Raw genomic sequence first — 144179 nt, forward strand, 5'->3', positions numbered from 1 at the left:
GTAATAAAACAAAAGAGAGAGAGAGAAAGAGAGATAAAGAGAGAGAGGAGTTTGACATCAATAGTTCATGCAAGGTTTCAATCAAGCTTTTAAATTCTAATTTAGTTCATGCAAGGTTTCAATCATCAATGGTTCTGTCCATCAATTTATTTATTTGAAAAATAGATTAGGCTCTCTATTTGTTTTGCGAATAATAAGTGTCCTATTCCAGTTTCAGAAATTACTGTATTTACTTACTACATTTATATTCTTTCCTTATATTTCTTAAGTTTTGTTCCTAGTCTTCTTTCTTGTTTTATTATTATTTATGATATACCAATTAGTGATTTAGGGTAATTTGCAGTTCTGTGATTTGGTAATCAATCTTGATGAAGTTCATGAAAGAGAACTGCATGAAATTTTGCTTCATTGGTAGCAAGTTAAACTTAAGCATTGCAATAAAAAAACTTAAGAAATATAAAGAAAGATTAAGATAAAAACTTAAGCATTGCAATCACCTCTTGCTTAAAAAATTCAATATACTCTTTCAGACTCATTTGGGATCGAAGAAATAGTGCAACTTCTGAAAACAAATTTTTGCATCCATGCAAGTTTTTAGAGAATGCCAATTCTCAGTTAACTTTGCTCAAAAAATTTCCTTTGGTCATTGATTTGACAGAAAGCAGAACTCAGAATCACTCTTCTCAAAATAATTCTTTCATTCATGCTATGGATCACTCTTGTACTATGTTGATGGATTGTTCTTTTGATCCTCAAATAGGGATATCTGCAGTTGCCTTTGTCCTCTTAAATTCTTGATCTAGAAGTATACATGTAGATGCTAAAATTCACAGGTTTTGAGGGATTAAGGGCAGCATCCTTTTAGCCTTGTTCTTGGGCACAGTGGGAATAGGAGATTCCAATAGGGTTGAACTGCTAGCTGTGTTACAAGGGATTCAGATAATCAACTGGGTGTGGAGAACCTAATAATTGAAGGAGACTCCAAAGTAATTGTGGGGTGGCTGATGAATCTGGACTTGGTTATTTGGTGTTAGAGGGATCTATTGAAAAAAAAAATTAAATGGCTAACAAGGGACATGACTGTCAACATACTTTGGGTGAGTATGTCAGCAAATGGTTTGGCTGACTGTCTTGTAAAACAAGTGGTAAACAGGGAAAGCCTCTATTCGGCTGTTTTGTAATCTTAATTCTTCTCTGTTTTGTTTTATTTTTTGATGCTGTATTCACTCCAAGGGTGGGGTTGAACCAGCCTCTTCCTAGGTGGCTTGTATCAGTCTCTTTCTAATGTTAATAAATTCCTTTTCAATTATAAAAAAAAACAGGAATTCAACAAGCACTAATGTTTAATGGAAAGCTTTTCTAGAAGGCATGTTTGAGGCTAAGAGAAGAAATCTTAGGAATTTTTTGCTCTGTTCTGATGCTATGATGGTGGTGCAAGTGATACAAAATCTTTTTTTTTTTTTTTTGTTCAGGGTCATATAAATCTTGGTATCTGAAACAACGTTGCCCTTGTATTATTACAATGGTTGTTATTTAGTTATATATCTGTATATACTCAATGAAGTCAATTGAAGTCAAACTAAATGTTTTTGCAAAACTAAAATCCCCTTCTTTCTTTCCTTTCACCTTTTCTTGTTATTACTCCTGCAGCAGCGTTACCATTAAAAGATAAAGTATCAAACTTCATTTTTTCTAGCACCTCCATCTCCTTTCTTAAAGACAAAAGGTAAATTTGGAAAAATATTGTTCTATTTCATTTTTATTTTACCATTTCCCCTTCTGTATAACAGGGCCTCTCCGGCTAGTAAACAGTATTAAGAAGGAACAAAAAAGCTTATAGACAAAAAAGAATGATGAAACTCTGCTGCATGTATTGCTAACAGAGAGCCAGTCCTAAATCAAGCCAAAAGCAGAATTAATTACAGACTCCACTGGACTCTTTTTTGTTAATGTTGATAGATGATTATGAAGCTGCCTTTATTTGACTCTTGAATATATATATATATATATATATACTTCCATTTTGTTTTGTTTTTGATCAAGTTGGAATGGAAAGCATTGCCACATAGAATGACTTTTTTCAACAGGGAAGGGAGGACATTTCTTTTCATCTCTTGCCTCTTGGGCCGAGCCTTAGCCAAAGAGCAGCTAATTTTCAAGTCTCTCCAAGGCTTAGCCTGATGCAATTAAAGCGTAGGTGTTTAAGACTGTTAGGCCCTGTTTGGTTCATGGGAATAGGGGTTTGGAATCAGAATTGGAATGAGCTATTTCAATTCCAACTGTTTGGTTGGATGGAATCAGAACCCCATTCCCTTTCCTGCTGGAATGGCGTTCCCCCATTTGAGGGAATGGCCATTCCCTGCCCCTCCCTTGGGAATAAAATCCCATTCCTGCCAATTTCAATTTTCATTCCCATTCCAAATTTCCATTCCTGTCTGAATTAAACGGACTATGGAAATGAACCATTCCAATTCTGATTCTGGAGGATTTCAATTCCGGTTCTGATTCTGATTTTAAACTAAATGGACCCTTAAATGAGAATTTAGGATCCACTTAGTTCATAGTTGGAATTGGAATTGAAATAAAAAACCTTTAGAATTGGAATGGTCTATTTTCAGTCTTGTTTGGTTCAAACAGAAATTAGAATCAACTGGAATGAGATTTCATTCCTAAAGAAAGGGGAGGGAATGGCCATTCCCTCAAAATGGGGGAATGTCATTCCTACTGGAATGACAATTCTTCATTCTGGTTCCACCCAATCAAACAATAGGAAACATAATGGTTCATTCCGATTCCAAACCTCTATTCCCGTGAACAAAGCGGACCCTTAGATCTGCAACTAACGTTTTGTATATTAATACAACCATTGGGTGCCTGACATTGCTTTCTTATGAGAACCCATCAATTACTTCAAAGCATGAGACGCTTTTGATTGTATTGGTAGACGAGATTATGTTAACGGCAGATGTTAGTCCCCATTGTTGAGGACTCAATGGGTGGGATTGGAAATGAATAGGATGCACAGAAGGTATCGTATCTCCTCCTAACAAAAAAACGTTCCAACATTTTTTTGGGAGATCTGGACTTAAAGCCTACTGGCCATACTACACTGCATGTAAGGCTTAGTATGGAAAGAGTACAAATGCAAATATGTATAGTGTAAATACATACAGAATAATATAAAATATAGGATTTTGTACTGTACATATTTGCATTTGTACTCCTTCCAAGCTAAGCCTAAAGGGCTTGAAAGGATGTTAAGCAATCATCTCAGCTAATGGGTCATTGGCTTAGTAATGACTTGTTCGATGAGAGCTCAAATGGGGAAACTCTATGTATGTGCTGATGGCCCAATAGCCAAGTTAATCACTCAGCATCACTCCAATTATGGAGGCATGGATCAAATCCACTTAGTTGCGAGCTCTCCCCGGTAAGGTCGACGGACTTCATGTGTACCCTACTCCGTCCCCATCCCTTGATCCTCTGTAATGTAATACATGGTATGATGATACGAAAAATAGACCTCTATATTTTAAAGTATATTGTAACAAATTTAGTTTCACATTATAAAGGAATGGTAGATCTTTCATATGTAATAGGATTAGGAGTAGGACTGCAAATTGCATTTGTTTATTTGAATTTGAATTAAATCGGTTAAGGGTGATTCAAATTCAATATGTTTATATCTGCATTGAATATGGATCTACCCCATCCAAACTTACGTTGTATGTAAAATTAGTTCGAATTTTCTGTTATTAAAGTATCAAATGACAAGTCATTTCAATTCATTTTATTCATAGTATACAATATCAAAGTCATTTTCAGTTTATTCTATATGATATTTTGATAATTTTTAGTTTAATTTATTAAGAAATTGTCTAAAACCCACCATCACTTTTTTATGAATTCTCTTAAACTCACCATAATTTTTCAAAACGTTTAAAACTCACTATGTCAGTCAGCCAGTGAGATTTTATTTTCTAAAACTCACTATCTGTTAAATGACCATTAAATTTCATTGACCCAGGTTGTCCACATCAACTTAAATGCAAGTTTCATGACCAAAATGCCCCTGAATGGTGAGTCAGCTTGTTAAATATTTTTTTGACCAAAGTGCCCAATCCTATTTCATATATAAGATTCCCACTCAGTGAAAGTCTTTCTTGCTCTCAATGTCCTAGAGTGTTCCTGCTCTCAACATCAAAGGAAGGGTCTTCTTCTTCTCAACGTCCAAGGAAGGGTCTTCTTGCTCTCAACGTCCAAGGAACCTCTTGCCAGGTATTTCACCTTCATTTTTTTTTTTCATTTTTGCTTAATTAGGGCACTCAAAGAAATCTGATTTTTGCTTAATTAGAGGCATCAAGAAGAAGAGGCACCACTATACTTCCATGCTTCTTCATATGGGACATTACTTCTCTGTGTGCTTATCCTTCCCTCACTCGTTTCATCATTACAGAGCCCATCATTACATGAAAATCTGTTCTCACCTCTACAAAATCAGTGTCATTAGCTACAACAATAACACCTTTTGGGCAGCAACGTTTTACCAGCAATAGCTTTAGCTAGCAACGTTTTACTAGACCACAACAGAAATGATGGGAGAAGCACACTCCTTCCCCCTATCTTGTGGGCTGCCCATCCTCCAGGAACCTGTGAACAAGCGTACCCATAATAGAATGTAGAAAGTATAGTTCCCTTGCTTGATTGGTTAATCCCAATAGCATGAGCAGCTACTGTGTAAGCAGTTGAAAGACCCACACGTTCTATATAGAAAACAGAAGTGCAGATGAAGGTTAAAAAGACAATGATATACCGCTTTGGAAAATTCATCTTCTTCATACTTCACTTATAATTCCAGATATGGACATCACAAATAGCTGTTAAACTTTATCATTCTTCACTCTGTTTATCCTGTAATCCTTCCTTCCAAGGCTGAGCTTGCTTAGACAATCTGAAAACCAAAAGAAGCAGCTTCATGTCTTCGTAGATAATTAGATCTTCAAGAATAGTGAGACATTTAAAGGGGTAAATTAAAGATTTTTTAGGGAAAAAACCTGATAATCCAAACTCCATCTAGAACTTGGTCATAGTGTCATACTTGTATATCCAAATAATACATATATTTCTAAATTATGATTGAAAAATATACTTGCAACTTATGAAATTGCTTGTCAATTTATAAAGGCCTTATAATGGATTAGGAATCCCTAGATCTATAATGGAAGAAGTACTCTCTTTGGATGATGGTAGATTGTTGCAGCTCCCTGAGGAGCCACGTTCTTTATTGAATGATGACACCATGGAAGATAAATAACATTAGGCAACCCACTCCTCCTGTTCTTGCTCATGTGCAATAGGATTTTCTTTCAATCTCTCCTTCAAAGGTTACTAATCCAAGACCTGGGCCGGCAAAACCTTTATAGGATGAGATACCCAACTCTAATTCAATGATAGAAGCAATTTTTGTATCAGGTACACACGCATCATACACCAACATCTGGATTTTGTAATTTTGTTTGAGGAAAGTGAGTTGACACAATATTCCAAATGTGTGATCTATGATGCATTTATAACCATAAAAGGGCAAGGAGGGGCTAGTTTTTTTATTGGAAATGGTAACTTCATTAATACAACTTAAGCATAACTTTTCAAAGTTAATCACAATTGTCAACCCCTAAATAGGTGTCGGGTCCTCAATAATATTTCGTATAATACTGCCCAAAAGATTATCTCCCTCTCCGTCCCTTGTTTAGTCAATGTGTCAACTAAGCCATTAACTGGTCTCCTTGTCAATTTGGAGTCCGCACTGATCTCCCTTGTTGTGTTGAGGATTTCCCTTATGGGCTGTCTATAAATCCAATCTCCCAACTTACCAGGTTGCAGCCACTCAATCAACAATTTAGAGTCTCCCTCTATCTTAATTTGGTGTAACTATAACTATTTGGCATATCTTACACCTTGAAGTAAGGCCATCACCTACGCTCTCAACGAGTCCCCCACTCCTATACTTGAAGGGCCCAGGTTACCTTTAGAACTCCCGTCAAAGTTTAGTTTCACTCTTTATTATATTGGTGGGGACCACAATTCTTGCACAGTAGGTTTTATGGAATTTGTAGATGCCACCACTTCCTAATTCCTATAAATGTCTTTAGCTAAGAAGTCTTTAAACAAAGCTATAGTTTTCAACCATTGATTAGTCATAATGATTATTCTTTCTACAATTTCCTCCTTGGATTTTTCCACTCCTTTAAAGATCCTATTGGTCCTTTCTTCCCAAGCTGACTACAAGATGGCTACTCTTGTGGATCTCCACATTAATCTTCCACGTCTCTTTGCTTGCTTGAAAAGCTTGGGTAAAAAAGGCTTACCACATATGGGAGAGGTGACCGCCTGCAACCAAAGATAGAAGCGAACCAAGCTCAAATAAAGCACACAAATGGACAAGAAATTAATAGGTATGTGGTTATCTCACGAGGGTCCAAGAAAAGGCTACAAAAATGAAGTGATAGGCATAAATTTGGCATTTTTCTTTGCAACCTATCTAGAGTATTGATTTTTTGGAGAACCAACTCCCAACAAAAAGCTCAATTTTTTAGTGGTACCGATGCCAAACCATGCCATTGCAGCCTGCCCAAAAATCAGATGTATTAAATTTATAAGAACCATTCCATCAGACAAAAATAACACATAAAAAAAAAGAACCATGTCATTGCAATCTGCCCTTTTATGCCCAAAAATCAAACAAAAAAAAAAAGCACTTTGTGTTCTAAAGTACTAAGGTTGAACAAAACAGAGAGACAGACAAAATTTCTATTGTACTTAGTGAATCAAATCAATTATGCTGTAATCAAATTGTTAAATCCAATTATAACTACGAAAAAAACTAAAATATGATAATGTTTCTCTAAATAGGTTTGTTAAAACCACTTATAACCATCAATTTTATAGGTGTAAAGATAATGCGTTTTTTTATTGTTCCGTAACAGAGTACTTGGTTTGGAAAATATGAATACAATGGCACAACTCTGTTCATGGTGGGGACCATGAATAGATGCATTTGGTCTCATAAGAAGCAGACAATTGATGCAAAAAAAAGTAGTTAAAAATCATGGATTCCTGCAAACAAGCAAGCAAGCCTATGTTGTCCTTTTATGCCATTGATAGGTTTAAAAGCTCTTGTTCCAACAAAAAAAATAAAGTGTTCATTTACCTTGAACACTGTAAGCTTCTATTTAAGTCGAATGCGTTCTTCACGGGATGGTGAAATCGTTTTTTTGATCTTCATGCTTGGTTCTTCATAGGTTGCTTGGTTCTTAGATGGTGACTGGTTTTCTCTTTCGTTCAGACAATTAGGGTTTTGGGTTGAAGAATGACGGGGTGTGCTCTTGGTGAGAAGTTGTCCCAGACAATTAGGGTTTTTAGTTTTCTCAAACGATGGGAGAAGCAACGACAATGGTGAGAAATTGCGTCAATATCCCAAAGAATGACGAGGGTGCACTCTTTGTTCCCTTCCGATTGTTCTTTTTCTCAGACGATGGGAGAAGCAGCGGCCAATGGTGGAAGAAGCAGCGGCAAATTCTCTGGTGCTATCTGCATTAGTCAATAATCAAATCTCAAATCTTCATGTTCTCAGATGATGGGAGAAGCAGGAGCCAATGCTTTCTTACTATTAGGGTTTTGGGTTGAAGAGTGACAGGGTAATTTTGGGATATTGCAAAATGGGTCGAACATAATAAAGGGTAAAATAGTAAATTAGTGATGAATTTTAGACGATTTTTATAATTTATTTAGACTGAATTTGGAAGGGGTACAAATGTACATATATATTTTGTACGTATTTTACGCTGTACATATTTACTCTTAATATAAAACGAATCAAATTTGGATCCACTGTCCACGTCCTCGATCCACCTAATATCCGATTCGATTCGAAGCCCTTTCACAGCATCAGAACAATCAGGTTTGGCGCTATTCAACTTCTTTTAACGGCTCCATCCATGCAATGCAAGACCCACCAACGAAGAGTCGAAGACTGTCCTACATTTTCAGGTGACTTGATTTCATGGCTTAGTTGCATTCACAGACATGAACATTTGATTTCATGGCTTTTCCTCCATCTTCCACCACACAAACCCTAACCCTAAATTCTTCCGAACTCTTCGTCGACTCTTACAAAGCTCTCTCTCAGAAATCTCCTCAAAACTCTCCACCTCGGTCTTTCACTCTTCTCTCTCAACGATCTCCCCTCCCTCCCATTCCATCTGATTTCGCTCAATCCAAACTTATCCCCAAAACCCGTTTTATCGTTGACGGGTTCCGGTACTCCGGCGATTATTCCGTTTCCTATTTCCTCTCTCATTTCCACTCCGATCACTACGCAGGCTTAAAAACTGGTTGGTCTAAAGGTCTCATCTTTTGTTCAGAAACTACAGGTCGGCTTCTTATTGAAGTTCTAAAACTATCTTCTCTATTTGTTATTTCCTTGTCACTTGGTGAACCGGTTGTTATCGACGGGTGCGAAGTCACTCTTGTTGATGCGAATCACTGCCCTGGTGCGGTTCAATTTTTGTTTAAGATGCCTAGAACTGAGGGAAAGTATGAGAGGTATGTCCACACTGGGGATTTCCGGTTCTGTAATTCGATGACACTAGAGCCTGTTCTAAGTGAATATGTCGGAGCGGATGCGGTTTTCTTGGATACGACATACTGTAATCCGAAGTTCGTTTTTCCGTCACAAGATGATTCAGTTAATTATATAGTTGAAACAATAGAGAGAATTAGAGCTGAAAATCAACGGTTGAGGGAGTCTGTGTTGTTTCTAATTGCTACGTATGTTGTTGGGAAAGAGAGAATCCTGGTTGAAATTTCGCGTAGATGTAACTGCATGATACATGTAGATAGCAGAAGAATGTCAATTTTATGTATTTTAGGGTTTGACGGAGGTGGGATATTTACAGAGGATGTTTCGGTTACTGATGTTCATGTGGTTAGCTGGAATGTGTTAGGCGAGACTTGGCCTTATTTTAGACCTAATTTTGCCAAAATGGAGGAGATTATGATCGAGAGAGGGTACACAAAGGTGGTAGGTTTTGTTCCAACTGGGTGGATGTATGAAGTAAGGAAAGATGGGTTTGCAGTAAGGACAAAGGATTCATTTGAGATCCATCTTGTACCATACAGTGAACATTCAAGCTACAATGAGCTGAGAGAGTATGTTAGGTTCTTGAGACCAAAACGTGTTATTCCAACCGTTGGGTTGGATGTTGAGAAGCTTGATAGCAAACATGCTGTGGCAATGCAGAAGCATTTTGCTGGGTTGGTTGATGAGATGGCCAATAAGCAAGAATTCTTAATGGGGTTTCACAGGAAGTCTAGGAACAAGGATGAAAAAGAAAAAGGTAACATTAGCAGCGACTCGAACAAGGAACTCCATAAAGAGAATGAGGTGAAGCCATCTAAGGAGATTTTGGAAAGATCACCTGCCCTGCGAGAACCTGATTTACAAGATTCAAGCATGACAAGTGATAGAGATATGGAGGAGTCAATTAAAGAGATTTGTGATAGCTTGCCACCCTGGGTTACTCGGGAACAGATGTTAGATTTGCTTAGACACACAAAGGGAAATATTGTTGAAGCAATGTCTGAGTTCTATGAACGTGAAACAGAACTGCGTGAGCAATTAACTGCTTCAAACAGGTCTACGACTTCTCAATTGAACTTGTCTACTATTTCTTGTGCAAGTTTGGCATGCATTTCTTCATTACTTCCTGAAATGGGATCTGTTAAGGAACACTTTATTGGAATTATGAAAAATAGTTTAGTTCAAGACAAGAAGCCATCCAACATGAGGCGTTCAATTAAGAGCACTGTCTCTCCTAGGAAAAAGGCAGCAGGTGTGGAGAATAAGTCAAACAAGAAAGCAAAGCTAGGTTCAGCTTCAGAATCTTGCAGGTCCGATTCCAAACAATACACGATAACAAAGTTCTTTAGTAAGATTGTCCCTAACGCATCACTAGTTGGTGAGATTGGTAATGATATGGCTGAGCAGTTCCCTGATACTAGGAATGTATTGTCCAGTAACATGAGTGAGTTATACAAAGAAGAGATAAATCAGTTTCTTGAAGTCATAGATGGTGGTCTATCAAGAAGTGATGCTGCCTCTATCCTAGAGAAAGCCAAAGGGGATATTCATGTAGCCCTAGATGTATATTATAATAATCCTGGGGTGGATTGTGATGACAATGATGGGAAGTTATCAGTTCAAAGCCAACCTTACACTGATAATTGTTCTTTTGGAAAAGAGACAAAATCATCTGAGGAATCAGAAAATATTCCTAGCCTATTTATGCAAGGGTTTTCAACAACAGATGTGACTGCAACTTTTGTATCACTACCACTAGAGAAGTATTCCCCTGTTGAGCATGGTTCTCTCTCTCTCTCTCTCACTCTTTCTCTCTCTGGTTAAACAGTTAATTGAAACTGCTTATATTTTCTACTGATCCATGAATATGAAATTTTAATTTGGAGTCCTTGCACGGCACAAACGTGCATTTGCAGCATGCTGGAGGCAAGGACAGCCTGCTCCATATTTACATCTTGCACGAACTTTTGATCTGGTGGAAGGAGAAAGAAGCAAGATAAAAGCTACTGGTATCCTATGCAACATGTTCAGAAGGTCTATTGAAAGTTGAAACAGTTTATATTTCTTTTATTTGAATTCCTTATTACAGAATCTTCTTTTCTCCTGGGTGGGGGTGTCAATTAATTGGATCATGATCTAGATCTATGCCAATTTAGATGATCATTGACCCTATACACATTTGTTTATGTATGTATTTAGGTGCATAAATATGTTACTTCATGTAGTATATAGATATTACGTAAAAAATGTGTTTATTTAATCACTCGTATATGTAATTATTTATTGCATACGCACTATGTGATGGATGCTTTTTCATTGTTAATCCTTCAATTTTTAGTGTAAATTCTTTATTTGACACCATGCCCATGCCGTGTATGTTAAACAGCATTATAGATAATAGCAGACATTTATCTGTTTAGTTGGTTTTTGTGTTACCTTTACATGTAAAAGTTGTAGTTTACAAGTTTCCAACCTATTCAAGGCATCCATTTAAGGATTGAAAATATTATATCAAGTCTTTTTGGGTCTCATCCCTGGGTCTATGATACCAAAGTCTAATAGTTCTTCTATCTATTATGGAACTAATAAGTATCTAATTAGAAACCTAGATCTCATCCAATTCATGGGGCCTACCATAATGTTATTGATGGATTTATTCATGAATTATTTTCTTACGTTTCTTGTTATGGAACAGCTTGCTTGCCTTATCGCCCAAGGAAGTGCTACCTGCTGTTTATTTGTGTACAAATAAGATTGCTGCTGATCATGAAAATATGGTTAGTATATACCTATCTTAGCTTGCACAACCATGAATGTTTTGATTTCTTATTGTTTTATGAAACCAATCCCGCTTTAAGTTTTATTCATTTTCAATGTTACATTGATAAAGTATTAGTCTAATCCTTAGTTCAATGATAAAGAAACATATGCAGGATGTTTACTACTTATTGAGCCTCAACTACTCTAACTTCTTTTTTTTTTAATTACTCACCTTATAATTTCACTTTTTTCTTTTCAATAACATTTACAGTTTTTGTTTGAAAAAGAAATGGACAGGCCCAAGTCTCACTCCATATCTTCATGTGAGTTTATTTATGTTGTTTTGACAGCTGCATTTAGGTAGTTCGAACCAGTAGAGAGTAAGGGAGAAAGAAGAAGAACTGTCAAATCTGATAGCATAAACCCTATCAGTCGACCCTTATTTGATTTAGCCTCTAATTAGTTGTACAAAGACTAAATTTCCCCCCACTTAAGTACAGGAAGTCTCTATTAAAACTGCCACATAAGCACATAACTTAACAGAAATAAAATGACTAATCTACCCTTATTCGGTTAGCTCTAATACTCCCCCTCAAGCTGGAGAATATATGTGATATAATGCCAACTTGTTACATATATAGTTCACTCTCCCTGAGATTAAGCCTTTTGTAAACAAATCTACCCATTGATCACTTGAGCCCACATGTTCTGTGCTTATCTCTCTAGTAAGGACCTTCTCCCTCACAAAGTGGCAATCAATCTCCATGTGCTTTGTTCTCTCATGAAAAACAGGATGAGATGAGATGTGGAGTGCAGCTTGATTGTCATAGTACAATTTCATAGGTCTGTCCATAGAGAACCCGATTTCTTGTAGGAGATTCCTCAACCATACTAATTCACATGTTGTGTGTGCCATGGCTCTGTATTTGGCTTCAGCACTGCTCCTTGCCACAACCGTTTGCTTCTTACTCTTCCATGTCACAAGATTTCCTCCAAGAAATGTGCAGTAACCTGTAGTAGATCTTTTATCAGACACAGAGCCTGCTCAATCTGCATCTGTATACCTAATTACCTCAAGTCTTCCTCTTGGTTTGTACAATAACCCATGGCTTGGAGCTCCCTTCAGGTACCTTACAATTCTAAGAACTGCATCCCAGTGAGGTATCTGAGGGTTCTGCATAAATTGGCTCACCACACTGACTGCAAAGGAGATGTCTGGTCTCGTGATAGTCAAATAGTTTAGCTTCCACTAACCGTCTATACCTTCCAAGTCATCAAATATTTCCCCTGTATCACTGCTCAACTTAGCATTTGGTTCCATGGGAGTTTCAGCTGGTTTTGCACCTAACAGTCCCGTTTCATCTAGCAAATCAAGAATATATTTTCTTTGGCACATGTTTACACCTTGTTTTGATCTAGCAACTTCTATACCCAAGAAATACTTCAACGTCCCAAGGTCTTTTGTTTGAAAATGGTTTTGCAGAAAGATCTTTAGTTTATCGATCCCCAATTTGTCACTACCAGTTATGACAATATCATCCACATAGACCACTAGTAAAATCTTTTCGGTTTCTGAATCATAGCTGAACACCGAGTGGTCAATCTGGCATTGTTTCATTCCAAAATTCTTCACCATTTCACTAAACTTTCCAAACCAAGCACGAGGCGATTGTTTCAACCCATAAATTGCCTTTTTCAATCTGCACACCTTACCATCCTCCCCTTGAGCAACAAACCCAGGTGGTTGCTCCATATATACCTCCTCTATAAGGTCACCATGAATGAAGGCATTTTTAATGTCAAGTTGAAACAAGGGCCAATCATACATAAACTGCCAGGGAAATTAAGACACGGATATAACCAATCTTAGCCATTGGAGAGAAGGTCTCCAAAAAGTCCACCCCATACAATTGTGAATAACCTTTAGCAACAAGTCTAGCATTCAAACGCTCCACACTACCATCCGGCAAGTATTTAACAATATACACCCATTTACAACCCACAACATGCTTACCGGGAGGAAGAGTAGTGAGCTCCCACATTTGAGTATGCTGAAGGGCAGAAAGTTCCTCCTCCATTGCCTGCCGCCACCTAGGTGAGCTAAGAGCCTCTTGGACATTCTTAAGTATAGAAATAGATGACAATAGTGAAACAAAATTGGAAATGGGATGGAGGGTACAACTACGTTTACCTTTCCGTAAAGCAATGGGAAGATCAAGTCCTAAAGGTTCTGGGATAGGAGCAACAACAGGATTCACAGACAAGGTAGAAGTTGGAGGAGGAGCCGGTGTCTGTCGATGAGTATACACGTGCCGGATTGGTGGTCGTTCAGTAGGGATTTGCACTGGAGGAGGTGAAGGGTCAACCCCAACTGGAACAACCGGAACGGGATCACTGACTGGACGAGGAAGAGGAAGCAAAGGTGGAGACACTGATGCTTCAGGTCTCGAGAAGAAGGGGACAGACTCAAAAAAGGTGACATCAGGACAGACATAGCACTTCTGAGTAATGGGATTGTAACACTTGTACCCTTTTTGAGTCCGAGAGTAGCCAAGAAAGACACACTTAATAGAGCGTGCATCCAGCTCGTCTATCCCCAGACTCAGATTGTGAACAAAACACACACAACCAAAGATGTGGGGTGTTAATGGAAAGGGAGACAAGGTGGGGAACAAAATAGAAAAGGGAGACCGACCATGAAGAATGAAGGAGAGCACCCGATTAATAAAGAAATACACAGTAAGTACAACATCACTCCAAAATCATTTAGGAACACTCATATGATGAAGAATAAACCGAGCAGTTTCAAGGAACAATCATATGATGAAGAATAGACCGAGCAATTTCAAGGAGATGACGGTTATTTCGTTTAGTCACCCCATTTTGTTGAGGAATGGACGCACATGAAGTTTGATGAATGATGCCATGCTGTTCTAAATACTGTTGAAAGGAAGTAAGAAAGTATTCACGACCGTTATCCGAACGAAGAACTTTGATTGGATCACCAAATTGTGTATGTATTTTAGCATGGATTTTTTGAAAAATGGAAAATAATTCACTCATTTCTTTCATTAAATAAATCCATGTCATCCTTGAATAATCATAAAAAAAAGTGACAAAATACTTGTAACTATTATAAGACTATTTTAATCGGACCTCAAACATCTGAATGAACCAAAGCAAAAGGACTCAACATACGACTTTCAACTCTAGGACTAAAGGGAACCCGACGATGTTTCCCATACTGACACGTCTCATATTGTAAGGACAACAAATGACTCAAAGACGGAACTGGTATCTTGAGTGCCTTGAGAGATGGATGTCTCAGTCGACAATGCCACTGTAGAGGAGTGAGTGAAGTCTGAAGTGCAACTGACGATCCACCACCGTCAAGGTAATACAATCCACTAGCCTCATGCCCCCCACCAATCTTCTTCCTCGTCTTGAGATATTGAAAAACACAAAAGGAAGGGAAAAATGTAATAGAGCAATTAAGAGTCTTGGTTAATTTACTAATAGACATAAGATTGAATGAAAACTTAGGGACATATGGAACAGATGATAAAGAAAGAGAAGCCGTGTCAACATTACCAACACTACAGATGGGAGAAGAGGAACCGTTGGCAAGGGTAACCGTTTGAGATGTGGAAGTTTCAGAGAGGGAGGAGAACACACCTGGAGTCCCGGTCATGTGATCAGAGGCTCAAGAGTCAATAATCCAGGGAGAGGGTTTGGATGCTAGACAAGCTATACCTGAGTGGGCAAGGGTGGCTGTAGTATGCTGTGAAGTAACCTGGAGAAACCTCTCATACTCATCACGCGGTACACTCACCATCTCCTTCTCGGAAACATTTGCAGATGTGGAAGGTGTTAGATCTGCCTGTTGGTTATCACTGATATCAACCCCACCAACTACTACATGATTAGCCCATGTAGAAAGAGGGCCATGGAGATCATAACAGAAATTCACCGAATGCCCGTCCTTGTCACAATGGGTACACTTCATTGTAGAGTTACTTTTTCCTTTACCATGACCTCTCCCTGAGTCACGACCACCACCAAGACCTCCTCGGGAGGCATGTCCTCCCCCTCTAGTACCACATCCACCTCCTTTGGCTATCACAAATGCTGATCTGTCAAATTGTGTGAGATTCTCTGTAGATCCCAAAGAAATCCTACCAAGCCGTGCAAAAACTTCCTCAAGTGTAGGAAGAGTAGAGCCTCCCAATATTTGGGCCCTAACTGGTTCATATTCTGATTTCAACCCCACTAAGAACCTAGTGACATCTAGTTATTCCCTCTGTTGTTGCTGAACCTTAACATCTGGAGTGAGGGGATGATAGACATTGACTTCATTTCTAAGGTCTTCATACTGGCATAGTACTCTTCTAGGGTTTTATTCCCTTGTTGCAGATTGAAATACTCCTGATAGAGCTGATATACCCTTGTAGTATTATCCTGCCCAGAATAAAGCTTCTTGGCATGTTCCCATATGTGCTTAGCTGTATCTAAGAACATAATGTTGGCACTTATTTCGGGTTTCATACTATTCCATAACCATGTCATGATTTGGGTATCTTCTTGTTCCCAGTCATCAAACCTGGAGAGTCAGCTGATGGTTTATCTTCCTTCACGTGTTTCACTTTCCTCTTTGCCTTGAGGAAAACTTCCACTGACTTGGCCCATGGCACATAATTCTCACCATTAAGTTTAATGGAGGGTCATCTGCACACCCAAATAGTCGGAGGGAATCATCACACTCGGTTTCTGATCACTAGAACCATCTCCCGTTGCTGCCATTATGTCCCCCACTACTATCTCTAATGCTGAACTCTCAGTCACCGACCAAATACTGCTGTCAAGGCAACACTACAGCACACTCATAACAATTTCACAACTAGTCACAATCAACAACTTGATGTAGACTAACATTAAGGTTAAGAACTGGATGTTTTGACCAGATTCGGCTACCATCAAGATTAGAACATTGATGAAAGCTACTAGGCTGAGGTATTCGGCCACTTCTTTCAGCACAATTTTTTTCTGTTCACACCACTACTGACATCCCAGAAATATTAGGCACCATTACAACAACACAACACTCAAGCAACCACACACACAAAAAAGGTCTGTTCACACCACTACTAACAACCCAGAAATAGTAGTCACCATGACAGCAATGCAACAACTCGAGCAACCACACACAAACCCTCTTGAAATTGTTCAGTAGAGGGTAAACACTACAAGCACCCCCACACGATTAGGGCTGTCACACATGGTGACAGCAGTATTAGGCTGATATCCTAGGGTTGCCGCACCTTCCTAATACTTGTAATAGGGATTGCAGCAGTCCTAAAACAAAAAATAAATAACAGGCCACAGCTATCAGATTGTGTATCTCAGATTTGCAGCCTAGAGAAGAAGAAAAAAAAAAGAGAGAGAGAACTTGAAGTCGCAGGATGGAAATCTTGAAGTCGCCGCCTTCTTCTCCTTCGTTTATGGCTCTGATACCATGTTTTGACAGCTGTGTTTAGGTAGTTCGAACCAGTAGAGAGTAAAGGAGAAAGAAGAAGAAGAAGGAAGAAGAACAGTCGAATCTGATAGCATAAACCCTATCAGTCGACCCTAATATGAATTAGCCTCTAATTAGTTGTGCAAAGACTAAACTGCCCCCCACTTAAGTATGGGACAGGAAGTCTCTATTAAAACTGCCACATAAGCACACACCTTAACAGAAATAAAATGACTAATCTACCCTTATTTGGCTAGCTCTAACATATGTAGTAATATCAAGTTCAGGTGTGTACTTGCAATTTCTAACAGTTTAATCAAATTTATCTTTTCTATGAGTGGCCAAAAGCCTCTATCCAATTGATGCCTTTAAACCATCTTCTCTCTTCATTCTCCACTATCTACTTCTCCTTTGATCTTCTTTATGTATAAAATAAAAAAAAAATGTTTCTTCTCAATTCACCTATTTGTTGTTAGAGGCATTCTTGCGGCTCCTTTTGTCTTGGGGCTCTTTTTTGGGAAAATTAACATTTTCATGCATGGGGCCACGAGCCTTTTATGGGTTCCCATGACCTAAGAGACCTTTAGAGGAGGTCATGATTAAGAGGTCAATGGTCTTGGTGTAGTGAAAGGATCCTAGTATTTTTTTAAGCAATGTTTTTAAAATGGGAAAATCTATGATGTGGGAAAGACATGGTATCAGAAGAGTTTTGACCAAAGCCCATGAGTTTTGATAAATAACACCTGATTGGCTACCACATTTATGCTACCATTTGATTGGTCAAAGTTTTTCTGATATCATATCTTTTTGGTATCATAGTTGAACCTTTTCAAAACTGACTTGTAGGCCAAACCGTTTTTGCCTCCTTGTCATGGGCCACCAGTTCGACCATTTGGGTCGAATTGGCCAAGCTGTGCCACATCATCACTCTCTCTACATATGTGCGTGTGTATATAATTCACATTTTATCAATAAATAATGTTTTTATATTCTACATGTAATATATGTATTATTTTATATTTTTAATTTTTATTTGTAAAAAATATAAAAAATTGCAATTTAAGGCCAAAACAGTTTTTTTTCCACGAAAATAGCGGGGCAAGGCGCCTACAACGCCTTGAGGCACATAATGTTTACCTATAAAAAACACCTTGAGATGCATAGATCTCGAAAAGTTGCCCAAAATAAAAAATACCCCAGTCGAACATCCGAGCGCAAAGTTATGGCCTTTGGAAGTTTGCATACACTTTTAGTGTGCAACCCTCAACCCAATCACTGGGTCGAACGAGTCAATAGTCCAATAGTCCAGGTTGGACAGTTTTTGACTAATCACTGGGTTTTAAGATAACTAGCCTGGAATCATGGTTGGGTGATGGTTCAGACAGTTTGACTGGCTGGGTCAATGGCGGGTTGAAAACATTAATTTAATGAGTCTTATTAAAGGATCACAAAGTTGGAATTATGTTTCTTTTGTTTCAACCTATTTTTTGATAGCTAAAGCTTACCTGTTTTGCTTGGTTTTGATGCCAGTAGATGGAATTTTAAGTTATACATTCAATGGCACCAAGATCTTGTAAATCTGATGTGTTCTAAGAGTTATGGCTATTTTACCAATAGGGTGTTAGTCAGTAAGACAATAACAAGATTTGCATTTTTGTGTTTTCTTGGTTATCTTAGAGCCTTTTTTTTTTAGCAAAAGGTAAAGTATAATTATATTAATGAAAAGGTCCTTTGTACAATGAGAAGCTGTACAAAAACCAGAAGGACCTCAAAAGAGGTCATTCTAAAAAAAATATAGTCAGAAGTAACCTCTTTAAAGCCAGCAAGAATAGACAACCATTTTCTAACAAAGCCTAAAGCCAAATTGATGACTTCTTCTGAAGAGTATTTGAGTTCAACCTTCATCCTTGCTATTCCTTTCTGTCGATACCAGACACAAAATTGCTAGGGGAATAACAGACCAGCACCTCTTTCCTTTTTTGGTCATCCCTTGGATCTGCCACCCCCCTCCAGGCATGCTTTAACTAAGGCTGGTATACACCAACTTAACCTCAAACTTCTTAAGAAGTGGTTCCAGATTTTTGTAGTAGACTTGCAGTGTAAAAACAGATGGTTTGTTGATTCTGTAAACACACTGCAGAAAATTCACCTCAGACCATTACAATTAAAACCTTTCTTCACCAACACCTCGTTAGAGAGATACCTCTCTAAATCTGCCACCCAAACAAAGAACTTGACTTTGGAGGGTGCCACAGTCCCCCAAATAGCCCTGCTAGGAAAGAGAGCTTCAGGCCCTCCCACTATGGAGTTGTAGAAGGATTTAACTGAAAACTCTCCGCTTCTGTTCCATCTCCATATTAGGGAATCCTCTGATTGCAGATTCAACTCCTGAGACTGAAGCGAAGCTAGGAGATTTCCAGCCTGCTGAATCTCCCAGTCATTGGAAACCCTTCTAAAGGTTGGAACCCAGCATATAGCATTGTCCCTCAACACAAAGGTATTAGTTACCAATGCCTCTTTATCTACAGCGAGACTGAACAGGGTGGGAAAGAGTTCCTTCTCCCATCCCCAACTTTGAAGCCAATTACCCTTCTGAACAGGCTAGAATCTCTCATATTCCTTTCCACAGACTGCAACCGTAAGTCGACAAGGGTGGACCACTACCCCAACCACTGTCATCCAGCTCATATTTTTCTGCAATTACTTTCCTATAGAGGTTGTCAGGCTCAACATCAAACCTTCATAGCTAGCTTCCTAGCAGAGCTAGGTTGAAAGATTTTTTTAGACTTCGTATCCCCAACCCCCCTTGAGATAGGGTTTTACAAATCTGACTCCATTTTACAAGATGGTATTTGTGTGAATCCTTCCAACCTGCCCACAAAAAATCTCTCATCTTCCTCTCTAAAACCTCCACCACCTCCGAGGGGATAGGAAAAAGAGACAAAGTAAGTTGGCAAACTTGCTAGGGCACTTTTAATAAGAGTTATCTTTTCCCCTTTGATGAGATACCTTGCTTTCCAAGTAGTCAATTTCTGATCCATTCTCTCTATTATTGGGTTCCAAATGGTTTTAGAAGTACATTTGACACCCAAAGGCAACCCCAAATAAACTGAAGGTAGCTGTGCCACCTTGCACCCCAACAGATATGCCAAGCCTTGAATATTAGGGACCTCTCCGACTGCTATCATCTCACTCTTTTCTTGGTTTACTTTCAAACCTGACACAATCTCAAACCAAAAAAGAAGGTGTTTCAGATTCTGAACTTGCTCCTCTGAAGCCTTACAAAAGAAGAGTGTATCATCAGCATATTGTAGAATTGGAATAGCAGTCCCATTGGGCTTCACTTGGAAGCCCTCCAACAGCTCCCCCTCCACAGTCCTATCTACCAACTTGCTTAGACCTTCCATGCATCTGAAGGAGCAGGCACAAGATCCCAAGTGTCATTCTCATGTAAAGCATCAATCTCTGCATCCATGGCTTCCTTCCAATGAGGGCTACTATTAGCTTCTTGGTAGGAGTGAGGAACATTTGTGGAGGATAGGACAACAGACAAAGAGCTATGGTTTAAAGGAAAACCGTAGCGGTTAGGAGGTCTAGATATACGAGTAGAACGACGAAGAAGGACTAGCAATTCCAACAAAAAATGAAATGTGCTCAAGGAAAACAACATTACGTGATATACGAGTGTGACGAATAGAGGGATCATAACAAAGAAATCCTTTGTGGTCAGGACTGTAACCCACAAAGGCACACATGATAGACTGTGCAGACACTTTAGAATGCTCACAAGAGGGAAGATGAACAAAGCACACACATCCAAAAACATGAAGCATAGATAAATCTGGAGAATAACCAAATAACTTCTAAAAGGAAAACATATTACTAAGAATTGAGGAAGGAATATAATTGATCAAAAACACAGCTGTACTAGTTGCCTCTACCCAAAAGGAAGGTGGAGTATGGGACTCCTTGCTATACTGTCCTCACAACACCAAGGATATGTCCATTCTTGCGCTCGACCACACCATTATGCTGAAGAGTATCTAGACAACTTCGTTGCACTTGTATTCCATGGTCCTTCAAATAGGATAACAAATCTCCATCAGTGTATTCTCCCCTTGAATCCGAACGGAGAATACACACTTGTGATTGAAACCGAACCCGCACCATAGCATGAAACAACTTAAATGTTGGGAACACCTCAGACTTGTGGCGAAGAAAGTATATCCATGTGTACTTGGTACAATCATCAATGAACGACACAAAATATTTGTATCTAAGCCGAGAAGAGATAAAAGCAGTCCAAACATCACTATGTATAAGCTCGAAGGGAGAGGTAGCATGCTCAGATATGTGAGGAAGTGGTAAGGTACGACTCTTACTTAAGCAACAAGAAACACAAGATGTATCAAAGGTGTGCAAGGAAGGAACTTTATTCTTAATAAGGCCTTAATCAAACAAAAATTTTAAATTTTTAGAATGTAAATGATCCAAACGTTATGCCATAAGTCCCAAACATTATTTCTATGACTCAGAAAGGAACTAGAAGTGGAGGAACTGAAATAAACTGATGATGCTGCTGTTTGAGGATTCTCGAACTCCAATGCAAATAGACGGCCCAACCTACGCCCCTTCCCTTTCACCTTCCCAGTGTTCCGGTCCTGAATCAAACATCCATCCTGAGAGAAGATGAGAATGTTACCTTCATCAATTAATTGGCCAACAGAAATCAAGTTTGTAGTGAGATTAGGAACAAGAAGAGTCTTGCTTAGAGGGAAAGATGCAGTGGGTGAAAGCTTAAGAGACAGATCACTACTACCAATGATGTTTAACTTTTCACCATTGGCAATAATAATATGTTTGTGATGGGTTTTATTATGGTTACTTGGTTGGTTAGGGTAGGCTCCTGTCATGTGGTTGGTAGCTCCTGAGTCAAAGATCCAACTTCCAAGTATGAGAAGAAGAAGCACAATAACCGGAAAACTCATCAGGTAAGCCAATAGCAAAAAGAGCAAAAGAAATAGCAGAAGTTACCAGTTGTCGAATGTTTTCCTCAACCATAGATGCCAGAGAATCACCTTTAACAAAAGAATCACCACCAGTAGTAGATTTCTTACTCCCATGTGCTACAACAGCAGTGTCAATTCCATAGGTTGATCCGTCCAGCTTTATAGGAATAACATCTTCTCTATTGGAGGCTGTGTTCTTCCCTAAGAGAGAGATATGAGAGAGATAGAGAGGGAGAAGAGAAGAGGGAGGAGAAGAGAAGAAAGAAAGAGGTTTGATTGAGAACCAAAGACGTGGGCTGGCTCCTACCAGCTTGCTATTTATATTCTCTTAAAATAATATCAGATATTACAAGAATGCCCCTGGTGGCAATTCCTAATAATAAACAAATAACAAAAAAAAGAAAGGAAAAACTACCTGACAACACTTAAGATGACTAGGCTAACAACATACTAACAACAAACCAATAAACAAGTTTCACAACACTCCACCTCAAGTTGGGCTATATATGTTTGTCATGCCCAACTTGTCACACAACTCATTGTGCCGCGAGTATGGAAGTCCTTTTGTGAGGACATCAACAAGTTGTTCCTTGGAGTTGACATAAGGGATGCAAATTTCCCTTTTTTCCAAATCTTCCCTTATGAAGTGTTTGTCCACTTCATCTCTACTACGCATCAGGAAGTCCTGTACGATCTTTGGAACTTCATCTCTGCTACGCAATGGGAATACCCATGTATAGCGGGAGAAATCATCGATCAAAGTGATAAAGTACTTATACCCGCCCTCAGAGATTATAGTAGTATGCCCCATACATCAGAATACACAATATGAAAAGGAAAACTGGATCTTTTATTACTTGAATGAAAAGTTGTTCTACATTGTTTGCTCAATTGACATGTTTGACATTGAAAATTAGACACTGAACATGACTTAAATAAAAACGGAAACAAAGACTTCATTATTTCAAAAGAAACATGACCTAACTGACTATGCCACAAAAAAAATTGACTCTTATTTGATTGACTATATGACTCCGAGGACGACATCGAGAGACCAGCTTTGTTGTCGAGAATATAGAGACCATCCATTAGGCTTCCTCTACCAATCGTCCTCCTAGAAGTTAGATCCTAAAAAACACATGAACCAGGAAAAAATGTTACAATACAGTTTAAAGAGTTTGTGATGCTACTGATTGAAAGCATATAGTAAGTTGGGGAACATGCGACACACTATTTAGATTAAGGCCATGGGGAAGGGATATTGATCCTTGGCCTGCAATGGAGGAGAATGATCAATCTGCAAGCATCACTTTATCTCTTCCTGACAAAAGGCTATAAGTCTGAAACAAATTTGGCTTACCGGTCATGTGGTTAGAGGCCCCTGAGTCAATGATCCAAGGGGAATCAGTGGTAGTGGTGACATGGAATGCAGAAGCCGCATTACCTGACGTAGATGCAAATGAAGTAGGAGTACCAGTAACTGAACTATCCATCTGTCGCAAAGCCCTACCATATAACTCCATGTGATCTATGAAGGAATTCATGATATCTTCTTTGGGGTCAGAACTAGTAAAGTGATCTCGGGTAGTACCAGCAGCCTGAGTATCATGGGTTGCCACATGTGCTGCATTATGTGCTGTATTCGACTTCTTCTGACCTTGCACTTTACCTTGTTCTTGGTTCTTCATTGCCCACTTGGGCTTCCCATGAATTTCCCAACATGTGTCACGTGTATGTCGCGAGCGCCGACAGTGGGTACAAAATAACTTGTCAACCTTTATGGAGTCGCTTTTCTTCCCCATATTGTTATTACCCATTGCAGTCAAAGCTACCTGTTGCTCCCCCTTAGTTGTAACCATCACACTCCGCCTACTTTCTTCAAATTGAGCAAGGGCATATACCTCTTGAACCGAAGGCAACTCTTTGCTTCCTAAGATCTGAACTCTCAAGGGTTCATAAGCAGGGTTTAGTCCCAACAAGAAAGAAAACACCCGCTGTTGAGAAACTAACTTCTTATAGGCCTTTGCTTCCTAAGATCTGAACTCTCAAGGGTTCATAAGCAAGGTTTAGTCCCAACAAGAAAGAAAACACCCGCTGTTGAGAAACTAACTTCTTATAGGCCTTAGCATCATCATCATCATCATCATCATCATATTTCCACTTTATAGCTTGATAGTGATCCAATTCTTTCCATACGAAAGTAAGGGCCAAATAACAGGCAAACAAACTACGATTTCCCTGTTTACAGGTTGAGGATTCAGCTTGCAACTTGTAAATTTTGGCATAATGCCTTTGCTCAGAATAGGTGGTTTTGGCCTGTTCCGAAATCTCACTAGCGATGTCTGCCCACATAAAGTTTTTCTTCACCTCAGGTTCCATGGCTGCAAGGAGCCAAGACATCACCATATTGTTTTCTTGGTCCCACTTATCATGTTCAGCTGTCTCACACTTGGGTTCTTTCACTCTGCCATTTATGTAACCAACATTTTCCCTTGCTGTTACATAAAGTTTCACACTTTTATCCCACTCTAGGTAGTTTAGGCCATTTAAAGGGGTAATTGGCATGGGAAACATCATGTTTTCACCCCCCATACCAGCTGTACTACAAGTTGGTGCAACTCCAGATGATGTTGAATCATAGCTTGCCATTAAGAAAAAAAGGTCACAAATATACCAGACCAGATCCCACACAAACAGAATGCTAAACTCCCAAGAATTTTCACTTCTAGAAAGAAAAAAAATACTGAAAATATTCCAGCAATAGTTCGGCCCGTAGAATAGCCTAGTAATCAGTCCAGCAACTAGTCTACTAACAGGCTACTAAAAACAGTCTATTAACAGCGATAGGCCACAGGGAGTCATTAAAAAGGCCTACTAACAGTTCGACAACAGCACATGATTAAAAACAAACACATATGAATCAGAGACAACAAAGACAACCGAATTCAACAATCAAGAACTTAGGATGACAGTCCAAAAAAGGCAAGTTTTAAGATTGTCAAGTCAAGAACCCTTCAAATATGAATCTGAAGTCTGAATCAAATAAATGGGAAGCAAGAAAACCATAAGACGACACCAGATCTAGGGTTATAGGTTGATCGAGTCAGCCGATTGAGAGAAAACTGTGATTTACCAACACATCATGCGCCTTTTTCAAGAATAGGGAGATATCTTGTGCTGATCGAAACAGTCCCCATAAATCTCCAAACCAGAAACTGAGTGTAGGATTAAGAAGAGCTTGAGAGACCCTTCAATCTGGAGAGAAAAACTCAAATCACAGGCTGATGTAGAAGGCCAGAAGTCCAAAAAATGAAACTGTACAGTGTTGCTGCCCCAAGAAGAAGATCATAACTCCTTTGAAAACTTCACCAAATCAGATGTTGTTTGTAGGAAGATTAGATCAGGTCTAGGCAACACCAGAACTGAAGTTTGGCCTCAAACCAATGTCTCACAAGAGAGATCTTATGAAATCTCTCCTGCTGATTGCACAAAGAAGACTGAACAGAAAAGGGTTGATCAAAACAGCCCTAATATGACAGGATTACTGCTTCTAGTGAGTTTCACGAGAGAGAGAGAAAATAGATAAGAGAGCAACCTGCTCTGGTACAATGTCAACACTCTTGTGTGAATAGAGAGAAGAAGAACAAGAATAATCTTAGAGGTGCCAAGAATGAATGGCCCCCACTTCAAAGAGTCTCTTATATATTAAAAGATATGTACAATTACAAGAATGCCCATATAGGGCTGGAAGATAAAAGAAGAATAAGAAGTACAAGTAATGTACAACGAGGACTATACTAATAAGATACATCAAGTTATAGAGTCTCCACAGAAAGAAGATAGAGAGAAGAGAAGAGATAACTTTCCAGGGGCTTCTAAGGGTGGTATTTGTGGTCGGCCTAGAATCCTACCCAGTAGGAGAAAGGATTAGCTGAATGACATAGCTGTTCAGTGGTCTGTGGAACCAATGGTAACACTCCACACCAGTAATAAAATACATGGGTCCAATAACTATTAAATTCTCACTGTGGGTCCCATGTATTTTATCACTGGTGTGGGGCGTTATCATTGGTTCCACAGTCCACTAAACAGCCATTGTGTTAAGCTAATCTGAATTCCCCAGTAGAGTCTAATACATATTTGCTCTCGATTATCAAATGCCACAGCATGCTGTTTTCTTTTAGAAATCTCCAAAACCATTTTCCTAGAAAAGCACTATTCTTATTAGCCTCTCTATCCATAGCTCTCCCTCCTTGTTTTTGCTTTCCACATTCCAATTATCAAAACAATCCTTTTTGTCTTGTCTTGGGCCTCACAAAAAGTTCCTGATCTGAAACTCTTGTATTTCCCTTTTTTCACTGTATATCAGATCTGATTTCTTTTCTAACCCACCATGTGTACCCTAGTAGATCCTTCCCTTCCTACTAATTCTTCTGTTTCCCTAGAGTGCTTGGTGGTTTGTAAGGTTGAGGCCAACAGCCGTATCTATGTAAATTGGACAAAAAACACTAAAATTTGATAGAAAATGTTTCCTATTAATTTTAGTAGATTTCTCATTTTTATCTGGTTTATTCTTTTTTCTGAAATTAATCCGAGAAACATCTTGCTTAAAGTGTAAGACGCTCTGATTTGGGACTTTATGGATGTAGATATTGGCAAAGTTTTTTTGATCCCAAATTTGTGAACCTGTTGAACTTTAGTCTCACATATTGACTTTTATCTATATTTAGAACCTCTCTATGTTTTGGGGAGTCATCTCCTCTGGCATATCTATAATTAGGGATATTGGAGACAGCCCTTATGTGCAAACTGCCCATCTAGACTACCTATGTAGGGTGGTCTTAAGTTGTAAATATGTCTGATGGTGGTAGAGGCAAACTGGATATTTTAATAGTAGAGTCGGGGTGTTTGATTTTGAAGATCCTTAGAAATGGGAGTATGAAGATTTGGTGATTCTGTTGGATGTTTTAATACAATATAAAATCATTGGAATTTGGAAATAGAAAATGAGGTATTGGAACTTGTGATGATAAGGATATCACTGGATTGTATGAACTTCATCAAGAAACCTCCCAATCTTGCTTGTAGGACATGAATTAGGCCAAATGTTACTCTACTCTGAGCTAAATGGGAAAAATTGAACAACTATCATATAATGTTGTGAGACACAAGAGAATGAGGAACATTAGGAGAAGAATAACTAGAGTTCTTTGGCAGTAAACAATGAAGAAAGGAGGTAGAAAGAGAGGCTTGCTTGCTGGAAAAGGGTACTTATCACTAGGGGGTTGGATTACACTGATTAGATCAACCTTAGCAAACCTTCCAGTGTATTTTTTGTTAGCCTTTTAAGATCCTAGAAGGTGTTGGTCAAAGGTTAGAAAAAATGATAAGAAATTTTTTTGTGGGAACTGTGGGAAGATAAAATGGATCATAGGGTTAGTTGGGAAGTGATTAAAAGAAGTAAAAGTCTAGGGGGTTTAGGATAGGGAATATCCAGAGAAGGAATTTAGCTCGGTTGGGGAAGTGGCTATGGAGGATGCCTCTAGAGAGGGATAAACTATGGTCCAAGGTGATTATCAACATTCATGGGCTCTTGGACAATGGGTGGGATGCTGGAGTATCGGCTAGGGCAACTCAAGCTTCCCCATGGAAGGCTATCAATGCAGTGCTACCTTCATTTCTCCCCTATGTTAGGTATGATCCTTGTTTTGGTTACCGTACCAAATTTTGGGAACATGTTTGGATGGGGACTTCCCCTCTAAAAAGACCAATTTCCCTCTCTCAACCGAGGGTTAAAATATCAACACGATACGCCTGATACGGGGTGTATCCTATGGTATTGGACGGTTATGATATTGGATATGCTACGACTGGAGGTGTGTCCTGCCATTCGTGCGTATCGGTCCCATACAGACCCGTTTTGGTGTGTATTGCATAGTATTAGTTGATACGCACCGATAAGAAGGCGTATCAGACGAAAATTCAACAACACAGGTGTGACTCTATATAGGGAAAAAGGAGCTCGCGTGATTCGAACCTGCATCATCACTCAAATGTTAAATGGGCCTTTAATCACTTAGCCACCATTCATCTTATGCTTATAATTGAAATAAATTAATTCATATTAACTTCAACATCTACAGTTCACATAGAATTTAAACAAATAAATCATATTTATATCCAACAACTCCAACTACAAATTAAAAAATAATAATATTCAAAATTGTTATTTTATAAACTAATGGATTAAATAATTTATCAAATCCACATTTATATAAAAAAATGATTTTTTTATGTCAAGAAATTCATATTTGTAAAAACACTAATAATAGAATAATTATTTTAGTACTCAAATTTTACAAGTTTGCACATGATATGTATATTAAACTTTTTATAAATTATTAATTGATATTTTAATTTTAATTAAATAAAAACACATTTACTATTTACAAAAATAAAAATTATGTGTACAAAACATTTGACAAATTAATATAAGTTGAATCCATCAAATCCACTAATCTATATTTGTTCCAAAAATTGATTTTTTCTTTTAGAAAATTTATAGAAATAAAATTTTAATAGTGAAAATTATTTTAGTAATTAAAAATTATGAATTTGCATATAACATGTATCTTAATAGATTTGATATATTTTAAGTTAAGGTTATATATTTATATAAATTATTAATTGATATTTTATAATAACATATTTATTTTTTACAAAAATAAAAATATTGTTTATCAAACATTTAAGAATTAATCTTTTAGTTGACTTTTTTGTTAATGTTAAAATTAAAAATAGTAAAATAAAAAATAATTGATATAATAATTGCATATGGTTTGTGCCTTGGACTTTAATAGGAAATTAAATACTAATGGTTTTGTGCATGTTTTAATTTTAAAAAATCTATATAATATGTGTCTTGGACTCTTCATTGACGCATTGCCAATAAAATTGTATGATATTTATGCATCCCGCTATATTAATTGTAATGTATTTCTTCATCTATATTATTAGAATATATATTTTCTATGTATTTATACATTATTTGTGGACATTTTGACATTAAACTTAGTATTGTTAATATATTTGTGGAATTTGTAGCATTTCCCTAGTGTATCCAAGTGTCTACATTTTTTCGTCCGTATCAATGCGTTTCCAAAGTATATCCATATCCGTATCCCTATCCGAGTTGTCCGATATGATACCCGATACCAATACTTAATCCTTGCTCTCAACCATCTTCTCACACTTTAAGCTCTTTTCCTGCCAAAGGTATATGGTCTTAGCCTGTCCCACCTAGGATTGCAGCGTATTGTTGGAAGTTATAAGAAGATCAATACCTGTGACTTGCTCCAAAGAAGGAGGCCAAATTGGTGTTTATCCCCAAATTTGTGTGTTCATTGTAAGGCTAATGGTGAGACTTGATATCAGTTACTAATATCATGTGCTTTTGTTGTCTATATTTGGGAATGGTTTCTTTCTTTGTTTGGGTGCAGGTGGAATCCCTTGGATGATGTTCCTAGCTTCTTTGCTACAACATCCTTCGCATGGCCAAAGAAGAGGGGAAGAATTATGTGGAGATGTGCAAGGGTAGCTACACTATGGACAATATGGGAGGAAAGAAACTCAAGAATTTTCTAGATAAGGAGAGAGGTAGGGAGTCTCTAATTGAGTCCATTACAATTAGAGAAGCCCATTGGTTGAAGTCCTTTGAAACTTTCTCATCTGTCACAGTGGATGACCTACTTTGAAATTGGAAGGAAGTGGCTGAATTGTCCTACATAAAGAGAACCACCAATCCCTTGTGGTCTCCACTGGAGACAGGGTTCATTAAACTTTAATTTGGATGGAAGTAGCATAGGGAATCCTAGTTTGTCAGGAATTGGAGGGTTTAGTGATGAGGAGGGGAATTTAGTTGCTCTATTCTTAGGTCCAGCTGGTGTGGGTGATTCTCTCAGGGTGGAAGTCGTGGCTATAATAGGAGTGCAAAGGGCAAGACTGTTGAACATTAGCAAGTTAACTAATGAAGGAGACTCAAAACTGGTAGTGGGGTGGTTACAAAGTGAAGAAATGAAGCTATGGAACTACAACAGTGAGAAGAAAAAGTTTAAATGGTTGACCAAGGATATGGAAGTAAGAGTAAAGTGGGATAAGACACATCCAAACTCCTTTGTAGATATGTTGGCAAAGCAAGGGGTGGGAAGAGAAAATTTGTTCTGGGCACAATTGTAAAAGGATGAAGCTTGGGGAGAGATCAGAGAGCTTATCTCTCAGTGTTTATATTTTACTCTGTACACATACCTTCTTATTTAATGAATCTGCAGTTATTGATCAAAAAAGATAAAAATGATAGCTATCAAATGGGGGTCTATGCCCTTCTCAAATTATTTATATAATAGATTAGAAAATTAATAGATGCCCTTGAGCACTATAATAATGCAAAAAAAGCCATGCCCACTTCCATATATACTCGATTTGCACTAGCACTTTAATATGTAATATGGTATATATTAATGAATCATAATACAAAGAATCTGTATAAAGAAAATTTAATTAAATTTGGCAAGGCATACGTCTTAATAAATGAGACTTAGCTTCAAAAACTAGATATAGAAGCATGAGACAGGCATATTATATGGGATAAAAATACCTATATCCCGTGTCTGGGATTTTAGGAAATGGAGAGTTGTGTCCCCATTTCCTATAGTGTCCATGTGAATAACCATGTCTGGGTATCATAGCTGGGAAGCACTTTGAAGGGTTGTTCTTCACATACCATATTTAAATTTCTGTCCGGTATGTGGCCTGGGTGGAGTTTATTTTTTTTTAGCAGCTTTTTGGCTGATTATATTAGTTTCTAGATTGTTTATTTGGTGTGATGATATTGTCAGTAGTGCAGGAATTGAACATTGGTGGCAGCATGGTGACAGCTGCACTTGAAGAGGCATGTGGGACAAACAGATCCAGAATAAAGGACATGTACAATACTTTAGGTGATCTTGGTAGGAGAGAATGATTCTCTTTGATTTGCTGTCTAACATTCTTACACATACTCATGTATAACATATTGATGGCCTTCATGTATAAAAGGTGATGTGGCACAAATATGCCGACAGACGCAATCATTACTTGTCCCTCCTCCTCCACTTACAATCCAAGATGTATTTTCTGTTCTTCGCAAAATAAGGTATTGCATTTTTGTTTCTAGTTATATTCCATGACCACACAATACTTGGTGACGTTTTGGTGCTATGTCAATTTCTTCATCACCAACTGCAATTTGTTTATGTCTTCGCTAGACTAAATTTACCATTTACTTACTATCTACTTCTAAGCAAATTACATTTTCCATTTTACTTCTAAGAAAATCACATAGGGCATGTGATTTCATGTGCTACGCTTTCCACTTACTCTATTTTTGAATAATTATTGAGTAAACAGTAAATATTTGAATGTAATAGGTAAGATTCAAAGTATCGGTACACCCCGATATGGTGGAAGGGATGTAGTGGTACTTTGAACCTTCTGCCCTATATTCTTTTTTTTTTTCTGTTCAAAATTTAAAGCAAACCTTGAAATAATATATTATAATGTTTAAAACAATCATTTAAAAAACTTAAAAAAATGTATTGGTACCCTTTGATACAATGTATATTAGATGATATGGGTCAGTATATTGTGAAAATTTTGATCCTTGGGTGAGCCATATCTAGCATGGATTCTGTTTTCTTGGTAAACATGCAGAAGGATCTCAGAATAGTGAGAGAAGAGGAGGGAGAAGAGAGGAGAGAAGAGAAAAAAGGTTTTTTTAGAGAAAAAACATTAGCTGGTGGTGCCAACCTTTTTGATATTTATATTAGGGCAACCACTCAAATAATAAGACAATGTAAAATTACATATGTTTCCTTGCTCGAATCCCTCAGAAGCTGAGGACTAATAACTAGAGTTCTACAAGACAGAGGACATCAGAGGCCTCGGGTTAGGACTCGAGGCAGATTCTCTGACGGTTAAGTCAGTACGGGGGTGCGAAGAGGGGAATCAAGTACAGACGAAGTCTCTGAGGAGGCTATGCGTAGGTACTGAACTCCCAAAGTGAGGACACTTGAGCCGCCTGGAGGTTGGTGGAGATGAACGCTTGAGATGGGAGCCGTACAAGGGCAGTCAGAGAGCTTTGCGGGGATGTGTGGGCGCTCTACGATTGGCTCCGTGCGAGGGGTACAGGGTAGCTTCTACTGTGGCTAGTCGTGTTCCTGGTTCTGGCGTTTGTGGGCTGGGCCACCCTACATCACTTTCCCCCTCACTCTTGAGGCAAAGGTGAAGAATTCGGCTTTGGCTGATGGGAGTAGTAGTGGTGAACGCCAGTGGGTCCGGCAACTGAGGTCTTGCAATGACATTCCCTTTTGTGTCTCCACCTGGTTTGCCTTCATAAGTTGGGCCAAAGTTACGAGCGATTTGCGATGCCACTGCCTTGGACGAGTGATTGGGGGCCGTAACTCGCACAGGTCTACGCGTTGGGAGAACTGAAAGAATGGTAGGATCCATCTAATGGACGCCATAAAGGTTGCGGAATGGGTGGGCGAATTTCAAAAATTTCCTACCTTCTCCCAACTGGGAATCATATTCCCTAAATTTAGAATACAATATTCAAGGATCCTACTTGAACCATAATCAAACCAGATCTGTACCAAAAGATAAATGGGAGGAATATACCTGATCCGGAGAAGCAGTATCTTCCAAAGTTGGTGTTCACGCCCAAAGAATGCTCCAAGATCCATTCCTGCTGAAGATGACACAGCTGTGGATGGAACAGAACCAGCAGGGTGCGTCCTACACACTGGATCCTTCACAAGAATCCTCTGGAAACACTAAACACTGAATCCTTTTAGTCTTTGTTGCAAGACTAATGTCAAGAACAGATTTCTTGACTTTCTTTTTCTGCAAAGATCTAATCTTGCAAAAACAGATGGCGGCGGCAGGAGGAGAACTCTAAAAGCGAAAAGGCTGAACTGCCTTTTCCTTTTCTGGAGTATGAATGAGATCCTATCTCAATTCGCAGGAGATATCCTATATCTCTTCAAGGTGGTTCGAAATTTGATATTTCTCTCTCTTGGTTAGGGTTTCTCCTCCTTTCTTCTTGATTAAGAATCCTCCTAATTAAGAGTTATCCCAATCCAAATCAGTATTTGGATAGGGGATAATCTTAATCCTATCTGCAGATAAAGTTAGCTTACTCCTGATCTTATCAGGAGGTTACCAGATTCAAATTTAATTTGAATTTGGTCTCCAAGAGTGGATAAGGCTAAAGGCCCAATCCTTTTACTAACATTAATCTCAGATTCGCCCTAAGGATGGGTGATCATATCAGCCCACCTCGAAATGGGCTTTTGGCCCATTAAGTGTTCAGTGTCTAATTACTTTCCAATCTGCTGCCCAGTTGGGCTTCTTTGTATGGCGTGGGACCCAAGCATTGATCTACACACCAGCCACATGGGTTCGGCCTAGCCTTTAATACAATGCCCAGCCGAATTCACTGAAAAACTCAATGAACCCCTTGAGTCCATCATATGGACCCTATGGGCCCAACACTTACATTAAGTGGTCCCTGGGCCAAGCCATCTTATAAAAACCTAGGGACTGTGGGCAGGTGCAAGATTAACCCATAAGGTATTATCCTCTATGGTCTTACACTTAACCTCTCAGCCCTTAATGATCAAGCACTGCCCGACAAGAGAGGACCTCTCCCTCGGCTGCAAGGAACAGTGCCGCACTCTCCTCTCACATGGATCCCGGGAATTAAAACCATTTGCAAACAATTTGAAACCGTACATATATATATAAATATATTAGTTTTGCAAAACAAAATTCCAACGATTGAAATCAACTGCCGACAGTTTGGTTTCCATCAGAGAGAGTGCAGTCCCGATCATTACCCTTTGTCCGACAAAGTGGCTGATTCTGTCACTATGATCATCCACTCAGATGAATTCTCAAACTGCCCCAACATACCCAGGTTTTGATCCCCGCTAAGGATCTCACTGATTGGCATATCAAAGGCAGCCTGATCCAACACCTAGTGAAGTGTCATAATCGAGTCTAGGGGTCAGGTGTAACTTTCTAGTTTTGCCCATCTATCTCCAAGGTCCAGGGCAAGACTGGAAATCTGGTCCGGTTCAAAGATTCAAGTAATCCCATACTGCATGTGCCTCGGGTCTTACCCTGGTGGCTGAGACAAGCCATCCCAACACTTGGTGTCACACCAGTATCAGCCTTGGCAGGATAAATCTCCCCAGACTTATCCAACGGCTGTGAACATTTAAAACTAACACGAGTCTCTATAAATGTCCAGTTTTAGGGTTTTACACAGAATTAAACCAAACAACATGAATCAAACATGCACTTTATTTATTTCCACTAAATAACAAAAGCACATCAAATCAGATTGAAGCTAAGGGCATACAAAAACTGTCTAACAAGAACATCCCGTGCGCGGAGTGGCTTTTCGGTCAAATCAGCGCGTGTATTCGCGCAGCTAGGTCGCATAAGCCGGTGGTTCATAGTGGGCGGACACGTTGGTTCACCCTGAGCGTCGTTTCGCCTTCCGAGGCTGGATGTTTAGGGGTATGGCGCGGCTGGATCGTAGGTGCACCCTGAGTGTCGTTTTGCCTTCCGAGGACGGACGTTTAGGGGTGTGGCGCGGCTGGATCGCAGGTGCGGAGGCATTTTGCGTCCGTTGGATCAAGGATGATCTGAGTCGTATTTGGCGTGTCGTTTCGCCTTCCGAGGATGAGCATTACGCGACGTGCTGTGGTTGAGTTGTTGAGGTGGTGACGACTCAACCATTGGATCTTGGGATATCTGGGTCATTCGTTCTCCTTTAAATAGGGCCCTTAGCGGCAACACTCTTGTCGTTTGCCTCTAAGCGCCTTTGCCTTCGAGTGAACTCAGCTTCCATACTCTCTAACCTTCAACACTTCATTCTCACTCTTTCTTCCTCCACATTTCTTAGGTAATTTTAAACAATCTCTTTCTCAGATTTTGGACCTGAGTGCTATGTCTTCCGAATGAGTCGGAGGGGAGCTCTTCCCGTATCCCTTTTCCCCTTTCTCCTTTGAGTCCTTTTACTCTTGCCCCCCTTCTGTCGGAGGTTGAGGTGCTTCGGGGGAGGGTAGCCTCCGAGGGTGCCGAAGGCAGTTGTCGAGGCGAGGACCCTCCCTGCGAGAGTGCCAGCTTTGTGACACCGAGGGAGGCCGAGGGGGAGGAAACCCTAGACCATGTTCCTGGGACGAGGGTTGCCCAGGTAGTAGCTGAGACCGATGTCTTCCGCCTGGGTTTCGAGAATTCTCTAGATGGGGACTAGGTCAAAGCTCTAGCAAGGCAGTACTTCATTCCCTCATATTATGGTATGAGGGTGCTCGAAGTAGGCGAACAGCCGTGGACTCCTAAGGAGGGGGAGATCCGCATCTACCAACATTTTCTCCAATTCGGTCTTCAGTTTCCCTTTCATCTGTTGATTTCTGAACTGTTGAGGGCGTATGGGATTATTCTTAGCCAGCTGGTGCCCAACACTGTTAGGACTATAGTGGCCATTCTGGTGGTGGCTCGGTTCCAGGGGATGGAACTGATGCCAAGACTCTTCCGAGCATTGTTTGTGCCGAGGAAGCATTCTTCCAAGGACGACATGTACTACCTCCAACCCCGTAGGACCAAGCTGATAGACAACCCTTCTTTCGTCCATAACTGGAAGGGAAAATTCTTCTTTTTGTCATGTCCCGAGGGTTGGTCCTTCAGATCAGGGTGGGGAGAGGTTAGCCGGGCTACGGAGAAGAGTGTCCCCTTGCTCACGAGTGAGGAGAACGATGATCTCACACGGTTGCTCGACCTGGGGAGAGTCTAAGCCCAACCTTTGGTAGAGGAGGGGGTCCCACTAGTTTTTGCGGGGCTCAGCTCTGCTCCCCTTGGTAGGAGAGGCCCTGCAATCCCTTAACACGTCCTTTTCCTTTTTTTGTTTTTCTTTGCTGCATTACTAGTGGATTTGCTTTATTTGCAGAGGTGCCGATGGATGCCTGCAAGGTTGTGTTGGAACGTGCTCGTGCCATGCAGAAGGAGCGGGCTAAAACGCCTCAGAGGCCTTCTGATGGGCAGAAGGAGGTCTCTACCCCTGCGAAGGGAGGGTCCTCTTGTCAGGTCCCTACTAAAGGGACCACTCCAGCAGCTCCCACGAAGGTAGCAACTTCACAAGTCCCTACCAAGGGGAAGAAGCTCGCCGATGAGGTGCTGCCGAAGCCGACCACCGGGTCGTAGAAGCCTGCCCAGGAGACCGAGGCGGGACAGAAGAGGCCGACCGAGGAAGCCGTGGGGGATCAGCCCTTACAGAAGGTGGCATGCTCCAGGGGCTTGACGGGGGATGCCTTGAGGGGGTCCCACAAAGAACGAATGGGGCCGTTTTCTACCCCCACACCCTTGGAGGAGCACAAGCGGTCTAACCAGGTCTTTCGTCCCCAATGGAACATTCGCGAGGACTCTATCCGAATGGAGGGGTTGGTCAAGCCCTGGTGAGCGGGGCCCTCCTCTCGAGGGATCGCTTTTAGATGCTGGGGAGCACGCTCGAGAGAGTCTACACCCATGGCCTAGGAAGCCTGACGGAGGTAATGCTTGTCTCTTTTCCTTCATGCCTTTTTGTTTCATTGTGGAATACTAATTGTTTCTTTGCTACAGGTCTGCCTTCACTATGTTGGTCTTGGGGACCGGCTGAAGCTGACCTTGGCCCAAATGGACAAGCTAGAGGAGAAGGGAAAGCTCCAGTAGGCTGCCGCTGCTGCCGAGGAAAAGTACCATCAGTTCCGACAGAGCTGCATCGACGAACAGAAGTTCCGGATGGAGGCTCAAGCGCAGCTGAAGGAGGTGCAGGAAAGCCTCTCCAAGGAGCAGTTGGAGAGGGCCCGCATCGGAAGCCTTCTTTCTGAGGCTGAGCGACGCCTCACCCAGGCCGAGGGAGATGTTGCCGAGGCGAAGAAGAGGGTGTCCAAGGCAGAGAAGAGGGCCGAGGGAGGAGCAAAGTGTGCCGTGGAGGTTGAACAGAAGGCCGCTGAGGCTGAGAAGAGGGCCTAGGAGGCAGAGAAACGAGTTGAGGAACTGTCCGATCTTGCCTCTGGGGCTTACTTGGACGGGATCGAGGATACCAAGAAGGCGCTCGCGGTGGCTTTGCCTGACTTCGATGCTGAATCATTGAAGGTGATCCCTGATTCTCTCGAGGAGGCTGCCAACTCTGTTCTTCCCCTTCCGATAGGAGGCAAGGCCCAAGCTTGGCTTTGAAACAATTTTGTAAAGCCAAAAATTTTTGTGCATAATGAAAATCAATGGCATTTTTTATGTTTGCCTCAAATGTTGCATTTGCTGTGTTGTTTTTCCTTGTGTTGTTTGCACTTATGCTTTTGCTGCTGAAGGGTCCATGCCCCTCCAAAAGAAAAATCACAGCATGAGACAAGTGTAGTTCTCTTCAATTTACTTGTGTGTTGAAAGCATGGTGGAGGGGTGGATGTGGCAAAGCCTCCGCGGATAGGCCAGGGCTTGCCTGGCCCGACTCCCTTCTAAGTCTTCACTTAGGCAAGGCCGAAGAGGCCTGTGATGGGGGGAGGCCGAAGTGGAGCATGAGGCTCGCCTGGCTCTCTTCCCCTTACTTGTACTTGGGTAAATAGCAAGATGACCTGTCGACGTGAGAGTGGGGGCCGAGTCTGAGCTGAGGCTCGCCTGTCTCCCATTCTTTTAAGTGTTGGCTTCAACGAGGCCGAAGTGGCCAGCCGTATTGGGGGGTGGCCAAGACAGAGCTGAGCCTCGTCTGGCTCCGTGGGGCCTAGGCAGAGTCGAAGCTCACCTGGCTCCCATATCCCTGAACGTATGTTTCGACGAGGTTGAGCGCAACGCTCCGAGGAGGTTGGCTTCCTTTGTTGGTAGCGCTAAGTGTGAAAGCTTAGGAGGCTAGCCACCACTGAGGTGGGGGGCTGAGGCGCATAGGGCCCTCGACCGTCCTGGTGTATTTTGATGCATTAAGTCATAGCTAGGGTGTTCGCTACTTATTCATTAAGTCTTGGCGTCGGTCTAGCGAGGGGGTATAGTCCTCGGAGGAGGCCGTGCGCCCTTGCCAGTCGCAAGGCCGAAGAGTTGTAAGGACTTAGTAGGTACACACGCTAAGCATTGAGTCGAAGAGGAACTTTGCTTCATTCATTCCATAATTTCAAAGAGATGTTACAATCACTTGTAGTACATCTGGAGGTTCTCCGAATTCCATGTCCGAGGTTTAGATCTTCCATCTAGGTGTTCCAAGTGAAAAGTGTCAGGGCCGATGACTCGCTTGATTCTGTAGGGGCCTAGCTTCCCTACTCTGGGTTCGGGGACCATGACTTTTCTGAGGACAAGGTCTCCTTCTTGATAGTGTCTTTCTTTTACCCTGGAGTTGTAGTAGTGGGCCACTCGCTGCTGGTAAGCGACTACCCTTATCTGTGCTTGTTCTCGGGCTTCTTCTAGCAGGTCTAAGTTTGCTCTGAGGGCTTCATCATTTTCAGCTTCATTGTACGCCTCAACTCGGAGTGTTGGCTGGCCGATCCTTGCTGGGATTACTACTTCTGTGTCGTAGGTTAAGCAGAAGGGAGTTTCTCCCGTGGCTGTTCGAGGTGTAGTTCGGTAAGCCCAGAGTACCCCGTTCAGTTCATCAGCCCATAAGCCTTTGGTGACCTCGGCTAGGCCGTTGGTTTGAGGATAGCCTACCGAGGTGTACTGTTGCCTGATGCCGAGGGAGGCGCACCACTCCCGGAACTTGGCGTCATCAAATTGCTTCCTGTTGTCGATGACCAGCATGTAGGGTAGGCCAAAGCGGTAGATGGTGTTTTTCCAAAAGAAATTTTGGATGGCTCGCGCCGTGATGGCGGCCAAGGGCTTGGCTTCTACCCACTTGGTGAAGTAGTCTACTACAACAACGAGGTACTTTCTGCCCTTCGTGGCCTGAGGAAAAAGGCCAAAGAGGTCCATGCCCCATTTGGCGAAGGGCCATGGGCTACTGAGGGTTGAGATAGTGGTGGCCGATTGATGGCATAAGTTGGCGTACCTTTGGCATGGGTCACACTTACGCACTAATCTAGCTGCGTCCTTGTGGAGGGTGGGCCAGAAGTAGCCCTACCTTAGGGCTTTTTGGGCTAGGGCTCTCCCACCGAGATGATTATTGCAGATGCCTTCATGAATTTCTCGTAGCACATAGCTGCCCTCCTCCGGATGAACGCATCGGAGGTAAGGCAAGGTGAAGGATCTTCGATACAGTTTCCCCTCCAGTAGGGTGTAGTGGGTTGCTTGTTGTCTGAGTCGTTTTGCCTCATTTCTATCTTCAGGCAGCCGTCCAGTGGATAGGAAGTTGACGATGGAATCTGTCCATGAAGGTTCGACTTCTATTGGGAGTATTTGGGCTTCTTCAATGGAAGGCCGAAGCAGCTTCTCGACGTGCACGGTCCAACCGGTGGATCCTCTTAGGTACTTGCCAACTTGGAGAGGGTGTCGGCTCGTGCGTTCTTGGCTCGCGAGACCCGTTGCAGGGAGAAGCGTTGGAAGTGGTGAGCTAGATCTTGGACTTTGGCGAGGTACTTGGACATACTTTGTTCCTTGGCCTCGTACTCGCCGTTCACCTAATTCACCACCAATTGAGAGTCATTGAAGGCCTTAACGTTTGAGGAGCCGAGGTCCCTAGCAAGCTGCAGATCAGCGAGCAGGGCCTCGTACTCGGCTTCATTGTTCGATGCTGGAAAGTCGAACCTTAGCGCATACTCCAGGGTTGTCATCTGGGGTGAGGAGGATGAGGCCCGCTCCGCTTCCTTTAGCATTGGAGGAGTTGTTAACAAAAAGCTTCCATTGGGGTTGAGCCTTGTTGTCAACATGATCCCCCTTAGCATTTTCTAGGAGTTGGCAAAGGGCTCGACTGAAGGTGCATTCTACTATGAAATCTAACAGAGCTTGTGCTTTGATCGTGGGCTTCGGCTGGTACTAGATGTCAAACTCAGACTGCTCGATGGCCCACTTTGTCAAGCACCCCGAGGTCTCGGGTTTGGCGAGGACAAACTTGAGGGGCTGGTTCGTTAGGACCACTACAGTGTGGGCCTGGAAGTACGGTCGAAGTTTCCTTGTCAAAACCACGAGGGCAAAAGCCAACTTCTCTATCTCTGGGTACCTAGTCTCGGCGTCGCAGAGGACCTTGCTAGCATAGTACACTGGCTTCTACACACCATCTTCCTTGATGAGGACTGAGCTGACTACTTCATCTTTGGTCGAGAGGTACAGGTACAAGGTTTCCCCTTCGGTCGGATGGGTGAGAAGGGGAGGCGAAGTAAGGTACGCCTTGAGCTGGTCAAAGGCGCGCTGGCACTCCTCCGTCCATTGGAACTTTTTTAGCTTCTTGATGGCACAGAAGAAGGGTAGGCAGCGGTCAACTGACTTTGACATGAAGCGATTGAGGGCTGCTATTCGGCTGGTGAGTTTTTGGGTCTCCTTTACCGTCCGCGGGGGTACCATGGATAGTATGGCCTGTATCTTCTCAGGATTAGCCTCAATGCCTCTTTGAGTGACGACAAAACCTAGGAATTTGCTTGATGTAATGTCGAAGGCACATTTGCTGGGGTTGAGCTTCATGTTGTACTTCCTCAAGGTATCGAAGGTCTCGGCCTTCAGGCTCTTCACTACCATATCATCCACGTAGGCTTTGACGTTCCTCCCATCTGTTCTTTAAACACCTTGTTGACAAGGCGCTGGTAGGTCATTCTTGAGGCCGAAGGGCATCACACGGTAGCAGTATGTGCCATGTTCAGTGATGAACGAGGTCTTTTCTTCATCGTCTGGGTGCATCTTTATCTAATTGCATCCTGAGAAGGCATTCATGAAGCTAAGTAGCTCATACCTTGCAGTGGCGTCAACGAGGTGGTCTATCCTTGGCAAAGGAAAACTATCCTTGGGGTAGGCTCGATTAAGGTCTCTCGGGTGCTGCCGACGTCGAGTAACTTTTCGACTTCCTCCTCTATGGCCTTCCAACACTCCGGTGCAAAGTTCCTCTTCTTCTGCCGAACTGACCTAGAGCTCGGGTCCACGCTTAGCCAGTTCGGATAGGCTCTCGGGGGGAAGGTTGGACCCGACATGGACTGTCTTGTCGGGCTCGTCCTCGTCTAGGGGGACCGAGACGATGTCCTCAGCCAGCTAACTTCGGCTCGTTGGCTCCACCCTGAGGTCGAGACCCTCTAGTGGTAAAGCTTCTTTGTTCTTGCCCTTCAACGCTGCCACATAGCATTGACGAGCGGCATGCTGGTCCCCACGAACAACTCCGTTGCCGTGCTCAGTGGTGAATTTCAAAGTGAGGTGGTAGGAGGAGATGGCTGCCCGGAGTGCGTGGAGAGTTGGTCTCCCCATGATGGCGTTGTAGGGTGAGCCAATCTTCATGACCAGGAACTCTGTCATCCTTGTCACCTGCTGGGGCTCCGTCGCTATTGTGATTGGTAGGGAGATCTTGCCCTCTGGTTTGATGATGTCGCCGAAGAAGCCAACTAGTGGAGCATCTACTGGTTGGAGGCGCTCTGGAGCTATCTTCATCTTTTCAAAAGCTTCGTAGAAAAGGATGTTGGTTGAGGAGCCACTGTCAACAAGGATCTTTTTGACTACGAAGTTTGAAATGACGACCGAAACCACCAATGCGTCGTCATGAGGGACTGCTACCCCCTTCAGGTCCTCGCCCGTGAAGGAGTGGGACTTGCTTTTGCTTCTTGGGGGCCGGCCCCTGGATGTTCAGCTGCCTGGCGTAGGCTTTGCGAGCCGAGGCCGAGGCTCCACCTGAGGTTGTGCCTCCCACTATGACGTCGATGACGCCTGCTGCTTGTTGGTGCTGCTACTAAGAGGACGAGGCGCCGGCCTCGCCTCTGACATACTGCTTGAGGTGGACCCGACGAATGAGGGACTCTATCTCATTTTTGAGATCATGACAGTCCTCGGTGTCATGGCCGGTGCCTTGGTGGAACTTGTAGTATTTTTTGGGGTTCCCTCGACGAGGGCTCTTCTTCAGCTTTTCAGGCCACTTCATAAATTTCTCCTACCCGATTTGCATCAGAATCTGTGTGCGGGTGGAGTTGAGTGGCGTGTACTGATTGTAAGCCAAGGCCGAGGCCGGTGGCTTTTTGTTGTTGTTGTTCCTACGGCCCTGGTCTCCATTCTTTCTCTTCTTCTCGGGGGCTTCGTCTCGGTGCTCTGTGCCTCTCTCATGGGCGTCTGTAGCCGAAGCCTCTTCGATGACAATGTATTTTTTGGCCCTTTCTAGGAACTCCAGCTTCGTCTTTGGCTGGCTTTTGGCAATGAAGCATTTGAGGGTCGAGACGGGGAGTAGCCCGCTGATGGCGGCATGCATGGAGACTAGGGGGTCAAGGTCGCGAACCTCGAGTTCTTCTTTCTTGAAGCGATCGATGTATGACTGCAGACTCTCTCCTCGCTTCTGCTTGATAGTCATCAGCGAGACAATGCTTTTTTGGGGGGGCCGACTACTGATGAAGCGTGCAAGGAACATGTTGGAAAACTACTCCCATGAGTTGATGGATCGAGGTGGGAGGCTTGAGAACCACCGCCGAGCGGCTCCCTTGAAGGTTGCCTGGAAAGTCTGGCACGTCAAGGTGTTGGAATATCCATACAGGATCATGAGCGCCCTGAAGCTCTCTAGGTGGTCGTCTGGGTCAGTGTTCCCGTCGTACATGTCCAAGGTGGGAGCTTTGAAGTTTGGAGGTAGAGGCTCGGCGATGATATCAAGGGAGAAGGCATCCATTCTCCCTAGGTAGTTTCTTTGTCCGGTTGATGTGTCAGTTCGGCCTTCCTTAACCTGTCGGAGCTCGGCTTTGACAGCATTGAGCTCGGCTCGGAGTTCGGCGAACATGGGGTGAGGCATGGCTTGCGCACCATCCCGGTTTTCACGGACATGATGGTGCTCGGCGCGGACTCCGGAGTGCTCGGAGTTGAGACCGCGTGCTTAGCCCCTAGCGTGGCGGTCATTCAAAACGTCCCGGAGGTCCAAGACATGAGGGGAAGAGGCTCGACGCCGGCCTTCGGCCTTAGAATAGGCGATGGGGCGATCGCGGCGTCTGCCTTCGTCTCTCGGATTGGTCCTTCGGCATCGGTGATGCTGTTCGGAGGGTTGGCGGCTATCCTCTGATCGTTCCGGTTCTTCCTCCCTTCGGTTGGGAGGTCTGGAGTTGCCCTCCTTGTGGTTGGGAGGTCTAGAGGTCTTGGAGAGCGGGTCGGCCAGGCGACTGCTACAGAACTCTAAAGGCTTGGTTCGTTGCGTGTGGCCGAGGCTGGGATCGATTGGCTGGTGGACCCATAACGGCCCAACTATGCTGATTCCCCGACAAGGTGGTCACCCTAGGGGCGACCTCTTGCTTGGCGGTAGTTCTGCTCAACTTGCTGTGTCAAGTACTCCAGGCGATTGAGCACGGCCTGGAATTGTTCATTGGTGACAAGATTTTGTGTACTTGTTCTTCGCACCATGTTGGTCGTTCGAAGCTTGGGGACTTGTTAGCTCGTTAAAGTTCTTTTAGGGAACGTCTTAGCAATGCTTCCCACAGACGACGCCAATTGTTGATGCTCAAGTTGGCTGAGGACAACAAAGTAATTTCTTCCCTTGAGCTCAGAGGGTATGTCGAAGGCTTTGAAGGACTCGAGGATGAGGTACCAAGGCCGAAGGCTGGGGGTTGAGGCTGAAGTGTATCGAATCCCGCAGAAGCCGAGGACTAGTAACTTTAGTTTTGCAAGATAGAGGACGTTAGAGGCCTCGGGTTAGGACCTGAGGCAAAGGCTCTGATGGTCAAGTCAGAATAGGGGTGCGAAGAGGGGAATCAAGTACAGACGAAGTCTCCGAGGAGGCTATGCGTAGGTACTGTACTCCCAAGGTGAGGACACTCAAGTTCAGTGGTAGGGTCAAATTTCAGAATCAGAATCAAGTCCCCCCATACCTAGAGTGGGGGCTACCCCCTATATATACTTGAGCTGCCTGGAGGTTGGTGGAGATGAACGCCTTAGATGGGAGCCATACAAGGGCAGTCAGAGAGCTCTGCGGGGACGTGTTGGCACTCTGCGATTGGCTCCGTACGAGGAGTGCAGGGTAGCTCTTGCTATGGCTAGTTGCGTTCCTGGTTTTGGTGTTCGTGGGCTGGGCTGGGCTGGGCCACCCTACATCAATTATTTTTCGAAGTAAAATGATTTCTACAATGTTTGCTCAGCCGACAAGTTTGACATCTGAAATCTGATATTGGCACTGACTTAAATAAATCTGGTTACAAAACTTTTATTGATTCAAAAGATAAATGACCCAAACAACTATGCCATAAATGGACTTGACTCTTACTAGACAGACTCTTAGACTCAATGGCCACAAGACTAGATTTATTCTCCATCATGTAAAGACCACCTACCATACAACCTCTACCAATCATCTTCCCCGTGGCCAAAACCTGTATCACACATGAGGAAGGGAAAATGGTTACTAAGCAGATTAACGAATTTGTTATACTACTAACAGAGAATAAGTTTATAGGTAGTTTTGGAACATGTAGAACATCAGAAAGGGTGAGCCCAAGAGGAAGGGAGATGGTTCCTTGACCAGCTATGGTGGAGAAAGAACCATCAACAAGTCTCACCTTCTCATGACCAGATAATAGATGATAAGATTGAAAACAATTGGACTTACTCATCATATGGTTTGAGGCTCTAGAATCTATTATCCAAGGAGAGTCTGAGGGATGAGAGGACATATGGAAAGCTGTGTCAAAATAACACCCACTCATGCAGCAAATTTAAAACCATTTAAACATATAAAAACATCAACAATAGATACTATTGATGTCACAATTTTGTAATTCTAACTCCTCCCAAAACCTTTCCCCTGAATCTTCCTTTTTGATTAAAGCAAATTCAGGATGCACCAGCACCCAAACTGAGGAGACTTTGCCAATAGCCGCCACTAGTCTTCTTTAACTCTAGCACTTGTCTTCAATGTATCTTCTATTTCTTTCCTTCCAAATACAACAATAGACCGCAAATGAAATGCAGCTCCACAACACTTTAGCCTTAATGTTTATTATGAATTAATTAATTATGTTATTTTGTATTATTAATTTTTTAATTAGTTAACATTTTATTGTTTATTGATGTATTAAGTAAATTAGTAATAAAATAATTATTCAATTATTAGTTAATTAATCAATCAATTAATTAATTAATTAATTAATTTTGGTATTTTTAATTAATTATTAACATTAATTTTTATTTTTAATACTTATAACTTAATTAATAATTTTAATATTTTATTATTAATTAATAATTAAATTATTTTATTAATATGTTATTAAATAATTAGTAATTTATTAATGGGTCATGGGTCTAATATTAACTCCTAAAAATATTGTAAGGAAGGTGCTTTTTCTGTTAAACAAGTTCCCCCTCCTTTCCCACTTGTTTTCCATCAAAATGGTGGGATTTCGCATCCTAAGAATTGAGAACTGTAATCCCACCTTTTCCCTTCCCATCTCATGACACCCCACAAACCAAACACGGGAAGAGTGAAATATTTGAGAATAGTTCATTATTCCCCTTCCCATCCCACAAACCAAATGAAGCCATAGAGTGGTATGAGATGAGAAACCCTGAATTAATTATGAGCTCTAGGGAGGATTTAGAAGCATCCCTATAGACGTTTTGGGTCTGCGAAACCAGTTCTAAACTAATGGAATATTGTAGATTCTGGATTATGTTCTCGATAATAGGGTTGTTCTCTCAATGAGAAGATTCCTAAGAATATATGATTTCTCTTAGGATTGAAAGAATCATTCTTTCTTCCTTTAGGATAAATCCTGTGTCTAAAGATGGAGAAAATTAAGAAAGATTATAGCAGAACTGCAGAATATAAGTTAAAGAAGAATTTCAGGAAAGAACCATCAAGAATTCAAGCAAGACTTCAAACTACTTAAGGAACTAGTAATCATCCAAGAATCTTTCAAGAGAGCAGGAAATGCAAAAAGATTAGATAGAAATCAGACCAGACAGTAAAAACTAGTAGAAAAGTTGGATATATTAGAGATGGGGAGATCCTAAAAATAAATTATTGAAAAAATCCAATTTTTGTTGCTTTTGTTAATCACTCCAAGTTTTGATCAGCAGTGAGTATCAATTACTCTATTTTTTGTTACTTCTCCTATAGTCCCACTTTTAAATGTTGCATTGAGCATGTAGTGCCATGTATTATGGATGCCATTTGTATGGTCTTTCCAACTGATCAGTTTTTGCTTAAGTTTTGATCGGCAGTGAGACGATTTTTTTTTTTTGATAGGTAAAAGTTCATTAAGAATTCTTTATCAGCAAAAAGATAAATATCTGTTACAAGCATATCCCCAAGGGAGGTGCAAAGTGCAGCCTCACTCTTTAAAAGAAAAAAAAAAAAACAGCATAAAAATTACAATTGGGCCCAATTCAACTGATCCCTAGTAGCTCCTTGCTTGGCTAGATAGTCAGCAAATGCATTAGCCTCCCTTCCCACCCATTGTATAGTTAAATTCATATGTTGTGTTACCCATTTGAATTTCTTCATTTCATTTCTATAATACCATATCACTGGTCTAGATCTCTAAGCCAATCCACCACCACCTTGGAGTCCCTTTCTATCACCAAATTCTCCAGGCATATTTCTTTTGCAATCTGTATACTTTGTAGGACTGCATAGGGTTCAGCCCTTAAGGAGTCTCCATATCCCATCGGTCATGAGTAGAGTTCTCTCAGATTGCCATCCTTGTCTCTTATGGTCCCACCAATTCCAGAAAGGCCTGGGTTGCCCTGACTACTCACATCAAAGTTTAGTTTCATAAAGCCTTCAATGGGAGGTGTCCAAACCAACCGTGTTTTAGTCTTTTGCACTAAACTAGAAGCCACTGAAAACCAATTCCTCCAAATGTCATCAAAGGAGAAATGTCTAAACAGTTCCATAGTTTGTAGCCAATGTATAGTTCTGGTCATTACACAATCCATAATTTGTTGTTTGCTTCTCTCCTTTTCTTGGAAGATCAGTGAGACACAATTGTCTTCCCCTAAATACAATCATCAAGAAATTCAACCAAGAATGTTAAAGATCTACCTTCCTGTCTCAGATTGTTTTATTTTTTTTATTATTATTTTTAAATAAAACTAATGGTTGTTAGTTCTCAAATGGATGTTGTTATCATATTGCCTATTTCCAAATGTTACTTCCTGTTGCAGATTTGGTTTATGCTTTATTTTTTTAATTTTTGATGAATTTTGGTTTATGCTTTATGTACTATGAATTTGTTTTTTTGTGATACTTTTCTTTGCCTGTTTAAGCTGTATTCTCCCTTTTAAGCAATGAAATTTTCTTTATTTATCTTCAAAAAAAAAAAAAAAAAAGACATAAGCTCTAGCTTGAAATGCTGCAAGTGCCCAGATCCTTTCTGAAAATTTTAGTTTCATTCTATTGTATGTTAATAGCATGTTTGAATTTAGAGGTTGCTAATTCTTTACCAAATGACCTTAGCTGGAATTGGTGTAGATCCTGCAGATAATATGCTTTATATGTTTTTGGTTTTTTGGTAGCCTACAGCCTTTCACCATTCATGTTCCTTCTTGGGATGGGTGGGTGCTGCTTGTTCCTTGCCCTTTATTATTTTTCCAATCATCCAAGGAAAAGGAAGGAAGGTGTACCGTGTTTTTCTTATGCAAATTAACTTGTTATGTTGCTACTTATGTTGGAATTCTTCAGTGTGGAAACAGGCAATGGAAGTGCTGCTAGAAAGAAGGCCCTCATTGTAAATCTTATACGTTTATGTAGAGAAAAAGAAGTGAAGTTTCTTATTCGAACACTGGTAAGATTTTGTGATATTCTTTTGGGACAATTATATGGGTTATTAATATTGGGCTTCTATGGGTTTCTTCTTTTCCTAATTGATCTTCTATGGGTTTTTATGTGCAGTATATATGCATCTAAGAAATAAGGCAATCAACTTCCTAGTATTTTAATATTGAAATAATGTTGCTAGGGATGCAACTGGCTTTACTAGAGGACAAAAATCCAGAATAGGCATGGGGTGAACAATGTTATAAAGGAAGATATTTTTTTCTTTTTTTAAGCTCCCCACCAGGCTTATATAAAGAAGGTCTTGCCCTCCCTGATTTCCTAAAACTAGGGAGCTTTCATTCATGGTAGACAGATAGTGGATCAGGTCCTAATTGCCAATGAATGCGTTGAGGAGAAGAAAAGGAAGAGAGAGAAGGGGTTAGTGTGCAATTAGACCTATAAAAGGCCTATAGCTTGGTAGACTTGACCTTCCTCCTGGAAACTTGGGGTAAATTTGGTTTTGGGCAGAGATGGTGTGACTGGATTAAGGGGTGTATCTCTTCTTTTCGTTTCTAAATTGTGGTCAGTGATGGGGTCAAAGGAAACCAAATTTCACCCTTCCTATTTACCTTAGTTGTAGAAGTGTTAAGCATGATGATTGCAAAAGCTGACTTGGATAACTTGATTAGGGGCTGAAGAGTGGGAAGCCTTGGGTTGGTGGTTACCCATGTACAATTTGCCGATGACATCATTGTGTTCTGTGAAGAGTAAAACGAGGAAGTGATGGGGAACCTAAAATCAACAGGTTCGAACCTGGAGGTAAAATTACCTTGATCAGAACCACTTTAGTCAACTTGCCAGTTGTCACTCTACTTCCTATCTACACTTAGGTTACTTGTCAATGTGGCAAGAAAACTGGAAAAATGTCTGGGAGACTTCTTGTGGGAACCAGGTGAAGGGAAGGAAGATCACCTAGTGAAATGGGACATGGTATGTAGAAGTAGGGACCAGGTCCACCAAGGTGGTCTAGGCATAGGTAATCTTGTGGAGAAGAATGTGGCATTTCTGAGAAAATGGCTCTGGAGATTCCCTCTTGAACAGGAAAGCTTGTGGCACAGGGTTATAGTGAGCATACATGGTATGTTGGATACTAGTTTGGACGCTAGGGTATCCTACCAGGCCTCTTCAGCTTCTCCTTGGAAGTCCATTCACAATTTACTATCAGTCTTCTTGTCTTTTCTAAGGTATGATGTTGGGTGTTGCAACAAAGTTAGATTTTGGGAGGACTTATGGCTAGGGGACTCCACTCTTAAGGACCAATTTCCTTCACTTTATTCTCTCTCCCTTTACAAGAATGAACCCATCTCAAATTTCATGGACTTATGTCTTCTCATGAACTTAGGTTTCAGTTGGGGCCTTAGGGAGGGGGAAAGCTCGATAGTTGTTGAGTTTCTCTCAATAATTGATATTCATGTGGTACTATATAGAAGTACCAAACAACACCTGGTTGTATTAAGCTCTCCTGGAAGTTACAAATTCGTGTACAAGTTGCTTCTCCCAACACCTCCTCTAGCCAAACTAATTAGCTAATGAATTGGCTTATATCTAGATCTAGATGAACTTGGATGTGTGCTCTGGATTCCAAAGTTCTAGCTGCTTTATATGTTGTTGAAAGAGACCAAGGGCCTATCTCTCCCATTCTCTCTCATCAAACTAATAACCAAGGGCCCTTTTCTCAAAAAAAAAAAAAAAACTAATAACCACCTAGAAATTCCATGAACTCATGATAAACCAAAGGAGTGCATCAGAGGAAACCATTGAAATAGCATCAAGGTCTCTGTTCAGGCAGTACCTCCAGACTCAATAAGTGTCCTTGTCAAAATAATATCCTCCTGATCTCTAAGGGCTTCCCATACTCTGAGAGTTCCAGGGCTTCCAAAGGAGCCATCAAAGTTGAGCCTGTCTATTCATTTTGGGGAGGGGGCCGAACTTTGTAAGTATGTGGTTCGGGTATCTTCAGATGATACTACTTATAACCACAGAGTTTTCATTCAGAGTAAATTTGACAATGTTGTACCTTTTTGGAACATTTGTTGGAAAGATGTGGTCATATGATTATGTAAAGTAAAAGTAATATATTATGCATTTTGGTTTTAGTGAAATGGGGTAAAACAGAAAATATCAAATCCACATGCCATGATTGTATCTTTCAATATTGACTCTTTCTTGACTTTGCAATAGTGTGTATTTTGTCTTACTAAATCAGTGGGTTCAATGATTTAGGGCATCAATGGAATTTTTTTGAACAGTAAAAAATGAAATTCATTAAAAACAGAAAAAGAAAATACACCCTAAAGAGGTGATGAGGCAACACCTCCAGAAAGAGCTAAGAACAACAGGCACCCAAAGCCCAAAACGAAAGACCCCCTAACATTTTACAGATCCAAACCTCCCAAAAAACGGAAGAAGCCAGTAACCAATACTTGAAACATCCCCTTGGGAAAAACAAGCTGAATCTGAGAACTAAGATGAAAAAGCCAAAGACGTCCAAACCTCTCCTTCTCACCTGCTTCAATACCAATGTTTCCCCTCACTCTTCATCAACAATGTCTAATTCCTCTCCTTCACCTTCCTCTCAAGCCTCGCTCCCTTCCCCAGCTGCATTCCTCTTGTTAATTTCCTGTCTTCTATTCTGCTCAAAATGTTTGATTGCCTTCCTTACCACCGCTTCTCCCCACAAAAAGAAAAGGCCAAGAGATTTCTCAACTACCACCTGTCTGTCAACTTTTTGATCAATGTCGGTTTTTTCTTTCTCAGAGATATTTAACTTGGGGAATTCTTCAGCTTTTTTCCTTCCTGTCTCCCTCTCCCCCTCTCTACTTTCCTCTTGGATCTCGGCCTGAACTCTTCCTTTTCCCTCAATCTTCCCTCCTCTGTCATCAAGCTTCCTTTTCCGCCTTCTCTCCTGTAGGTGTTTCTCACTCTGATTACTTGAATCGATGTCCTGAGCCTTCTTGCCTTAGTCAGCTTCTGAATGACTCAGATAGTTCTGAGTTCTGTATTTAAAACTGAAACTTTCTCTTCTTTTTTGAGGGCGGATTTTTTTTTTTTGGGGGGGGGGGGGCTAAAGTTAACATACTGGTACATTATCTCATGTACAGTTTCTTTTGGCTTAATGAACATATACTTTACCTTATCCAAAAAAAAAGGATATTCTTAACAAATAACAATACATGTGTCTATTTTATCTTTTAAGTTACTTTGATCTAATTAGAAATAATGCCTTTGTATCACTGTATTTTTGTAAAAGATATATTCTTGGGAAAATGTATAACTGGGGTATGAGTTCCAAAATACATAGGGCAGGTTCGATAGATCTGAAATGCATGAACTGGAGTAAAAGCAAGATCTTCTGCAACAATGAATTCCATATTTCACAATTATTCATTGTTTTGTTAATTTTCAGTCATAAATTCACTTTTTATGTAGTTTTTTTTTTTTTTTTGTCTGAAAATCTGTTTCAAGTGCAGGTCCGTAATTTGCGAATTGGGGCCACGATGAGAACTATTTTGCCAGCATTAGCACAAGCTGTTGTACTAAACTCATTCTCCAGTCCTCTTGGTGAAGGAACACTTGGAAACCTAAAGGGGAAACTTCAGGTTTGATGCATATAGCTTCAGTATATATATATTTTTTTTGAGAAAAATTTAACCAGGATTCATTAAAGGAAGAAGATGTACAAAGCAGGGGAAGAACCCCTACAAATTACAAAGGAGGAAGCTTGTCGCTATACAAATGCTCCAAATACACACCACATTTGGCTAAGCCATCTGCTTTATGATTGTGTCCCCTAGGAATCCAAACTAATTTTACAAGGGGTAAGCATCTCTATTGAGATCATTGACTGAGAGTCCTTTGAACAGATTGTCAAAGAGGCATTTGTTTCTTTCATCCCAAATTCCCCACAAGACTGCATGTAGCACTGATTGTCAATAAATTCTGTCCCTTTTACTTAAACCTGTTCCTTGCCATTGATGCAAAAAGTCCATAATGTGCTCTGACATAACCCAGTTGTAACCAGCCATTTTAAAGAAATGGAAACAAATCTTTTGGGTGAACTTTCAGTGAAGAAAAATGTGATCTGCTGATTCACCTTCACTGAAGCATAAAATGCAAACATGAGGAGAGGTGGACAGTCTTCCCAAAAACTTTTTTCTGCAAGAGATCACAAGTATTTAATTTCTGGAGACAAGCTTCCCAGACAAAGAAACAAACTCTTGAAGGGATGTGGCTGCACCAGATCTTCTTAAAAGGAAAGGAGGAATGTTGTTCATCAGCAATCAAAACCTTGAACATAAGACTTAGAAGAGAATTTGCCAGTAGGGTGAAGAGTCCAGATTCGGTTGTCAGATTAGGAGGGGGAGATTAAAGGTCTGAATTAAGTCTATTAATTCAGAAATTTCCGAATCCCTTAGAGGTCTTCTGAGTCGAAGGTTTAGGGTGTTCTCAACAGTTTGGTCTGGAAGGCAGGAAGAAATAGTGGGTTCTTGGTCAAGGGTAAGGTTAAAAAGTCTAGGGAAAGAGGCTGCAAGGGTAGTTTCCCCCCACCAAAGGTCTTTCCAGAATTTTATTTTAGAGCCATTTCCCACTTTATATGTTATAAAAGCAAAGAAAGATGTATGGGTGGAGATGATACCTTTCCAAGGATTTGTGGACTTTATCCTGTTCAAATGGAGATTGCTAACCCACCCATTTACATTTAATCCATATAGCTTCAGTAATTAATTTGCTGATTTAACCAATCACTCTATCTTACACTAATGAATTTTTCCCTTGTCAGTACTAGTTGTTGATGGAATAGTTTCGGTATTCTCTCTCTCTCTATCTCTCCAACCCAATAAAAATTAGAAGAAAACTTAATAGAAGGTTTTAAGTTTTAACATCATCACCATAGCTTATACAAAACAACTATGATTGAATAAATAATCCTAGCTTCTTTATATGCTTTATATTGTATGGTGTCTCACCAGCTTGTTCCATTCCCTTTCTAGCTTGAGATTTAAAAGTACATAGATTCTCCATCTCAGCATGCTCAGTATTTCATCTGATTGGGCTACTTTTGGCTTCCCTTGGATGACCTCTTATTTTCTTTGTTTCCTTGTTTCTTTCATTTTGATGGGTAACTTAAAACTTCATTAGTTAAGAATATGCATATTAGTATAGCTGCCAAGCAGCACCAAGTGGTAACCTCAGTCTCCTGATCCTATTTCTATTACTTTATTTCACAAAAGACTGGTTTCAAAAATCCCTTTTCTTCTTGTTTGTATGTGATCTCGTTGCTTTGATCTCCCTCGTGATGCTTTTGTATTGCCAAATTCCCATGCTGTCATTTTTAATCTAACCCACTACAACCTTCAAATCTCCTTCTAAAATCAAATCTGTGAAATTTAGTGACCTGCCTATTTTTAAGCCATGAGGGATTGCCAGCAGTTCTGCTCTCTTAGAGTTCCAAAGCATGTTGGACCTGGGAACATGGCTCTAATGTTTCCATTTACAACTTCTGGTAACTCATCCAATGCTGGAAGGTCCGGGATTGCCTAAGATGTAACCATCAAAGTGTAGATTGTAAGCATTGTTGTGGTGGGTACCATTGTAAAGATCTCTTGGGCTTTAACATAGATGATTAAGCCACCAATTTCCATCTTCTGATTTTTCTGTTCCTGTCTTGCTATTCATCTATCTGATCAACTACATCTTTGCTAGCCTCATTATGAAAATCTTATTTTTGTGTATTGGCCCATTGCCAATTTTATAACAACGGCTCATTAAACAACATGCTATTATCCTAGACTGCTTGGAAAAAGAGGAAGAATATTTTTGTTCAACAAACATGCTCAGTCTTATCGTCAATCTTAACACCCCTAGAAAAGGGGAAAAAAACGAGAGATGCAGCAGTTAAGAATCATGGTGGAAACACTTTTCAAGGTCTTCTGCCTTGTGGATAGATGAGCAAAGCAGTGGAATTAGTTGTTATGTCTATCTTAAGGTCACTTTTCTTGACTATTGCTTTTTGTGTGTCATAAATTTGCATGCATATATACTTTAGCTCTTCTGGCTTAGTTTAAAACTAATCAAAGTTAGGCATCCCTTCCATACTTAGTTTTACATTTAATCCAACTATAGTCACATCCAAGGTTTAAAATGTTGCAACGTATTGGGCCGTATCGGCCGATACATGTCGTCCTAATAAGATACTGATGTGGACAGTAAGACAAGTTACATGCAGTACCTCAAGTATACAGCAATAAGCACAAGAAATACCAAGCTGAAAACAACAAAATAAGTTGGATTTTTATGGGTTTCAGACCTGAACCTGAAGTAAAACTCCTCCTGGAACAGTTCCGCTACAGTAACAATGGCAGCAAGCTGGCCTCCCGCACGGACACGCAATGATGGAGGGATTGGAAGGTGCCAAAATGGGTCAACTCCTCAAAACCCAAGCTCCCAATGCTTGAAAACCCTAGCTGGGGCTGAGCTACAACTCAAACAAGAGAGAAAGAACCAAAAAGACCCCTACAGAAACAACCCCCGTCTCTTTTATAAGACTCACTGGCTTGGTGGACAAGCTAGTTAAAATATTTACACATAAGCTCGTAGAATGTTTTCCTCTCACCAACAACTCCTTAAGAACAAAACTAACTTCAAATGAACCCCTAAAAGATTACTTTTGTTACAAAAAGACCCAAGAGACCAAAACCCAACAGAGATGCACCCAACTGCCCCTGACCAAAAATCTGACATATAGAATGACAAAAATACCCCTGGTCCCAAACTATCAACAAAGCTACCCAAAGATTTGGGATCCTACTACAAGAAAAACATGCAAAACAGAATACATACACACATTTCTTTTTTTGTTCTTTTTTTTTCTTGCCTCATCAGATACCGATACATGGAATGTGTAAAAATCATGTGTTACGTTTCTTTTCGTATGTATCAGCCAATACAGGCCTGTATCGGGCTGTTTCGGATCTGTGTCAGTTGATACAAGCCCAAAACAGGCTGATACAAACCGAATCATTTCGGTTCCCCTTGTTCCATTAATTTCATTAGTTCATATTTAATACCGAATCTCTCTCATTAATTACTCCTATATTTAAGGCAAATTTAAATTTAAATTTGAATTTTAGTGCCTAATTACAATTCTATCATTAATTCTATTAATTAATGATTCTCTCTCTCACTAATTTCATTTTGCTAGTGTAAACACTACAAATATTAGCCCTGGTCACTAGACCACTCTGATTTGTTTGTTGTAATTATATGCATTTTTAGTTTTAAGTCAATTTTCTCTTTTCTTAGTGGTGCTTATTAATAAATGCTGAAATTAATTATTAAAATTTATATACTAATAAATATTAAGATAATTATATTGGTTATTTGAAAATTGATGTATATACATTCACATTTTAGTTATTCCATCATTTTTTAAACTAATTATATCTCGATATGTCACATTTTATGTAAAGATTAAATTATGGCTTTTTACATTTAAATGACTTATTTACAATCATATAAAACATGTAAGTATCGTTAATTATATATATATTTTCATGCTTTATTTGAATTTCCTAACATATTTATGCGTATATTGATTTTTCATCTATATCCTTGCATATCCAAAATGTATCCTGATGCGTCTCTTAAAATCGCCTTTCCGATACACCTTGCGTTTCCGATACTTTGAACCTTGGTCACATCAATCAAATTGATATGGTACACAATTATTGAAGCAATGGATTGCCCTTAGTGGAGGTTACTGTAATAAAGTATCTACTGTATGTTTTAGGGTGAAAATGAAGTCATTAAGTGATATCTATGATAATCTATGATATTTTATTTCCATGAAGATAGAACATGTAAGCTTACTCTACCTATCAATGCAAATGATTCAATCAATTTAATCTACTTGTAGGCCTGCTGCCATTTGTTGTGTGCAGCATGGCGTTTTTTTTTTCTCTCCGGTGAATGCATACAATTATTTATCATGAAAAAAAAAAGATATATGGTTCACTCATTGAACTTAGAATTATGTATTTTTGGTCTGTTTTTGTTTCTGATCTAACTTTTATTTACTTGCTAGTTGATTTCTTCATCAGTAATTGAGGCCTATAATATACTTCCCAATTTGGTAAGTTCCTCAATCTGATTTTACATTTTAGTGATTTATTCCATTGTTTTACTACTTGTTTGGAGAACATATTACTTGGAATTCAGAATTTGAGATTTATTTTGTTAACGTTAATGTAGTTTGATAGATCATGCCATTAAAAGATGGAGTAGAGAGGAAGAAAAGAGGAGAAGAGGAGGGAAGAATTTAGGAAGAGTCAAAAAGTAGTGGGCCTGTGCCTCTTTCTTATATTTATATTTCTCACTAAAAATTACATGAAATGAATCATATACCCCTGGTGCCACCCAATACATAGCAAAATAGAAAACTGGACTGAAATAAACAGATAATGTAACCAAATAAACCATAAACAACAATGTAATAATCTCAACAATATTTTTGCAAAATTTATAGGACTTTTCTTGTCTAGCTATTGTAGAAGTGTAGGTTTATTTTATCACAAAATGCACCACCATAATATGTATATGAATTTATTTTTTGAAGATAAATAAAAATTTATTAAACAAAAAAAGAAATACAAGGAAGGTGATAAGTGACCGCTCGAGAGAAGAGACAACCCAAAGACTAAATTCCAGAAGAAACCCTCACATATGCCCTTGGCAACACAAAGACTAACCCTTCTACCAAGTCCCCTCACATGAGCATTCGAAACAAAACACAAATAAAAATACATCACAAAAGACGGCAAAACCCAAAAACATCTCATAAGCCTGGCCAACAACCCTCAAGCAGCCCAACACAGCCCCTAACCTCCCAAACTGGATAACAATTCAATATCTCTTCTTCTCTATTTCCTGAAAGAGGACTTCTTTTCTTCTTTTGATTGGATTATTTTTAACTATCTTGTTAGGTCCTACCCCAAACAGTCCTCCCTTTATCCTTGCAAACACCTTAGAAACCGGAATCTGACGTTATTTTTTTATCCTTTTTGAGTTTTGAACCGTCAAACTGTACTTAATGCTTTCACAACTTCCTTGACTTTCTTGTAATAACCATACCCTTGTCTGAGACCAGAGCTACTTTTGCCTTATCCCCCCCCCCCAATGATTCCTTGCAACCTCCATGAAAAACTTCCTCCTCTTGAATCACTAAGATGGTTTTTGGTATTATTGTCGTTAATTAGAAAATTGGCACTAGTGTAGCACCAAATAGGCATTTCCCCCCAGTGGAGTTTGGAATTTTGTTTGGTTAAGCTGTTAGTCAAGAAAATGTTTTTCTTGGGTTATGTGAGATCCACCCAATGGAGGAAATGCCATTATGACGTTTTCCCCCAATGGTAAGGCATTTTTTTACTGTTTAGCTTATGTGGCGCCTAGCCATCACAAAGTGAAGAAAACATTTTGTCCTGTTTTTCAAGACAAAATTCGTACAAAACATTTCTTCACAAAACAACAGTGGAACCAAACATCCTCAAAGTTATCAGACCACCAATACGCTTATTCTCTCCTTGTCTTCCACTCTCAATGAAGGTGAAGGTGAACCATTTGAACAGTTTATAAGGCTTCCATCACCATTCGATGTCACATGCTTCACTAATGAGTGCCTCAAGATTTTAGGTTCAAAATAAGTAGACTCAACTCCTTGATATCTCTCAACAAATTGGTCTAAAATTCCTCTATCAATGGACCCTCCATTCGGCCCAACACTAATTGATTTAAATCCCCTGGGCCCACTATGTATATAGGCTTCTTTTTTGCTTCTGAAACCAAAAAAACCCAATGAGGTTTCGTCTCTGTTGCAGCACCGACAGCCATTGATAGAACAAAAATCCTCACCCTAGTCGCCTTAGGGTCCTAGTTTTCAAACTTTAGCCATGGCTTCTCGCTAGGTCTTGTCGTTCCTTATTCGATCATCCTTATGTCGCTTTGGGTCATGATCCTCAATCATCAACCCCCAGAAGTCCATCCCCATCCCTTGCATCTTGCCCTTCCCCTAAGGATTTCCTTCTCAATTGCGTTGTAGTCTTGTAGACAATGCATCTTCTGCTGCTACTCTGGCACCGTTGGCTCCATCACTACCATCGACCAAGGAAGTTGGCCTTAGTGGCAAGATCACTGATGAGTTAATGGGGGTGGTGTGATTGGTTGTGTTTGTCAAGTGATCTTTGTTGTCATCGATGTTAGATTCAACGAGGAATTGCCCCCAATTTTGACTACACTTGAGGTTTTAGACAATTCAATCCATTTGGTGCTTAAAGTCGTTCGACATTTGGGAGAGAATATGGTCAAGTCCATTACCATGGACGGTAATGAAGGGCTTGTACAAGGAGAAAGGGTCCTTAACACTAGTTACACGATCATTGTGCTTGTCGGTAGGGCCACACTTGGTTGAATTATGAATGTTAGTGGAGAGCCTATAGATGAGAAGGGTGAAATAAAAACCGACCACTCCTACCTATCCATCAGGAAACCCCAACTTTCGTTGAGTAGGCCACCTAACAACAAATTCTTGTCACTAGAATTTAGGTTGTGGATCTCCTTGCACCATACCAGAGAGGTGGGAAGATTGGGCTGTTTGGTGGTGTTGGTGTAGGAAAAACTGTGCTCATGGTGGTTTCTCTGTCTCTGCTGGTGTTGGAGAACATACTAGGGAGGATAATGATCTCTACAGGTGCCCATGCCTGTGTTGGCCTAACTGGTCTTACTGTTGTTGAGCACTTCCAAGGTGCTGAAGGGCAAGATGTGCTTCTCTTCATTGATTACATATTCCGTTTCACACAAGCAAATTCTGAGGTGTCTGCTTTGCTTGTTATTTGTTACTAAAAAAAGTACAATTGAGGGCATAGTTATATTAACAAACACATATACATAAATATGGAGAAGTAGTTGCTCAAGATTGAACAGACACTTAAAGGGGAATAAAAATAAGAAAAGAAGAGGGAGAAAAGAGAGAGAGAGAGATTTTGATAAAAGAGAGTTGGGTTGATGTGTTTAAACAACTGCCCCCCTCTTAAATTTATATACATAGTATCATACTTGTAAAAGGACTGAATTGCATACATGGCAAGATAAGATAAGATAAAGCTGAAAAAAAGACTTAATCCTAATCTTATAAAAGACTAGTCCTAATCTTATCATAAAGAACTAATCCTAATCATAACTTATTGTTGACATACGAACAGTGGAGGACCACCTTAGTGGGGTCTACGTTAGTGTTCTCTACACTCCCCTTCAAGTTGGGAATAGATGTTTGTCATTCCCAACTTGCATAGATCTGCTTCTAACTTTTTCCTTGAAACCGCCTTGGTGAGAAGGTCTGCCAGCTGCATGTCGGAGGTGATGTATGGAAGACATACTTCTTGAGATGTAACCCTTTCTCTGATAAAATGTTGATCCACTTCAATATGCTTAGTCCTGTCGTGTTGTACCGGATTATGAGCTATATTGATGGCAGCTTGATTATCACAATACAACATCGAGGGTTTCTCATAAATAATACCTAACTTCTCAAATAATGATCTCAACCATAGGATCTTAGCTACACCATTTGCCATGGACCTATATTCAGCTTCAACACTGGAACGAGAAACAACATTTTGTTTCTTGTTCCTCCAAGAGACAATGTTACCTCCTACAAAAGCACAATATCTAGAGGTAGATCTTCGATCATCAACACACTCAGCCCAATCAGCATCTGTGAAAACTTCTATCTTCATGTGATCATCATTCTTGAATAAAATGCCTCTACCTGGGCACCTCTTCAAATATGTTAGTATCCTCTCAATTGTGAGGTGAGTAGTCCAAAGAGAGTGCATATACTGACTAACCACACTGACTGCATAATTGATGTCGGGTCGAGTGAGACAAAGATAGAGAAGTTTTCCAACTAACCGTTGGAACATAGCTTTATCTTCAAGGGGTTCTCCACCCTCTGCACTGATCTTGTGATTTTGTTCAATGGGTGTGTCAGCAGGCTTAACGCCCAACTTTCCTGTTTCTTCCAATAGGTCAAGAACATACTTTCTTTGAGAAAAAAAAATCCTATGCTTGGATCTGGCTACCTCAATGCCCAAGAAATATTGTAGTTTTCCTAAATCTTTTACCTCAAACTCTTGATGAAGGAGTTGTTTAAGGGACTCAATCTAAGTATTATCATTTCCTGTTACTACAATATCATCCACATATATAGCAAGCAAGGTTAAGGAAGAATCCACTCTCTTAATAAACAAGGTGTGGTCTGACTGGGCCTATACATATCCGAACCTTTCAAGGGCTTGTCTAAATCTATCAAAACAAGCTCTAGGAGACTGTTTTAGTCCATAAAGGCTTTATTCAACCGACAAACCTTCTTTCCTGTCTCTGTACCCATAAAATCCAGGAGGCAACTAAATGTAAACCTCTTCTTGCAAGTCTCCATTGAGGAAGGCATTTTTAATATCCATCTGATACAACGACCAAGAGTAACTGGCTGTAAGAGATAATAACGCTCTGATAGTGATCATCTTTGCTACTGGTGCAAAAGTTTCCAAGTAGTCAATACCATGTGTCTAAGTAAATCCTTTTGCAACTAACTGGGCCTTATACCTTTCAATAGAACCATCAGCATTATGTTTCACAGCGAATACCCATTTACATCCAACCGGTTTTTTACCTATAGGCTGATCAACTATCTCCCAAGTATTGTTTTTGATGAGGGCATCCATTTATGCTTTTATTGCATCTTTCTATTCTGGTACTTCCAATGCTTCCTGTATTGTTCTGGGAATGGGAACATCGGCAATGGATGTGAGAAAAGACTTATAGGAGGGAGACAAATGATTGTAGGACAAGAACTAAGTGAGCTGTTGTTGTTGTTCCTCAAGAAGATCTCAACTGGATGGGACAATGATGAGAGGAGAGATTGAGAGTTCGGCAATGAGGGTTTGAGAATGAGAGTTTTGAACCTAACTCTCTCTCAGCACCCTAACACTATTTTATTAAGATAGATTTGAATAATTACAAGGAGGCCCTTAGTTGGGCAAGAACTTACAAAGAACATATATAGACAGGATGGGCCCAGAATAAGGCCCATTGCAGAAAAACATAAATAACAAGAATAAACAGCCTATGGGCCATTCGGCCCATCTTCTCTACACTCCCCCTCAAGTTGAGCATAGATGTCAATCATGCCAAGCTTGCTGGTATCATGCTGAACTTTTGCCTTGGGAATGCCTTTGGTGAGAAAATCTGCCAACTGTCCTTCAGATGTGATGAAAGGAAGACACACTTCACCCAAAGAGACCCTTTCCCTAACGAAGTGTCGATCAACTTCAATATGCTTAGTTCTATCATGTTGCACTGGGTTGTGATCAATGTTGATGGCAGCCTGATTATCATAGTACAACATCATTGGCTTGTCATATTCAACCCCAAGTTCTTCCATCAATGATTTTAGCCATAATAATTCAGAAACTTCATGTGCCATGGCCCTGTATTCTGCTTCAGCGGAAGACTGAGCAACAACCGATTGTTTCTTGCTTCTCCAAGAAACAACATTACCAGCATCGGTGTAGTCTTCAAGTTTCATATGACCATGCTTGGCAAACAGAATACCCTTTCCTAGGGAGCCCTTCAAATAACATAGGATTCTCTTTGCTACTGCCATATGAGTGTCTCGGGGAGCATGCATGAATTGGCTAATGCAACTGACTGCATATGCAATATCTGGCCGAGTCATGCATAGGTACAAAAGTTTCCCAAGAAGTCTCTGAAAGATTCCTTTGTCTTCTAACAATGTCCCATCTGAGGCTGAGAGTTTATGACTCGTATCAATAGGAGTAGCAACTGGTCTAGCACCCATCTTTTCAGTTTTAGAGAGCAAGTCAAGAACATACTTCCTTTGGGAGATAAGAATCCCATCTTTGGATCGAACCACTTCTATTGCCAAGAAAGTATCTCAATTCCCCAAAATCTTTAATCTCAAACTCTGTATGGAGAAAAGATTTTAGATCATGAATTCCTAAAACATTATTACCAGTCACTACAATATCATCTACATACACAATGAGGTATACTGCCAGAGGTCCACTCCTCTTCACAAAAAGAGTATGATCGGACTGTGTCTGCACATAACCAAAGTTAACAAGTGTTGTTCTAAATCTCTCAAACCATGCTCTAGGGGACTGTTTTAGTCCATAAAGAGATTTCTTCAGCCTGCATACCTTCCCTTTCATATCAGTTCCATACATCCATGGAGGAAGAGACATATAAACCTCCTCTTGTAATTCACCATTCAGAAATGCATTCTTCACATCCAATTGATAAAGGGGCCAGTCAAAGTGAGCAGCTAAAGATAGAAGAACCCTCATAGATGTCATCTTGGTAACAGGTGCAAAGGTCTCCAACTAATCAATCCCATATGTCTGTGTATAGCCTTTTGCAACCAGCCTGGCCTTGTACCTTTCAATGGTGCCATCAGCTAGGCATTTGATAGTAAAGACCTATTTGCAACCGACTGGATCCTTCTCTTCAGGCAAACCCACCACTTCCCATGTGTCATTCTTGTGTAGGGCATCGATTTTAGAAGAGAGAGAGGCAAAGTATGAATGTGAAAGCAATCTGTAATAAAGGTGCTTGGAAATGCAGTGTGCAGTGCACTTCCGTTTTCCTTTCCTAATAGCAATGGGAATATCAAGGTCAGGGAAAGATGACTCCAAAGGTGTTGAAACAGTATCTGTTGTCTCTTCTGTGACTGGAAGTGTATGAGGCTCATGTATTGTAGGAGAAACAACCTGCACATTTCTGGATCTTTGCCTTTGATACACCTTGGAATTGAGGAAAGGACGAGGATGTAGAGTACGAGGACAGAGAGAGTGGAATGACTGATCCACCCTTGATACATTTGAAGGAGAAGCAGACACATCAAGAGACTCAACAAGGACAGGAAGAGGAAGAGCAAACACCTGTGACAATCCCTCCCCCTGTGGACAATGTTCTTCTGGAGAGGAACCATAAAAGGCAGAAAGCTCATCAAAGGTGGCATCCATTGAGACATACCGAGTGCCGGTCTTTGGATCAAAACAACAATAACCCTTCTGTGTGGGAGAATAACCAAGGAAGATACACTTTTGAGCTTTGGGTTCAAATTTATGCCTTTGGACACTTGGAACATGTACATAACAGGTTCAACCAAAGACACGAATAGGAACAGGAAAAAGGTCATTGTCCGGATGAAGGAGATTGAAGGGAGACTTAAACCCCAAAACCCTGGATGGCATACGGTTTATAAGGTAGTTGGCAGTAAGAACAACATCACCCCAAAACCTTATAAGAACATGTGAGGCAAATAAGATACTTCTTGCAACTTCAACAATATGCCTATTTTTCCTCTCAACAACTCCATTCTGTTCTGGAGTCCTTAGCACATGAGCTTTGATGAATAACCCCCATGTCAGAGAGATAGTAGGATAGGTTCTTCTCAAAGTATTCTTTCACATTGTCAGATCTAAAGATTTTAATCCTGGTATCAAATTGGGTTAGAACAAATTCATGGAATTGTCTTATAAGTCTTGGAACTTCATCACGGGATTTCATCAAGAATATCCAAGTGAATCGAGAAAAGTCATCAATAAACAGGATAAAATATTTCTAGCCACCCATGGAGGGTAAAGTGGTAAGGCCCCCACACATCAGAGTGCACAATATTAAAAGGAAAAGAATATCTTTTATTGCTCAAAGGATAATTGTTTCTACAATGCTTTGTTAACTTACAAGACTCACAATGAAGACTGGACAAACTAATTCCCTTAAACAGTTCAAGGAATAGATGACTCAAGGCAGAAAAAGACGGATGACCAAAACAACGATGACACAACATAATCCAACTAACAGACTCTGAAGTAACAGATTCGAGAGCAACATTCCCAAGATGATCAGTGCATTGTCCCGGAGTATCAAGCAGGTATATTCCGTTCGCCTCATGGCCACTCCCAATCACCTTCTAAGACTCCAGATCCTGAAAAACACAGTAGGAAGGAAAAAAATGTTACACAACTGTTTAGTGACTTGGTTAAACTACTTACAGACAACAAATTTGTATTTAATTTAGGTACAGGAATGGCAGAAGGTAGGAACAAGGAATTTGTAGCCTTGATGGTTCCCTTACCAAAGATAGGGGCAAGTGAACCATCAGCTAAAGTGATTTTATCACGTCTGGGAAGCAAGTCATTGGAAACAAACAAGGTAGAAAGATTGGTCATATGGTCAGAAGCACTTGAGTCAATAATCCAAGGGATCTTGAGATTACTTGAAGTGGTAGCATGATTGGTAGAAGCCCTTATACCTGAATGAGCAAATGCAGAAGAAGCAGAATTTCCTGAAGGGTTGGAAGGAGAAGTCACATCACCCAGCTGACTGATCATCTTCCCAAATTCTTCATATTCTGCTCTCATGGCTGCCAACTGTGCAGAAGAAGACATCTCTTCAGTATAGTACTTGTCACTATCTAGCCCGACAGCTACATTTGCACTTCCTGATCTTTTACTATCATGTTTTTTCTGAAACCAAATGGGAACAATATTAGGATGTAATTTCCAGCACTTGTCTTTGGTGTGTTTCGGCTTCTTGCAGTACTCACATATAATTTCTTTCTTTCCTATGCCACCAGAAGTTGCAGCATTCCCTTTAGGTTTAACCCTCATATTCGCAAAGTGATCACTAATATCAGCCCCTTGAACCTAGACAGCCCTTCTGCTCTCTTCACTACTCACCAATGCATAAGCTTGTGACAATGAGACACACTCCTTGGAAAGAATATTCTGTTTTGTGATATCATATTCTGGGTTTAGTCCAATTAAGAACTCAAACACCCTGTTCCTTTCAACCAATTTTCTATAGGTCTCTACATCATTGGTGGTGTCCCAAGTCACAACTTCTATTAGGTCAGTCTCTTGCCATAGAGACTTCAGGGTTGAGAAATATACAGCTAGAGGTTTCTCCCCTTGCCTTAAATTCTTTACATCACTTCTCAATTTATATGCTCGGGCCACATTGAGTTTTTGGGAATAGGTTTCTGCAACACTGTCCAAATTTCCTTTGTTGAATTCATCCATAGGTAGTGTTGACTAATTTGTGGTTGCATTGAGTTCACAAGCCACCCAATGACAGTGTAATTTTCTTGCATCCACTTCTCGTAGGATGGATCATCTTCTGGGGGAGCCTTCTTATTCCCGTAAATGAACCCCCACTTTCCTCTACTACATACATAAATCTTTACTGATTGTGACCATGCTAGATAATTAGTTCCATTTAGTTTAACTGTGGTCACAGTCAATAAGGAATCACTTGAAGTCCCCTGAACCAGTCCATATTCAGCACCACTCTTGTTTTCAAACTCTGAGGAGTACATCATGTAAACACTTCAAATATGATTTCAGATGACTTCTACAAGTATACTGAATGAGGACGAGCAAGAACTGAGTTCAGCCAACCACAAGAAGGCAATACACTGAGTTCAGCCGACCACAAGAAGGCAATACACAAGGTCAAACTACACTCGAAAGTTGTGAGAACCAAGACCCAAGAAGGCAATACACAAGGCAATACACGAGTCACCAAAAACAGCTTGGTTCAGCCTTCAAGAAGTAATCAGAAACTTCTAGGCACTGTGCACTCAACCGAAGTTCCTTTTCAAATCTGGGACTTCAAGGTAATCACCAAAGAAATAGCCAAGAAGAGTAAATACCAATTGGTATTGCTGAAAAAAAGGCTTTTTTACAAACACAGTGTGGGCAATAGAGACAACCCCACTGTTAAAAAAGAAAAAAGGCCTCAAGAACAGTCCGTACATCCCCCAAAAACAGCCAAATAAAAGTAACAATCCACAGCCTTGTTACAAGGATGTTTCGGCAGTTTTGACAGTCCAAGAAGGAGTGGAAACAGCCTAGAAATTTCTGGGTTAAACTAGATTAAATGGCAGCCGAAAGTAGTACAAAGCAACCAGAAATTTCAAACACTTCAACAGTCCAAACACACCCGAAAATAACCCAGAAATCTGAGCACAACTTACAGTTTCGAGCTTCAAACCAGAACCGAGCTGTTCCCCTTCCCTTTTTTCTCTGATTCTTCCTGGCCACCGAACCACTTCTCCAAGAGATTCTAGTCTTGGGCACTTCCAATGACCTCCAAGAATTAGGCAACACGAGCCTAAGCTTCCAGCTCTAGAATATTAAAGTTCAGGCCTGCTCTGATACCATGAAGAAAACTGAAGAGAGGAGAGCTTGAGAGTTCGGCAATGAGGGTTTGAGAATGAGAGTTTCGAACCTAACTCTCTCTCAGCACCTAACACTATTTTATTAAGATAGATTTGAATAATTACAAGGAGGCCCTTAGTTGGGCCATTCGACCCATCTTCTCTACAGACACCAATATGCTATTATTGATAAAGAAGAAGGTTGGGGTGAGACATATGGTTGATGACCTCTGTTATATCAACATGCCTTTCGAGGAACAGAGATTTGAAATGATGATGTTTCGAGGTTGAGTGCTCGGGGTGAAGATGTTTCAAGGTAGATCTCTTCGGAAAGATCAGAGAGGTGGAAGGAGATGTGAAGCTAGAAATTGGTATAGGGGTGTAGAGAAGGGAGCGAGGAGGAGACCGAACTTCTCTTACAGTAAGGCGGTTACGACTAGAGTTTGGCCAAATTTTGGGCAGTCTGAAATCAAGAAGATGGAGGACTGACAAATGATATTTACAGAGTCCCAAGGGGTAGAGGCCAGAAGGAGATTCCTGAGAGATTGCTTGGTGGGAAGATTTCAGTGAAGGGCGGGGTTTCAAGAAGTGGAAAAATGGGTAAGTAGATGTTGGGAGGAGGTGGGAGGAGTGAAAGTAAAGAAGATAGCCGATGACCTCTTCCTATTCATATTCTCGTCGAGATCAGCGGCGGCTTGGACCCTTAAGCAGGGTCCATGGCAAATGGGGAGAAATCATCTCTTTTTGGATTGGTGGGGGGCAAGCGCTGGCTGCTTCTATCCGGAATCAAGCGAAGATTCAGACTGTTCAAAAACCATTTGGGTGAGGGTGTATGGTCTTCCTCTGATACTGTGGTGCCCGAGTGTGATCAACAACATAGGGGATGCTTGCGGTGGTTTCGTGGAAACCGATGACTCTCCTAAGGATCTTTTAACCTGTGAGTGGGTTCGAATGAAGGTGAAAAGGTCTGGGAAGATTCCTGAAAAAGTGGAGGTTGTTGTGGGGGAGTCGGTACTTGAAATCTGTATTTGGTCTGAGCCGTTGCCAACGGTCCGAAGTTGGACACAGGAGATTCATGAGAACAGTCAGTTCCGATTGTGGGGATGGAGCTCGGAAATCTCTAACATTGGGTCCTAGAAGACGAGGGAGAAAGCTCATTGCCGCAAGAGTTCCATAAAAGGTCATTGAGTTTCAAACCGCCACTGAGTAGCTTGCCGGAGGTCGACGGAGGGGAAGAAGATGGTCATGGGATCAATCTGATCCGTTCACAAGCAGTTTCGTTGGATGGCCAGGATCGTCCTCGGGCTGAGTGTTTTGAATCTTGCATGCCAGAATTAATGAAGGGAAGAAGTGGGGATTTTCTGAGGGTGGAGGATTTAAAAATTCTCATAAAGCAATGCATTAATGAACTACATGTGGAATCAGACGTGGAGGTCTTGAGGTTAAAGGGGGAGGGAGGCTTGACAAGGGGTTGGATCGGATTCCAAGGAAGATGAGGAGATTCAGATTTGGATTCAGGTTCCGGATCCGGGTCAAGCTAGACTTCATTCCTTGTCTGCCCGCTCTTTTCAATTTCCGAAGAAACTTGAAGGTAAAAAGTTTTTTAGTGAGCTTCGGTGGCCCACTAGTAGACAAACAGATTATAGTCCGGTTTGGTTGGAACCGACCTGGGTTAGTCTGCCATCCAAACAGCAGTTGAATCCAAGTGTTGGTTCTCCTCTAGCCCACATTCCTAGCCCTGATAATATGGTGATGGGTGATCTGAGTCAGGCTACTACGTCATCTCAAAAAGTTCGGTCTTCTTCAAAAAGTGTGTGGGAGATGGACAACAGGTGGCAACAAAGTCAAGAGCTGCCTCTGGTGCCAGTGGAAGAGATTCCATTGGTGGTGACCCCTATTGCGGTGGTGGGTAATGAGGTTCATAATGGGAATGTGGGAAGTCGTCTTGATCAATCCAAAGAGTTGGGAAATAGTGGTGTAAGCTCCAAGCAAATAGGAGAAGCAACGGAGAAGTCTTGTTAGGAAACAAGGGGAAAGCGAGTTCATCAGCCACGGAGGTAGGCAAGGACAGTAAGTCTGAAACTAATCAATCTTCTTGGGTGACATCGAAAATTCTGGGGCTGGGGACATTCCTGGGAATTTCGATGGAGGGGATGGAAGCTGATACTTTTAAGTTCTTGGAAGGAATTGAACAAAGAGTGCTTATGGAGAGGGGAAAATTGGCGGCAAAAAAAGGGGGATTAAAAACAAAGAGAAGCAGAGAAATGATGAGATTAACTTGGGGTCTGAATGATAAGGCGGGGAGCAGTGAAGGGGCTGCAAGGGGGTCTAAGAAGATGTGAAGTGTGGGTCATTTTCTTTAGTTTTTTTCTTATGGAAGTGGAAATTCTTTCCTGGAATGTTAGAGGACTGGGGTCGAGAAGGAGGAGGATGATGGTATGTGATTCTTTGAAGCAATCGAAGTCTAAGATTGTCTTGCTCCAAGAAACTAAGCTGGAGTGGGTTGATGCTGCTACAATTCAATGTGTTTTGGGGGAGGGTCAGGTCAGATGGAAGGCCTTGGCTGCCTTGGGGAGTGCTGGTGGAATTGTGAGCCTTTGGGACCCTACTTTCTGTTCTTTGGTTTCTTGCAGAATTGGTAATTTCTCAATCACTCTGAGACTGAAACTACAAGATGGAAAACTTATTCAAGTCACAAACGTTTATGGTCCTGTTGATGCTAACTTTCGGGTGGCTTTTTGGGCGGAATTATCAGATTTGAGAGACCCTAAGAACAGTCCTTGGGTAATTGGGGGTGATTTTAATGCAACTATTTCGGTGGATGAGAAGAATACAGAGGGTAGAAGAACTGGTTCGATGAACATGTTTGCTGACTTCATAAACAGTATGGAATTAATGGACGTCTCAATTCAGGGTAATAGATTCACTTGGACCAATAACCAATCTGTCCCGACCCCGGTTAGGCTGGACAGATTCTTGGTTTCTTCAAACTGGGATGAATTCTTTCCTGATTTCAGACAGCTTCCCCTTCCTAGACCGATGTCCAACCATAGCCCTATTCAGCTTCTTTGTGGTCTCGTGAGAGAGTCAAATCCCCGTTTAAGTTTGAAAATGCTTGGTTTGAGAGGAAAACCTTATCCCCTTAATCAGCTCTTTGTGGAATGAGTTGCAAGTGGAGGGCTCTAGTTCTTTCGTTATGGCATCAAAATTAAAGGCTGTCAAGGGTAAACTAAAAATTTGGAGTAAGGAGAAGAATATGAAGTGGGTTACTGATAAGAAGGCTTTGTTGAGCACCATTGTAGAGATTGATAGAGCTGAAGAGGCAGGTCCTTGTCTGAAGATCTGAGACTTAAGAGGTCAATTGCAAAAATCAGATATGATAAGATGGCAGTTGAGGAAGAGAGGAAGTGGAGACAAAGAGCTAAATCCATTTGGCTTAACGAGGGGGATAAAAATACAAAGTTCTTTCACAAAATAGCAAATGCTCGTGCTAGGTTTTCTTCAATCAGCAAGCTGGTGTGGGAGGACAGGTGTGGTGCGTCTAGTTCTGAAGTCAAAGCTGTAGCTACTTCTTTCTATAAGAACCTTTATAAAGAGAAGTGGGTTCAGAGACCTTTTCCCTTCGAGCTCCAATTTAATAAGTTAAATGAAGAGCAAAAAATCTGGTTAGAGAGACCATTCTCAGAAGAGGAAATTAAGAGTGCAGTAAAGAAGCTAGAAAATGATAAATGGCCGGATCTTGATGGGTTCTCTAATCTATTCTATTTAAAATGTTGGGATATTGTGAGGAGTGATCTGATGCAGGTGTTTCAGGCATTTCGCACTAATGCCTCCTTTCAGAGAAGTCTGAATGCAACTTTCATCACTCTTATTCCAAAAATTGAGGGAGCTGTCAATGTAAAGGACTTCAAGCCCATTAGTCTCTTGCACAGTTTCTACAAAATCTTGGCTAAGGTTTTGGCTGAAAGAATAAAGTGTGTTAGGTAGTGTTATCTCTTGTAACCCAAGTGCTTTTGTCCCGAGTTGACAAATGGTTAACTTTGTTCTCATTTCTAATGAACTGTTGGAGTCCAGAAGAAGAGAGGGAACCCCAGGTGTTCTGTGTAAACTGGATATTGAAAAAGCTTATGATCATGGTAACTGGCACTGCTTGGATCTGGTTTTGGAGAAAATGAATTTTGGGCAGCTTTGGAGAAACTGGATCAGAGTTTGTGTTAAGACTCTTAAGTTCTCCATCTTAATTAACGGGCAAAAGATGGGGTTTTTTGGAGGTTCAAGAGGTTTGAGGCAAGGTGAACCTCTCTCTCCCCTACTCTTCATTTGTGTCATGGAAATTTTATCTCTCTTTAGCAAGAAGGCTGCTGAGAATGGGCTTTGCAATTGCTCCGAGGAAAGAAAAAGTCAATATTCTTCAATTTGCTGATGACACCTTATGCTTTGTTGATGCTTCTCCTAATCAACTGGAGGTGGTGCTTGGAATTTTGAGTTGGTTTGAGGTGGTGTCTGGCCTTCAGGTTAATTTGAGTAAATCTCAGATTATCCCTGTAGGTCTTGTTACAAATCTAGAAGTTTGTGCAGAAGTTATGGCTTGTCAGACTGCCCATCTTCCAGTCAAGTACTTGGGGCTCCCTCTGGGAGCTAAATATACTTCCTCTCAGATTTGGAATCCAGTGGTTGAAAGAATGGAGAAGAAATTGGCTTCTTGGAAAGCTAAACACCTTTCTTTTGGGGGGAGAGTGATTTTGATTAAGAGTAGTCTTTCTAATTTGCCTACTTACTACCTCTCCCTATTTCCTCTTTCTTCCAAAGTAGCTAACAAAGTGGAGCAACTACAGAAAAACTTTCTCTGGAGAGGTTGGGAGGAGGAGAAGAAGGTTCATGTTGTAAACTGGGATCAAGTGTGTCTTCCTAAGGAAGTTGGAGGATTGGGAATAAGAAAATTGAAGAAATTCAATTCTGCCTCCTTGTGTAAATGGCTTTGGAGATTTGCAAATGAAATAAATGCTTGGTGGAGAAAGCTGATTGTGGACAAATATGGAGTGGACTGGGGTGATTGGAGATCAAATTCTCCTATTTCAAGAGGGATAAGTTCCATTTGGACAGGTATAATGAAGAACGCTAGTTTATTTGAGGAAGGATTCGGTTACAACTTGGGAAATGGGGAAAGAATCAAATTTTGGAAAGACTCTTGGTGTTCTGAAGTGTGTCTGAAAGATGCCTTTCCTCTCTTGTATCAAATTTCTGTAAATAAGGACTCCTCGGTGGCTGAGAATTTCAATGTGGATGGTAACTCTTTTAGTTGGAACCTAACTTGTAGGAGGCGCCTCTTTGACTGGGAAATTGAGGAGTATGCAATTCTGTTGGGCCTGCCCCAGAACCAGAGGATTGAGCCAAACATGGAGGATGCTTGGAGATGGAAATGGGAAGTCGATGGCATGTTTTCTGTTAAGTCTATGTTCAGTAAATTGATAAGTTCAGGTCAGGAAATCTTTTCGGCTAGGCAGATTTGAAGCTCATTCAGTCCTTCTAAAGTGAAGTTTTCGCTCTGGACAATGTCTTTAAATAAATGTCTATCCAAAGTTAATCTAGTGAAACGTGGCATTCAAATTTTGGATATGTCATGTGGCTTATGTGGTGGGGTAGTAGAAACTATTGAACATCTTTCCTTACATTGCCAGTCTCAAGTTATATTTGGAGGAATTTTCTCCAAGCTTTGGAAATCAGCTGGGTAATGCCAATTTCTGTGAAGGATCTGCTGTTGTGTTGGAAGATTGAGGGTCTCGGCAAGAAAGGTATCTTGGTTTGGAAGACTATCCCGGCTGTTGTGCTTTGGGCTATCTGGATTGAAAGAAATAACATAATTTTTCAGGGCAAAGCTAAATCTTCAAAGGAAATGGTGCAAATAGTTGTGGGTAAACTTCTGTCTTGGGTGTCGACATCGGAGTTGTTTAAAAATCAGAATTTGAGTGGGCAACGACGCTTGCCCTTACGAACTGTTATGGGAAGATCAAGATCATCTAATGAAGGTGAAGGCTCCATGGTGGGATGTCTTTCATCTGTAGTATTTGTGGTACTTAGATTTGGCTCTAGAAGGAATTGGGGCTACTATGGTACCGGGATCTGGATTTGCAAAGGAGACTAGGATTGGGGTGTCCGAAATCAACCTGTCTCCATCGTCTGTGATGGACTCTCACATCCCTGCATCTCTGACAGCCCTCCCCATTATACCCCTCTTCACTTAATGGGATAGGTAAAGGAACTTCTGACGAGTTAACCCCATCCTTACTACTCTCCCCCTAAGGAGAAACCCTTGGATAATAGGGTACATCTTCAAAGAAAGTGACATCTATTGAGACAAATCTTTTCCCAGAAGTAGGTTCATAGCAGCAATATCCCTTTTGAGTTTGTGCATACTAAGGAAAATACATTTTGAGGTCTTAGGATCAAACTTGGAACGATGAGGGCCAAGAATCTGAACAAAGCATGTACAACCAAAGGTTTTAAGGGGAATGGTAAATAACTCTTTATCAGGATATAAGAGGGTAAATGGAGATTTCATGTCAAGAACCTGTGAAGGAATCCTATTGATGAGATACACTGTTGTAAGAACAACATCCCCCCAGAAACGTACAGGCACATTGGAGGTAAACATAATGCTTCTGGCTACCTCCAATGTATGTCTATTCTTTCTCTCAGCAGCCCCATTTTGCTGTGGTGTATGAGGACAGGTACTCTGATGGATAATCCCATGTTCAAGCAAATAGGAGGCTAATGGGTTTGCAAAATATTCTTTCGCATTATAGGATCTAAAAATTTTGATTTTGACCCTAAATTGGGTTAAAATCATCTGATGAAAGATCCGGGTTAATGCTGGAACCTCGCCTCGAGAACGCATGAGATAAATCCACGAAAAACGAGTATAATCATCAACAAACAGTAGGAAATATCTGTACCCCCCATGGCAATGGTATGGTAAGGTCCCCAAACATCAATATGCACAATTTCAAAGGGAATATTACTTCTATTATTACTTAATGAATAGGTTGTCCTGCAGTGTTTTGCAAGTTCACAACTCTCACATTTCAAACTAGACATCTGGATTGATTCAAATAAACTAGGAAACAAACTCTTCAAAGCCCGAAAAGATAAATGACCCATCCTATTATGCCAAAGCGTAGCCTGATCAACAGATTGAGAAACACAAGACCTCATAGTCTCACTATCTTCCCAATGAGGACTCCCTCCAAGCAGATAGGCTCCATTTGCCTCACGGCCAGTCCCAATTACCTTGTCTCCAGATCCTGGAAAACACATCGACCCATAAAAAAGGTTACTGAACAATTCTCGTTTTTTGTAATGCTACTAACTGAAAGCAAGCTAGTACTAAGCTTAGGAACATGCAAAACCGAAGATAAGGAAATAGCATTAGACAACTTGATGTCTCCCTTGCCAGAAATAGGAACGAGGGAGCCATTAGCAATGGACACTTTGTCTCTGCCTGAAAATAAGTGATAGGTAGTAAATAGTGACGGCAAGCCAGTCATATGGTTAGATGCTCCAAAATCTATTATCCATGAAGGTTATGTATTACCTATAACTGAGTCATGGTGAGCTAAGGCCCGATTACCTGAATGAGCAAAAGTTGAGATAGGGGGTACTGATGGTGTCTGAGGAGGTGGAGCTGAATTACCAGCTTCATTTTCCAGCTGAACTAGAGCAGCTTGGTCAGCAGCTAGAGTATCTAGAGGATTGCCTCTTGTGCTAGATGATGTTGTACTATTAGTGTTAATAGCCATATTTGCATTCCCCTTTTTGTTTTTGAGTTTTACTGGAACTAGATGTGGATGTAACTTCCAAAAGGTCTCTTTAGTATGTTTAGGTTTCTTGCAATGCTCACATACTAGGTCCTTCTTAGCTTCCTTCTTCATGTCTTTTTCCTTATCACTCCCAGATTTGGGCTTAACTGCTGCCAGAGCTAATTCAAAAGGTTGTTGTTGTAGCATAACTTTTCTCCTAGTCTCTTCGTTGTGCACTAAGGAATAGGCCTGGGACAGAGTTACACTGTCTCTTGTCAATAGTTTTTTCCACACAATATCATATTCCGAATTTAGTCCAGTCAGGAACTCAAACACTGTATTAGTTTCAATCTGCTTTTTGTAAATCTGTGCATCCTTCTGACTTTCCCATTCAATTGATTCAAGGTGGTCAATTTCATGCCACAAGGATTTCAAGATTGAAAAATAAACAAAAACTTGTTTCTCACCTTGTTTGAGATTTTTAACCTCACATTTCAGCTCATAAGCCCTAGCAACATTAAGGGGCTGAGAGTAGGTTTCTTTCACAACATCCCATATTTCTTTAGCTGTTTTTGCCCATAAGTAATTTTGGCTGATGTGTGGCTGCACGGAATTGCACAACCATGTCATCACTAAATAATTTTCCTGAATCCACTTAGCATAAGTGGGATCCTCCTTATTTGGTTCCTTCACATCTCCCAACAAATAGTTCAGTTTTCCTCATCCCCCAATGGCCATCGCTGACTGGGCCCACTCTAAGCAGTTTGAACCATCAAACTCTACAGTTGTAATCTGGAAGGTGTTTTCAGTCATGTCACCTGAACCAGTCCCAAAAACACCCTCCCCTTGGTGCTTGAACTCCATTCTTGGTTAGGGGTTAAGCAAAAAGCACCTTCTATTTACTGCAACAATCAGCCTACTGGGTCTGAAAAAACTAACGACAGTAGGTCTAGAAGCATAAATCAGATTCAGAGAAAGAAAAAAAAATCCAATTCACTGTATCACTGTATCAATCAGCCTACTAAATCTGAGAACTAATAGCAGTTGGCCTGGGTACAGAACTCCAAAAACAAAGATCAAAGAACAGAAATCTGATACCAGCCAAACTTAAAAACAAGTCTAATCTCTTATCCAGACACAATAACAGTCCTGGATTTCATGGTTTTCTCTTAAAACCATAGAAGAGAAAAAGAAAAAAATAAACTCTTTATAACCATACCTCACAAATTAAGCAATCCTTAGTCCTCAAGAAGGAATAAGACCTTACCCAGGAATTTCTGAGAAAATAAAAACCTGATCTTGATTCAAAAAATTCTTGCTGAAATTCTGATCGCCAACTTCAGTTTGCTCAAAACTGATCTTGATTCTGATCAACCCGAGAAACTTCTGAAACAGAACTGATCTCGGAGAAAAATCTTCTTGATCGCCAACTTCAATCTTGATGAGAGAACCAAAAAATCTTATTGGCACCTCCGATCTTGACCAAAGACCTAACCTTGATCACTTAATTCTTCTCTGATTCTTCCTGATTACAAGGAGCACTTTCCAATCCTTGGACAGTTGCTGAAGACTTCTTGTAATCTCCAAGAATCAGTCGAATGAAAAAACTCAGCCCTAAATAATTTTCTTGTGGTCGGATGAATTAATTCTACATGAGAAACCCTAGATCGAATGCTCTGATACCAAGTAGTCGCCCAGGATTGAACAAACACTTAAAAGGAGAAAAAAAATAAGAAAAGAAGAGGGGGAGAGAGAGAGAGAGAGAGAGAGAGAGAGCGAGAGAGATTTTGATAAAAGAGAGTTGGGTTGATGTATTTAAACAGCTGCCCCCCTCTTAAATTTATATACATAGTATCATACTTGTAAAAGGACTGAATTGCTTACATGGCAAGATAAGATAAGATAAGATAAAGCTGAAAAGAAGACTAATCCTAATCTTATAAAAGACTAGTCCTAATCTTATCACAAAGAACTAATCCTAATCGTAACTTATTGCTGACATATGAACAGTGGGGACCACCTTAGTGGGGTCCACATTAGTGTTCTCTACAGGAGATAAGTGCAATTTAGGGCATGGACATGGGCATATTTGTAGAGACTGATTTACATCTCTTACACTTTCTTTCCCTTTTTAGCTGTTGGGAGCACATGTTTATGTTGTATCATATGTACATTATCCTTTTTTCTATTTTTATTCTTTCTTGTAAGTGAGGGGCATGATTGTCCTTTCTCATTCTTGTACAAATTACATATATAAGATAATATTTTTGGGCATGTGACTCATTTGAACACACCCTTTCATTCTGGTTTTCTCTTGTTCGAACTGAGTTGACATGGTATCAGAGCAGGTCTCTTAAACCTGTCTCGACCTGTCTACATCATTTTGGGAACTCTCTGGATGCTGTACTGATCAGCACAAGTTTTCCACTTTTTTCTGGAAAATCGCCTTCAGCCCTAAAGTTTCCACTCTTTCTCTTGATTGGCTGCTTCAATCACTGTGAAATTTCAGATCTGAAGTTGCCCAGGTCAGTTTTAATTGGTTCTATAATTTTTTTTGATCGGATAGCTTTTGAGGGTGTTTTGTTCTCCTCCTTGTTCGATAGTCCAGTAAACTTATCTTTTTTTGGGACTTCCATCAGTCTTCAACCTTTGTTTGGCTGATCTGTAGTTGAATCTTGATCCCTCTTTGTGTTGTGTGATTGCACACTTATCTGATATCTAGTTTTGGTTCATTTGGTGGTACGGCTGCCCTATTTTTCGTAGGTTTTCTTGAATCCTTCTGCTGAAATGGCTCTGGAGAAAAGGGATATCCTCCCAGTGGAGTTTGATGGGACTAGTTATGCTTTCTGGAAGTTCCATTTCCAGTTCTTTGTTGAGGGGAATGGTCTTTGGGGGGTATGTGGAATTTAAAACTCTCCAAGGATGATGGGAAAATTCTTGCTGATAGAACTCTTTATCGACAGCTTGTTGGTAGTCTTATCTACCTCACCATGACATGCCCAGATATTTCTTATGCGGTCCAAGTAGTCAGTCAATTTGTTTCTTCTCCTTGGCAACTTCACATGGCTGCAGTTCTTTGTATTATCATATGTGTTAGTGGAACTCTGTCACATGGCCTGTTCTTTCGTTCATCCACATCTCTTAGCCTATCAGCTTGAGCAAATGCTAATTGGACAGGATGCCCATACACTCCATGCTCTAATACTGACTGGTGTGTCTTTCTTGGAGATTCTCTCATATCTTGGAAATGTAAGAAGCAGCAGACTGTTTCCAAATCTTCTACTGAGGCTAAGTATAGTGCCATGTCCTTTGTGTGTTGTGAGATTGTATGGCTCAGGGCTCTCCTTGATGACCTTGGTCTCTCATTGCCCTCTCCAGTTCTTATTTATGCAGACAATGTCAATGCCATTAAGATTGCCTTCAACCCCATTTTCCATGAGTGGACTAAGCATATAGAAGTTGACTGCCATTTCATTAGAGATCTGTTTTCTGCTGGACATATATGCTTGTTACATGTGTCCTCTGATTTACAGTTGGCTGATTTATTCACAAGGGCCATGATCCATGCTCGTCACCAGTTTCTACTTGACAAACTGATGCTTGCACCTCGGCATCAGTTTGAGGGGGGTGTAGAGACTGATTTACGTCTCTTACACTTTATTTCCCTTTTTGGCTCCTAGGAGCACACGTTTCTGTTGTATCATATGTACATTATCCTTTTTTCTATTTTATTATTTCTTGTAAATGAGGGACATAATTGCCCTCTCTCATTCTTGTACAAATTACATATATAAGATAATATTTTTGGGCATGTGACTCATTTGAACACACCCTTTCATTCTAGTTTTTCTCTTAGTCGAACTGAGTTGACAATATTAACAAACACATGCATAATCATACTCATTCATGTGAAAGGTTGATGGAAGAAGAAACAAGAATGCCTTAAGGTTACAATAGAATTATCTTCTTCATTGGTGAATCTTTGTTTTATTTTTTTTGCATTTTATTTTGTGTTTGAAACATTTGTGGCCTTGTTTGATAGCTTTTGTTACTCTTGTCATGTGTTAATGCACTGGATTTGTATGTAAAGGATTTAGTTGTCCCTTCTCTCATGAGCAAAGGAATTGAGTTTTCTTCCACAACCTTGTCAATGGTTCCAGGCATTCCCATTAGGCCCATGCTTGCAAGGTAATCGTTTATGGTCGTTATTAATCTTCATTTCCATTTGTATTTCTTCATAAAGTGTACCTTGATGTTGTATATGATTTTGTATTATGTGTTCTTTGTGACAGAATTGCCAATGGAGTTCCTCAAACACTAAAAATTTTTGAAGGCAGAGCATTTAAATGTGAATATAAGTAAGTCTTATTTCTTCAGCTGATTCCCCCCTTTTCTCTCCCTTATTACCCTCTTTCTTTCTATCCTTGGTACACAACTTTCATTCTTGCCATGTTATCTTGAATATCCTCTGTGGTTGATTGATAAGCTTCCTTATTGAGGAATAAGGATTGTTTGTCATTGATTTGAAATTGTTTTCTAAGAAGAAGAAGAAGAAAGAAGAGAAGAGGAGAAGAAGAGAAGAAGAAAAGATATGAGAGAGGCAAAAAAGTTATGCTGGTGGCGCCAGACCTTCTATTATATACTAGGGCGATCAAATACAAAAGAAAAATTACAATAGCGTCCTAGTAGTCGACTACTAGGAACAGTATGCTGATAGTAGTTGACTACTAAGAACAGTATGCTGATAGTAGTTGACTACTAAGAATAGGACTACAAACTAGGTCTCACAACAGAAATTTACCTCTATTTTTGAATGATAAGCTTCCTACCTTTTATGAGTGGGTTTTGAACTTGAATGGAACTTGGGTTTTAGGAGGGGAATCAAAGACTTAGATATGGACAATGTCTTGGCATTGCTTCAAATATTACAAAGGGTTTTCTTGGATCCTACAAAAGGAGGAGAGTAAGACCAAGAAAAGAAAACTGAGTGAGGTTGAGAGACTAAAAAGGGATGTAGAAGGAGATAGGCAATTTAGTGTAAAGGGTGAGAGAAGGAAAGGGCTGAAGTAGAGGGCGGGTGTAGGAAAGGTGCAAAACAAAAGGTTTCATGAGGATTCTTAGCTGGAACGTGAGGGGATTGGGAAGTGCAAGTAAGAGAGCTACAATTAAAGGGGTGATTAGGAAGTTCAATCCAGATGTAGTGCTTATTTAGGAGTCCAAAATAATGGACTTTGATTTTAGATGGGCAAGGAGTGTATGGAGGACAAGGGGGATTAGCTAGGTGGCTGCTCCGTCTCGGTGTAAATGGTTGAAGGGGGGAGACAAGAATACAAGTTTTTTTCATGCGGTAGCAAATGGGAGGAGGAGAAAGAATTATATTTCAAAGCTGGAAATTGAGGGCTTAGTCCTCCCCCACCCGGATGAGATAGCAGGGGCATTTATAGATCACTTCAAATCCATCTTTAGGAGACCTTTAGGTGAAAGGGTTTGGTTGGAAGGATTGGATTGGCCAAGTACTGGGGCTGAAAATAGAGAGAAACTAGAAATGAGGTTTGAAGTGGAGGCAATAAAGGAGGCTGTTTTTTCCATGGATAGAACAAAAGCTTTGGGCCCATATGGATTCATAATGAACTTCTATTAGGATTGTAAGGAAATATTGGAAAAGGACTTAATTCTAGTGTTTGATGAGTTTCATAGGAGGGTAGTGATTAATCCTGGGCTGAACTCCACTTTTATTGCTTTGGTCCCAAAGAAGGATGCCTTACACCCAAAATATTTCAGGCCCATCAGCTTGGTAAATAGTTGGTATAAGATAATTGCAAATGTGTTGTCTCTAAGACTAAAGCTAGTACCGCCTACCATTATTGCACCAAACCATGGAGCTTTTGTGAAGGGGAGACAAATAATTGGTCAAATTCTAATTGCAAATGAAAGTGTGGAGAATTTCAAGAAGGTTAGGAAGAAGGGAGTGGTTTGTAAATTGGATTTAGAAAAGGCCTATGACTTGGTTGATTGGGCCTTCCTGAGGGAAGTGATGGTCAACTTTGAGTTTGGGAGAAGATGGTGTAAATGGATCATGGGATGTGTCCAAAACTGCCACTACTATGTGTTAGTAAATGGGTTAATGGTGGACTTTTTCCAACTTTAAGAGGATTAAGACAAGGAGATCCACTTTCCCCCTTCTTGTTTACCCTAGTGGCAGATGTTCTAGGAAGATTGATTTAGAGAGCAGACTCGAGGAGTTTGATAAGAGGGTGGAGATTAGGAAGGGAGGAGGCTCCACTTACCCATTTACAATTTGTAGATGGCACAATTCTATTCTACGAGGGAGGGGACTCGAGTTGGATTAGAAATTTGGAAATGGTGATACAACTCCTTGAACAGATGTCCAATCTTAAGGTGAATTTTGAGAAGAGTTGTGTAGTGGGTGTGAACATGGAGGAGAGAGAGGTTAGGGAGTGTGCAAATTTGCTAGGTTGTACAGTCTCAAGTTGGCCCCTGAATTACTTAGGCTTACTCCTAGGAGATAATCTCAAGAAAGGTAGAAAGGCAACTTTTGGAATCTGGTTGTGGAAAGGCTTAAGAAAAGACTTGCCTCTTGGAAGAAGAATTATTTTTCTCTTGGGGGAAGGATCACCTTAATTAGGGCTGCCCTAGCCAATTTGCCCATTTATTTCTTGCATGTGTTAAAGATTTCAGCAAAGGTGTCCAATAGGTTGGAAAAGTTGATGAGAGATTTTTTGTGGGAATCGGGAGAGGAAAAAAGGGATCATAGAGTGGGTTGGGAGGTGGTGACTAGAAGCAAGAAGGTAGGAGGTCTTGGGATAGGGAACATTAGGATAAGGAATATGGCCTTGTTGGGAAAGTGGTTATGGAGGTTCCCTCTAGAGAAGGAGAAGTTATGGGCTAGGATAGTGGCTAGCATTTATGGGCTTGAGGACAATGATTGAGATCCTAGAATTCTGGCAAGGACTACAAGTGCTTCACCTTGGAAAGCCATTCATGATTTGCTTCCAATTTTCTCCCCTCTGATCAGGTATGATTTAAATTTGGGCAACCTTATAAAGTTTTAAGAACAAACTTAGGTGGGTAATACCCTTCTAAAGGATCAATTCCCCTCTTTGTATGCTCTTCCTAAACTAAAAAGTGAGCCCATTTCCTCCATTGTCCCTTCTACTTCCAGTTTTGGGTTTGGGTGGAATTTAGGCTAGAGAAGGGCTCTAAGGGATACAGATATGGACAACACCTTGACTTCGTTGGGCATCCTTGAAAATGTTTTCTTGGACCCTACAAAGGGAGGTGCCAGAATTTGGACTCCCTCCTCTTCGGGCTATTTTCTCTTGTGCCTTCTTTTTTCCAAAGCTTAACTCAACACTGGTGATTTATTTACTGATTCAACACTGGTGATTTGCTTCAAAGAAAGAGGCCCAAGATTTGCTTATCCTCGCATAGGTGCATTCTTTGCAAAGTTGATGGGGAGACTAGTTATCACCTTTTAGTTGACATTTTGCAAAAATAATTTGGGAGTGGGTATTCTCCCTTTTTGGATGTAGGTGGAACCCCTCTTTGAATGTGCAAACTTTATTTTCTTCCTCCTTTTTTAAGTGACGTTTAAAAAGAGGAAGGATCATGTGGAGGTGCCTAAGGGCTACTGTATGTTGGACGTTGTGGGAAGAAAGGAATTTAAGGATCTTCTCAGATAGGAGAGGAGTATTGAAATTGTAATAGAACTAATCGACTTAAGGGCAACACAATGGTTTAGGACCTCAGATTTATTTACCGATTTTACTCTGGAGGACTTGCTGAGAAAGTGGGAGGAGATTGCTAAGGATGGAAGTAGTAGAGGGAACCCAAGATGACCTGGTATTGGGGGAGTATTTAAGGATGAGAAAGGGATTATTTCAGCTATGTTTTCAGACCCTATAGGGGTAGGTGATTCCCTCAGGGCTGAGATCTTTTCGGTTCTAGAAGGAATCCAAAGAGCAAAGGATTTGAATATAAGGAGACTTGTGGTTGAAGGTGACTCGGAGGTGGTAGTAGGATGGCTAAAAGAGGATAAGGCAAGGTTGTGGAACTTTAGCAATGAAAAGAAAAACTACAAGGCAAAGGACATGGAAGTGAAGTACAGTTGGGTGAAGAGATCTGCTAATTGTTTTGCTTATGGGTTAGCTAAGAAAGGGGTGGCTTGGGGATCTTTATTTTGGGCTTTGTTACTTTATTGCTTTTCTGGGGGCTCTTGCCTTACCCGGGGAGTTAAGAAAGTTTATCTCCCCTTCCTTGTAATTAATTTTGTTTCGTTTTAATGAAAAGCTGTTATTGATAAAAAAATGGATTCCCGGATTTTGACCCTATCTTCTTCTGTTTTGGGTAAACCAATTCCTCCAAGGATTAGGACCTTCTGTTGGGAAGTCTTCTTGGGAAGGATCAACACCTATGATCTACTTCAAAGAAAAAAGCATTTTTTTGGTGCTTATCCCCTAACTAGTGCATTATTTGGGGCTGTTTGGCAAGTCTTTTTGGGAAGATCTTCTTGTAGCTCTGACAGTCAAAAGACGCATTGAGCTTTTGCATTAAGATCTGAGCAGCCTGAAGCCCGTTTGGTTAAGGCATGTCTTTCCGCGCGAAGACGAATAGAAAAAAAAATGCAAAAGCTCTGACAATCAAAATACGCATTGAGCTTTTGCATTAAGATCTTAGCAGCCTGAAGCCCATTTGGTTAAGGCATGTCTTTCCATGCAAAGACAAATAGAAAAAAAATTCAAAAAAGCTCAATTTGGAGCTTCTCAAAAATAGCCCGATTTGGGCTTCTCACGTGTTTTCGGCACGTCGGCTTTTGGCGGCCAGATCTGCTACAAACCAAATGGGAAAAGATCGAATTGTGGTTTTCCAGGCTTGTAAATAGCCAACAAACCGCGCAAAAAGATGCACCAAACGGGGCCTTTGTAAAGCTAAAGGTGAGTCTTGCTATTACTTATTAATTTCCTACCCTTTTGTTTTATCTATTTGGGATTGGTTTTTCTTTTTGTTTGGTTTGGACTCCACCAAATGTACAAAGCCTATTTGACTCTTCTGTTAGTAGCTGGACAAAGAAGAGGGGAAGAGTGTTGTGGAGATGCACTAGAGTTTGCAATTTGTTGGACAATATGGGAGGAAAGGAAACTTCGGTATTTCTGATGATATGGGAGGAAAGAATTCATTGGGAGAATTCTTTGGATTTATTTGATGATATTTCTACAATGGTATTTCTGAATAATTGGAAGGGAGTGGCATCTTCAGCTCCTAGTAAAGTTGTGTTCTCTCCAATGTAGACTCCAAATTTCGGTTTCGCTAAGTTGAACTTTGATGGTAGTACTAAAGGAAACTTCGGTCCTTCAGGTATTGGGGGAGTATTTAGGAATGAGGAAGGTAAATTTATTGCTTTGTTTTCAAGCCCAATTGGAGTAGGGGAGTCACTTCAATCTAAAATTTTGGCTGTTTTTTAGTGTGCAAAAAGGGTTAAGGAGCAAAATATTAGCATGTTGATCATTGAAGGAGATTCAAAATTGGTAATTGGTTGGCTAGAGAAGGAGGATGATGGCATGTAGAGCTACATTAATGAAAGAAGAAAATTTAAGTGGATGACTCAAGGTATGGAAGTGAGACTGTAATGGGTCAAAAGATGTGCTAACTCCTTTGCAAATGCACTTTCCAAGCAAGGGGTGGGAAGGGATCAAATGTTTTGGGCTATGTTGTACTGTTATTCTTTATAGGGAGAGCTAAGAGAGCTTACCTCTCCCTACACCTATACTTGTATCATCTTTCTTTAATAAATTAGTTATGTTATTGATAACACAAAATACCTAAAACAATAGTACAGTAAAAAGCAAAGGCATACCTAAAACAGTGTCAGGTGTTTCGACTGCTGCTACAGTAACCCGAACCAGCAAGAGGAAGAAGAAGAAGAAGAAGAAGAAGAAGAAGAAGAGAAGAAGAAGGAAAATGAAGGGACTGTCGAATCTGATGGGTTAACCCTATCAGTCGACCCCTTAATAGTAATTAGTCTCTAATTACTTGTACAAAGACTAAACTGCCCTTACTTAAGTGTGGGGCAGAGTGTCTCTAATAAAACTGCCACATAAGCATACAACTTAACAAAGACAAGTTGACTATACTACCTTTATTCGGCTCACTCTAACATCAGGAAAATTTTTTGAAGAAAAATCATGGTAACCCTACAATCAAGGTCTATAAATTGCAGAAGGCTTATTGTAACCATTGAGAATACGTATTTGGAATAGGGGCATTATTGTCTTTCTTTCTTATTTGTATTTGGGCACCCATGTAGGGGCATAAATGTAATTTTCCTCGATCTAAAAGGAACTTATGGATGAGAATAGAGAGATACACCCTCTTCTTCCTCTTCTCTTGTCTTCCTCTTTTCTCTTCTTCTCTTCCTCCCACACTCTTGCAACTTGGTATTAGAGCAGGAAGGAATCTTGGAAGAGAGTTTTTCGCAAACTCCTGAACTCAGGAAGACCTACTGATATTAGATTGCTGCCAGATGACGTCAGTAGTCCATATAGGTATTGATGGAACTCTTGAAACTGGTTCAATTTGGTGTGCCCTGATTTTAGGGATGTTTTGGTATGGTTCTCATCTTTATATGATGCTTCTATAATTTTTCCTAGATTTTACAATCATAAGTTACATAAAAACACTGCTTCAATGTTTGGATTTTTTTCACTTCCATTTGAGGCTGGTACTTGCTTGAAACCTATTGTTCTTGGGCTGTTTAAATCTTCTGGAACTATGGGAAGTGGTTCCACATTTTTCCAAGTCCTAGGTATTTTTTGGAAGATTTTATTCTCCTCATGTGTTGTTGCCAATTCAGTTTTGGGCCTCCTATTGGACTCCAACTGAGTCTTGCCTTGTTTTGGTGGGTTTAGTATGTGTCGGTTGGTTTTTGTAGTGTTGTAGAGCTGTCGAGAAACCTATCCAAGTCAAATGGAATTGCCTAAGAAGTGCAAATTATTTCTGGAGTGCTCCTGGGCAATGACGATGTCTCCAGTGATATGATAACCACAGTGAAAATTGATGGAACCAACTTCTTAAAGTGGTCTCAATCAGCGAAGCTTACTATCAGAGGTAAGGGTGAGTTGGTATTCATTACTGGTAAGGAGGAGAAGTCGAAACCTGATAACCCCATGTTTGCCAACTGGGAATATTATGACTCTTTGGTTATATCATGGCTGGTGTGTTTGATGCAACATCATATTTGCCCGTAACTACATGTTCCTCTCCATTGCCAAGGATATTTGGGATGGTGTTACACCCACATACTCCCAGGCAAAAAATATAGCTTGAATCTACCAACTTCAAAGAGAAGCCTGCAATATGTGTTAGTGGGAGAGGGTTGTTGCCATGTACTTCTCTTCTTAGCAGTCTCTATTGGAAAGAAATGGACCACCCGAAGGCCTTGGAATGGAAGAATCTTGAGGATGGTGAACAATATAGGAAGTACATTGAGAAGAACTGAGTGTTTGATTTCTTGGCAGGGTTGAATGCTAAGTATGATTTTACCGGACAGCATATCTTGTGTGTGGAGACGCTTTCTCTTGCTCCTGCATACTCCATGGTACAAAGAGATGAGAGTAGAAGGGTTTCCATGATGCAAACTTAAATAGTGAACCATTCTGCTTACATGTCTTCCAAACCCAAGTAGAGTGTAAACAGACAGGGTGTTAATGAAAAGCCTAATGAAGTGGTATGTTAAGCCAAAACACACCAAGGACAGGTGTTGGAAACTAATTACACATTTGAAGACTGAAAAATTTAGAACAACAAAGAAGGGAATTGTGTATCTTGCTATTGTCGGAGTTGATTGTCCTCTTCCTAGTGTATAAGTTCCTACAAATGATCCCTCTAATGTGATGGAGAAGCTCAAGATCCTACTGACTCAGCTTGAGAGGTTTGGGTCCTCTACCTCTTTCCAATGCTTTTGCGAAAACAAGTAGTGCATTTGCTTGTCAATCTTCTTTTGCTAGCTATTGGATTGTGGGATCTAGAGCTAGTGCACATATGATTGGTATGCCTTCCCACTTCACCTATTATACATTGGCCCCAAGGCGCAGAGGAAGGCAAAGTCACTGTAGTCGATGGATCTCAGGCTCCAATTTATGGTCTAGGTGAAGTCAAGCTTACTCATGATCTTTCCCTGAGCTATGTTCTTCATGTTCCTTAGTTGTACAAAAACCTTTTATCTGTTAACTCTCTTACCAAATCTCATAATTGTTCAATGACCTTTTCCCTTCTCATTGTGTTTTTCAGAACCTGAAAACGGTGAGGATTATTGGAACTAGACATGAAGCTGGTGGATTTTACCTTTCCAGTCAAGTCTCTAAGCAAGGATTATTGTGCCAGACCAAGTCTTGTCCAAAAGAAAATCTGAGTCTTTTGAAGTTGTGGCATTGTTGCCTTGGTCATGTGTCTTTTTAAGTGGATTAAGTTTTTGTTTCCAGACTTGTATCAGTCTGTCTAGTTTGAGCATGCAATGTGAAGTTCACGTCCTACAAGTAATAGAAAGAGTGATGTTGCTTTCAGCTTGATGCACACTAATGTTATATTGTTCATTGATGATTACTCTAGATATACTTAGCTATACTTGGTGAACAGCAGAGATGAAGTTCCTTCCATTGTTCAAAACTTCTTTAAAATGGTGGAAACACAATTTGAGAAAAACATCAAGATAATAAGGTTAGACAATGCTAAGGAGTATTTTGAAAAGTATCTTCAACTCACCCTTGAAGAAGAGGAGGCAATTCGTCAGAGCTCATGTTCCCATACTTTGTAGCAAAATAGTGTAGTAGAGAGAAAAAACAAACATGTTGAATTAGTTAGAAGCCTACTCTTCTAGATGCATGTGCCAACCCACTTCTAGGGAGATGCAATTGAGGAAACAGTGTATCTCATTAACAAACTTCCTTCACGGATCCTTTGCCTTCAAGCTCCTCATCAACTTCTTTTCCCTAAAGATCTTATTTTCTTTCCACTACTCAGAATCTTTGGCTGTAGTTGCTTTGTTCATAACATGAGTCCTTATCTCAGACTTGATCCTAAATCTATCAAGTGCATTTTTCTGGGCTACTCTCCAGTTCCAAAAGGGATACAAGTGCTTTGATATCCACTCTGGCCGAAAGTATGTATCTAGGGATGTTACATTCCTTCAGTCCACTCCGTATTTCCAGCCCACTGATCCTTCTCATTGAGGGGAGAGTGTCAAACTATCAGTGAAGATTGGACTCCTTTTGTTTTCTCGTTCCTGCCTTTGTGGACATTTCGGGTCCATTTTCCTCCCTTCCCACTTGTAGTAACAAAATTCTGTTCCTTAGCAACGATCCTGCCAGTAGTGGTTCATAAGGCACAAATTACTCCTGAGGCTGAATGTCCACAACAATCTAATCACCTACCTCCAGGTAATTCTGAAAGGAACCCTGAACTTCCTGTTCGTATTGTTATTGAGCCTGATATCTCACAATCTGACCTTGACCTTCCCATTGTAGTTTGAAAAGGAAAAAGAAAATGCACTGCCTACCCCATCACTAACTTTGTTTCTTATGATGCTCTTTGACCTTCCTATTATGCCTATATTTCTGCTATCTCTCTGTTTCTATTCCTCGTAATGTTTCAGATGCAGTGCAGTCCCCCCAGTTGATGGATGTTATGAACCAAGAGATGGAGGCCCTCATAAAGAACAACACCTGGGAGATTGTTCCTCTTCCCAAGGGTAAAGTCCTAGTAGGCTGCAAGTGAGTGTATGGATCAACTGAAAGATAGTAATTTTGCTATTTTGTTTGCCTTTTAATGGAACATCTCTGACAAGAGGTCCCTTGGTGGTATCTAAAAGTTGGAGGAAGTTTTAGACATTGTCATTAAAGTAAGGAGAGGTTTTAGATGATTTCCCTAGAATTTTTTATCAGTCTATGGAATTTGATAGTTTTCTCTTTTATAAAGTTGGAACAGCAACTGATGCACTTTTGGAAGGGTCTCTGGTGCAGAAACAGTTCACTATATTGAATGGCTTTGGGTAAAGGTGCAAGAATGTATTATGGGATGATAACCAAAGAGATGGTTCAGTGCCCTTGCTGTTTTTTATTGTGTTATTAGTATTCATGCAAAAACCTCCTTATCATACTATCGTGATGTCATTTCTTTTTCCTTCTTTTCATGAACACTAATTAGCAGATTTCAGGTATGATGGTCAGCGTGCCCAAATTCACAGATTAGCTGATGGATCTGTACGGATCTTTTCACGGAATGGGGATGAAACAACATCAAGATTTCCAGATTTGGTGCATATAATCAGTGAATCATGTAAACCTGTGGCAGTAACATTTGTACTAGATGCAGAGGTAAAACCTTCTTTCGATATGTTGATAAGTTCAGAATATGATTATTCAAAAACGTGTCTCTTTTTTCTGATTGGTAGGTCTTCCATTCTCAGGTAGTTGCAGTTGATAGGAAGAATGGATGTAAGCTTATGTCCTTCCAAGAACTATCTTCTCGAGGGAGAGGGAGTAAAAATTCCTTGATTACAGTGGATAGCATAAAGGTGTGCAGTATCATTCTCTTGTAAGGTTTGTTTATGTATTTTTTGTGGCTTGTACTTCAGCTTATGAATCATAAAGTAATGAATAGGTTAATGCTTGAGATCTTAAACACTAACAAAGTCGTATTAATATTATATTTAGTTGCATCTATTTGTAGCTATATGCTGTAACATTTCTTTGGAATCTCTAATATTTTATACATTTCTACTGGACTATGATCCAGTGTTTTAAAAATTGACCCGGGGGCTGGCCGTTTTTCCTTCCAGGTGGTGGGTCAGCAGTTCAATACTGGGATTAGGCACCTTACATCCCATAGACCATGAAAAGCTACCTGAAATAATAAAAAATATATATATATAATAGAAAAAGAAAACAAAACCCGATCTGAACCACCAAGTGCAAAGTTTGCATATAATATTAACATGCATACATATACATATACATACATACATTACATATGTGTGTGTGTTTAACTTTTTAATAACAACACCTTTATGTATATAATTATATGTGCAGAAAATAATACATTCATAAATACATTATTTTATGGATGCCACCATGTACATAGAAATAGGTGTTATTGAAAAAATTGAAACTTATAAATGAAAAAAAAAACATATATTGTACTTTGCAACCCATGACCTACTGACCATTTCAAGAGGGTCAACAGTTCAACCATCCAGATTGGTGGGTCACTGACCAAGTCAATGCTTTTTGAAGTAATGCCAGGTTTATGGTTAACCTGAACTGTAATCATGACCAAGTTCCAATTGATGCAACACTCTAATACCAATTGTTGAGGGGTAAGAAGGGCTTGGGAGTTGTCAGATGGGGTACTCTGATAACAACATTATGTGAGAAGGTAGGGAGGTAGGGTTTAGGAAGGGATTGGTGAATAGAATGATCGTTTAAGGCTCTTTAGGCTAAACAAGTAAATCCAAGCCTGCAGAAATAAGAATTCTAGAAAGCGGTTAGGTAAAGGAAGCACTTGTTGAAAAGATAATGGTGAAAGTGGTTTGCTGTGCAACCAGGTTTGGTGGGTTCCATTTTTACATGGTCAAACATACAAGATCCCCCTATTTTGAGGAGATTGGATAGGTTTATGTGCAACTAGGAGAGGGATATCATTTTTGAGAATTTGATTCAAGAAACAATTGCCTTTTCTTTTTCACATCATAAACCGATCCTGCTGACGGAGTTCGTAAGGTTGAAAGGTCCTAAACCCTTTCAGATTTGAGGGCATGTGGATGGGCCATCAAAGTTTTCTGGAATTCATGGAGCAGCAATGGAATCTTTATCAGGTGGAAGGTTCAGCAGGTTTCAAACTAATGAAGAAGTTAAAACTTTTAAAGAAGGATTTAAAGAAATGAAGCTCTCAAGTTTTCGGGAATGTTGAGAAAAGAAAGGAGATCTTAGACAGAATGGCTAGGCTGGATAGATTGAAAGAGGATGACAATCTATTTCATGCAGGGAGGATGGAGAGGGAGAGGCTAAAAGCAGATTTAGAAAAACTAATTCTTTATGAGGAAATTTCATGGAAATAGAAAGAGTTCAGTGGCTTAGAGAAGGAGACAAGAATACTTATTTTTTCCAAGCTATGGTAAGGGGGAGAAGAAAACGGAATACAATTTTGAGATTGAAAGGGGAGGATAGATAGATTGATGACCAACAGGAGATTGCTGAAGAGATAAGGAATTCTATGAGAAGTTGTACAAAGCCTTGCCAAGTAGAAAATGCCACCTAGGGGATGTGGAGTTTGGGCAGTTGGAAGAGGGAGTGAGGGAGTGGTTGGAGAGAGAGTTTGAGGAGGGAGAGGTTTGGGCTGCAATTAAGAGGATGAAAGGAGACAAAGCTCTGGGGCCGGATGGTTTCAACGTTGGCTTCTATAAAATGTGCTGGACCATCATTAAGGAGGACCTAATGCTGATGTTTAGGGAGTTTTGGGGGGAGAGAAAGCTAGAAAAATCAGCAAATGCAACATTTATCTCATTCATACCAAAAGTAGTTGTGGCTGTTCGAGTCCAAGATTTCAGACCTATCAGCTTGATTTGCAGCCCATGTAAAATTCTGGCAAAGGTGCTGGATGGGAGGTTAAAGATGGTGTTACATGCTGTGTGGGGCCCACCCAAATGGTGTTTGTGCAGGGAAGACAGATCCTGGGCGGGGTTCTGATTGCTAGTGAATGTGTTGACTCAAAGATCAGAAATGAGGAGGTAGGGGTAATTTGTAAGATTGACCTTGAAAAGGCGTATGATCATGTGGAGTGGGGATTCTTGGAGGATTGCTAGTGAATGTGTTGACTCAAAGATGGAGAAGCTGGACCTTTGCTTGCATTTCATCAGCATCCTTTTCTTTTGTTGTAAATGGAGTGTCAACAGATTTTTTCAGTTCTTCAATGGGATCCTATTTCCCATTACTTTTGGTTTTGGTGGTAGAAGTGTTAAGTAAACTGATCATTAAGGGGTGTGAAGAAGTTTTAATTTATGGGTTTAAGATCGGAAGGGAGGGCTTAATCATTTCACATTTGCAATATGTTGATGATACTTCAATCTTTTTGGGGGCGGATGTGGAGTAGGCTTGTTTTCTTAGAAGCATTCTGAACTGCTTTCAGATGCTGTCTGGTCTCAAGATTAACCTGGGAAAGAGTACCATGATTGGAGTTAGAGATCCAAAATTCTGTCCTTGAGGAGTGTGCAGGAGCCTTGGGCTGTTTGGTTGGTAACTTTTCTTTCTCTTACTTGGGGCTTCCAATTGGGGCTAAGGCTTCTGCTATTTCTACCTAGCAACCTGTGCTAGACAGAATTGACCAAAGGTTGGCCGGTTGGAAAGGAAAGTTCCTTTCTTTTGCTGGGAAAATTACATTGATAAAGAGTGTCCTTTCTAACTTGCTGACTTATTACCTATCTTTATTAAAGGTTCCGAAGACAGTGTTGGGGGAGATAGAGAGAATCCAAGGGGAGTTTTTGTGGAGTGTGAGGGCTGAAAGAAAGAAAGTACATTTAGTTAAGTGGGAGGTGGTGTACAAGGGTAAAAAAGAAGGGAGTCTTGGGGTGCAAAGGGTGGGGGTCTTTAACAAAGCCTTGTTGGGAGAGTAGTGTGGAGGTTTGGTAGAGAGAGTGAGGCTTTATGGAGGAAAGCAGTGGCTAGGAAATATGGGGTTGTGAATTTTGGGTGGGATTCAAAGGAAGTAAGACACTCTTATGGAGTATGTGTGTGGAAAGGGATAATGGGTTTCAATTCTTTAATGGTTCCTCACTATTCATGGAGAGCGGAGAATTGGTCCAGCATTAGATTCTGGGAGGATGACTAGTCTGGTTTAGGGAGGCTCTGTGAAAGTGGTTTGTTGGATGGGAGCTCTAGATGTATTTGCTGCCTTTTCTATGGATTGTAGGATGGAAAAATGTGGCAAATTCATCATCAGCTAGACCTATAGCCACAATGGTATAGAGACCACTAACCCTAGCTTTATCAAACTCAACTTCGATGACTGTAGCTTGGGGAGCCCTGGAAATTCTGCCATAGGTGGGGTGTTCAGAATCAATGATGGAACCTTCTTAGAAGTCTTATTTGCATTATGGACCCATAGGACTAAGAGACTCAAACAAGAGCAGAATGTGTGTAAAAATGGAAAGAGTGGTTAGGTTCTATAAAGTTGTTAGAAAGATAAAGTTTATCTTTTTTCATTTTAATAAATTTGTACCTTGATCATAAAAAATAGAAAAGAGAGAAAATTAAGAGAAGTAGAGACACCAGACATGTATTAAATTTTGCAAAACAGCATAAAATGAGTAAACAAGGAAGGTTATGGAAGGGGCTATCTTAATTAGGGTTTCTTTGATGATTTGACTTGAATACTAAAATAGGCTTATTCTAGAGGAAGTTTCTCGAGGGTTAGGGTTTAGGGTTAAATTAAGAGCAAACATTTGATTGGGAATCCCATTTTGTAGTTTTTAACCATTCAAAATATATACTTTTTGTTTTCACCCTGTGATCTAATGTGCAGAATCTCATTGTACAAGGTTTATAGTGATACTTAATACAATACATTATAGATCTATCTACTAGAATGTCTTCAATGATTACCTCATAGTTTTGACACATCAGAAGAACTATTAGAATCACTTTGAATTCAATGGAATTCACTCCCCAAGCATCTGATAACAATGAAATATCAATAACCTTCATTATTCCAAAGCTTAAATCAAAGAGACTATTTGTAATCTGCAGAATACTGTTCACAATACTTGTAAAATTTTCCTTGCACCAAAAAAAATAATAAAAAAGAAACCACTAATAATTTCCTATCTTCTAAAGCAATGATTATGGAACTTGAAACATCAGTTAATAACTTGACAAGTGATTCCTAATGATCATGACCGTAACCAATAAAATAAAATGACAGAGTGCCCTTTCTGTCCTAAAAATGTTAATAATACATAAAAGTCCTTTTTTTGGCCATTTGGCTTCTCCATCGTTATCTTTTCTTTACATTTTCTAGAGCTCTACATCATCCTAATGCTATCGACTTCTTGTCATGTCCTGGATCTCTACATCATCTTAGTGCCATTGGCAGCTGTAAATGGACCGCTAAAATCAATTTCTAAAGTCCCTCCTAAAAATACAAAAAGGAAGGGTGTGGCCAGATGGATTTCTTTTCATTCCTTAGATCTTGAGAGATGTAAATGCAAGGTTCACTAGTCTCACTTTTACTTTAATAAAGTTGAAAAAATATTCTTTTTAAAGGATATAATCTATAAATGATTTTGAAAAAGAGGAAAATAAGCTCAAGAAACAAAAGAGTGTGGTCTCATTAAATTTGGGTACCCCGCTTGAATTGAATAGGGTCTATGATAAAATAGGTAAAGAGAGCGGATCAGGTTTCAGGGGCGAGTACTCCAAACTAGGTGGATTTCAGAGGCCTTTTAGCAACTTGCCAGATAATCTCGGTGAGTCTTCTTCTTTTAAAATTAGTGGTTACAAAACTACTAACTTTGGTAGTTCGAGGTTGATGCAAGGAACGACAGAAGGTGCTGAAAGATCAAGTGATCAAGTAGGAAGTGTAACGAATGAGAAGGGATCGATAGAGAAGGTCATAGAAGAGCCGATTCATCAGGAGAAAAGTAAAGTTCTTCCCTAAAAAGAAGAATTTACCGCTTACAGAGAAATTCGACAAGGAAGAAAAGAGATGGGAGGAAGAGAAGGAAGGAGTCCATGAGGGTTCTGAAGGCAAAAATCATCAACAGAAAAAAGGAGAGGACGATGAAGTTTTACAAGAAGGCCCTGACGGTAAGGAAGATGCTTTGTGTCAGCAAATTAAGAAAGACAGGATTTGCAGCAAATTAAGAAAGATATGATTTGAGATTTGAATAAATTTAGGAAAGATTAGATTTGAATAAATTTAGGAAAGTCAGATCCTAAGATTAAGGGAAAGATTTAGTCAATCCCTGATTGAGAGAAATTCCAGGAGTTTGTCTCTCCTATCTTTTCTTATTTAAGGTGTATGCTCAATATGTTTTGAATCATCAACAAAGAAAATCTTCCTCTTTTCTCCCTCTATATTTCGCAACATGGAATCAGAGCCATAGGGTTCGATCATGAATTTTAAGGCCGCCATGGTTGGCTCAGGTTCAGCATCTTCGAATGCTACCAGTGGTGTGATGTCTTCGGAGGGAGGTATTCAGCCTGCGGCTATTTCTCTTTCCGAGAATTTCCTTCAAATTACCATTCACAAACTGAATGGAAAAAATTATCTTGAGTGGTCTTAGTCCATGCAGTTGGTGATTGACGGCAAAGGGAAACTAGGCTACTTGAATGGAAAAGTGAAACCACCAGCCACTGATGATCCAAAGTACAGGCAGTGGCGTTCTGTAAACTCTATGGTTACCGCCTGGTTGATCAACTCTATGGATCTGGTGGTTGGAAAACCATTCATGTTTCTACCGACGACTCGCAATGTGTGGGAAGCTGTTAGGGAAACCTATTCAGATTTGGACAATCATTCACAACTATTCGAACCGAATACTCAAATGTGGAAGATGCAGCAAGGTGAACGTGAAGTAACAGCCTATTATATTGGGATGATGGCTGTTTGGCAGGAGTTGGATTTATTTGAAGAAGGATGGGAATGTCCCAGTGACAGTGCTCGGTACAAAAAGAAGATAGAAAGAGGTCGGGTTTTTGTCTTCTTGGCTGGTTTTAACAAAGAACTCGATGAGGTTCGGGGACGTATCTTAGGACGAAAGCCCTTGCCTACTATAAGAGAGGTTTTTTCAGAAGTGCGTAGAGAAGAAGCACGGCGACAAGTGATGTTAAAGAATGTTAGTGAAACAAAAACTGAGAATGAAGGGTCCGCTCTTGTGGCCCGAGGTGCAGACTTAGATGGAGATAAACGAGGAGGAAAGCAGAGGCCTTGGTGTGATCATTGTAGAAAGCCATGGCATACTCGGGAAACCTGCTGGAAGCTGCACGGGAAACCGGTGGGTTAGAAGAAAAAATCAAGCAGTGACAACAAATCAGGGGGAGATGTCCGCGCACTTCAAGTAAGCAACTCGGATCCAGGGCAGCAGTCATCCTCAGAGTCTCTTCCTTTCACAAAGGAACAAATAGAGCACTTATATAAAATGTTTCAATCTCAATCGTTAAGAAACTCTAACCCATCCTGTTCTCTAGTTCAGTCAGGTAATTTCTTCACTGCAGCCATTGCTTGTACCAAATCTAATGGCTCCTGGATACTAGATTTAGGTGCCACTGATCATATGACCGGCACTTCGCAATTCTTTTCTTCATATACACCCTGTGCAGGGAATCAAAAGGTTAGGATTGCAGATGGTTCCTTTGCTACTGTTGCTGGGAAAGGAACTGTACCTATTTCTCCTTCTCTAAACCCCAAAGATGTTCTGCATGTTCCTAACCTATCATACAATCTCTTATCAATCAGCAAACTTACCCTTGATCATAATTGTCGAGTTAATTTTTGGTCTTCTTGTTGTGAATTTCAGGATTTAACCTCGGAGAAGATGATTGGGGGTGCTAAACAGGATGGTGGTCTCTACCTCTTTAATAAAGGATCTACCTTTGGAAGGCAAGACCGACAGACTTGTTTTTGCTCTATCTCTGTTTCTAGTGACAGTGAAGTTTTGTTATGGCATTATCGATTAGGTCATCCTAGCTTTCAATATTTAAAGCATCTATTTCCCAAGTTATTCATGAATAAAAATCATTCAGTTTTCAAGTGTGAATCTTGTGAATTAGCAAAACATCATCGTTCTGTTTTTCATTCTCAACCATATAAAAAATCAAAACCATTTACCATGATTCATAGTGATGTTTGGGGCCCTTCTAGAGTAACAACTCTTTCTGGAAAACGTTGGTTCATTACTTTTATTGATGATCATACTAGGGTAACTTGGGTTTGTCTTTTAAAAGAGAAATCTGATGCTGAAATTGTGTTCAAAAATTTCTGTAACATGGTTCAAACACAATTTCATACTCAGATTAAAATTTTTCGAAGTGGTAATGGAAAGAAATTTTTTAACAATGTGTTAGGGAATTTTTTTGCTGAGAAAGGAATTGTACACCAAAGTTCGTGTAATAATACACCTCAACAAAATGGGGTGGTTGAAAGGAAAAACAAACATCTCCTTGAAGTTGTTAGAGCCCTAAGTTTTCAAACTAAGGTTCCTAAGTATCTCTGGGGAGAAGCCGTTTTAACAGCCCCTTATTTGATTAACAGAATGCCTACACGAATTTTGGATTTTAAAACACCCATACAGGTTTTCATTGACTGTTTTCCAAACTCTTGGCTAGTGACAAACATTCCCTTAAAAATTTTTGGAAGTGTGGCCTTTGTTCATAACCATGATCCTAAACATTCAAAACTTGATCCAAAAGGGTATAAATGTATTTTTGTAGGCTATCCCACTAATCAAAGAGGGTACAAATGCTTTGATCCAGTTTTGAAAAGGATGTTTGTGACTATGGATGTTACATTCTTTGAAGGAACTTCGTACTACAGCAACTCCCATCTTCAGGGGGAGAGCAACACTAGTGAAGATGGTTTTTTAGATGGTTCTGATTTAATGTTTGAATTTGTCCATAATGATGTTCCTCACAACCAGTCACCGAAAGAAAGTGAGGCAGAAAATACAAAATTAGTGGAAAGAAATGAACTAAATATTGAAAATGAACAACCTTTGGTGATGCCATCTCAAAATGAAAAAGCTGAAACAACAGAGATGCGTGTGAAACAGTATAAAGGTGTTATGTGCCTTAGGAGAACTCACCCCTAAAAGCTAGTTGTTAGAGGGAGGGAACCCAAGCACATATATACCCCACAACAGCATCCTATTCTATCGATGTGGGATACCTCACATTAGCATCCCATACTACTAACATGGGACAAATGGATCGTAACATCCCACCACGCTTTTGTAGTCCTGGCGCCCACGCAGGCTGGCTTTGCACTAGTCCACCTAGTCCCGGTCGAACACTACAATACCGACGTCACCACCTACGCCGCACGATTGCAACTGCAAGGCATAGTGTAGGCTCTGATACCAAGTTGTTGAGGGCCCGAGAATAGGCATTTCTCGAGCACCAACTCGTGGAGACCAGCTCCGAAGTTCGTGAGATCAAAGGCGAAGTGAGGGAACTGCGACGTCTGATGGAGATGTTCCTTTCGAGCAGGGAAAGGAACTCTGAAGGAGGGACAGCCGCTAACGATCGCCGACCAGATTTGCCGAAGTCTTTCGGCGAACAACAGTCCGTTAGCCATGGAGCAGCCGCCGTCCCCAAGTACAGCAGGCTGGAGTTCCCGTCGTACAACGGCAACGGAGACCCCCTAGGTTGGCTGTATCGCTGCGAGCAGTTCTTCCGAAATCAACGGACAGATGACCGGGATAAGGTAAGCCTAGCCGCATTTCATTTAACAGAAGAAGCACAACTTTGGTTTTATCGGTTAAAGCAAGAAGAACCCGGGCTCAATTGGCCCCAGTTTAAATCCTATTGCCTTCTTCGGTTCGGACCCCCACTGACCAGCAACCCACTGGGCGAGCTAATTAGCCTTAAACAGACCGGCACAGTTGCTGAATACCAGCGACAGTTCCAAACCCTCCTCGCGAGGGCATCCTCTGTGCGACCCGACCAGCAAGTGGATATGTTCACGGCAGGGCTAGCAGAACCCCTGCGAGTGGATGTCGAGATGCAGAATCCCCCAAATTTGGTCACAACCATGAACTTAGCCCGCGCATTTGAGCGCAAGCTGTAGCTCAGCCGCGGAATTTTTAATGTGGGTCATCCACCGAACTTGTGGGTGCCCCCAAGATCAGCAGCAACGACCCCCTCTTCGGCTACCAGCCGGGAACTGAAACCTCACACGACCACCACCTCTAGAGCAGTGACAAGTACAGGCAGTAACATGGCCACTCCTCCCATCAAGTGTTTGAACAGAGCAGAAATGGCAGAACGTCGAGCGAGAGGTCAATGTTTCAACTGTGATGACCTCTACTCGGCAGGACATAGATGCAAGAGGCTTGTTTGCCTTCTCAGATCAGGCTATTTTCAGGTTTGCATGGCTCCCGGTGACATGAAGAAGACTGCCTTCCGCACCCACCATGGCCACTTTGAATTTTTGGTCATGCCATTCGGTCTCTCCAACGCCCCATCCACATTTCAGTCATTAATGAACGAGGTATTTCAGCCCCATCTGTGCAATTTTGTTTTAGTTTTCTTTGACGATATCCTCGTTTATAGCAAATCATGGGTAGAGCATGTGCATCATCTGCGATCAGTTTTCGAGCTCCTGCGCCAACACAAATTATTCCTCAAAAGGTCCAAGTGTTCCTTCAGGGAGCAATAGGTTCTTTATCTTGGCCACGTCATCCATGGGCAGGGTGTGACAGTTGATGGTTCCAAGATTCAGGCTATCACAGAATGGCCCAAACCTCAATCAGCCAAGGCCTTGCGCGGATTCCTTGGATTAACAGGTTACTACCGCAAATTTGTTCAGAACTATGGATTGTTGGCAGCACCGTTAACCAACTTGTTAAAGAAAAATTCCTTCTGTTGGGACGACACAGCAGATGAAGCTTTTCTGGCGCTAAGGACTGCCCTGTCCTCTAGTGTATCGGAGCCGTATTACAGCAACAAGGGCACCCAATTGCCTTCTTCAGCCGCCGACTGGCCAATTGGCATCTGAAGCTTCCAGCCTATGAGCACGAGTTGATCGGCCTCGCCCGAGCCGTCTAGCACTGGAGACCATATTTGTGGGGGCGGTCGTTCGTAGTCAAAACTGATCATTACAGCCTCAAATACCTGTTAGAGCAACGTCTCACCACTTCCCCTCAACAGCATTGGGTTAGCAAACTGCTCAGGTTCGACTTCCGGGTGGAGTACAAGGTAGGGTCCTCCAATCGCGCAGCTGATGCCTTATCTAGGCGAGATGAAGACGCGATGACTCTGTGTGGCATTTCCCAACCCCGGATCTCTCTGTTTGACGACATTAAGAAGGCAGCACCACAATCTTCGGAATGGTCACCCTTGGTCCAGAAGATACAGTCAGGCACTGCCGACCCCAATTGGTCGCTTCAAGACAAGTTGGTACTATATAAGGGACGGGTCCATCTTCCGTTCGACTTCCCGTTGATTTCCACCATCATCACCAGTATCCATAACTCCACCCATGAAGGCGTTCAGAAAACGCTACACCGTGTCCGGACTGATTTCCATTGGCGAGGTATGAAAACTTCTATTTGAGATTTTGTCCAGAAATGCTCCACATGCCAACAGCATAAATGGGAAAACCTACACCCAGCAGGCCTCCTTCAGCCCCTTTCCATTCCGTCACAGATCTGGGTCGACATCTCCATGGACTTCATTGAAGGACTACCCAAGGTAGGCGGCAAATCAGTTCTCTTCGTGGTAGTCGATCGTTTCTCTAAATACGCCCACTTCATTCCTCTATCACACTCGTACAGTGCCACTTCAGTTGCCCTCGCCTTCTTTACACATGTTTTTCGCTTACATGGGTTACCAAAATCCATTGTCAGCGATAGGGACCCGGTTTTCACCTGTGCCTTCTGGAAGGAGTTATTCCGATTGCACGGCACCACCCTGGCCTACTCTTCAGCTTACCGGCCGCAGACCGACGGTCAGACAGAGGTGGTCAACTGCACCATCGAAATGTACCTCTGTTGTTTCATCGGCGATCAACCGCAACGGTGGGTGGATTGGCTCCCTTGGGCCGAGTACTGTTACAACACAGCCTACCATTCTTCCCTCGGCATGACTTCCTTTCACGTCGTTTATGGCCGGGACCCTCCCCGCTTGCTGTCCTATGAGCCTGGTTCTACTCGTTTGGACACAATTGATCACTCCTTACAAGAACGCGACGCCCTCCTATCCAACATCCACCTTCGCTTACAGCAAGCCCAACTCCGCATGAAGCTCACCTATGACAAGCACCATCGGGAACTGTCGTTCGGTCCAGGACAATTTGTTTGGTTAAAGCTCCAGCCCTGCCAGCAGCGCTCCTTGCACCACAGGGCTGCCCCGAAGTTGTCCTCTAAGTTCTATGGGCCCTTCAAGGTTCTGCGACGGATTGGTAGTGTGGCCTACCAGCTGGAATTGCCAACGACCAGCCGGATTCATGATGTTTTCCACATCTCCTTACTAAAGCCATTTACAGGTGTTCCTCCGGACCAAGTTCCCCCCCTACCACCCCTGAAAGATGGCAAATTGGTCCCCCAACCTAAATCTCTCCTCTGCTCTCATTTCAATTGAGGAGTTCTTGAAGTCTTGGTGGAATGGTGTAACTTACCATCGGCCGAAGCCACATGGATCCCATTGATAGAGTTCTAGGCCACGTACCCGGAATTCGAGCTTGAGGACAAGCTCTTAGTCCAAGAGGGGAGTAATGTTATGGACGCATACCACCAGCAGCAGTAATGATTCAATGATTCTCAGTCTACCCAGTTCGGCAGCAGCAGTCTCATCCAGATTAGATTAGCTTATCTTGCTTGTTCTTATCTTCTTGTTCTTATCTTATTCTATTGCTCTTATCTTATCTTGTTAGTAAGTTATCAGATTAGGATTAGCTTACCTTATCCTTAGCAAGATAGAACTGGAAGTCTCCCTATTCAGCAAAGAGACTCCCTCAGATTAGGACTCTTGTAATCTCCTATTTAAGGAGACACCCTTATTGAATGAAATCATCAAATTATTCAGTCAAAGAGTGAGTTAGGAGAGTTGGTGATCTCTTGGACAAATCACCAAAGGCGCCAAGATAGGTTCATCACGAGCAGGAAGGAACAAGGGAAAACAGGAGGTTTTCCCCGTGGTTCGACCCGTGACGAGATACAAGTATCATTGATACTTGCGGTAAGACCAGGAGAAGAATTATTTTTGGAGAGATACAAGGCTCCAAATGGAGCCTCCAGGAGAGATACAAGGGTGTTCACTCTGAAGTACAACTCAGATGGATCCTTGGAAAGATACAAGGCTCGCCTAGTAGCGAAAGGCTTTACTCAAACATATGGAGTAGACTACTCTGAGACCTTTTCTCCAGTGGCAAAGATAAATATAGTTCGAGTACTCTTATTTGTTGCAGCTAATCTTGATTGGCCATTGAATCAGCTAGATGTGAAGAATGCATTTTTGAATGGAGACTTGGAAGAAGAAGTATATATGGAGCCTCCACCTAGTTTCACTGAGAAGTTTGGAACTAAGGTATGCAAGCTAAAAAAATATCTATATGGACTTAAACAATCTCCCAGAGCTTGGTTTGAAAGATTCACGAGGTTCGTCAAAAGTCAAGGATATAGTCAAGGACAATCTGATCATACTCTTTTCACAAAAAGATCCACCAAAGACAAGGTTTCAGTTCTGATTGTCTATGTTGATGACATAATCTTGACTGGAGATGATATTGAAGAGATGAGCAGACTAAAGCAAAGCCTAGCCAAGGAATTCGAGATTTAAGACTTAGGCCAGCTAAGGTACTTTCTTGGAATGAAAGTGGCAAGATCAAAGAAGGGCATTGTGGTTTCGCAACAAAAATATATTTTAGATCTCTTGAAAGAAACTGGAATGAGTGGATGCAAACCTTCAGACACTCCGATAGAAGTTAATACTAAACTTGGAGAAGTTAAAGATGGGGTTCCAGTAGATACAGGAAGATACCAACGGCCGGTAGGAAGATTGATTTACTTGTCACATACACATCCTGATATTGCCTTCACTGTGAGCATGGTGAGTCAATTTATGCACTCCCCGTACGAAGAACATCTTGAAGTTGTGTATCGAATTCTTAAGTACCTAAAAGGCACACCAGGAAAAGGACTCTTCAAGAAAAATGAGAAGAGAGGGGTTGAGGTGTATACAGATGCGGGCTGGGCAGGCTCGATCACTGATAGAAGGTCAACTTCGGGGTACTACACATTTCTTCGGGGCAATTTAGTTACTTGGAGAAGCAAGAAGCAAAGTATAGTTGCTAGAAGTAGTGTTGAGGCTGAATTCATATCAATGGCTCAAGGAGTGTGTGAGGTTCTTTGGATAAAGAGGGTGCTGGCAGATCTCAAGATACCAGTGAGCTTTCCTATGAAACTGTATTGTGATAACAAGGCAGCTATCAGCATTGCTCATAATCCGGTTCTACATGACAGGACTAAACATGTTGAGATTGACAGACACTTTATACAGGAGAAGCTTGAAGAAGGAATAATCTGCACTCCGTTTGTACCAACCACACAGCAAGTTACAGATATTTTAACTAAGGGCTTGTTGAGACAGCCATTTGAACTTCAGGTTAGCAAGTTGGGCATGATAGATATCTTTGCACCAACTTGAGGGGGAGTGTCGGCAAATTAAGAAAGACAGGATTTGCAGCAAATTAAGAAAGATATGATTTGAGATTTGAATAAATTTAGGAAAGTCAGATCCTAGGATTAAGGGAAAGATTTAGTCAATCCCTGATTGAGAGAAATTCTAGGAGTTTGTCTCCTATCTTTTCTTATTTAAGGTGTATGCTCAATATGTTTTGAATCATCAATAAAGAAAATCTTAGTCTTTTCTCCCTCTATATTTCGCAACACTTCGGAAGAATTTAAAAGTAGAGATTTGGAAGAGCAAAGAGCAACAACGGAAGAAAGAAAAAGTCGAGAGCTGATAAGGGATGAGAGGGAAGGAGCTGGAGGTGCAATCAGGGAAGAAGGGAAGAGCAGTCAAGGAGCTGAGGTTATTAGGTTTGTAGGGGCAGAGGAAACAAGAGAAGAGGAAGAGGTGGGAAGGGAAAGAGGAAGGAAAGGGGATGATGGTTTAGTGGAGGAGAAGGAAGGGGAGAAAGGAGCAGAGAATGAGGGAGGAGGAAGCGAGGGGGCAGGAAACAAGAGTGGGGGCCGGGTCAGAATGTATAAAAGGAAAAGATACAGAACTTTTCCCTTAGAAGAAAATAGAGAATAGGGAAAGAAAGTGGATTCAGGGGAGGATTTAGGGGAGGAAAGCGAGGATGATCCGATGATAGATGAGACATAAAAGGTGGAGGCCACTTGTGACATTGAAAAAATAGGTGAATTCAGGGCCTTCTTGTGACATTGAAAAAAAGTTAACAGAATTCTGGGTCTATTTTTCTTAGGAGGGGAGGAGTTCCCGAAGGAAGCTTTTAGGTCTGTGGAGGAAAGAAATGGGAAGAGAGAAAATAAAGATGACACAGTGGTTGATTGCAATTCAAGTAATTTAACAAATCAAGGGGTGGAAAAGTCTGACAGAGGCTGTGAGAATAACATTAAGGAGAATGAAGAGGATTTGGAGAGGGAGGGTGTTCTTGATAGGGGTCAGAATTCTAAGCGGAAGATGGATCAAGTCGTTGGAACATTAAATACAGTTAGAAGATTCAAAACTCAGAAGGTTAAGAGAAGCCAACAGCAGATACCAGTTTCAAAGGTTTTTGCAAGGATAAAAGGAGGTTTGTTTGGCTGCGGGCCTAACAAGAAAGTAAAGAAACTCAAAAGTGCAGTCAGAAGAAAACTGGAAGACTGCAATAAAAAATTTAACAAGTAGATTTGTTGATTCGGGTTTGGTTTTCGCTATGGGTCTTGAGTGTTTGCTTAGGGTATTGTATGGATGTTGGTTAGTGCTTGTTTGTTTGTTCGAGTGTCGTTTCTTTTCGCATTGTATGGGGTTTGGATTTTGTTGGTTTGGCCTTGTGGGGATTAACACAGGAGCTGAAGAATCAAATTTGGAATTTTCTGAAATTTTCTGTATTTTTGTACATTTGGACAGTATGGGTATTTTTTGGGCCTGGGCTATATCTTGTTCCTCTAGTTTAGTAGGGCTTGTCTTTCAATTTTCAGTTTATTTGTATTAGTAGATAGAAAGTTATTGTGTTTCTTGATGCACAAGACAATGAGTGGCATTTTTGTAATTATGGTGAACAGTATTCCCGACCGCACAATCTATAAATATATGTATTCTCTTCCTTTTGAAGCTAATGAATGAATGAATGAAGATTTCTTTAGAGATCTCTTGCAAGTTTGCCATATGGATTTATTCTAGGACCCCTTGGAGTGATTCCTTGGGCTTTCTCTCTCTTTTCTCTTTCCCTACCCTTTATCCTCTTTCTAACTCTCTCTCTAACTCCCTCTTCCTCTCTCTCTGTCTTGTGATAGTTTGTTCCAGCCCTACTACATCAGGGATGGTTTGGCCTATCTGGGTGTTTTAAGCATTAGTTAGATGTCCTTTGGGTGTTTTTCCTTTCCATTCAGGTGATTGCTTATCACCTTTTCTTGTATCTTGTTTTTCTGTTTTAATTTTATTTTATTTATCTTCAAAAAAAAAGAGAGAATAGAACGTTGTTCAAATAGCTGGGCCAAAACTTCCATACCAGTAAAAATAGGTCCTATCTTTAACACTCCACTAGTTCCTGCTCTCAAAAGCATCATGAGCTGTTGGTGAAATTTTGGCAACAGTTCTTCAACATTATTGCTTAAAGGAGCAAAGTAAATTTTCAGCAGGTTATCTATGTTGTGTAAGCCAGTGGGGCCCACATGCACCCCTGCTACCTTTAGCCTCACCAACCTACTGACTACATGTCTAGCATATGACAACTTACCTCTATGAGGACCAAAGCTGCATAGTCATTTATATATATATATATATATATATATATATATATATATATATATATATATATAAGAGAAAGAGGGAGAGAGAGAGAGAGAGAGAGAAAATCATTTAAGCCCTGGTCAATCAACTAGAAGTACATCCATAGGGACCATGCCTTAGTATAATGTGGGTTCAAGTGTAAGAGTGGCCACTTTTTGCCTAAAAAGAGAAAAAAAATGCCAAAGGTTTGGTCTGTATCCAGTGCACCCCTTGCAAGACCCTGGATAGCTGGGGCTGACATTAAGTAATGGTCCTGACGACTTATCCAAAGCTCTTCACTGTTGATGACAAATTATTGGTTTTTTTATAATTGAAACATTTAATTCATTAATCAAAAGATATATATATATATATATATATATATATATATATAGAGAGAGAGAGAGAGAGAGAGAGAGAGAATCATTTAAGCCCTTTATTTTGGTCAATCAACTAAAAGTACATCCATAGGGACCATGCCTTAGTATAATGTGGGTTCAAGTCGAAGAGTGGCCACTTTTTGCCTAAAAAGAAAAAAAAAATGCCAAATGTTTGGTGTGTATCTAGTGTACCCCTTGCAAGACCCTGGACAGCTGGGGCTGACATTAAGTAATGGTCCTGACTACTTATCCAAAGCTCTTCACTGTTGATGACAAATTATTGGTTTTTTTTTTATAATTGAAACATTTTATTCATTAATCAAAAGATAGGTCTATTACAAGTATCCCAGATAGAGGTATGAGATGCAGTCTCACTCTTAATACAAAATTACATCCAACCAAAGAGAAATGAGGCTGCAATCAATTACAAAGTATCCTAGAACAAAGAATCCTTATTAACCCCTTGTTTTGCAAGAGAGTCAGCCATCTCATTTGCTGACCTTCTTTACCCATTGGACTTTCATTGTCATATTCCTTGTTAACCAAAACACTTTCTTAAGGAGATCCCTAAAACCCCAAATAATCAAATCCATTGATGAAAGATTATTATTGGTTTTGACATTCATCAAAAAAAGATTTCTGATTATGACATTTTTGAATTACCTATCCAATGCTCATCACCGTTGATAAAAAACTGGTCACAACATTTTGTCACTAGGTTTTGATATGTGATACAAGTAAATATAGTACATGAAATAAGCACAAAACTTTTCTTATCAAACAAAACTTTGTTAGTTGATGTTTTTAAGGGTGTTCTATAGTTGTCCAAATTCTAAAGAACATAGTTGGTTCTAGATGGGTCTTAAACTGAAGCATAACTATAATTATATAGTTTCTTGAAATGAAAGTATATGAGTATGTTAAGGATCTTATTTATAATCCTTACCACTCTTAAGGTGCCCTTACTACAACCACTCAATATGATTTACTTTACTAGTTCAGGGGCTATTTATTAAATGGTTAAGTGGTTGAACTGAATGGCCTATTACTTTGTATTTTATTGAATGAGTCACTAAGTAGGTTATGCACTTCATAACAGCTGGATGTTATGTTTGGTTAATTAGTATAGGCCTAATAGCTTTATTATATGGCCATTTTATCACCAAGCTATTTAATAAGACAGTGAAAGAAAAGATGTCTAATGATTAGAAAAACAATGATATGGTGCCTGTTAGAGTTAGCCGAATAAGGGTAGATTAGTCAACTCACCTTGGTTAAGTTATGAGCTTATGTGGCAGTCTTATTAGAGGTTCTCTGTCCCATACTTAAGTAGGGGCAGTTTAGTCCTTGTACATTTAATTAGAAGCTTAATCACTATTAAGAGGTCGACTGATAGGGTTTAGCTATCAGGTTCGACATTTCTTTCATCTTCTTCTCTTCTTCTTCTTCTTCTCCTTCTCTTTCTTCTTCTCCTTACTGGTTCGGACTACTGTAGCTACAGTAGAAACATGGTATCAGAGCGTGACAACTTCAGTTCGTGACCTGTTTCACTACAGTAGAAACATGGTATCAGAGCGTGACAACTTCAGTTCGTGACCTGTTTCAGTTCGTGACAACTTCAGTTCGTGCTTCAGTTCTCTCCTTTTATTCTCTGGGCTGTCAATGGAGAAAAGTGGTTCGTACCAGGCCTGAAACATCACAGCTCTTCTTTTTTCTGGTGCACAGAACCTCCTTTCCTAAGAAAACAACTTCAGCAGTGAATGGTTGACTGAAGCTCTCAAACGAAGGTTGGTTATCTCTCCTCTGTGTGCTGTTGGTATTTCTGGGTAGAAAATCTTTAAGAACTTGAGAGGACTGATCAGAACCTAGAGAACTAGGTTGGTTGTTGCCCTGGTTCTTGGAAAAATTCCAAGAACAGGCTGTGTTTACAGTGACCAAATGGTGTAAGGGCTGCTACTGTAGGTGGCCGAATGGTGCAAGGTGTAATGCAATGGTATTAGTTGAGTTTTTGTTGGTCTTGTGGTGCCCTCTTAAAAGCGTTTCTGTAGTGTGTGTGACAGCTATGGCTGTGTGGTGGTGCTTGTGATGCACAAACTCTGTTGAGTAGTTGTAAGAGAGCTTGCATGTGGTTAGTAAGTGCTGAATTAATGTCGGTGTAGTCTGTGTTTTTTTTTTTTTTGTGAAATCAGTAGTGGTGTGGATAAGAACAAAGGTGTGTGTATCTATCATTGTTTTTAGGGACTGCTGTAGGTTTTGGAACATCAAACTCTTGACAGCAGCACTTAGTTGGTGATTGGGAATTCAGATTAGAGGCAGCATTGAAAGAGTATCATGGCAGCAATGGGAGATGGATGTAGTGATCAGAAACCTAGTGTGGTGGTTTCCTCTGACTATCTAGGTGTACAGGTGACCTCAATTAAACTAAATGGTGAAAAATATGTTCCATGGGCCAAGTCGGTGGAAGTTTTTCTCAAGGCAAAGAGAAAAGTGAAGCATGTGAAAGAAGATAAACCACCGGCTGACTCTCCAGGGTTTGATGATTGGGAACAGGAGGATGCTCAAAACATGACATGGCTATGGAACAGTATGGAACCCAAAATAAGTGCCAACTTCTTGTTCTTAGATACAGCTAAGGACATATGGGAACATGCCAAGAAGTTGTATTCTGGGACAAGGGTATATCAGCTCTATCAAGAGTACTTTGGTCTGCAACAAGGAAATAAAACCCTAGAAGAGTACTATGCCAGTATGAAGAACCTCAGAAATGAATTCAATGTCTATCATCCTCTCACTCCAGATGTTAAGGTTCAGCAACAACAGGGAGAACAACTAGATGTCACAAGGTTCTTAGTGGGGTTGAAATCAGAGTATGAATCATTTAGGACCCAAATATTGGGGGGCTCTACCCTTCCTACACTTGAGGAAGTGTTTGCTCGGCTTCGTAGGATTTCTTTGGGACAGACAAAGAATCCCACACAGTCTGATAGATCAGCTTTTGTGACAGCCAGAGGAGGTGGACGTGGTACGAAAGGGGGAGGACATGCCTCCCGAGGAGGTCGTGGTGGTTCCATATTTGGTCGTGGTGGTGGTCGTGACTCAAGGGGAGGCCGTGGCAAAGAAAAATGCAGCTCTACACGGACGTGTACCCACTGTGGCAGGGAAGGACATTCCGTAAATTTCTGTTATGATCTTCATGGCCGCCCTCCCTCTAAATGGGCCAATCATGCTGTTGCTGGTGGGGTTTATGTCAGTGATAATCAACAGGCAGACCTAACTCCTTCCACATCTACATCTGTTTCCGGAAGGGAGATGGTGAGTGTACCGCGTGATGAGTATGAGCGGTTCCTTCAGTCCACTTCACAGTACACTACTGCTATTCTTGCCCACTCAGGTATAGCTTGCCTGTCATCTAAAACCTCTCCTTGGATTATTGACTCTAGAGCCTCTGATCACATGACCGGGACTCCAGGTGTGTTCTCTTCTCTCTCTGAAACTTCCACATCTCAAACTATTACCCTTGCCAATGGTTCCTCTCCCATCTGTGGTGTTGGCAATGCTGACATGGCTTCTCTTTCTTTATCATCTGTTCTATATGTCCCTAAGTTTCCATTCAATCTTATGTCTATTAGTAAATTAACCAAGACTCTTAACTACTCTGTTACTTTTTTCCCTTCCTCGTGTTTTTCAAGATCTCAGGACGGGGAAGAAGATTGGTGGGGGGCATGAAGCTGGTGGATTGTATTACCTTGACGGTGGTGGATCATCAGTTGCACTTCAGACTTCACTCACTCCTCTACAGTGGCATTGTCGACTAGGACATCCTTCTCTCAAGGCACTCAAGATACTAGTTCCGTCTTTGAGTCATTTGTCAGTGTTACAATGTGAGTCGTGTAAGTTTGGGAAACATTGTGTTTCCTTCATTCCTAGAGTTGAAAGTCATATGTTGAGTCCTTTTGCTTTGGTTCATTCAGATGTTTGGGGCCCGATCAAAATAGAGTCTTATAATGGTTACAAGTATTTTGTCACTTTTATTGATGATTGTTCAAGAATGACATGGATTTATTTAATGAAAGAAATGAGTGAATTATTTTCCATTTTTCAATAATTTCATGCTGAAATACATACAAAATTTGGTGTTCCAATCAAAGTTCTTCGTTCAGATAATGGTCGTGAATATTTTCTAAATTCCTTTCAACAGTATTTAGAACAGCATGGCATCATTCATCAAACTTCTTGTGCATCCACTTCTCAACAAAATGGGGTGGTTGAACGGAAGAACTGTCATCTCCTTGAAATAGCTCGGTCTATTCTTCATCATATGAGTGTTCCTAAACGGTTTTGGAGTGATGTTGTACTTACTGCGTGTTTCCTCATTAATCGGATGCCCTCCTTTATTCTTCATGGTCGGTCTCCCTTCTCTATCTTGTTCTCCACCTTGTCTCCCTTTCCATTAACACCTCGTATCTTTGGCTGTGTGTGCTTTGTTCACAATCTGAGTTCTGGAATAGACAAGTTGGATGCACGCTCCATTAAGTGTCTTTCTTGGCTACTCTCAGACTCAAAAAGGGTACAAGTGTTACAATCCCATTACTCGGAAGTGCTATGTCTGTCTTGATGTCACCTTTTTTGAGTCTATTCCCTTCTTCTCAGGAACCGAAGCATCTTCGTCTCCACCATTACTTCCTCTTCCTCTTCCGGTCAGTGATACCGTTCCGAGTGTTCCTATAGGAGTTGACTCGTCACCTCATCCAGTGTAGATCCTTACTGAACGACCACCAATTTGGCAAGTGTATACACGTCGAACGACACCGACCCCTCCTCCAGCTTCTACCTTGTCCGCGGATCCTGTCATTGCTCCTGTTGCTGAACCTTCAGGACTTGACCTACCCATTGCCTTACGAAAAGGTAAACGTAGTTCTACTCTCCATCTCATTTCCAATTTTGTTTCAGTATCTCGCCTTTCCACCTCACATCGCCAGTTTGTTTCACTATTGTCATCTATTTCCATACCTAACAATGTCCAAGAGGCTCTTAGTTCACCTGGGTGGAGGCAGGCAATGGAGGAGGAACTCTCTGCTCTTCAGCATACTCACACGTGGGAACTCACTACTCTTCCTCCTAGTAAGCATGTTGTGGGTTGTAAATGGGTGTATACTGTTAAATACTTGCCAGATGATAGTGTGGAGTGTCTGAAAGCCAGACTTGTTGCTAAAGGGTATTCACAGTTGTATGGAGTGGACTATATGGAGACCTTCTCTCCAGTGGCTAAGATTAGCTCTGTCCGTGTGTTAATTTCCCTGGCAGTTATGCATGATTGGCCCTTATTTCAACTTGACATAAAAAATGCCTTCCTTCATGGTGACCTTATAGAGGAGGTATATATGGAGCAGCCACCTGGGTTTGTTGCTCAGGGGGAGGCTAGTAAGATGTGCAGACTGAAAAAGGCAATTAATGGGTTAAAACAATCGCCTCATGCTTAGTTCGGGAAGTTTAGTGAAGTGGTGAAGAATTTTGGAATGAAACAATGCCAGGTTGATCACTTAGTGTTTAACTATGACTCACAAGCTGGAAAGATTTTATTAGTGGTCTATGTGGATGATATTGTCATAGCTGGCAGTGACAAATTGGGGATCGACAAACTCAAGGTCTTTCTGCAAAATCATTTTCAAACAAAAGACCTTGGGACATTGAAGTATTTCTTGGGTATAGAAGTTGCTAGATCAAGACAAGGTGTAAACCTGTGCCAAAGAAAATATGTTCTCGATCAATTGGACGAAACAGGACTGTTAGGTGCAAAGCCGGCTGAGACTCCTATGGAACCAAATGTTAAGTTGAGCAATGATACAGGGGAAATATTTGATGATCCTGGAAGGTATAGACGACTAGTGGGGAAGCTGAACTATTTGACTATCACGAGACCAGACATCTCCTTTGCAGTCAGTGTGGTGAGCCAATTTATGCAGAACCCTCGTATATCTCACTGGGATGCAGTTCTTAGAATTGTAAGATATTTGAAGGGAGCTCCGGGCCGTGGGCTATTGTATAAACCAGGAGTAAAACTTGAAGTAGTTGGGTACACGGATGCAGATTGGGCGGGCTCTGTGTCTGATAGAAGATCTACTACAGGTTACTGCACATTTCTTGGAGGAAATCTTGTGGCGTGGAAGAGTAAAAAGCAGACGGTTGTGGCTAGAAGCAGTGCTGAAGTCGAGTACAGAGCCATGGCACACACTACATGTGAATTAGTGTGGTTGAGGAATCTCCTACAAGAAATCAGGTTCCACATGGATAAACCTATGAAGTTGTACTATGACAATCAAGCTGCGCTCCATATCTCATCCAACCCTGTTTTTCATGAGAGAACAAAGCACATAGAGATTGATTGCCACTTTGTGAGGGAGAAGGTTCTTACTGGAGAGATAAGCACAGGACATGTAAGCTCAGGTGATCAATGGGCAAATTTGTTTACAAAAGCCTTAAGCTCAGGGAGAGTGAACTATATATGTAACAAGCTGGGATTATATGACATATTCTCTAGCTTGAGGGGGAGTGTTAGAGTTAGTCGAATAAGGGTAGATTAGTCAACTCACCTTGGTTAAGTTATGAGCTTATGTGGCAGTCTTATTAGAGGTTCTCTGTCCCATACTTAAGTAGGGGCAGTTTAGTCCTTGTACATTTAATTAGAAGCCTAATCACTATTAAGAGGTCGACTGATAGGGTTTAGCTATCAGGTTCGACAGTTCTTTCATCTTCTTCTTCTTCTCTTCTTCTTCTTCTTCTCCTTCTCTTTCTTCTTCTCCTTACTGGTTTAGACTACTGTAGCTACAGTAGAAACAGTGCCTATACTTGATTACAAAGGTCATATAAAAAGTTGTAATAACTATCAAGGGATTAAACTTATGAATCACACTATAAAACTTTGGGAGAGAATAAACAAACAAAGATTACGACTTGAAATAAGTGTATCAAAGAACCAATTTGGTCTTATGATAGGGAGATCAACCATGGAAGGTATGGCCCTGTTTGGCAATGTTCCCACCTGTTCCTATTCTTTTCGAAATTCATGTTCCAGAACAAGAATTTTATTTCTCGCTCTTTAGGAGTAGTAGATACATTTGGCAAATTGTTCTTCAAGAACGAATTTTTGTTCTACAAGAACAAAAAGCATTTGGATAGTGAAACTATTTCTTAACATCAGTTTTGCAAAGGTTCATAACACATAACAAAAGATATAACAAAACACAAAGATGGGATTAGAGAGGAAACCCCACCCGTTCGGCATAACACAACCATAAATGGGATTAGAAAAGAAACCACACTCATTTGGCATAACATATAGCAAATGCAAACAAAATAATATAAGAAAAACGATTTCATTGCATCGGTTAGAGATTGTTTAAAACTCATCTTTGCGGTGGGAGCAAAAATGAATTCAGGTGAATCTAGCCAGAGAAAAGGTGGGTTTAAAACAGAGCACACAATACAAAACCAAGTACGGTGACGAGACAACATACCTATTGTTGCATTCCTGGACAGAAATGTCACCGGTGCTTTCTACTGTTCGCTCGCTGTCCAATTGGAGCCAAGGGAGTCCCTCCTTCCTCTGAGATTTGCAGTGGCAAGGTAGAGGAATTCGCTATCGAACGAAAATGTTTGGTAGGGCTTCTTTCTAACATTTAGTGTGAAATACCCAAAATACCCCTTCTCTCACGTGGGAGTTGTTAACACTTGTTCGTTAATAGGGGTTGACGTCGTGGGAGTGGCACGTTCCCTGGGAGCGCATTCTTTGGGAGCACCACTTTTTCTCTTTGGGTGATGTTCTCACACGAGAACACCTTGTTTTTTTTCTTATACCAAACATGTTTTTGCTCCATGAGAACACCAGGAACACGTGAAACGTTGCCAAACAGGGCCTATATTTCTTTTTAGACGATTGATAGAAAAGTTAAAAGAGAAAAAGAAAGATCTTCATATGGTGTTCATTGATCTAAAAAAGGCATATGATAGAGTTCCTAGAGACATAATATGGTGGGTCTTAGAAAAGAAAGGGATTCAAAATAGGTATATAGACCTAATTAAGGATATGTACGAGGGGCAACAACTAATGTTAGAACACCAATGGGAGAGACTTAAGATTTTACAATTACTATGGGTCTTCACCAAGGTTCAGCACTTAGCCCATATCTATTTGCATCGATCATGGATCAATTGACTAAACATATTCAAGAGGAAGTTCCATGGTGCATGTTATTTGTGGATGACATTGTTTTAATTGATGAAACTAATGAAGGATTAAATGCAAAATTAAGCTTATGGACAAATGCCTTAGAAACAAGAGGTTTTAAAATAAGTAGGACTAAAGCAAAGTATATGACATGCAAATTTAGTAATAATAAGAGTGTAAATCAAGATACACTTTGGATTGGAGACCAAAAGATAACTCAATGTGACAATTTCCAATACCTTGGTTCAATAATTCATAACAAGGGAGTGATTGTGGGGGATGTCACCCAAAGAATTAAAGCAAGATGGGCAAAATGGAGGGGGCATTTGGAGCAGACTATTGGGCAGTTAAGAAACAATGTATCTAGAAAATGGATGTAGCAAAAATGCAAATGCTAAGAAGGATGAGTGGAAAAATAGAAAGGATAGGATTAGGAATGAAGATATCCATAGGAACGTAGGAGTAGCTCCAATAGGTGATAAAATGAGAGAGAGTAGATTAAGATGGCTTGGGCATGTGCATAGAAGACCGCCAACTGCGCCAGTTAGAAGAAGTGATTTGTTACACATTGAAGGGGCTAGAAGAGCTCGGGGTAGACCAAAAAGGGCATGAGTAGAATTAGTAAGAAATGATTTAAGCACTAATAGTTTAATAGTGGGTATGGCTTTAAATAGAATGGATTGGTGAAACAGGATTCGTATAGTCAATCCCATATAGTTGATGATGGGATAGAACCTTTTATCACTGTCATAAGGACAAAATAAAATCATTCAATTAAGCCACTTCAGCTGTTATCAAATGACCCCTTAATTTGGGTCCTTCTCGGCTGAAAGGAGAAATGGGAAAACCGACATTGCACATTATGATCTTATCTCCTTTGTATTTGTTTTCCTTATTTTTTTCATGTTCCCCATTCTCTCTTACATACTACTAGTATGGCAGGACAGGATTCATGTAGCTGTGCTTTGATCAATTTGCTTTACTTTATATATGAAGTAGCTTGCTATCTTCATCCCACAGAGATGCACACATTCCCCCACCCTGGTTGGTGGGGATCTTGATTATCTTTCTGTATTTCACCTATGCATGGTTTCCCTTTTACCCTTCCTTGTTACTATAATTAGGCAACTACCTCTTCGTCAATGCTCATTAATATATCTATTATGCATTTTCCTGTAAAGGCTTCTCAAGTTTATTATACTTGTGGATAACTTTGTGATTTTGTTTTGCTATGCAGGTTGACATTTGTGTTTTTGCCTTTGACATCATGTTTGCTAACGGAGAACAGTAATCATCTAGACTGATTGTTTTCAAGATTGATATTCAACATATTTTGGTTGAACTATTATGTTTTTACTAGACCAGTGTTCTATAAGATTTATATCTATTACAGTGAACATGGAAAATTAGAATAATGATTTTGTTATTTTGTTATTAAACTTACAGAAAAAACAGTTTGCACAGCTTGCAGAGACATACAAAATTACTAATATACATGTTATAGAAAACAAATGGTGGAACCTTCAAGTATAAGTTCGGTTGCACCAAACATGGTTTTAAAAGGTGCCAAGCTGAGGTGGTGCCAAACCACCTTGCTTGAGGACCTTGTGAATGTGGCCAGAGGCTTATGCCTAAATTCTGTGAGGTGTATGCCTCACCACCTTATGCCTCAATTTGGTTAGGTGTACGCCTCATCTAGACAGCATTATATTTGTGAAAAAATAAAATCCAAAGATATATTGATTTATGATGCTTTCTAAAGTTAAATAAAACTTTATTCAGTCGGTTACAAATAAAACAAGATAATTTAAACTCAAAAATTTCACATAATATATTTCTTAACCCAAAGTATCTCTTTGCTTTTCTCTTGAACCCAGAAAGATATTTAGTACTTAAAAAGCAAAGAGATTGGAGAAGCAAAGATACTTTAGAGTCACCTTTTAAAATTAGATTCTCATAATTTCTTTCTGTAAAATGTTCATTGGGTGAAAATCTTAACCTTGTTTCATCCTTTTGGAGCAGATGACATTGTAAGAACTTGGAAAATAGTAGCAGCATTCTCTCTACCCAAGCCATGGAAGAGGAAATTCCATAGAGGCAGAAATAAGTGCAGTTGTACAAGGCCCTAGGGTGGCAAAATCTGTAATTTACAGAATCTGATTTTAAAGGTGATTCCAAAGTAGTGGTACAGTGGTTAAAAAAATCAAGAGTTGGCACCATGGGGACACAGGAACATAATGAAGGAGATCAAATTATTGATGCGGGACAGAATGATAGAAGTAAGATAGGTGCATAGATCAGCAAATGAGCTTGCCGATTTGTTGGCAAAACAAGGGGTGGACAGGAATGAATTCTTCTAAGCAGGAATAGAAGAATGGAGAGGAGAAGGTAGCGCTAAAGAACAGAAGAGATCGAACTTAATGCTTCCCTTTCTTAAATAATAAAAGAAATAGAAAATACAACTAAAAAGAAACATCCTCCACTTAAATAAATAAAGAGAACATAACTTCTGACAAGTTATTGCTATGTATTCCAAGATTAGACAAACAGAATGCTACTTTTTTCAAGGCAGTTGGTATTGTTAACCCTATCAGATTGAACTCTTAACATGCTTCGTTCCCTGAGGCTGTCATTTCATGGGTTTATGAGGCTCTTAATTTAATGTGGCTCTACCATTTTCAATTGATTTTGTGAACCATATGATCATCTATTGTAGACTCCAGATTGAACTCTTCTGTCAAATGGAAGCCAAGAGTAGGCAATGGCATTGCTTATGTGGTGGGAAAAGTGGTGTTGGGGAAAATGTTTAGTTGATCTCCGTTCTCTTTATGTGGTCATCCCTTGCCTTTAGGGCATGTCTGTGTGTGAAAATAATAAAAGCAGTTACTTTAAAGTCCATGGAACTGCCTTGCCTCAACTTCTATGTGGTTCATCCCGGTGGCAATCAGCTTTGACAACATTGGTTTCTCCAATTTTGTCCCTTATTTCTAGATTTTGTGCCACTTTGGTATATTTCCATTTCTGACCAAATTCTGCTATATCTTTCTTGTTCCATGGAACTTAGGCACAAATTAGAAATATTTAGCACATTTAATCTAGAAGCACTTTGTAATCTTTGGTAAGAACAGGAGGATAGGAGCAAGGAACTTAATGCTTTTAATCAAGTGCATTGAGAGTATCTCAAATCAAAAAACTACTTCAGCAAAAGCTGTTTGGCCAGTATTATCATGGAAGACACTGAATTAAGGAAACGTGCTAGTATGCTGGGTTGTTTGATGGTCAATTGGCCTTTTATCCATTTAGGGATGCCCTAGGAGGTTCACCTAAATATAGCTGGTTTTGTAACCTGGTTTAGGATAGATTGTCAAAGAACCTTGCAGCTTGAAGTAAAACTACATCTCTCTGTGTTGTGGAATTACCTTAGTTAGGTCAATATTAGTGACCCCCCCCCCCAATTTATTACTTGTCTGTTTAAAATCCTGGCATTTACAGCCAAGAGATTGGAGAAAATTGAGAGGTTTCCTATAGAGCCTGGAGTCACATATAGGTGGACTTCAAGATCAGCCAATAGTATGTCTGATGTACTTACAAGACATGGAATGGGTAGAGAGCAATTATTTTGAGAAGTGGTACCCTAACGAGGGAATCTGTAAAATAAGAAAAGAAAGATGGGGCGAACATCAGGGATTGGCCCTATGCTTAGGGAAGCTTTGGCTTCTCTCTCTTGTACAGCATTCTTGGCATATTAATTAACAAAGTTGGTTTGTTACTGATCAAAAAAGTCAAGAGGCACTTCACAATCTTTAATTGTTCCTGTTGTTGATTCTTATTTGTCATGTATTGGAATTCATATATTTTCTTTTTGACTACATTTGTTGGTTACTTTTCCTAGCAAAAATAGAATCATATTCAAAAGTTGTTCTCATTATCTGTTGCAAAATCTCAAATGAGTAGGATAATATGATTTATTGTACAGTATTTAAAATGGAACTAACTTAATATAATCATAGAATGAGTTTGTATCAGGTTATCTTAACAGATTTCTTATTTACAGGTTGTTGTGTTTACCTTTGCGTCAAAGACAAAAATGTATGTTCCCCCCTTCTTACTAGGAAAAAAAATCATATTTCATATAACTAGGAAAGAATTCCTTATCATCATAAATTCTAAATCTGACAGCTTACCTTCTTTACTTGTTTTTGAGAGCATCACAGATTTGAAGGATTTGTTTTGTGACAAGTTGGGTCATTTTGAATATGCAAAGGAAATAACAGTAAGTACCCTTGGCTGTTTATGTCATTGATTTCCGTGTGGAAATTATTGTATCTTATTCAACCAAATTTTAGGTGGAAGCAGAAGACGCTTATTTGAGTAACCAGGCCTCATTAACAAAAATAAACTTGTTCTTGGAGGATGCACTCAACTCTTCATGTGAAGGAATCATGGTGAAGTCTCTAGATGTTGATGCTGGATATGCTGCATCAAAGCGTACCGAAACATGGTTGAAGGTTTTTCCAAGCTGAAAGATAATTTCTTTTAGATTTCTAAGGAATTAATGGTGGAAAAGAACAAAAAAATAAAGCAATGTTTTCTTTCCAGGTTAAGCGAGATTATGTGGATGGACTGAATGATTCTCTTGATTTGGTTCCTATTGGTGCTTGGCATGGGAATGGGAGAAAAGCAGGATGGTAATGACCTCCCCCACCTTTTTCAATCTACACACATGTACATGTGAATACATACAAAAGAGAAAGGAAAAAGGGGAGTCATAAAGAACTAAAAGAACCTTTCTCTTTGCTGTCTGCTGTGCTGACTTTATGAGGATATCCTTTGTTTTAGGAGAACTGCAACTAGCCCTGATTTTGGTTAGTTTTTTTTTTTTTTTTTTCAGGTACAGTCCTTTCCTTATGGCATGTTACAACCCTGATACTGAAGAATTCCAAAGTGTTTGTCGTGTAATGTCTGGATTCTCTGATTCTTTCTATGTAGAGGTAAATAGAATTATAATTTACCTAATGAAAATTCTTTCTATTCTTTTTTGGTATATGGAAGAAGGCTAGGTGTGTTCAGAATTGGAGTTATTTACATATACCTGATCTCTCTCTCTACTCTCCACCCTCTAATTAGACCTCTTACAAGTTGAAGGGTCTAGAAGAGATAGGGGCAGACCAAAAAGGACATGGGGTTGAAGTAGTGAGATATGATTTAAGGCTCCACAATTTAACAATGGATATGCTACTGAACAGAGTGAAATGGGTGAATAAGATTTCTGTAGCTGACCCCATATAGGCTTGAGTTGAGATGATGACCATAACTGGGAAGGAGCTTTTCCATCTCTGGGTGTTAGGAGAACTCATAGGTACTTCTCATTCCTTCAGTTGGTCACAAATTGGATAATAAATGGCTGAGGACTAGCATTCATAAGACAATGCTATGAAGCCAACTGCATTAGAGGTTCCATGCTCCACAGTATTACATAACAATAGACCTGTTCATGGGCCGGGTAGCCCAACGGGCCAGCCTGGCCCGGCCCGACCCCTGGATGGGCTTGAACATGCTTATAGGCCCGCGGGCTTAAATTCGGGCCAAAAAGCCCGGCCCGCAATAAATTCGAGTCGGGCTTGGGTTTTGTCAAAATAGCCCGGCCCGACCTAATGTTAAACTTAAAATTAATTATGTGATTATGTCCGTTTGAATAATTTTTTTTGATTTAAGAATGTAAAATTGTGTTTTAAAATATAAAAGAAAGGGAAAAATACCATCTTGTAGGCCCATTGCTCATTTAAATAGAAAAAAAATACTATCTGAATTTTTAATTCTAATTTGAATAGGGAAAATTGTTCTTTTTTTCAATTAGGTCGGGCTTCGGGCTCGGGTTTCGGGCTTTTTACCAGGGCCGAGCTCGGGCCCAAGTTATAGGCCCGTTGGTCGGGCCGGGCTCGGGCTCGGGCTCGGGCCTAGTATATTTTCATTAGTGACAAGTGAAAGCCTGGCCCGGCCCATGAACAGGTTTACATAACAATGCTTGATAGTGACACTGGAAGCGTTGGGCTGTACATGATATTTTAGCTGGTCATTTTACATGTACATTGCTACTCTTCAGGATGGCTATCTGCAAGTTTAGTTCTAATACTTGCTTAATTGTTGTTTGCAAAAGGGTTATTTCTTGGTGCAATTGTAAAACCTCAGACTAACAAGTGTGAGGACAACGGTTCAAGACTAAGAGTGACCGCTTTGTGCACAAAATGCCAAAGGTTAGGTCTATATCTAGTCCACCCCTCCCAAGCATATAGCTGGGAGCAACATTGGGCGATGACCCTTTTCAGAATGTCAACTCAATATGCATTTTCTGCTTGAAATCTTTCAATATCTCATAATTAGTTCTTACTCAAACTGAATTGCAGATGAAAGAGTTCTTCTCTGGTGAAAAAATTCTATTCAAAAAGCCTCCTTACTACCAAACGTCTGAGGTACCCGATTTGTGGTTTTCTCCAGAACTTGTTTGGGAAATAAGAGGTGCAGGTAAACGCAGTCCCTGTTATGAAGTTTTCACTCTAAGGTAGCTTTTTGATATATTTAGGTGTCTTATCAGATTTCCCTGATACATGTATTTTTGTAGACTTTACAGTTTCACCAGTTCATCAAGCTGCAGTTGGTCTGGTTCATCCATCTCGTGGTATCTCTATCAGATTTCCAAGATTCATCCGCTCTGTATTGGATAGAAAACCAGAGGAATGTAGCACATCTGAAGATATAGCTGACATGTTTCATTCTCAGACCCGGAAGATGGATGTTGACATCAAAGATTGAATTTTGCTTTAGGTAAACCCCACATCCCCCCCCCCCCCCTCTAGTTTGGGAGGTTTATCACTTGACCACCTAAACCCCACATTCACCCACTTTTAGTGAATGGGCAATTACGAAATCACACATTTGTTGTCTATATGTATGAGTAACCAAGATTTCCACCAATGACTAGTATGGCCACGAGTTGAGCTTTTCACGAGTTATTCGAGCTTGGCTCGTGAAAAGCTCGAGCCCTATCGAGCTTTTGTATGTATACGCACATACATACATGTGTATATGTATACATACATATATGTATGTATACACACACATGTCTACATATAAATATACATATACATATATATACACATATAATGAATATAAAAGTATTATATATATAATATTTTTATTTTTTATATATAATAATAACTAGATTTTATAATTCTTAATTTTTTATTTTTATAAAACATTTGGCTCACAATCGAGCTTGAGACTAGCCAAGCTCAAGCTTACGAGCTTTTGACTCAAGCCGAACTTGAGCTCAACCCTCATACTTTATTGGTGAGTTTATCTCAGATAGTTAGATATTTGGCTCGGCTCATCCCGAATCCACCCCTACCAATGACCAATCCCAATCATTCAAGTAATTTTTTAATTCTATAAAATACAATCAAATAAAGTGAAATACCAAATAACATATAAAATTTGGACCATCAAAATAGCACCCTAAGATCAACCAATTAATTCCCAACATCAGAATAATTTACTAAGGCCTAAGGGGATGTTCTTTTTTGGGATTTTGAGAGGGAGAAAGTTGGTCAATGGGATTTTAATTTCATTGACCAAGAAACCCATGTTCATTTTTCAGATTTATGTGGGGACCGGTAAAAGCTTATTTTCTTGGTAAGTGATACCTATCTTCTAGGTGGGTAAATTAACTTTTCCACCTAAGGAAAAGTCGTCAATACGTGGATGGGACAAAAATGCCCCTTTCAATAATGGAATTTTTATGATTAAGATGGCCATTGCCTTATTTACATGGGTAAATGCAATTATCCGGGTAAGTCTTTCTTGGGAAACACTTACCTGGGTATTTGCCCAGGTAAGTATCTTACTGAAAAGTGAACAGGGCATAAGATTAATCTGGACCATCCTAATGGTCTGCTCCAATCTAGTGTAAATTCTTGAAACCAAGTACTTGACTTGCACCTCTAATTTATAGAAGTCCTAATAAACTGGTAATTGTCAACAAAAATCTAGGTTAAATATTTAGGTAAGAGGATAAATTATAGAATATTGCAAATTACGACCTCAATGTATAATAGTATTCAAAGCATATCCAAATTAAAGTCATTTTTTGGTTGACTTTTTAGAAGTACTTTTATACTTTCAAAAGTACATGTTCGCATTTGTTTTGAGTATTATGAAACATGCTTTCATAACACTATGATGTGTACCAACTATGCATATAATATTTATACCCCCATTGTGTGACCGCATATATGGATGTGCATATGGTTTACATAGATAGATATATAGATAGATATAATTTTGTTGCTCCCAAGAAAGGGGTACACAGCCTCAATACTAAGAGAGGGAATGGGGGGAGACTCAACTCCAAACCCCTTTTAATGATTGTTAAGAAATTCTTGCAGAAAGAGAAATCAGGAAAATACATCTATAACCCCAAAGGAAGGAAATGGGGTGAAAAATTGATCAAGGCCTGAAACCATAACTGAAAAACTGACCTATATAAATATATACACTGAATCCTTTTCACAAATTGTTCACACCATAATGTTGTCTATTTATGAGAAAATATTATGGATGATAAGTTGGGGTGTAATCTATTCCTGTTCACACTAATTTGTGGATAGGACCATCCACACAAAGCATAACACCACATTCTATTGTGGACAGGATCATCCTGTTTACAATATTTTCACACTACCAAACACTCTCTTAGTGGTCAGCAGGGTTTGGTAACGATCCTGAGTTTAAAGGTTACAGTAAGCTTGAGCAGAACGCCTATGTTTTATTTTGACCAAATCTTGACTATAAGAGGATCGAAACTATGAAGAGCACAAACTACAATTAGAAGTTGGATAGTGAAAAGATTAAACAATTTTAAACATGACTTGTTTGAGCCCCAGCCATGTGTTCATGATGGCTCCGAGCTTTCGTGTCAGACGATTGGGATGCACACTCTCCATCACGATGGCCATTCTTTGAACTAAGGCAAGCAGTGATCAGCTCATAATGAAGTATAATGATGACATGTGTTGTATGGTTTGAAGTGAATTAATGACAATAACAGTCTTCCAAGGGGTGAATCCAATTCGGAGTGTGCCTCATTTCAGCTCCCCAAGGAATCCTTGGACGTGGAGGTGGAGGGTCTCAGCTATAAAGATAGGCTTGTAGACGGTATTGAAAATTGTTGTGTTAAGCACTCAAGTGGTAAGACCATTAATTGCATGCAGAAGCATGTGTTACATAACCTCTCCTATTTAAATGAAAATGATGGAAAGCTCAAAAGCATCGAAAAAGGGTCTAAACTTGTTAACTCTGAGAATATGGGGATGAAGCCCAGAAGAGCAAACAACCAGGCTGAAAGCAGCAAAGCGAGGAATTAAGAGTTCTAGAGACGATCAAAGTCATCACTGAGAAGGCCATGGAATGGGGAATTAAGAGTAAGTCTTCTTATTATCTTTCTCTTCTCCAGGTGATTACAAGCTATTGTCATTATTGTGAAAGAAGGATAATGGCTAGTGAATGGAAAATACTTTGTAATTTCCTAGTGGAAGGCAAGGTCCAACCTTCTTATTGCAAAGCTCAAGGAAGCTGATTTATGGGCCAGGCTTCCAAGTCTTCGTGACATTGGCATTGTTATTGATGAGGGGTAATTTGGCCCGGCCTATTAGCATGTGGACATGTGGATCGATTCGATGACTAGATGATGACTCAACATTTCCCACCACCTCATCAGGCCAAGTTAGTTCAGGTACCTTGGGCACCTCAGCCAACATCGAGGTCCGAGGAGCTTGTGGTGACCTGACCTATCGAGGTGCCACGTAGCTCGTTTCTAGAATCTAACCAGATGTCTTCGACCTTTTTGGGATCACGTTGCACATCCGCAAGCCTTATCCTTATCCCTCCTAGATCAGACGGATTCGATAAGCCTTATCAGCTCACACGAAGTCCATCTCCAGGTGCGAAATGGACTCTGGGTAGCATGGGTCGAGGATCTCAAATGTGTATCATGAGGCACATAGGCAGTTCACTTATATAAGGGCTTCAACCCCAACACTACAAGGTACGCACGATTATAGTTCACTAGCTCTTTTGCTTTCAAAGCTCTTCAGCTCGCAAACAATAGTTGCTAACTTAAGCATCGGAGTGCCTACACTAGGTCCTCTGAGCATACTTTCTTGTAGTTCGACCAGCCATCTAAGCAAATTGGCATCTAAGCTACCATTCAAGTAGGAATAACCAGATCGTGCACCGTTAGTCATTAAACTAGACCTCAATATAGAGAGTATGTTTCGGACCATGTTTTTGCATATCTATGTAAGAATCAATCTTACCTACCTTTTTAAATCACAAATTCCTCTTACCTCTGGGGATTAGAAGCACACCATTAAAGTCTTCTATGAAAATATTTTTGACTTATGCTTGATTTGTGGGAGACGTGGTCATAAAGCCAATATCTACCCATCATCAAAGAAAAATGCTTAGAAAGAGTGGTCGTGGTTCACCACCAAAAAAACAACAATTTCAATAAGCAAGTAGTTGGGTTTAAACGAGCTAGCTATGAGAAATTAAATGGGAAAGAATGGACCAGCTACAAGTAAAATAACTGGTCCCCTACTAAGAACCAGAGGAAGGATCAAGCAAAAGGTATCACCAAAACTAGATTTATCAATGCAAGATGCATGACCATTGAGAAGATTTGGGGGTGGGGGAAATATCAAAGTGGAAGTGGAAGGAGAAGATTAGGGGTGGATTCGAGTCGAGCCAAGCCAAATACTAGGCTATTCGAGCTTAGCTCGCTGAAATTGTGTTAGGATCAAGCTCAAGCTCAATTCAAGCTAAAGACTTGAGCTCGAGCTCGACTTGGTTCAAAGCTCGCAAGTTCAAGCTTGGCTCAACTACCAGCCAAGTTTTTTTTCTAAAAAATAAAAATTATACATATAAAAACATTTTTTATTTTACATACAAAAAATTAAGAATTATAAAAATGATTTACTATTATACATAAAAATAAAAATATTTATATATTTGTATGTATGTATGTAATAAAAAATATTTATTTATTATACTAGACTCGCAAGCCTCACGAGCCGAGTTTCACCGGGCTTAAGTTCGATTCGATTAGCAAATGAGTCTATATATCAAGCTTGATATCAGCTCAAAGTTCAATTTAAACCAAGTCAAGCCAAGCTCGAAAAACTTGTGAGAAGCTTGGCTTGTGGCTACCCTTAAAACAGATAATATGGAAGAGGAGTGGGATGGTCAAAATGAACAAGATGATGTACTAATGATCAATAACAATGAGAGTTTGATAGCAACAAAACAAACGGTAAGTGGAGTTCAGGGTTCAGCTTATGATGAGGACAAAATGGGTCCCTAAGAAAAGGTGAATACAAATGAAGATTTTGGCCTGGGACGTTAGAGGAGTTGGCAGACCCGATTAAGATGCTAAATCTTAATTGACTTTGTACGATTATGATCTTTCCAAATCACATAGACTTGGTATTTTCTTTTTGATGGAAACTCGGATCAATATGGATCGTGCTAGAAAAGTTGCTAAATCTTTACCTTTTGATGAATACTTTATTGTTGACTTTGTACGATTTTCAAGCGGGCTATGGGTTTGTGGGATAAGAGCCATCTCAATATTATTATCAGCAATGAGAGATTAATTCGTGTTTGTATTACTGACCTCTCATGTTGATACCGCTAATAGTAGCTGAAGTGGTTCAAATGATAGACTGCCAAACTCTATCCTATACATCTGTCAATTTCTATCATATTTTAACTTACTGCATATTTATCTTGTATATATTTAATGCATACTTATCCTATATATACCTGTATACTAATATGATGAAGACTCTTGTATATATAGTATTCTTAAGATTCACAATATAAATACAAGTCTAAACTCACCAATAGCATTAAGATGAGATTACTAATTTCAGTGTTCTGTGAGATTACTAATTACAGTGTTTCGGTTCACATATGGTTCTGCACCTTTATCTATATGCCCCCCCCCCCCAATCATTTAGATCAAAGAATTGTGTGGGATTGAATTAAGGAAAATGTTGATAATATTGACCATGCATCTTTAGAAAATAGTGAAAACAGACTTGGTGGTAGGAAAGTTTTTACCAACTAGATTAAGGGTTTTAATGAGCTAATTGATTATTGTAACCTCATTGAGATGGGATTTATCAAATGATTTATGGCGGAGAGTCTATCTGACTGCTTCTCTTACTAATCTTCCATTCCTTACATCGGATCACTCTCCCCTCCTCATCCAAATTGAGATCAAGATGAACTACAGTTCCAAACCATTTCGGTTTGAGACTATGTTGTGCCTTGATCCTAGCTTGGAAGGAAGTCATAAGCAAGGCTTGGAGCACTAAGTACAGTGGCTCTAAAGCATCTCAGTTTAAAAAAAAATAAAAAAAAGGAATTTAATCACTCACGACTTGAGAAATTGGAATAAAAACAATTTTGGTAATATTTTCAAAAAGAAAGAAATATTTTATATCAACTAGGGGATGTCCAAAAGAAGCTAACTAGTGATCCCACTAGTAATGCTTTAGTCAATTTGAAATGTGCTCTCCAGAGGCAGTTGGATTTCATCCTCACTCAAGAGGAAATTTACTAGGCTCAGAAATCAAGAGTTAACTGGATTAACATGGGGGATAAGAACAATAATTTCTTTCGTACAACTGCCACTGTTAAGAGAAGTAAGAAGAGGATCATTGAAATTAAGAATGACGAAGGATAACGGATTAAGGATCAAAAGGAAATTGTTGAATTCTTATGTAACAACTTTGAGGCCAGATTCTAGTCTAAGGGCACAGAAGGTGTAGATGACTTTATCAAGGATATTAATCCTTGTATTTTTGATAATCAAAGCAAGTCCATTATTGGGGAGGTCACTGATGAGGAAATCTATTCTCCCTTCTCTCAATGAAGGGTCTGAAAGCCCCGAGTCTGGATGGGTTTAATGTATTATTTTTTAAAAACTTTTGATCCATCATTGGTAGCACCATCTTTAGTACTATTAAAGTTTTTTTTCCACTCAAGGAGGATGAACAAAACTTTCATTACTCTCATTTCAAAAAATAAAAAATAAAAAATCCAACCCTGAGTTTGCCAACAATTATAGACCTATCAGCCTGTATAATGAAATTTACAAAATAATTTTCAAAATTCTTGTTAATAAAATTAAATCATTTATAGAGAGTATCATATCTCCATTTCAAAGTGTTTTTGTTCATAACAGACAAATTACTGACAACATTCTCATTGCCCATGAGAAGATTTACACGATGAAGAAAAAGAAAAGTAACTCTTGTATTATGGCTTACAAAATTGATATGGAGAAGACCTACGACAGGTTAGAATGGAAGTTGATAGAAAAGGTACTTCAGAGATTTGGATTCCACAACAAATGAATTTGTTGGGTTATGGAGTGCATCAATTCCGCCTCCTACTAGATCTTAATTAATGGTGTTCCCTTGAGGGAGTTAACCCCATCCCGTAATATTAGTCATAATATTAGTCAAGTCAATCCTCTCTCACCTTATGTCTTTATTCTTTGTGCTAAGGCTCTCACCAAAAACCTTTTGAGGGAGGGTTCTCTCTCAAATAGTCTCATTGGATGCAAGGCTTAGAGCATGGCCCTACCATCCCAAATAGTCTCATTTGATGACTACCTTATTTTTGCAAAAAAGAATATCTATGATAGCATGCCTTAAATTAAGGATATTTTGACAAATTTTGCTCGAGCCTCTCGTCAAGCCTTAAATTTTGCAAAATCTACAACATTCATTAATTGCAAAAGGTGTAATAAAAAATTCTTAAAATTCTTAAAGGTGTTTTCAAAGAACTTTCTTTCTCTTGTTGACAGGCTTACTCTTATTAAGTCGTTGATCAACATGATTCCCCAATACATTATGAGATCCTTCAAAATCCGTAGGGGAACGATCAATGACTTAGACATGAAACAAAGAGATTTTCTTTGGTTTAATGGGGGTGAAAAGACCCATCCGTCTGGTGAATTACAATCGTGCCTATACTTCCAAAGGCTGGGCGGTCTTGGATTAAAAATTTTGTTGTTGGTTAATGATGCTTGTATTGCTAAATTTAGTTGAAAATCCTTCATGAGAAAGAGAATCTTTGGGTTCAAATGGTTATCAATAAGTATTTAGGAAAAGAAAAATTTTGGGGGGTAAAAGGATGAGGAGTCACTCTTAAGCATGGAGAGGAATTCTCTCCACTAGAAATCTAATAGAAAAAGGGGCAAGCTGGACCATTGGCAATGGTAACTCTACGAAATTTTGGACTGATTGGTAGGTTGTTGATACCCCATTGTGCAAGTCCATGAACTCAGAATAGGTTATTGGTTTGGATATTACCCCATTTTGCAAGTCCATAAACTCAGAATAGGTTATTGATTTGGATATGCAGGTTAGTAAAGTTATTGGTCATGAGAGAAGGGTTGGGAGAAGTTTGGTACCCTCGTCTGCTTGGGAAAAAATAAAATCCATTTTCGTTTTGTCTATGCTCCAAGAGGATAGGTTTATCTAGAGATATAACTGTAAATCGGGTCATGCCACCCACAGCCTAGCATGCTTTTGAGCCAGCCTAGCCCCGGCCTGATGGTCCACGGGCCAGACCAGCACAGCCCGCATTGTCGTGTTGTGCCGCCCGTGACCCGTAGGCTGGCCTAGCCTGGATCGTTGCACGGCCCATATATTTTATATAATATTTATATATATATATATATATATATATATATATATATATATAATATAATGTATAATATATTATATAAATTATAATTACATAATAATATTTAGTATATAATATATTAATAAAAAATTTTCCAATATTATTATACTATTTTATTTAATTATTGTATATATAAACAATTATATACATCGAAATTCATATAAAATTAAAATTTTAAGTTTTTTCAATTTTGTTAAATAAATAATTTTGGCCCGATCCACAGACCAACCTGATCCAACACGAGCCCGCACGGGCTCAGGCCCTGGGCCGTATCAGGCCAACCCCCCAAAATATCCTGGGGGGAAAGATGCACGCCTCGTTTTACACCTCTATCTAGAGGCCTAACCTGAGTGCCAAACTATCCATCAAATCAGCCTATAACGAAACCACTTTGATGCATGGGACAAGCCCCCAACCTTACAAATAATATATTTAAAGTCTAGAGTTTGAAAATCCCGCCCAAATACAAGGTTTTTATGTTGTTACTTGTTAATAACAAGCTTAGACAAATCGATGGTGCATACCACATTTTTGTAAAGTGCTCCCTTGTTAGACAAATCTGGATAATGACCTATAATCCTCTCAAATGACCTAAAGGTCTAAAAGGGTCGATTCTAGATTGGTGGAAGCATCTGTTAAAATCTAGTAAGGATTTCTAAAAGGGTCAATTCTAGATTGGTGGAAGCATTTGTTAAAATCTAGTAAGGATTTATCTCCTGACCAAGACGACAAAGAAAAATTCCCCTTGCTACTTTGACAATTATGGAAAAGTCACAACGAAAAGGTATTCAATAATAAATTTGTGGCTCCTTCCATTATTCTAGAGAGAGCTCGAAGCTCGTTGGAGGTTAGGTCCTTGATAATGGAAGAAGCAAAGAGAATTCGATGGATGAGGCCATTAACTTTGATGCTTCTTCAATTAATGTTTTGTGTCCTATTGCTTTCATGCCAAATTCTTGATCTAAAAGTTTATAGCATTGGATCCACAACCACTAACTTAGCAAAAGCTTGGACTGCATGAGAGCCCATATAACATTGCCCTCAATTTCATTAACAAACGTGATCGTTTCACGATTGAAGGAGATTCAAAGCTTGTCATCGACGGCCTCAATAAAGCTAATTATTGAGGACTGCTGGACCTTACTTGCCAAGTGGAGTACAGTCATGTCTATCATGAAATGAAACAAAGCAAGTGTTCCTAACGTTTTAGCTATCATCTGTTGTTTAGGTTTTTGGAGACGTGCTATCCCCTTTCTGCATTATCAAAAAAATGACAAAAAACATATTACGATATAATAATATATATATTAGACATGTTCATAGGTTACGCTTCGGGCTCAACCCATCAACATTTTACACTTAGCCCCTTTAGGGGGCTAAAGCTGTATCGCTCCTATTAAAGTAAAAAAAAAAAGCAAAAGAATCATAGTTTTTCTTCCTCTCATCCCATTGTCTAATGCTTGTAGAAAATGACACAATGATGTCTTCGCATTATTATCTCCACTACCTTTTAATGAGAGTGAGAAGAAGTATCGTTTCTTGTTTGTGTTTCATATAATGAAAGGTGGGGTAATCATTTGAGCTGCACAAATGGTTAGGTTTTTATACAAATTAAGTTAACTTATAAATCCCAACTAGGTTTAACCTTCCTCTCGTGTTTGAAAAACTTGTTTTTAAAACACTAGACCCGTTTGACGATGCGTCTAAAAAATTATCTGAATTTCGTTTCCAAGTCTGAAACTCAAAGCATGCGGCTCAGCTCTTAATGCCCTCAGATGCGGTTTTGAGCTACTAAAAGTCAAAATTACCTTTCCAACATTTTTCAAAATTACGTGCTAATGCCTCTGATTACCCCCCAAACCAAAAAAACCTAACTCATTTTTATTCCAGATGTGAAAGAAATCTCCCACTTGTGAAGATTGCTCCATGTATGACCGCAAGATGCTGAAATGTTGATCCATTACAAATAATCCTAAAAAATAGAAAGACATCATAACTCTTTCAAATTTCTAACACTTTTAGTATCCTTTTACCTTTTCAGATTTCAGATTTCAAATTTCAAATTTATCCACCATAGTCCTCCGCTATCCTATTGCCATCCCTAAATAGAGTTTGGTGAGATAAAAAGAATAATAGATGAGTAATTATATAAATTTAATCTGGGTCGGATCTTAATCGGATAGGTTTCAGATTCGGAAGTCGAACCATTGCTTTCGCCTTCGGGTCCCATCTGTGGAACATGGATGTCCATGTAGGCGCACGTGACTTCCGCTAAATGACGCTTGAGTGCGCGTCACGCATCCACTTGCTAATTGCGCCGCGGGCCCGCGGCGAGGCCGCGAGGGAGAGTTATTTTAAAAGACGGCAAGTGGGTGAGACGGGAGACTTGGAAGAAGAGAAAAAGAAAGAGAGGGAGACGACTCGAACGACCGATCTGCTCTTCAAGCCCATCGCTTCCTCGCTCTGTTTCTCCCTCGCGTAGGTATTTTTTTTTTCTCTCTTTTCTTGATTTTTCTTCATATACACTTGTTTCTTCTCTTCACTTTTTAATCTCATCTTCCGTGCGTCGTTTCTGTGGTCTAGGGTTTCTTGTTTATGGGGCTTTTTGGTTTTGATTTCTGTTCCTTTTTCGATGTTTTGGATTATTTGTTGTTTAAAATAGGGCTTTGCAGTATTTATTTTTAGTTCAACTGAATAGGGTTTTAGTTCTCCTTTGTTTTGAATTCAGGAAATCATGATTTTAGGGTTTCTTTGTTTAAATCGGGTTAGGGTGTTTGTAAGGGCTTCAGTGATATAGGGCTGAAACATGATTTCATCTTTTGTTGTCTCTCTGTATCTTTCTATTTGTTAAATTTTATGATGCTTTTGTTTGTGAAAGTTTGGATTTTGGGTTTTCAGCAATATAGTATGTTTGGAGTTTAATGTCAGTTTACTGGTTTTGTTATTTTAATCTATTTAGCAGGGCTTAAGAACCATTTAAACCGGTATTTATGACGATTTGCTTTGTGATCTTTCAGATTTAAGTTGAGGAGAAAGAGGGAACATATCCATCTTTGGGCTTAGAGGCAGGTTCGTGGTTGGTGTGTTGAAGTCTTGCATAAGGTAAGAAAGCTGTATCAGTTATCTTACTATATATAAATTTATGCAATGTACATCAGTAACTTGCTAATTAGGCAATGAAGTTATATATGTAAACATGGCAGACATTTCCATTTCTTAAGAATGACAAATATAATTAGAGCTATACATTTCTTATGGAATTCTGAGTTCTTTGGTGTTTTTATTTCACGCTTTGACAACTAACAGACCCACAAACTGTGTTCAACCTCATTTCTTTGAGACCTAGCAGACTCAGAAATTGTGTTTTTATTTTATGCTTTGAAAATTTACAGACCCAGCAAACCATAGGCTATAGCTATTTGTAACATGAAGCAATGGCGCATGGCTATTGGTACCCATGTTTCATGTTGGTTATTGATAAAACTGGAGGTAGGGAGGTTAAGGCCAAATGGTACTCATTGGAAATTTCCTAGCTGCCTTTTTTTTCTTCGTTGGGATGGTGATGGTGTGCAGTGACTCTGCGCTACAGTTGATTTTAAGAGATCCTATGGGATGGATGTGCGAGTCCTTGAATGCCTAAATTCTAAATATATTTCAAGGCGACACCTTTATTAGTCTAAGGTGATTCAGAAAATGCGAAGGCATTGGCAGTGGGAGATGTGGAATATCCTTGAGGAGATGTCACTGAAAGCAATCGTGTCCTTGGAGACATTCTGCATATTCATACTTTTAAGTGCCCATATGGATGTCAGAGGGTCGAAGGGTCTCATATATGCAGGCTTTGTGGCTTTATCTAAGTTGTAGCTTTCTTTCAATGGAAGCACTTTTTTAGTTTTTTTCCTATCTTTCTTGCTTTTCTTTTTGCTTGCACAACAAAGCTTGCATATTTTATCATCTCATTGCATTTGACAGTTGTCTGAATCCTGGATATTTAGATTCAAAATTTAATACCAACATGTATGTTTATTTGCCTATTCAGAAGTCTGTACCACAAATTCCACTTGGCCGTTCCAATAATTTTTCATGTATGGGTCTTCATTATATTTCACACTGCCATATTTCTGAATCTAGATATCTATTAATCTGATTGAAATTGATCCCTGTTACTGCTTTTGTTTTCAAGTGCTCAAGTGAACCTGGTTTAAAAAATTTGGACCTAGTTCACATTTTTCCTTGTTTGTTTTTGAAACATCTTTTACACCTCTGAGAGGTAAATTTTACACTGGATCACATAATTTGCATCTATATGGGGTGAAAACTTGCGTCCAAGAAGTGATGCAAAATCTATTCTCATTTCTCCTCTATGCTCTCCCAAACAAATAAAGAAGACTGTAATTTCTTTAGTCTGAAAATAATGTAAACTAGGATTTTTACTCCCTTCATTTTTACCACCTGAACCATTTACTTACCCAAATGAAATTTACACTTTGAAACAGAAGCAGTTAATGTATTCTTATAATCTCATGTCTACCAAGTATCTAGTAGTTTATTGACAAAAAATAATGTTAATACTACCCAAATGAAATTTAGTCAGTCTTGCTATTCATTTTACATCTTTTTTTGTTACGTGAGACAGAATATGATAATGAAGGAACTAACAATGATTTTTCTCTTCTGTGAGATGTACTTCCGGTCATCATCTTACCGAAATGCAGATATTGAGCTGGTTTTTGAATCCATATGGATAGCAAGAAGTTCATGCAATTGGTTGAGGAGAAAAAGAAAAGAGCCTTGGAGAAGAAAGAAGCCCCCTTGAAATGGGAACAAAAGTTAGAGGCTGCTGCCAAGGCAAAAGCAGATGCCGAAGCCAAGGAGAGGAAAATAAAAGCTGCAAAGCATAAGAGGAAATCTGTATCAACATCTGATGATGACAGTGACAGTGAGAGCAATGATTCCGGAAGAAAGAGGGCCAAAAGGTCACACAAGAAGCACAGGAAGCAGAGTCACTCTGATTCATCAGGCGACAATGAGAAGAAGAGGGAAAAGAAGTCCAAGCGAAGACCAAAGAAGCACTCCTCGAGCTCAAGCGATGAGAGCAGCGGCGATGAATATTACAGTGATTCAGAGGAAGATCAGAGGAGGAAGAAGCGGGCTCACAAGAAAAGGCATAGACGTCATGTTTCAGACTCAGACTCTAGTGCTTCAGATTCCTCAAGTGATGAAAGCGGGGCACTAGCACGAAAGAATCACACTAGGCACCACAAACGTCATCGCAAAACCGCCCATGACTCGTCATCTTCAGACTCTAATGATAATAGGCGTCAACATGCAAGGCACCACAAACGACATCACCGATCCAGTGCTGATGAATCCACAGATTCAGATTCTGATTATCACAGGGACGAGGGGAGGAGGAGCCAGTCTTTGGGAAAGTCATCAGATGACAACCACGAAGAATCAGGTAAACAAAAGAGGCATAATAAATGTCACCACCGTCATGGCCACCATCACCACCGTCGCCACCACCATCACAACAATCCCCATCATGCAGCAGCAGATAACAATGGTAATCATGAACACCGTAACCATTCAGAACCTAATGGAAAACCCACAGAAAATACAGCCAATGGCAATTCTACTGGTGCGGATGACAACTGACGTGGATTGATCGAGCAACTGTACTACCCTCTTTCACTTTGTTCTTTTTGTTTTTTTTTTTTTAGCTTGGTGGAAAATCTGAGAACTCAAATGTGGATAAAAATTGCTGATGTTTTAATGGACCTATATTGAATTTGAGGTAATCTGGGGTCTCATTGGTGAGTTCGCTTCTTGGGTTTTTATTTGTCAGATCTCAGAAGCGACCACAAATACTCGGTTGGGATTAAACTCAACAGGGCTGTTTTATGTCGTTTCCATTTCTGCCAGAGCACCTTATGTCAACGTAACATCGTACATGCATGCGGCGAGAATTTCATGCGTGCAGCGTGGTAGTACAGAGGTTCAACCCAGGTCAGAATTTGTAGGCTCCAACAAATTCAGAAATCTGCGTTTATAATTGTTTAGTAGAAATCAGAAATCTGCATTGTGCCTGTCCTTATTTTTCCGTAATATGTATGGCTCCAACAAAAAATTGACATTTCTTGTTGCCACTTTTTAGATCAGTTGGGTTATTTGTCTTCGACTTCGCATTTTCTTGCGATTTGCTAACCCGGATTTCCAAAAGCTTCGCACCCATAGTTGGAAATCATCACTTGCTGTTACCCTGAAAAGCAACGATATATTCGTCATTCGTGAGAAGAAAACAAACAATATATTCAACGGTTCCGCCATTCCTTCAAATCAATGAATCATTTCACTTTTAATTACTTAAAACCTTCATCCCTTTCTGGACCCCCAAGGTCCTGATAATAATACACAATTATCGCTGGTGTTGGAAACCTGCTTTATACTCGCTGAAGAAGAGGCAAGGGTAAAGATTCTTCACAAACTCGTGCAACCATCCGTTGGATGCGCATTTATGAAAAGAATCGGCAAGATCCATCACAAAATGTGACTTGCACATATCAGTATTGCCTCTCAACATAAATTACATTTAAAGGATCCATAACATTTAAAATAATTTAATCATTTTAATGGACAATATAGTCCTCTTGATTTAATCTCCCTCGACAATCTTTCAGATTGAAGCATTCGACAGTACAGAATTCTCTCATATGAAATTGAGAGCCATAGAGCCCATTTTTTATAGAAACAATTTTGATTACAGATTACAGAATCCTTCCTGAACAAAAGCAGTGGACATTCATCACATTAAATACAGCGGATGACAAATTCCACCTTTAAATAAACGTGACTGAGTGACAATTTTCATGATAAAATTGGCTGGAAACATACCCATTTCAGGTATCTAACTACCATTCTTGGATTGAAAGGGCCATCTCCAACACGTGGAGGAAATACGTATTTGACCACTCAGGAAATAAAAAATAAAATAAATAAAAATTCTGCAACAGTCCGATTTAGCAACCAGGTAGAATCGCCTTCTGGTTGGATTCTAAACCACCTGAAGTCCCGAACATATGGGAGAAGCTGACGTATCAGGGGTCATTTTATTTTGTTATTTTGACCCGAAGCAATTGATATCTCAGCATTATACAATGAAAGAATTAGTTTCTAACCATTTCTCGGTAATGAAATAATACATTGGAATCAAAACTGACTGCTGTCAGACTCAAAAGTTCTTCAAAATCTTCTCCCTCGACACACCATTGGCCAAAAGAACAGAAGTAACTTCCTGCAAAAAAAGCAGTTGCTATCATAAATAATTTGTACAATTGGATCTTCGCACAAAGCAAAGGTATTTGGCCATTTTTCCTGGGATAAGGGAAAAAAAAAACCAAGAAAAAAATCACAAATACACGGCAAAATCCAAAGCAATGTAAGAAAATTTCAGTGGATAGATAACAAATACCAATTATGGTAACCAGTATCAGAAGGATCCCAGAAAGGACCACATTCACCATGAAGATCAAAAGAAACTCCATCACTGATTTTTAATACCACATTTACACATTATAACCGCCTGTAGAGATATATATATGATAATCAAAATGAGACAAATTCACTTTCACTTCCTTTTTAATCATAGATAGGTATGGTGCCAACTCTGCTTTATCCTATATAAGAAGAATTGGCAGCAGAAACCACTCCATCCAGTAAAAACAAAGAGATCTCTTCTAAATACCACTAGCTGAATCCATTTTCTTTTAGACCTTTCTTTATCCTATAAGAAACTTCTCTACTTGAACCTAACTACTAATTCTCAACCGTGCTCTCACTAACCTTTGCTTCACATGACCAAACCATTGCAGTCAACTTTGTCTTGCCTCCAACTAGTACAATCCCCAAGTCCTGTTTAATGCATATGTACAAAAGTCCATCACTCCTAAACTCACAATTCATCCATCTCACATTCTCAGCTTTAGTAAATTCATTTCATGGAAAATGTTCTCTGGTTGCCTAACATTCAACTCTGAAGAACAATATAGCAATTCTATGAAAATTCCCCTTCAGATTAATTGGTGTGCCACTCGAATAATTGTGCGAAGAAACAACATAATAGCTTTGAGGAACCTCCTGCCCATCAATCTTGGCATTTCCTATGTCTTTAACAAAACTACATTTCATATTATGTCCAAGTTCAACTGACTAGAGTCTTTGGCCCTCACATCAACTGTCAACAGTATAAAACCCTACCACTTCCATTCCCAAATATTCTTATTATACTGATGGCCTAGGTGTCCAAATAACCATCCAATATCTATGTAGCTTTAATAGGTTGCTCTTTTCCCAATGAGAGTCCATATAACTTGTTGCTATACCTTCACTGTCATGGGTATGAGACAACAATATCTGAAATCTGAAAATCACTCTCTATTAGTCTAGTTTGTATTCACTCTTCAAACTTATCCAATGCCTTCATCAAACGGATCACTAGTGAGCAATTCAATGACAACCTAAAACCAGTTCGCTATGTTGTGGAAAATCCTCACATCCCTTTCCAAAATCCAAATGCTTCAAAAAATATGTAAAAGCCTTCTCAACATGATGTGGAAGAACATAGTTGTCAAGGCGACACCTAGGCGACAAGGCGCCCTTTGTGGCTCGCCTCACCTAATCGCCAAGCAGTTTTGTACTATGTATTGTAAAATACCTTTTTATTCTTTATTTTTTGACATTATAATTATAAAATAGGCACTATTAAAATAAAATATTCATTTTGTGTGTTTATATACTAATTTGTTTTTTTTTATTTTCTTATTTGTTAGGATTTAATCAATACAAACATTGCTAAATGCTGTATTGAACCCTCAAAGACTTTAAAACATGAACCAGTAAGTAAGGAAGAACTTAAAATTTTGTCTAATCAACACACTTTCTATACCTTAACATGAACTCTATACTTTTCTTATGAAAATTATGAATAATTATTAAGGAAATATGGCTATGGTACCTAGGGAACTACCCTAGGATCTATGTTTTCTATATAAAAAAATCCATCGCCTAGGCGACACCTAGGCGCCTGCCTGGGCGACTAGGCGACAAGGCACGCCCCTAACGCCCAGCCTCACCTTGGCGCCTTGAAAACTAAGAAGGCACCAATATGATACAATAACATCTCTGAAGGGGGACCAACAGATACAGCAAATATGAATACCAAAATGAGTCAAAGGGTGCCTAGTAATTCCACCACTAAAACTACATAGATTGATGTGAAGATTAACAGGCTCTCCATTGACAAGAGATAAGTGTCAGGAGTCTCATTAAAGTTGCAGGTTTTGAATTTCTTTCCAACTACATTCAAACTAAAGGGTCAAATATTAGGACTTTTGACAAAATAAATAACAAGGTTTGACAAACTGGCAAAATCCGTGACATTTAGTAAATTATGATGAAATCAGTGAACAGGAAAATATAAAGGATTGTTCTCTACAACATAACTTCCCCATTTCTCTTAACTTACCCCGACTTTTCGAAACCTCCATAGATCCACCCTGTCAGAGATCTACCATTACAAGATCAATGGTTTTGTAAATTTACTATACTGCCCCTCCCTTTGAGTCTGCCATGAATGAAAATTGTGCAATGATGATACTCCCCCACCATCTGAGGTTTTGGGGTTTATTTCTTCCTCCAAATGGGCTTGGGACCTTTGCATTGGAAGAGGATAAAAGAAGAATTTTTTTTTTTTTGTTTTTTACCTGTTCTCTTTTTTAAACAATTATTTAAAAGAAGGTCAGAGTTAGTTTGGCCATTAATAATAATTAATAGCCTAACTAGACAACTCCCGTTAATGGTTACCAACAGACCTAACCTGATAGAAGGTAAGTTTTAGATAACAAAAGTTCTCTGAGATGGCAGGGGGGTCTCTGGATATTTTGAAAAGCCAAGGTAAGTTTAAAAGAAATGGGGAACAGTGAAGGAGAGTTTTAGATAATAACCCAAATATAAAAATCATTTTATAAACAATAATCACCCCTACACAAAAAGTTTCTGTGAATCATCATGATGAATCATGACAAAAAGATCTCATCAATCATCACTGAGCTTCAAACAGAAAATGCAACGTCTGTTGTATTAAATATGGGCATGAGCATGGGTATGGGTATGGGTATGGGGATGCAATGAAGAGAATAGGATACTTTTTCTTGATCATCACCTTGTTTAGGGCCGCATAGTCAATGCATAGCTGCAAGGATCCATCATGCTTCTTCCATAATAGCACTAGTACTCTATATGGTGCCTTGCAGGGTTGGATATAGCCCACATCAAATAACTCCTTCGATGGCTTCTTTAGCTCCTCCAGCTTGGGTGATGCCATCCTATAGGACACTTTGGCCGAGGCTTAGCTCATGACTCAAGCTCTATCTTATGATCCATCTCTCCTAGGCACCAATCTCTTTGGGCAATTGTGGTAGCATCATACCTTGTACTCCTTGAAGACACCGTTTCTCTCTTCAGGTAGTACCCTGTTCATGCCCATGTCCTAAGTTGTCTCCACCATTATAGCCAAGAATGTGGCTTCACCCTTCTTCACTCCACAGGTGAGCTTCTGGGCTGAGATCATCTTGCTCAGCACCTTGGTCCCTTGACTCCCTTGAACCATTGGGACTATGCATGGTGCACCCTTCTTCCATGATGCACATAGAATTGACAAAGGACATAGGGATGGGCTTTACTTTGCCCAATAAGTCCATCCCCAACACCACTTAGAATTCGTCCATAGAGACCACTAATATGTTCATCTTGCATCTCCATGCTCCAGTCTTATAGACCACTCCCTATAGACTGTGTTGTTTCAGAAGACAGAGACCAAAGCCATCTCCCACAGGAAGCATTCTGGATCTCTTCTCCTTCTTGTGGCTGTACCTCTTCTCTCCCCCACCTTAACTATGGTGGCTCTTGGAAAACTCCTTGAACTCCACCAACATAAGGACTAGCTTTGTTCATGCAGTTGCAGAAATGTCCAACAAATGCACACAAGGATACGACCAGGCCAGAAAATGCTGATAAAAAAAGGATATGACCAAAAAACACATTCAGGTAATAATCATCAGAAGCATACAAGAATATGTCCTATTTGATTTTTAGAAGATACATGGTTTAGCTTGCTTTTATAAGGATTAACCAAGGTGTACTTTGTTGGTTGCTCTTTTGTGAAAATGTGCTGCTTAGGAATCTGATTGTACCCTACTTTTTGTTGTTGTTCTTGGGAGGGTGTCAACAAGTGTTAGTTAGTTGAGAGCGACTAGTCAGTTGAATGGTCCTACTGACTGCATCACTAACTAGTCAGTTGATACACACAATGTGGTCACATAGAACAACTAAGCATCAATTAATAATTAGTTTATCTAGTTATTTCCTTTTAATATTTTTTTACCAACAATAATACTAATCTAGTCAACCTAGTTAACTGCAAATATATTTTAGATTTTTTTCAGTTGTGTTTAAACACAATTCAACTCAGCCTTAATTTTAATTATTTGGGTCAGCCACACAAATTCTGTCCTACCATTGTGCTCTATCAAAAAGCACGTGTTTTGTCAAATAGTAAGTCTTTAAATCAGCCTTACCGCTTCATGCCATGTTTTCTTTGGTCTTTCCTTGCTTTGTTAGAACCTCCCACATGCACCAATTCACTCCTCACAGGTGCAGTCATTGGTCATTTACTTGACTTTCCTTTACCTTGTCACAAATTGGAGCTACTCCTAAGTCATTTCTAATGCAATAGTTCCTAATTCTGTCCTTTCTAGTCTACCACTCACCCATCTTAGCATTCTCATCTAAGCTATTTCATTTTGTGAACATGTTCTTGCTTGTCCATATTGCAATGCTGATCTTATCATTGTCTTAATGAATTTCTTTGTAGTCCCATAGTTATACCAATCATAGAGCACACTAGATGTACCTCTCTGCTTGAACCACCCTACTCTAATTCTATAAACAACATCCTCTTTAATTTTTCCCTCATTATCGGTGATTACTCAAAGGTATTGGAAGTGGTTAGTTTGAGGTATCTCTTTATCATCAATCCTAATTGCACCATTGGCTGTAATACTGTTTTTACTAATATCCTAGGCTGTCACCATGTGTCCCAGCCAAGGGAATGACTGCTCCCATGGGGGCTATCCGTCTGTAACCTAAGTCAAACTACAACAAGAGCCCAATTGTTTCAAAGCAAGGATTCTATTCTGGAGCAGAATATTTTTCCCCACTGACCCATGTGAAGACCCAGTAGCTTTGACAATGTTAACCCTTCCCCAAAGGTCTCCCAAATACACTTAGCTCGCATACTGCTAACCACTTGGTTTCCTGATGCTAAATAGAGATAGTGCCTCCTTGTTAGTTTCAGGGCTCCCAATGGACAAGGCCCATCTCATGGACAGGGCTAATACTCTAAAACAAAAACTCTGGAAGGCATACCTCGATCAGACCCCCTAAGGCATAAGAGAATAACCCCAGAATCAACAATGGACGCTTTCCACTAAAAGAATACACACAAATTTTATTTCAGCAAGACACCCAAACCTTGTTTCAACCAATATATGACACCTAGTTGCCTCTAAGGGAGGACACTAATATTTTATTTTAGCTTGTAGGTGACATCCATCTCTAAGAAAAGGCAGCCATAATTCAACCGATGATGGCATAATCCTTTAAGACACCTAGGTTTTATTTATAAGAGAAAATAACTAAAACTTATTTCTATCAGCAACATTTAATTCTATAAAAGAACCTAGACTTCATTTGCATGGACAAATGCCACTTTCCTGAGCAGTTCTAGTGCAAATATTATTTGAGAACATCCACTTCCTGCTCTCCCTCTTGCTATTATGTGCATGTAAGGGTGAAAGGATGACCAGGGAGAAAACTCAAAAACAGTAATTTATTCTGAAGATTAGATTCATGTAAGAACTCATGCATATTCAAATGTTTCTTCTTCTTTGTCTTTTTTTTTTTTTTGTTTTGAAAAGCCTGCTCGTTCAAAGTTGAAGGTCGGATCAGCATGAATAACCTGATATTATTCAACTCTAAGGAAGCCTAGAAATGATAAGCTAAAATGAAATTGTTTACATTTTATATACACTCAGAAAAATGGTGGACTGAAGCTATCATTCAAAGTAGCCATGCTTAACCAAACTCAGGAATGCTTAAAGTGAAACCTAGCCTAACACACACAAAAAAAAAAGAGTAGCTTCACAAATGAGCTGAAGCTAAAGCAAGATTTCCAGCAAGCATGGACTTACTCATATTGCTCGCTTGAGCAAACCAAAGGCAAAAAAGTCAAACGGAAGCTGTCATTGGGTAATCCTACTTGAGAGAGATAATTAATGCTAAAAACAATTCATTCAACTCCGAAACACCATGTCAATATTAACATTAGCTTATCTGTGTCTAAGAAACGTGAACATTTTTTGAGTTATCCTAATTACTTTTATTTTTATTTTTATCTTACTCTTGTACGGAGGACCACACTTTATATTTCAATACAATTTACTATACCTTTCTCAAAAACAAAAAAAGGTCCTCCTGTGCTCCTTCCCAGGTTAATCACAAAAGCAGCACAAGCTGTAAAGATCTAAGCAGGGTCGAACATCCTCACCAATCATTGTGCTCCCAAGCTCCAGAGGAAAGATTAGCTGGGTTGCCTATCAAACTGACCACCCTATTTCAGATTTGCACAACTTCCATGAGAGGAGATATCCAACCTTGGATTGCCCCAGAATCTAATTCCTGGCCCCAATTTAGGAGGCTAAGTGTTGGATTAACTATGACCTGAACATTGCCCCAGACACTCTAATACCATGCTCCCTCATTTCTATCCTTTGGTTTTTGAGAAGAACAAAGCTATTTCAACCCATTGTTTCCTTGCTTTATTATTATATAATTTTTATTTCTTCCTACTTGGCATTTTATGGACAAAGAAAATATACAAGGAAGACAATAAGACCCCATTTTCAATTAAGAAGTACAATCCCATCATGCAGCGGACATGAAAGCAATAGCCATTTCTAACCAACTACAGTTACATCCAGGTAGCATATGGAAACAACATTAGTGAATGCCTAGCAGCCCACACTTGCCTCTTTTTTATCATACCCTGCTCTTGTGAATGAACATTCAAAAACCAGCAGAGCTGTGCCAGTTTATTTGGATAACCAAAGCAATATGTGAAACATGAGACCTACTCCCCTTTAGTCAAGTAGCTCCATACCAAATTTCTGGTAGCAGATGAGTCTAAATTGTTGGGATAATCAGAGATTTGAAACAATTCAAGTTAATTGATTATAGCCCCAACTCAACATTGATCAAAAGATTGGTAAACCAATGCAGCCATCCACAAATCAATACCAACCCACTTATGTGGCAGCAAGCCAGTTCAGCTCATCAAGCTATCTTGAAAAACTAAGCAGGTTAAATTACATGCTAGCAAATCAATCACACAGCAACTTCCATGATAGCAGTTTTCTAGCCTATTTTCATAACCATGAGGATTAAAACAAATCAGAGTATATGATAGTGGATTACCCCTAATAAGCCTGTGCAAAAGTAGAGTTCTCAGCTCAGCTCAGCTCAGCTTATCACAAGGAGTAAGTGAAATGTATTTTGCATGAGCATCCAAGCTTTCCCTCTTGTCTACACGTATGCATTACCCCTAACAAGCCTGTGCAAAAGTAGAGTTCTCAGCTCAGCTCAGCTCAGCTTATCACAAGGAGTAAGTGAAATGTATTTTGCATGAGCATCAAAGCTTTTCCTCTTGTCTACACGTATGCATATAGTCAGAATAAGAGGGCATTCTCTTTATTTATTAAGCAAGCTTTTCCTCTTGTGCTCTCCCTTCTGAGTAGCTTCCCTATCATTGATTTCTGCCATTAGCCACCTTGTACCTCACCCCTCTACTGAAATGGTTATAAGCTTTCTCAATGCCCTTCCATACCGAACATCCATAAGACTGGATGAAGACACATGAATCCCAACCCAAGTTCTTGATCCATATTTAGTTCAGATCCCTTCTCTCCAAAGATACCCCTGTTCCCCAAACCTCCAAAACCATTTCCCTAACAGGGCATAGTTTACATCCGTTAATCTTCTCACCCCAAGCACCCCATATTTCTTTGGTCTGCCTACTTTGCTTCAATTAGCCAAGTGATATTTCTTCTCATCTTTCCAGCCCCTCCGCACACACGCACAAAAAAAAAAGAAAAGAAAAAGAAAAACTCTCATTTTCTTTTCAATAGCTGCCATACTAGCTGGCAGGGGATACAATGACAGCAAATACATAGGCGTAGATACCAATACACTCCTCAATCCTCAATAAGGTCAGTTTGCCTCAATTTGGCAGATACTTAGCTTTCCAAAAAGCTAATTGCCTCTTGATTTTCTCTACTATTAGTTCCCAAATTGTCTTTGAAGTGCACTTAGCCCCCAAAGACATCCCCAATTATTTGTCCTATTGGCTAGTTACTGCATCACTAGGGAGGGCAAATGACTAGTCGTCATCTAACGGCATTGACAACACACTTCGCTATTATATTTTGGAGCATGTGCCCACAAAGGCTATATGACCATCTTATATGACAACTGAAGTTATAGGGATCAGCAACAGAATATTACAATCAAGAAATCCTAAAAAGAAAGCTTGGCAAAAAGGTGCTCAATCTCAAGATGGGACTACAGAGCCAACCCGTCACCAACAACTGGTTTCTTAGGCTGTGCAATTCAGTTTTTCAAAAAGAACATCTAGGTTTGCACGTGAGGCTTTTCTGGGGAGCGCTTCTCCTGGATTTTTGCTACATTTTTTTTGATAAATAGATTTTTGCTACATTTTTATTAATCGATTTGATGTTGAATAGGTAATTTACTCTATTGTAAGTTGTATCTATGATATTTACAGTTTAAACAGATTAGCCTACGTAAGGCATGCATGTACAAAGCTAAAAAAACAAAAAAAAAAAAAACTGTGTTAATAACATGATGCTTTAACCAATTGAGCTCAGTTACAAAAAAA

The 144179-nt window shown here is 40.0% G+C and overlaps 3 protein-coding genes and 1 pseudogene across 15 annotated transcripts in view; 3 read left to right on the forward strand and 1 right to left on the reverse strand.

Annotated features, from left to right (window-relative positions):
• The first annotated feature begins 7196 nt into the window (after positions 1–7196).
• On the forward strand, positions 7197–120265 carry LOC148854983 (DNA ligase 6-like). 10 transcript variants are annotated; one of them, XR_016094886.1, is made up of 22 exons: positions 7197–10424; positions 10558–10675; positions 11337–11418; positions 11673–11724; positions 30820–30927; positions 31016–31112; positions 47742–47844; positions 51347–51475; positions 55960–56007; positions 78061–78158; positions 78263–78328; positions 88198–88357; positions 88450–88557; positions 95554–95636; positions 114531–114580; positions 117348–117382; positions 117508–117566; positions 117640–117801; positions 117893–117981; positions 118185–118284; positions 119698–119815; positions 119913–120265. XR_016094886.1 is itself a non-coding variant. In XM_088941212.1 (21 exons), the coding sequence occupies exons 1-21, from the start codon at positions 8102–8104 to the stop codon at positions 120101–120103; spliced, it is 4287 nt and encodes a 1428-aa protein (XP_088797338.1). In that variant the 5' UTR covers positions 7198–8101; the 3' UTR covers positions 120104–120265. The 10 variants fall into 10 exon arrangements, 4 of the variants coding, with proteins under 4 accessions (XP_088797338.1, XP_088797337.1, XP_088797339.1 ...); XR_016094889.1 differs by lacking the exon at positions 95554–95636 and having other exon boundaries at positions 88450–88582; XR_016094887.1 differs by lacking the exon at positions 95554–95636 and having other exon boundaries at positions 88450–88577.
• On the forward strand, positions 57821–58769 carry LOC148854984 (ATP synthase subunit beta, mitochondrial pseudogene; annotated as a pseudogene).
• Positions 120266–130394: 10129 nt separating the features above from the next.
• On the forward strand, positions 130395–133911 carry LOC148854985 (FAM133-like protein). 4 transcript variants are annotated; one of them, XM_088984169.1, is made up of 3 exons: positions 130395–130588; positions 131128–131212; positions 132792–133911. In XM_088984169.1, the coding sequence occupies exon 3, from the start codon at positions 132851–132853 to the stop codon at positions 133766–133768; it is 918 nt and encodes a 305-aa protein (XP_088840295.1). In that variant the 5' UTR covers positions 130395–130588; positions 131128–131212; positions 132792–132850; the 3' UTR covers positions 133769–133911. The 4 variants fall into 4 exon arrangements, with proteins under 4 accessions (XP_088840295.1, XP_088840294.1, XP_088840296.1 ...); XM_088984168.1 differs by having other exon boundaries at positions 130449–130592; XM_088984170.1 differs by having other exon boundaries at positions 130451–130592; positions 132826–133911.
• Positions 133912–134822: 911 nt separating this feature from the next.
• Positions 134823–144179, reverse strand: part of LOC148854986 (FAD/NAD(P)-binding oxidoreductase) — a 12622-nt gene continuing 3265 nt past the window's right edge. The window contains exon 5 of the mRNA XM_088941296.1: positions 134823–135404. Coding sequence (XP_088797422.1) covers positions 135342–135404 — 63 coding nt within the window. The 3' untranslated portion in view covers positions 134823–135341. The remainder of the gene's footprint in view (positions 135405–144179) is intronic.

This window comes from Nelumbo lutea, chromosome 4 (assembly GCF_056320005.1).
Source record: "Nelumbo lutea isolate HS-2025 chromosome 4, American lotus-T2T, whole genome shotgun sequence".
In the NCBI taxonomy this organism is placed as follows: Eukaryota; Viridiplantae; Streptophyta; class Magnoliopsida; order Proteales; family Nelumbonaceae; genus Nelumbo; species Nelumbo lutea.

Coding starts and splice junctions, on each gene's coding strand:
- LOC148854983 (XM_088941211.1), top strand. CDS start 8,102: ATGGCTTTTCCTCCATCTTCCACCACACAAACCCTAACCCTAAATTCT. Junction 31,113..47,741: donor TCTGTTCTTCGCAAAATAAG/GTATTGCATTTT, acceptor GGAATTCTTCAG/TGTGGAAACAGGCAATGGAA. Junction 117,567..117,639: donor AATATGCAAAGGAAATAACA/GTAAGTACCCTT, acceptor ACCAAATTTTAG/GTGGAAGCAGAAGACGCTTA.
- LOC148854985 (XM_088984169.1), top strand. CDS start 132,851: ATGGATAGCAAGAAGTTCATGCAATTGGTTGAGGAGAAAAAGAAAAGA.